This window comes from Pseudorca crassidens, chromosome 17 (genome assembly GCF_039906515.1).
Source record: "Pseudorca crassidens isolate mPseCra1 chromosome 17, mPseCra1.hap1, whole genome shotgun sequence".
Classification (NCBI taxonomy): domain Eukaryota; kingdom Metazoa; phylum Chordata; class Mammalia; order Artiodactyla; family Delphinidae; genus Pseudorca; species Pseudorca crassidens.
The window spans coordinates 80,803,662-80,947,840 of record NC_090312.1 but is presented as its reverse complement, the minus strand read 5'-3'; the positions used below and the strand labels follow the sequence as shown (position 1 = coordinate 80,947,840).

The 144,179-nt window shown below is 45.7% G+C and overlaps 1 protein-coding gene and 2 long non-coding RNA genes across 10 annotated transcripts; 1 reads left to right on the top strand and 2 right to left on the bottom strand.

The window, feature by feature from the left end:
* Positions 1-25,914: 25,914 nt before the first annotated feature.
* Positions 25,915-30,632, bottom strand: LOC137210435 (uncharacterized). Its single transcript, XR_010936521.1, has 3 exons — positions 29,227-30,632; positions 28,217-28,361; positions 25,915-26,642 (listed from the first exon to the last, which is right to left on the bottom strand). It is a non-coding gene; the product is annotated as an uncharacterized lncRNA (long non-coding RNA).
* A 42-nt stretch (positions 30,633-30,674) lies between these two features.
* On the top strand, positions 30,675-142,426 carry LYN (LYN proto-oncogene, Src family tyrosine kinase). 8 transcript variants are annotated; one of them, XM_067712305.1, is made up of 13 exons: positions 30,675-30,795; positions 85,920-86,056; positions 89,290-89,335; positions 90,172-90,277; positions 92,061-92,159; positions 92,280-92,383; positions 93,698-93,847; positions 95,126-95,278; positions 107,170-107,352; positions 109,396-109,472; positions 130,253-130,406; positions 133,026-133,157; positions 133,502-133,809. In XM_067712305.1, exons 2-13 carry the CDS (start codon positions 85,925-85,927, stop codon positions 133,576-133,578), a joined length of 1,413 nt encoding a protein of 470 aa, XP_067568406.1. In that variant the 5' UTR covers positions 30,675-30,795; positions 85,920-85,924; the 3' UTR covers positions 133,579-133,809. The 8 variants fall into 8 exon arrangements, with proteins under 8 accessions (XP_067568406.1, XP_067568408.1, XP_067568405.1 ...); XM_067712307.1 differs by lacking the exon at positions 133,502-133,809 and adding an exon at positions 133,276-133,459 and having other exon boundaries at positions 30,676-30,795; positions 133,026-133,167; XM_067712304.1 differs by lacking the exon at positions 133,502-133,809 and adding an exon at positions 141,118-142,426 and having other exon boundaries at positions 30,678-30,795; positions 85,920-85,993.
* LOC137210434 (uncharacterized) lies at positions 130,767-133,412 on the bottom strand. Its single transcript, XR_010936520.1, has 2 exons — positions 133,276-133,412; positions 130,767-133,167 (listed from the first exon to the last, which is right to left on the bottom strand). It is a non-coding gene; the product is annotated as an uncharacterized lncRNA (long non-coding RNA).
* Positions 142,427-144,179: the final 1,753 nt, after the last annotated feature.

Below are 144,179 nucleotides of genomic sequence, written 5' to 3'. Positions count from 1 at the left end.
ATAACCTAAATGGCTTTGTTCAGATTAGGAAGGAAACCCAGCCATACTGGGGGAGGGGCAACCACCTTGCTATTCCCTGCACGCAGGGAAGCGGGAGCAGCCCGGTGCTGGCTCGTCCAGCACTGCTTTCACTTTGCATCACCCCCCACCCGACCCCAGCAGGGAGGCGGTGTGGCACTAGGTCGTCCCTGTGCCCTGGGGGGTCCTGTGCTCTCATTCCAGGACCTGCCCCAAGGATGTCATTTTCATTCATTTTCCCAGACAGTTAACTAATTTATTGGAGAGTAGAAAAACCCTTCCTTTAGCATATAAATCCTTCCTTGCTCTAGGTGTTTAGCAGCTCATGTGTTTAGCAACTATTACTGTATTTACCGAGTTTTTTTTTAACATCTTTATTGGAGTATAATTGCTTTACAATGGTGTGTTAGTTTCTGCTGTATAACAAAGTGAATCAGCTATACATATACATACATCCCCATATCTCCTCCCTCTTGCGTCTCCCTCCCTCCCACCCTCCCTATCCCACCCCTCTAGGTGGGCACAAAGCACCGAGCTGATCTCCCTGTGCTATGCGGCTGCTTCCCACTAGCTATCTATTTTACATTTGGTAGTGTATATATGTCCATGCCACTCTCTCACTTTGTCACAGCTTACCCTTCCCCTTCTCCGTGTCCTCAAGTCCGTGCTCTAGTAGGTCTATGTCTTTATTCCCGTCTACCATATGACCCAGCAATCCCACTACTGGGCTTATACCCTGAGAAAACCATAATTCAAAAAGAGTCATGTACCAAAATGTTCATTGCAGCTCTATTTACAATAGCCAGGACATGGAAGCAACCTAAGTGTCCATCGACAGATGAATGCATAAAGAAGATGTGGCACATATACACAATGGAATATTACTCAGCCATAAAAAGAAATGAAATTGAGTTATTTGTAGTGAGGTGGATGGACCTAGAGTCTGTCATACAGAGTGAAGTAAGTCAGAAAGAGAAAAACAAATACCATATGCTAACACATATATATGGAATCTAAGGGGAAAAAAAAAAGGTCATGAAGAACCTAGGGGTAAGATGGGAATATTTACCGAGTTTTTGAGGAGGGGGAAGAGGGCTTTGCAGCCTCAAATAAAGACTGGCCGGACCCGGGAGAGCCGGCCTAGGTGCCCTCCGGGCTCCCCATAGATGGAGCAGAGTTAAGTCGGGAAACAGCCCTCCTGGCCGGGGTGCCTTGTCAGGTCTACAAAGAAGGGCCAGCTGGTCAGCCAGGAGGAAGACCAGGAAATGGAGAAGTGAGACCATTTCAGCATCGTAGCTAAGTGCACAGCCTCCCTGACCCTGGCCGGAAAACCGCAAATGGAAAAAAAAAAAAAAACTGCTCAGAGAAACCTTTGAGAGCTTGCAGTAAGTGCACTGTATCGGCACCACGTCTGGGTTCCCTCACCCGAATTCAAACAAACAAACAAAAACACTTTTCTTTTTCATTGCACAGCCCCTCTCCCGGGCTGGTCCAACGTTCTGTATCTCGCAAAGGGCTGAGTTGAAAAAAGCAAGAGTTGCAGATCCTCTTGGTTTCCAAAGAGGGTGAGTTTGGTGAATGCAGTCTAGCCACGCAGGGGACTGGGACCCCTCAGTCCATCAGCCTGGGCCCTGGAGCCGGACTGCTGCTCTGGTTCTGGGGGACCCAAGATGCGTGCTGGCTCTGAGCACCATGTTCTCGTCTGCACGAGCAGCCAATGGTGGCATTTCTCTCCCAGTCATCGTGAAGAGCAAATGAGATTAGGTCCAAGAAAACCACTTGGTAAAGCCTTCAAGCACTAGTTCAATCTTTGCTTAATTATTAACTAAAAGAATCACTCACATAGAAATGTCATATCTCCCCTGTACTAACTTTCCCCCTCTCGTTTCTCACTTCTTCTTTTTTCATAGAATCAAGTTACACATTTTGTTATTAGGTTAAGTCAATAAACATCTGGTGAGTTCTACAAGGACACTGAACTAAATAGGTTTGGGTTGAAGTGTCCTCAAGAACCATCTAGATGGGAAAAAAACCAAAAAACATAAACACAAGCTTTTCAGTGGTACTCATGTCAAATTACAAAAGAACTTGGAAGAGGTCTCTCTCCCTAGTGCATGATTAATTACTGTGTTAGTTTGCTAAGGCTGTCATAAAGTACCACAGACTAGGGGCCTTAAACAGCAGAAATTCATTTTCTCACCGTTCCGGAGGTTGAAGGTCCAAGATCAAGGTGTTGGCCGTTTCTCCTGAGACCTCTCTCCTTGGCAAGTAGGTGGCTGTTTTCTCCCTGTGTCCTCACATGGTCTTTCCTCCATGTGTGTCTGTGTCCTAATCTCTTCTCATAAGGACACTAGTCCCTTTGGATTCAGACCCACTCTCATAATCTCATTTTACCGTAATCACCTCTTTAAGGACCCTGTCTCCAAATACAGTCATATCCTGAGGTTCTGAGAACTAGGGCTTCAACATATGAATTTTGGGGAACACAATTCAGCCCATAACGATGACCAAATAAAAGGCATACAATTACTAAATAAACAGCAAAGACTAGGGGTTCAAACGCTGCAGGGGATGAGCCACAAAGGGATTTCTTACAAAATCTCAGACCGATCCCAACATGCAGCTCTTTCTTTGGTTCTTTTGATGATGAGCTGCATGAAAATGTGTGCTATTTAAATCATTTATTATCTTCCAGTTAAATAAGTTCAGTAATTCCTCGTTTATTTTTCTTTTTTTTCTTTTTTTTTTTTTTAAGATTAATTTATTTTTGGCTGTGTTGGGTCTTCGTTGCTGCACGTAGGCTTTCTCGAGTTGTGGTGAGTGGGAGCTACTCTTCCTTGTGGTGCACAGGCTTCTCATTGCGGTGACTTCTCTTGTTGCGGAGCACGGGCTCTAGGTGCGTGGGCTTCAGTAGTTGTGGCTCATGGGCTTAAGTAGTTGTGGCACGTGGGCTCAGTAGTTGTGGCTCACGGGCTCTAGAGCGCAGGTTCAGTAGTTGTGGTGCACGGGCCTAGTTGCTCCGCAGCATGTGGGATCTTCCCGGAGCAGGGCTCGAACCCATGTCCCTGCATAGGCAGGCGGATTCTTAACTGCTGAGCCACCAGGGAAGCCCCTCGTTTATTTTTCTGTCTACAGGATATTGTATCAAACATTCAAATCAAATTTAAAAGTTCAAATAATCATTTGAATAAATGACTACCTGTGAAAAAGAGTAAATAAGTTTATTGCAATTTAATTATTTTTATCTCTCCCCTCTCTCCCTTCCTTATTCCTTTGGAATGGGGAGGATCCAGCCTGTGGAGACTTTTGAAAGTCAGGAGGCCAAGGTAACACGGAGGTGGATGGTCAGTGCTGAGCCCAGGGGCAGGAGACATGGACAGAGACGTGGGGACATGAAGTCTCTTTATAGAGGGGATGGCCCTTAAACTGGGACCCTGTGTGGATCAGTAGATCAATAGCTCCAGGTCTACCTGGCTGTTGTAACAGCCCTTCTCCACTGAGCGTCACATAGTGTGTCTACACTACTTCTACGGAGTTTTTTGTAGTATTTCTCTAAGTGTATGTACCACAGTTGGTTTAACGATTCACTGTTTTTGGATATCTAGGCCATTTTCAGTCGTTACTCAAAAGAGCACTGCCGTGAATGTTTACATTGTGAGTTGTATTTTGCCTTTAAATTCTTTCTCTCCTGAAGCCTGGCTCTTTTTAGTGTTACACGATCCGGACCTGAGATGGCATTGCTGCTTGCTTCTGGTGTTTAGTCTTCAGAGCTGGGTGGTTCATAACACTCTCTCTTTCTCTCCCAAGTCACACACACCAATGACTCGTTTCCTCCTAAGGGGATGCAAGGCAGAAGGAAGGAGCAATAAAATTAAAGGCTAACGCATCGCTGGAACCTGGAGCGGTTCAGGAAGCGTCCAGAGACTTGTGAAGAAAAGCCTTTGGGAGTCCAGGCAGGATTTCAGCTTGTCACCGTGATCTCACCTGCTTTGCCACCAAAGTAAAACAGAGAATTGTGAGGAATTATTTCAACAACTCCTGCTACAATCTTGACTAATTTAGCTGGAGGCTTTAATTCCATTTTTCTAGTATCAATTTCAGCTTAGGGCTTATCCTAGAACAATTGTTTCTTCCCTTTTTGAATAAATATTTCAGAGACCGTTACGGGTTAGGGAGTGCCCATTAGGCACTTGGTTTACAGAAAAAAGATTATTTTTGTCATGGTTTTCCCCTTCGTTTGTATCAGTTCCTAAATATTTACAGATTAAATTCTGACTTATGGTACCGCTGGAAGATCAGAATTTGTCATATCAAAATGAAAGGATCTCTTGTTTTGTTTATTCATTTATGTTTGCTAAACTGAATGGAAGGGGAACCTCCCACTAATAGTGAAGCCCTGCCTCCCAGCCCCAAAGCGGCCAGAGGAAGTGTGCCAATGCACTGTGTTCTAACAGAACTTTATTTATAGACACAAGAACTTGAATTTCATTTTCATGTGTTATAAAATAAAATGCTTTTCTTCTTTTTAAAAACTATATTAAAATGTAATTTATAAATGTAAAAGCCACTCTTATCTGACAGGCCTTCCAGAAAAGATGTTGAGCCCTATTTGGCCTTGTGGGCCATAGTTTGCTGGCTTCCAACCCAGAAAAACTGAGACATTTCCAACAGTCACCACGCCCTTTGGTTAGTCATGAGGAATTGAAGGCCAGTTGGTACCAGGTAAGTAAGATAAGGTATAGGGCCAGGGAATGGACCTTTCTCACTTTAAATATTTCTCAAAACTGGTCTGGCCGTCTGGAGATTCTCTGGATCAGCCACTCCCCAGCCCCACACCGAGTCCCTCCTACCCACCTCCCTGGCCCCGACCCCACTGCACTGGCTGCTTGCGGCAGGATGGCTTCCACCAAGGGCCACAACATGTTTTGAATGAAAAAACACCTGCTTACGATGCAAACCAGACTCAGAGGCAGAAAGCGTAGCAAATGAAATCTTTCCATCCAAGCAGGCTTTTCCGGTAGTGAAACTAAAAACGCAGCGGCACGTACTGATGAATCTGTTCTCACCCTTGTACCTGAGGGCACGCCGTGGTGAGCACACCTGGGAACCCCTCCACTGCGAGATGCCTGCTGCACAGGAGAAACCGGCAGACAGGTAGCTGTCCCGTGGATGTCTCACCAGTGCCCCCAGAAGTACCTTTAATGTCGAAGCTTAGGACTGTAAATCCTTTTCTAAAGAGTTGTTCAGGAAGGAGCAGCAGCCGCAGCCTGAATTTTCTTAGCACTTTCATAGCACTACGGCATCCTCATACTCGTTCTCATGTGTTGAGGCGATGCAGTGTCTGGAACAATGCCAGGTGCTCTCAGCCCTGTAACAACCCTCATATGTGCTCACATCCATTTTACAGTCAAAGCAAAGGAGGTTCAGCAAGACACTGGGCTATAAACACAGGTGTGAGTGACCTTATCTAAGACCTTATATATTAACCACTATACTCCACTGTCTCTTAATTTATCCTCCTGATTATTTTGTGAAGCCAGAATTGTTATTTCTATTTTAATGAGCACAGAGTCAGAGACGCTGAATGATTTGCCCAAACCTCATTAAGTTACCATCTTATGACCTCAAGCCCAAGATCAACACTTTTATGTGGTTAAAACAAAGTGATCGGGAAGGTGAGGATTTTAGGTTTAAAAACGAGAAGACAAAAACTCTAATATTCATGCCTCTAACTTCACTTATTTGCAAAATAAAAAAAACAAACCCCACAAAATTCTTAAGAAGGCAGTTTGAAAGCCTAAAATAAAAGGCTTCTCATTAACACCCTGACAAACACCTTTTTAAAAAAAGTTGATTAACTGAAATCTAACATTGTCTTAGTTTTAGGTGTACAACGTGATGGTCTGCTACATGTATATATTGTGAAATGATTACTGCACTAAGTTCCATCACCTCACAGAGATACAAACTTCTTTTCCTTGTGATGAGAACTTTTAAGCTCTTCTCTCTTAGCAACTTTCAAACATGCAATACAGGATTATTACTGTAGTCACCATGCTGTACAGGACTTATTTATCTCATAATTGCAAGGTTGTACCTTTTCACCATCTTCACCCACTTCACCTACCTCCACTAATTTTTTTAATTGGATTGTTTTTGTTTTCTATTGAGTTGTATGTGTTCTTTATATCTATGGATATTAACTCCTTGTCAGATATATTATTTGCAAATATTTTCTCCCATTCTATAGATTTCCTTTTCGTTTTGTTGGTGATTTCCTTTGCTGTACAGAAGCTTATTAGTTTGATATAGTCCCACTGGTTTATTTTTGCTTTTGGTGTCAAATCCAAAGAAATCATTGCTAAGATCAATATCAAGGAGCTTAGCCTGTGTTTTCTCCTAAGAGTATTATGGTTTCAGGTCTTATGTTTAAGTCTTTAATCCACTTTAGGTAACTTTTGTGTATGCTGTAAGATAGGGGTCCAGTTTTATTCAATGCACATGTGCAAAAATGTGGTTGCCCAGTTTTCCCAACACCATTTATTGAAGAGACTGTCCTTTTCACACTGTATATTCTTGACTCCTTTGTCATAAATTAGTTGACCATATATGTGTGGTTTTATTCCTGGGTTCTTATTGTGTTCCATTGATCTGTGTGTCTGTGTTTATGCCAGTACCATACTGTTTTAATTACTGTAGCTCTGTAAACTGTTTGAAATCAGGAAGTGTGATACCTCCAGCTTTGTTTTTCTTTCTCAAGAAAGAAATCCCTTTGTTTACTTGGGGTCTTTTGTGGTTCCATACAAATTTTAGGATTGCTTGTTCTATTTCTGTGAAAAATGGCACTGGAATTTTGTTAGGGACTGCACTGAATCTTCAGATTGCTTTGGGTAGTATGGACATTTTAACAATGCCATTTCTTCCAATCATTAGCACAGAATATCTTTCCATTTATTTGTTTCTTCTTCAATTTCTTTTATCCATGTCTTATAGTTTTCAGTATACAGGTTTTTCACCTCCTTGGTTAAAGTTATTTCTAGGCATTTCATTCTTTTTGATGGAATTGTGAATGGGATTGTTTCCTTGATTTCTCTTTCTGATAGTTGTTATTCATGTATAGAGATGCAACAGATTTTTGCGTATTGATTTTGTATCCTGTAACTTTACTGAATTCACTTATTAGTTCTAACACTTTTCTTGGTGGAGTCTTCAGGGTTTTCTATATATAATACCAAGACATCTACAAATAGAGACAGTTTCACTTCTTCCTTCCTGATTTTATTTCTTCTTGCCTAGTTTCTCTGGCTAATACTTCCAGTACTATGTCAAATAAAAGTGGAGAGAGTGGGCATCCTTGTCTTGTTCTTGATCTTAGAGGAAAGGCTATCAGCTTTTCATTGTTGAGTACTACGTTACCTGTGGCTTTGTCATTTATGGACTTTATTTTGTTGAGGTACATTTCTTCTATGCCCAGTTTGTTGACAGTTTTTATTGTGACAACCATCTTTGATTCCTCATTTTTCCTCAAGAATAATGATGACTAATACTAGCTAGTCCTTGCCACATACCAGACGGAGTACCTTATAAACATTAACTCATGTCACCCTGGTGACCACCCTATAAGATAGATGTCATTATTATCTCTGTTTTTCAGGTGGAGAAACCAAGGCATAGAGAGGGAGGCTCCATTTCTAGACCCATCTGTATCCTCATTGGTCTAGGGCATAGGGGGTCCCCAGTTTGTTAAGTCTTATATGGGCAGAAGAGTACAGTAGTTCCTGAGCCAGAATACCTGGTTAATCCTGGCTACCTCACTTAGTAGCTCTTTGAACTTGGATAAATTCCTTAGTCTTCCAGTACCTCAGTTTCAGCAAGACGTGCTCTACCTCACAGAGTTGTTATGTGTGTTGAATGAGTTCATACACACAGAGCATTTAGAGCTGTCTACTGAGCCTGATAACCCTGCCTTACCTGTTCCTCAAATGGAAGCCACAGGGAAGTCTCTTGCCCAATTATCCCTCTCCCTCCCTCTGCCCCCCTCATTAACCCTGGTGTCTCCCATGTGGACTTGCATGCTGTGCCCCCTCCTCTTGGGAGCTGTGAGTAACAAACTATGTTTCCTTTTTATTATTTTATTTTATTTATTTATTTTTGGCTGCGTTGGGTCTTCGTTGCTGTGCACATGCTTTCTCTAGTTGCGGACAGCAGGGGCTACTCTTCGTTGTGGTGCACGGGCTTCTCGTTGTGGTGGCTTCTCTTGTTGCGGAGCACGGGCTCTAGAGCACAGGCTCAGTAGTTGTGGTGCACGGGCTTAGTTGCTCCGTAGCATGTGGGATCTTCCTGGACCAGGGCTCGAACCCATGTTCCTTGCATTGTCCACTCCCAGGGCGGCTCCCGGCCCCTCCGCCGTCGGAGCTGAGCTGGAAGGTTCACTGCACGCAGCCTGGAGATGCTCAGACTTCCACGCTGCATTAGACGCCGTGGAAAGAGTTTGAAACGTTGAAAACACAATAGTTGCTCTTTGTCGACCAAATCCAAGCGTTCCTTGCATTTCCAGGAGTTTCCTCGTTTCTCTTCTTCTCCTTCTCCTTTAATAACATCTGCTGAGAATTTCCCAGGAGCCACGCCATGCCGAGTCCTTTACGAGCTGTGTCTCCTTGAATCCGAGTCCTATGAAGTCTTGTTCTTTCCCTTTAAAAACTCAGCACCCGAGGTCCAGTGAGGTCAGGAACGTTCCCAAGCTTGGATTCTGGCTGAGGGACAGCCCAGCCCCCGATCCCCAAGATGTGACCCCTCAGATGCTGAGGATCAGTGTCACCCTTCCTTCACCCCGCACGACACGCCCCTCACCCTCCAATGCCAGCCCCTCAGTCGCAAGAAGCAGCAGTTCCCTAGAGCAGGTCCAGTGTCACCGCCCCACCCCTGCTAACTGGACGGCGACTCCCCCAATGCAACTCCCGACATTGGAGCTGCACCCGCTGACCTCAACACACCTGTCCTTTATTTTCTAGACTTCCAGCAACCCCTCCCCATGGCTGACCCATTTTTCAAAACTTCTTCCCCAGACATCACACTCCCTACACACACACACACACACACACACACACACACACACACCTGCACTTACAGACATGTGTCTGCATGTACACAAATCTATACACATGCATATAATACACCACACGCATCCCTGCATACCCACGCTCCTGCATAAATGCACACAGATGTGCTTACACACAACACACTACTGCACACACACTCTTATTCACAAATACCCCTGAGCACACACACACATACCCTCATAAATGTCATTACATATGCTCCCCCCTTGCCCACACACACATCTGTGTACATACACACTCCTATGCACACACACACACCCCTACACATGTACAAATACCATCTACACATGGCCCTAAATACATGCCCTACACGCACACACACACACCTGCACTTACAGACATGTGCCTGCATGTACACAAATCTATACACATGCATATAATACACCACACGCATCCCTGCATACCCACGCTCCTGCATAAATGCACACAGATGTGCTTACACACAACACACTACTGCACACACACTCTTATTCACAAATACCCCTGAGCACACACACACATACCCTCATAAATGTCATTACATATGCTCCCCCCTTGCCCACACACACATCTGTGTACATACACACTCCTATGCACACACACACACCCCTACACATGTACAAATACCATCTACACATGGCCCTAAATACATGCCCTACACGCACACACACACACCTGCACTTACAGACATGTGTCTGCATGTACACAAATCTACACACATGCATATAATACACCACACGCATCCCTGCATACCCACGCTCCTGCATAAATGCACACAGATGTGCTTACACACAACACACTACTGCACACACACTCTTATTCACAAATACCCCTGAGCACACACACACATACCCTCATAAATGTCATTACATATGCTCCCCCCTTGCCCACACACACATCTGTGTACATACACACTCCTATGCACACACACACACCCCTACACATGTACAAATACCATCTACACATGGCCCTAAATACATGCCCTACACGCACACACACACACCTGCACTTACAGACATGTGCCTGCATGTACACAAATCTATACACATGCATATAATACACCACACGCATCCCTGCATACCCACGCTCCTGCATAAATGCACACAGATGTGCTTACACACAACACACTACTGCACACACACTCTTATTCACAAATACCCCTGAGCACACACACACGTACCCTCATAAATGTCATTACATATGCTCCCCCCTTGCCCACACACACATCTGTGTACATACACACTCCTATGCACACACACACACCCCTACACATGTACAAATACCATCTACACATGGCCCTAAATACATGCCCTACACGCACACACACACACCTGCACTTACAGACATGTGCCTGCATGTACACAAATCTATACACATGCATATAATACACCACACGCATCCCTGCATACCCACGCTCCTGCATAAATGCACACAGATGTGCTTACACACAACACACTACTGCACACACACTCTTATTCACAAATACCCCTGAGCACACACACACGTACCCTCATAAATGTCATTACATATGCTCCCCCCTTGCCCACACACACATCTGTGTACATACACACTCCTATGCACACACACACACCCCTACACATGTACAAATACCATCTACACATGGCCCTAAATACATGCCCTACACGCACACACACACACCTGCACTTACAGACATGTGTCTGCATGTACACAAATCTATACACATGCATATAATACACCACACGCATCCCTGCATACCCACGCTCCTGCATAAATGCACACAGATGTGCTTACACACAACACACTACTGCACACACACTCTTATTCACAAATACCCCTGAGCACACACACACATACCCTCATAAATGTCATTACATATGCTCCCCCCTTGCCCACACACACATCTGTGTACATACACACTCCTATGCACACACACACACCCCTACACATGTACAAATACCATCTACACATGGCCCTAAATACATGCCCTACACGCACACACACACACCTGCACTTACAGACATGTGTCTGCATGTACACAAATCTATACACATGCATATAATACACCACACGCATCCCTGCATACCCACGCTCCTGCATAAATGCACACAGATGTGCTTACACACAACACACTACTGCACACACACTCTTATTCACAAATACCCCTGAGCACACACACACGTACCCTCATAAATGTCATTACATATGCTCCCCCCTTGCCCACACACACATCTGTGTACATACACACTCCTATGCACACACACACACCCCTACACATGTACAAATACCATCTACACATGGCCCTAAATACATGCCCTACACGCACACACACACACCTGCACTTACAGACATGTGTCTGCATGTACACAAATCTATACACATGCATATAATACACCACACGCATCCCTGCATACCCACGCTCCTGCATAAATGCACACAGATGTGCTTACACACAACACACTACTGCACACACACTCTTATTCACAAATACCCCTGAGCACACACACACATACCCTCATAAATGTCATTACATATGCTCCCCCCTTGCCCACACACACATCTGTGTACATACACACTCCTATGCACACACACACACCCCTACACATGTACAAATACCATCTACACATGGCCCTAAATACATGCCCTACACGCACACACACACACCTGCACTTACAGACATGTGCCTGCATGTACACAAATCTATACACATGCATATAATACACCACACGCATCCCTGCATACCCACGCTCCTGCATAAATGCACACAGATGTGCTTACACACAACACACTACTGCACACACACTCTTATTCACAAATACCCCTGAGCACACACACACATACCCTCATAAATGTCATTACATATGCTCCCCCCTTGCCCACACACACATCTGTGTACATACACACTCCTATGCACACACACACACCCCTACACATGTACAAATACCATCTACACATGGCCCTAAATACATGCCCTACACGCACACACACACACCTGCACTTACAGACATGTGTCTGCATGTACACAAATCTACACACATGCATATAATACACCACACGCATCCCTGCATACCCACGCTCCTGCATAAATGCACACAGATGTGCTTACACACAACACACTACTGCACACACACTCTTATTCACAAATACCCCTGAGCACACACACACATACCCTCATAAATGTCATTACATATGCTCCCCCCTTGCCCACACACACATCTGTGTACATACACACTCCTATGCACACACACACACCCCTACACATGTACAAATACCATCTACACATGGCCCTAAATACATGCCCTACACGCACACACACACACCTGCACTTACAGACATGTGTCTGCATGTACACAAATCTACACACATGCATATAATACACCACACGCATCCCTGCATACCCACGCTCCTGCATAAATGCACACAGATGTGCTTACACACAACACACTACTGCACACACACTCTTATTCACAAATACCCCTGAGCACACACACACGTACCCTCATAAATGTCATTACATATGCTCCCCCCTTGCCCACACACACATCTGTGTACATACACACTCCTATGCACACACACACACCCCTACACATGTACAAATACCATCTACACATGGCCCTAAATACATGCCCTACACGCACACACACACACCTGCACTTACAGACATGTGTCTGCATGTACACAAATCTATACACATGCATATAATACACCACACGCATCCCTGCATACCCACGCTCCTGCATAAATGCACACAGATGTGCTTACACACAACACACTACTGCACACACACTCTTATTCACAAATACCCCTGAGCACACACACACATACCCTCATAAATGTCATTACATATGCTCCCCCCTTGCCCACACACACATCTGTGTACATACACACTCCTATGCACACACACACACCCCTACACATGTACAAATACCATCTACACGTGGCCCTAAATACATGCCCTACACGCACACACACACACCTGCACTTACAGACATGTGTCTGCATGTACACAAATCTATACACATGCATATAATACACCACACGCATCCCTGCATACCCACGCTCCTGCATAAATGCACACAGATGTGCTTACACACAACACACTACTGCACACACACTCTTATTCACAAATACCCCTGAGCACACACACACGTACCCTCATAAATGTCATTACATATGCTCCCCCCTTGCCCACACACACATCTGTGTACATACACACTCCTATGCACACACACACACCCCTACACATGTACAAATACCATCTACACGTGGCCCTAAATACATGCCCTACACGCACACACACACACCTGCACTTACAGACATGTGTCTGCATGTACACAAATCTATACACATGCATATAATACACCACACGCATCCCTGCATACCCACGCTCCTGCATAAATGCACACAGATGTGCTTACACACAACACACTACTGCACACACACTCTTATTCACAAATACCCCTGAGCACACACACACGTACCCTCATAAATGTCATTACATATGCTCCCCCCTTGCCCACACACACATCTGTGTACATACACACTCCTATGCACACACACACACCCCTACACATGTACAAATACCATCTACACATGGCCCTAAATACATGCCCTACACGCACACACACACACCTGCACTTACAGACATGTGTCTGCATGTACACAAATCTATACACATGCATATAATACACCACACGCATCCCTGCATACCCACGCTCCTGCATAAATGCACACAGATGTGCTTACACACAACACACTACTGCACACACACTCTTATTCACAAATACCCCTGAGCACACACACACGTACCCTCATAAATGTCATTACATATGCTCCCCCCTTGCCCACACACACATCTGTGTACATACACACTCCTATGCACACACACACACCCCTACACATGTACAAATACCATCTACACATGGCCCTAAATACATGCCCTACACGCACACACACACACCTGCACTTACAGACATGTGTCTGCATGTACACAAATCTATACACATGCATATAATACACCACACGCATCCCTGCATACCCACGCTCCTGCATAAATGCACACAGATGTGCTTACACACAACACACTACTGCACACACACTCTTATTCACAAATACCCCTGAGCACACACACACGTACCCTCATAAATGTCATTACATATGCTCCCCCCTTGCCCACACACACATCTGTGTACATACACACTCCTATGCACACACACACACCCCTACACATGTACAAATACCATCTACACATGGCCCTAAATACATGCCCTACACGCACACACACACACCTGCACTTACAGACATGTGTCTGCATGTACACAAATCTATACACATGCATATAATACACCACACGCATCCCTGCATACCCACGCTCCTGCATAAATGCACACAGATGTGCTTACATACAACACACTACTGCACACACACTCTTATTCACAAATACCCCTGAGCACACACACACGTACCCTCATAAATGTCATTACATATGCTCCCCCCTTGCCCACACACACATCTGTGTACATACACACTCCTATGCACACACACACACCCCTACACATGTACAAATACCATCTACACATGGCCCTAAATACATGCCCTACACGCACACACACACACCTGCACTTACAGACATGTGTCTGCATGTACACAAATCTATACACATGCATATAATACACCACACGCATCCCTGCATACCCACGCTCCTGCATAAATGCACACAGATGTGCTTACACACAACACACTACTGCACACACACTCTTATTCACAAATACCCCTGAGCACACACACACGTACCCTCATAAATGTCATTACATATGCTCCCCCCTTGCCCACACACACATCTGTGTACATACACACTCCTATGCACACACACACACCCCTACACATGTACAAATACCATCTACACATGGCCCTAAATACATGCCCTACACGCACACACACACACCTGCACTTACAGACATGTGTCTGCATGTACACAAACCTATACACATGCATATAATACACCACACGCATCCCTGCATACCCACGCTCCTGCATAAATGCACACAGATGTGCTTACACACAACACACTACTGCACACACACTCTTATTCACAAATACCCCTGAGCACACACACACGTACCCTCATAAATGTCATTACATATGCTCCCCCCTTGCCCACACACACATCTGTGTACATACACACTCCTATGCACACACACACACCCCTACACATGTACAAATACCATCTACACATGGCCCTAAATACATGCCCTACACGCACACACACACACCTGCACTTACAGACATGTGTCTGCATGTACACAAATCTATACACATGCATATAATACACCACACGCATCCCTGCATACCCACGCTCCTGCATAAATGCACACAGATGTGCTTACACACAACACACTACTGCACACACACTCTTATTCACAAATACCCCTGAGCACACACACACATACCCTCATAAATGTCATTACATATGCTCCCCCCTTGCCCACACACACATCTGTGTACATACACACTCCTATGCACACACACACACCCCTACACATGTACAAATACCATCTACACATGGCCCTAAATACATGCCCTACACGCACACACACACACCTGCATTCGCATACACAGCCTGCACACACATGCACACATATCTGAACATGGATGAAAAGTGGACAAAACGAGGGCACTTTGTCATTGACAATCCCAATGAGGGGACTGAGGGAAATTTTCTTTCTTTGTTAATTTTTAAAATTTATTTTATTGACGTATAGTTGATTTACAAAGTTGTGTTAATTTCTGCTGTACAGCAAAGTGACTCAATTACACACACATATACATTCTTTTTTGTATTCTTTTCCATTATGGTTTATCCCAGGATATTGAATATATATTGATTATAGTTCCCTGTAGGACCTGCTTAACTTTTTTTTACATCTTTATTGGAGTATAATTGCTTTACAATGGTGTGTTAGTTTCTGCTTTATAACAAAGTGAATCAGCTATACATATACATATGTTCTCATATCTCTTCCCTCTTGCATCTCCCTCCCTCCCACCCTCCCTATCCCACCCCTCCAGGCGGTCACAAAGCACCGAACTTTTTTAAAGAATATGATTTGGCAATAAATGTATACCGAGGAGAAAGGTCCGTTGAGGTAACATAATCAAGAAGTCTTTGGGAGATGCTGCTTTGGGAAAGATCCTTACTCGCTGAAGGCGATAATAAATAAAAAATCCATCTTCTCCTTACTCGCTGAAGGTAATAATAATCCTGCCTCCTCCTGACCTTTGGCTTGGTTGTGTCTTTTGGCTCGACACCCACCAAGAGGCGAGCGCAGTTTATCGGGTAACACTCTTCATAGTATTTCTCCTTCTAACATTCTCTATAATTGATTTAGTTTTTTTACTGCTCATCTCTCCCCCGCTCCATGGCAATACCAGTCCCAGAATGCAAAGCTTTTTATTGATCTCGTTCACCACTGTATTCCCAGTGCCTAATACAATGTCTAGCCCATAGCTGCCACTTGATAAATATTGGTTGAATACATGAATAAAAGCTCTTCTTCCTGGAAAGAAAGAATTCTAAAACATTTCTTACGAAGAAGTTTTTGTGCAGGGGAGACATTTTAGGTAACTTACATAAGACGGTGTAAATAACTGCAAATAAAAAAGAGGAAGAAAAAGACACCTATATGTGTCTTCATTTTGTTTTTCTTTTTAAAGGATTATGGAATTAAAAGCATGTCATTTGTTTTGCTTCATCACAATGAGCGTTGCCGTCCCTTTTTATGTGAAGCTGTTATTATTACTATTAGATTACTGGTGAGTTTTTGCAAGACATCACTTTTTGTTGTTGTTAATTTTTTTTTCATTTTTCTTTTTGCAATACATCGCTTTTGTATGGTTCAAGGGCTAACGAAGATTTTTTCAGTTGAGCAAGTGCTATCCTAGCTTTGCAGAACGGTGGTAAGACATAGAGATTCAATCAAGAGATATCTTCCTCATGGCATTTATTATCAAGAACTTGAGAAGAGGGAAGTACCAAAGCTTTCAAGAATTCAGAGAGAAGAGGCCAGACTTGATGCTGCCTGTCCGTTCTGGGTTATCATCATCTCTGTGTCTAAAGTTCTTGCAATTCAAAAAGAATTATAGCAGATACCTTTACATGAGGACACACGTTGCTTGTTATCCTTGAATCTATGTGTTTCACTTTTATGAGGAGTAAAGTACCACACACAATAAAAGCATTTCCGATGTGTCAAGTTTTATAGTGACTCATGCGTCTGTCTCACCAGATAAATGTAACAGGACATCCTGTAGTCGCTGTGCAGTTTTTCCAATGCTTCTAATTTTTTCTTTTCTCCCTCTCTCTCCCTCTCTCTCCCCGCTCTGCATGACATGTAAAAGCAACCATATATATATTTTAAACATCTTTATTGGAGTATAACTGCTTTACAATGGTGTGTTAGTTTCTGCTGTATCACAAAGTGAATCAGCTATACGTATACGTATATCCCCATATCCCCTCCCACTTGCATCTCCCTCCCACCTTCCCTATCCCACCCCACTAGGTGGTCACAAAGCACCGAGCTGATCTCGCTGTGCGATGCAGCGTCTTCCCACTAGCTATCTATTTGATATTTGGTAGTGTATATATGTCAAAGCAACCACATTTTAATCCAATACCCAAACATCTTATAATTGTAGTTGCAATTGCATGCAAAAAGACAGAAAATGTTAAAGATACTATTGGATGAGTACTGTACCTGATAGCATCCCTGCAACATGCATTTTCATTTGAAAGCAAGAATCTCCTTTCTATTGCTTTTTATTCCATCATGCTTTCCTCTCCCGTCACTCCCACTCTCGTCATGTGTTTGGTTTGGGCTGTTATTTTTTGCTTTTTCGGGGAATTAAGGAATGTCTCTGAAAGACCACAGGATGTATAATTTTGTTTCGGTGACGTGCTACTTCATACAGAGTTCCCATACCTACTTTGAAATGATTTTGTATTTCTTCCAGTGGAATGGAGAGACAATCACCACATCAAGTAGACAGCAGCAGAGCAGGCCACCAGTTAAAATGGTTGGGGATTCGTAAGAATAGAACAAAAGTCAGCTCATATGTATAAAAAGGTTGAACAGTTAAGAAATTAGTCAATTATTACTTAGGTTTTACTTAAAGAATAAAATTTTTTCTTTCTTCAGCTAATAATGATAACAATGACCCTTCGTAAACATTAACAAATTAAGTTTGTTTGGTTTTCACGAATGTCCTGAAATTTCTTAAGCATTGTGTTTCACCAAGAAATTTAGTCCAACTCAAGTTATAACAGAACACAAGTTACAATCCAAAGGGTAAACATGTAATAAGTTGAACTTGATCAAATGTTTAATTCTAGGTATTAACATATTTACACAAAGGTAATGTATGGCTTTGATAATTATTCTTTCCTGCCATTTACTGGCTGTGTGATATTGGGCAAGTTACTTAGCCTCTCTGAGCCTTGCTTTCCTCATCTGCAACCTAGGGATTAACAATACCAACAACAACTCACTGTTGTGAGAAGTAAATAAAACAACTTAATGGCACTTGTTCTGCTTAGCACGGAAGGGAAATTAAGCAAATGTGAGATGGTAGAAGGACCACAAGCACAGAACTTGAAAAGCCTGGGTTCCATCCCGGAGACGTCAATTTACTAGTCTAGTATCACACAAGGATTTTCTCTTTTCTTCCCCTCCATATCCTTGCGGTGAAATGAAACAAAAACCAGCCTGTGAAGCCCCTTGGACCCTCCAGGTCATTGCTAGCAGCTACTAGATTCTCTTTCCTGATCTTTCCGGGCTCTCTGATCCTGTCCTATGACATTAAAGTGAAAAAATAGCAGCAAAATGACTGATTTTTATTGGGAAGGGAAAATAAGTAGAGATATTACCATATAATAGATCAGCGGTCTCCAACCTTTTTGGCACCAGGGACCGGTTTCATGGAAGACAATTTTTCCACGGACCGGGGTGGGGGCGGGGGTGATGCAGGCAGTGATGCAAGTGATGGGGGCGGCAGATGCCGCTTCACTCTCTTGCCTGCCGCTCACCTCCTGCTGTGCGGCCCAGCTCCTAACAGGCCATGGACGGGTACTGGTCTGAAGCCCAGGGGTTGGGGACCCCTGTAATAGGTGATTTCAACCTATAAGAATGGCAGAGTTTCACAGGCTAGACCACAGTTTTATACATATGAAGCATATATTAAAAATAGGTGACATCTAAGAGGTTTTGTGAGGACCGTCACATATAGAAAGGGGTTGACAGCACTATAGCTGTCATTTCCATTTTATCATTAATCATACAGACAGTTTATTAACCAACTCAACATCATGTATGTTGGCTGGGCCACTGTTTCTTTTCTTTTTTTTTTTTTTGATTTGAAATTTATTATATTTTAAAAATTTTTTTTATACAGTAGGTTCTTATTAGTTATCTACTTTATACATATTAGTGTATATATGTCAATCCCAATCGCCCAATTCATCCCACCATCACCACCCACATCACTTTCACCCCCGCTTTCCCCCCTTGGTGTCCGTACGTTTGTCCTCAACATCTATGTCGTTATTTCTGTCTTTGGGCCACTGTTTCTTGATCAGAGCAATGCAAGGTTTGCAAGATGGATAAAATTGATGGAAAAGCTGGAAACAATCCAGTTTCAGAAAGTTCATCACATCTTTAAATTCCCCTACTTCTTGACAGAGGGGCTCTGTCACGACCATCTTGGACTTAAAAACCTGCTGTTTGTCAAATCCAGCTGAATCCTCCAGTTGCTCCCCACAGAGCCTTCTGGGGGCGGGGGTGGCATTTCTTATTCCTGTTTCCAGGCTTATGTCACATGTATGTCATAATACGGCCGTACATACACTTGTACATATATATGTACAATTATGGCCTCTTTAACTTCACTTCATGATCTGTCCTAAAATTGGAATTTTTTCTCGATCTGTCTGTAGCCTAATATGTTTGATTAATATAGCTTAATTAGTTCTCAATCATTTCCTGAGCTTTTTTTTTTTTTTTTTTGAGCGCTTTTCTCTTAGGGTTGAAACCCAGATGCTGCCAAATAAGTAAAAATGGACGATGACCTCTCGCGACCATTGTCACTCTTCCAGAATTTGCCTTATCCAGCCGTGTACATCAGCTGTGTACATCAGCTGTAGTCTAAACCTTCAGGTTCAGATCACAGAAGGTCTGTAGTAAAAGGACTTCAGAAGATTTAGTGTTGGTTTTCTAGTCATTGTAAAGCTTTCTTTCTTCCTGTTTAACAGGAGCATCTAGTTGGACGGGTTTATAAACGTTCATGATACTTGGTGAGGTTTAAGTTGCTTAATACTAACGATCTTCTTACCATTTCTTTTGTATATACACGCCCCTCAAATGATCTTCCTTATTGAAACAAAAAGATGCTTCCGATTGGCCTAAACGAAAAATACTGCTTTATACTGTTCAATTAATTGCTCCAGGTCACAATGAATTCTTTTCTTGGGTAAAATGCCCTGAACTGGCAATGAAAGTCCTCACAGGAAGTCACTGTCAGAAGCATAGACTCTGAAACCTGGAAGTTACTATAGATGCCATGCAGACCAACACCTAAGTTTAAAAATGAGGAAACCCAGGTTTCATAGCTCATAAATGGTGGAGCTGGGGCCCAAACTGAGATCTTATCATTTCTGGATAACATTCTTTCTATCAAAGAAAGGTTATTTTTTACTGCCAGCTGACAACGTAGGCTTTTTTGATGCATAAAAGCATAACATTTTTTGTCTATAAAATCGATTTTTTAAAATTGATACAGCCACTATGGAGAACAGTATGGAGGTATGGAGGGTCCTTAAAAAACTAAAAATAGAACTACCATATGACCCAGTAACTCACTACTGGGCATATACCCTGAGGAAACCATAATTCAAAAAGGCACATGCACCCCAATGTTCATTGCAGCACTATTTACAATAACCAGGTCATGGAAGCAGCCTAAATGCCCATCGACAGACGAATGGATAAAGAAGATGTGGTACATATAGACAATGGAATATCGCTCAGCCATAGAAAGGAACGAAATTGGTTCATGTGTAGCAACGTGGATGGATCTAGAGAGTGTCATACAGAATGAAGTAAGTCAGAAAGAGAAAAACAAATATCGTATATTAATGCATATATGTGGCACCTAGAAAAATGGTACAGATGAACCGGTTTGCAGGGCAGAAGTTTGAGACACAGATGCAGAGAACAAATGTAAGGACACCAAGGGGGGAAAGCGGTGGGGGTGGGGGTGGGATGAACTGGGAGATTGGGATTGACATGTACACACTGATGTGTATGAAATGGCTAACTAATAAGAACCTGCTGTATAAAAAAATAAATAAAACAAAATTCAAAAAAAATGTAATCAGGTTGGAAAATTTTTTTTAAAAATTTATTGAAGTATAGTTGATTTATAATGTTGTATGAATTTCTGCTGTACAGCAAAGTGGTTCATACACACACACACATACATATATATATATTTCTTTTTCACAGTCTTTTCCATTATGGTTTATCACGGGATATAGAATATAGTTCCCTGTGATATAAAATTAATTTTTAATCCACCGAGAAATCCATTCATCTAACAAACATTCACTGAGTGTCTTCACATCCCTGATGCTGTGCTAGTAAAGGTGAGTAGGACACCGTCCTCAACTTAAAGCAGCTCAGGACCCTCCTGGCCCTGCCTGGAGATGTGGCCACACGTCATCTGCATTGGAGGATGAGGTGGGTCTTCATTGAAGGATGGCAGGATACCGGTAGGATGCAGCCTAGTTCTGGTTCAGAAGCCCTGAGCGGACCCCAGCTCTCCTCTCACCACTCATGTGACCATGAACAAGCCTCTTCATTTCTCTCCATCACACTTTCCTCATTTGTAGAGTGAGGGTCTCGTCGACTGTAGGACACAGCAAGCAGCACGTGTGGCAAACATAACTGTGAGAATTACAGACATCGTGTATATAAGTGAGCGCCCAGCTCCCGAAACAGACTGTGGACTCAAGAACTAACTATGTTAGTTTACTAGGGCTGCAGTAACAGAGAACCACAAACTGGTAGCTTAAACAACAGAACTTTACTGTATCATAGTTGTGGAGGCCAGACGTCCAAGATCAGGGTCTGGTTGACAGGGCTGGTTCCTTCCAAGGCCATGAGGAAGAACCTGCCTCTGTCCTAGCTTCTGGGGGTTTCCTAGCAACACGAGGTGCTCCTTGCTGGTAGCTGCATCACTCCAGCCTCTACCTTCATCTTTACATGTCTTCTCCCTGAGTGTAGGCATGTCTACCCATGTCCAGATTTTCCTCTTTTGTAGACAGTCATATGCATTTGGGGTCCACCCTAATGCCCTCTCTTGACTTGATAACCTGCAAAGACCCTGTTTCCATATAGGTCGCACTCACAGCCCTGGAGATCAGGATTTCAGCATCTTTGGGTGGAGAGAATCCAACCCATAATGACTGATGCCAGGTCTTCCCCACAAACCAAGGCTGGACATCGCCTCCCTGGGCTCCCACATTGTGGCGGCAGCCTCGCACTTTATTTGGCAAACTCACTGCAGCTCCTGTGCACTGTGCTGGGAGCTTAGAGTAACAACAACCAACAAACACAGAGCAAGAGACATAGCCTGGATCTTCCTTCATTCCACCGTCTGGTGCAGGAGCGCCATGTATCAATAGATAAATAACAGCATTAGAAAGGGTGGAAAGTGACGAGTGTCAACAAGAGGTAGGAGTCACTTTCTGTAGGATTTCAAGGGAGGAAGAGAAGCGATGAATCTAATGAAGTCTTCCTGGAGGAGGTGGCACTTGAACTGGTCCTTGAAGGATGGGTAAGAGTTTACCATGGGAAGGTGATGTGTGAACACAAAAGACATAAAGGTACCTGTCGGTGCAGCCTAAGCCACATAGAAATACCTCCATCCCACGTCCTCAAAGCATTCGTTGGGTTTCTATTCCTCCTTCCACCTCTTCCCCTCCCCCACCCCCAGTGCCCCAGGCCATCACTACTTTATGCAGAGATTAGGAAAACTGGTCACTTCTCTGCCTTCACAGTACTTGTGTGAGGCACATGCGACTTGCTTTATAGACAAGCAAAGAGTCAAATTAAGTACAGTTTACCCAGTAATCACAGAAGAACCTCTTCAGACCCTGGGGTCAGGTAAATGAGCAATTCAGGTTCCAAATCATACTCATTCTGTCAAAGCTCTCCCACTGGGTGGTGAGGTAAATATCATTTTAAATTCTAACTTTCCTAATGCGACAATTTTTCTTTTGTAACTGTGAAACCTACCGACAATGAGATCTGAATAATCCCTGAGTAAGAACCAGATGGCTCACGGGACAGTTGTATATTTAGGATAGCAGTGTTCTCGGAGCTTAACAATAACTAGTCAATGTAAACAGGACTTCCAAGGAACAGACACACATAAACTATTTGGATCCAACAAAAAGACACACCCGTAAACCCACCCTGGAATGACCCACCCTTCAGAGGGTGGTTGAGATTTTACTGAGCGACCTGGAGGACTACTCTGCACTTCCTGGACTCTTCTGGAAGGGGGGTTAAGGAAAGGAAGATGATTTCCATGGAGCCGCAGAGCTCTCCCCTAACATCTGAGCTGAGTACAAGAGGCCCCTGGCTCGTCGGTCTGACATGCTCCGTGGAGACAGGCCAGTGGGGCTCATATTAACACACACCAACCTCTCTTCACACAGAGTTAGAATCCAGAAAGTCCGATGGTGGCCAAAGGTGTACAAGCAAAGGTGGCCATGTGTGTACAAGAAGTGGTAATAAACAAACCGTGTTATCAGGCTGACTCTGCAGAGACCGGGGGGTGGGGGGGGGTGGGGGGGTGGGGGGGTATTCAGTTGATGCCTCCTACCAGGGCAAACAACAGAAGCCGAATTCATTTGAGGCTGAGATCCTTCAAAGGCAGCACAGACAGAAACAACATCCAAGACTGTCATCAAACTGAATATACACCTCTGTGCGCAAAAATGATACAACACTAAGAACTTACTGTATAGCACAGGGAACTCTGCTCGATACTCTGTGATACCTGTATGGGAAAAGAATCTAAAACGAGTGGATGTATGTATAGGTATAACTGACTCACTTTGCTGTACAGCAGAAACTAACACAACATTGTAGAATCAACTATACTCCAATAAAAATTCATTAAAAAAAAGAAAAAAAATGATACAACACTGGCCAATGCAGATAAAAAATATCAGAATACAAAAGTCCTTAACTTTACACAAACATCCTCATCTGGCGTGTCTTCACCAGATACTGTGTTTCTGGAATCGAGTTCAGAGCGCCACGTTGCTTCTGGTCCCCAGGAGGATATGCAGGCTGACTGAAGGGGTCGGTGGGTGAATGAGGGGTGATGGCCTGAGTCAGACCCTGAAGGGCCCCTGACAGTTCACCATGAAAGGTCACGTGGACAATTCTGTCAGCACAGAGTGACGTAAAGCTCTGGGGAGGAGACCGGGTTTGTTTCATGCCGGGAAAGCAGTGCAGACACCCACGGGCAGCCCTTCCACGCTCACAATTTTAACTACTTTGTGGTCACGCCTATGACAGAGGCCAGGGCAGCAGCCCCATCTCAAGGCCTCAGACGTGACCCCTGCCAGCTCTGAGCAGCGGGGAGGATCTCCACCGACAGGAGCATATCTCCACGCACTTATCACCTGGGTCCACGAGGTGGGACACACACCGGAGCCCCTGCCTGGAGCTCCCACGTGGAGCCTCTGAGACTGGGCACAACTCAAGGTCCCCAAATCAACGTAACCAGGAATACTTCCCCATGGAATAGCTACTTATAGGAGAGCTTAAAAGAAGGTGGAGGGGCATCCCTGGTGGCGCAGTGGTTGAGAGTCCGCCTGCCGATGCAGGGGACACGGGTTCGTGCCCCGGTCCAGGAAGATCACACATGCCAGGGAGCGGCTGGGCCCGTGAGGCATGGCCGCTGAGCCTGCGCGTCCGGAGCCTGTGCTCCGCAATGGGAGAGGCCACAGCAATGAGAGGCCCGCGCACCGCAAAAAAAAAAAAAAAAAAAAAGCAAGGTCTCTGATTAGACTACATCCTGAAGCCGCTCTGAGAATCAAGTGGTTTGTGCCGTTCTGTTTGATCCTTGCCACCTGTTTCTCCAAATTCTTCCTACCTCCTTTGACTGACACATCCAGTTCCAGAAAGTTCATTTTGTTCAAAAGTCATAGGATACAGCATTTGGCAACCATCACAGTGACCATCGACTCAGGCAAGAATTGTCAATGGACGCTTAATGGGGAAAAGTCTGACGAAGACTAGAAACCTTACAGTAGACACAGAGCACGGATACGGTTCAACATGGACAGTCAGAGAATCTGGCTGAAGGCTATCTGGTGATGCTTTGTGTTAAGTTTGGAATTTTGCTCTAAGTCTGAAATTATGAAAAGCTAAATGCATGAGTTCCTAGAAACCAGAGGGGCACCCAGAAAACGGGTTTGGCACCTCTAGACATGAGACCAGGGGACAGGGCAGATCCTCCGGTCCTGCGACCAGCTCGATTGGAGGGGCTGAGCATCCTCCCTGAGGGTCAGAGGAAGGAAGCAGCGGGAGGTGGCCCTGGGGACCCCTCCTCAGAGAGAAAACAAGTGAAGCAGTTCTTCCCCTTACCTCTGGGCGTTCCCTGCTAGACCCTAGGAACCCCCAATCTGACTATAGGAGACAATTTCTTTTTTTAAAAAAATTTTATTGTATTGAAGCATGGTTGATTTACAGTGTTGTGTTAGTTTCTGGTGTACAGCAAAGGGATGCAGTTGTACATACATATACTAGTTTGCATCTGTTAGCCCCAATCTCCCACTCCATCCCTCCCCCTCCCCTTGGCAACCACACGTCTGTTCTCTGTGTCTGTGAGGCTGTTTCTGTTTTGTAGATAAGTTCATTTGTGTCATAGTTTAGATTCCGCATATAAGTGATATCATATGATATTTGTCTTTCTCTGTCTGGCTTACTTCACTTAGTATGATACTCTCTAGGTCCATCCATGTTGTATTTCATTCTTTCTCATGGCCGAGTAGTATTCCAAGGAGAGAATTTCTTATGCATAGCTGACTGTCTTGGTCTCATTACCATGGAGAACAATCTTGCGTATCACTGAGGAACAAATTAACTTTGCTGTGAATTTCATAAGCTTCCGATCCCAGTTAAGTTATTGGTGATACTGCTTTTACTGTTTGTCTCAGTTTTAACAATTTCTTGTTCAGGTAGCTTGGGTCTTCCTTTATACATGTAAAGGAAGGGAGAAGACTCGGCCTCAATTTCTCCGTTTGCTTCTGGGCGCGCTGTGCTCTGTCTCGGGTGTTTCAGCCTGAGAAGCCTGAACTTCGTAGGGAGACTTGGCATCTAAGGGTCCGAGCTGGGCTTTGATGTCAGTCAGACAGAATGGGGTTCAATTCCAGCTCCCGCCACCTCAGCAAGGTGATTTGGAAATGCCCTGCTGTGAGATGAGAAAGTGGGGGTGAATGATGTATGTTATTTATTTTATTCAATTTATTTTTTGACCGCATGGCTTGCAGGATCTTATTTCCCCGACCAGGGATCGAACCCATGTGCCCTGAAGTGGAAGCGCGGAGTCCCAACCACTGGACCGCAAGGGAATTCCCTGAATGATGTACTTTAGGTTGAGGTTCTAGTAAAATGTTTAAGGGACATTTACATCATTTTTATGATGTCCCCACTTCAAACAACTGTTTGATTCATCAGTGCCAAATGCGTCAGATGAAAGGCTCTCCAGCGTGTTTTACTAGGAACACTGGTGGGAAGCAGAAATCCATCTGTCTGGCAGATTTGTCCCATATTCTCCCAGGATGTCCGGCTGGGGGTCCTTCCCAGTGGCTCCCCATCTTGGCTGCTCACTGGTACAATCTGGGGAGATTTGAAGTCTCTGAAAGTCTCTGATGATTGGGACCCCGAATCCCACCCCCAAGACTTTAGTTTAAAGACCTGGGAAGGGAATTCCCTGGCGGTCCGGTGGTTAGGGCTCCGAGCTTCCGCTGCAGGGGGCACAGGTTCGATCCCTGGTTGGGGAACTAAGATCCCACATGCCGGGCACGGCAGCCAAAAGTAAATAAATAAATTTTTTAAAATAAATAAAAACCTGGGAAGGGCCTGGGCTGGTGATTCCCAGGTGCCGCCAGCTTGAGCTCCACTGTTCTGCATCATACGCTCAGGTCTGTGGCCGTGTTTTCAAGGGTCAGATGGAGAGTCTTAGCCTCCGCTCTGCCCCTCCCCGCAAAACCAACCTGGGGGCTTCCGCAGACGAGCCGTAAGAGTCCCTGAGCTGCACTGAGGAGCCTGAACCCCTGGAGGGAAGCTCCAGAGGGGCACTGGGGACAGTCCACAAGGTGGCAGCGGGTGGGCTGCAGGTCAGATGGCGAGGTAGGTGGGCTGACATGAAAATGTGTGCAGAGATGACCAGTCTCGGCTGTAAGTGCCGTGACCGGGAGCGGGAAGTTGAAGGTCGTGATGCAGGAGAATCTCCGTGAGGTCAGGCCTTTCTTTTTCCTCCCACTGAACAATGGGCTGTTCCTACACACGGTAAGTTCTCATTATTCGCGGGGGTCTTGGTCTCGACAGTCGCCACAAATAATGAGTTAGCGAATACTGAGCCACTGTTCCTAGGAGGAATACAGGGTTAGGTGGCTGGGAGCCTCCGGCTGCCACATTTTCATCAGTTGATTGATAGATAACGTTGGTTATGTGTCTCTGTTTAAAGACACCTTATGTAACATATATTGTCGACTCAGTGACACTGAACTCACAGCCAACAGCACGGGTCACGTCCAAAGGCAGCTCATCTGCTACCTTGTTTCCTCCATGAAAGCACATTACAGCCTTCTTGCGCTCTGGGCACCAGACAGCACTTTAGCACTATGCTCGGGGCTATTTTAAATAGTGAACTCACCAACAAAAGGCACAAAAATGCAAAGAAGTTGCACTAAGCAGATCACATAAGAACTCATGCTTGTATAACAGAGCTAAAAGGAGAGGGCAGAGAAACACCTTGCTGACCTCAGCTGGGAACAGGTGAGTCAGGCGACTCAAAACGCTCACCACTGTGCTCATGTCCACCAACGACTCTGAAAGCGCTGCCTGTATACTGACTTTGGGGTTACAAGTGAACGTTGATGAGTAGGTGAGTTTGCAAACATGGGATCTGAAAAAAATGAGGATCGACTATACCTAGCTGACGCCATTTCCACTACTTCTCCTGTGTCTCCCCGCCACCCCCCAGTCACAGCCCTCATCTCCTTCAGAAGCCCACTTGCTCGTTAAGGGGTCTTTGCTGATTTGCAGCTGCCTCTGATCATTCCATTCTGCGATCAGTTCTCAACAGAGAATCTGTAGAGACAACTCTTCCCATCAAGCAATGAACGGATCAGTAGTACTAATGATGTATTTCAAAGCACCTAACTGAACTTTTGAGAGTGACAGGAGGAGAGAGAGAAATACAAAAAGCAATGCTGGGACTTCCCTGGTGGTCCAGTGGTTAAGACTCCATGCTCCCAATGCAGGGGGCCCGGGTTGAATTCCTGGTCAGGGAACTAGATCCCGAGTGCCTCAACTAAGATCCTGCATGCTGCAACTAAAGGATCCCGCGTGCCACAACTAAGACCTGGTGCAGCCAAATAACGAATGAATGAATGAATGAATGGATGGATGGATAAATAAATAGAAGGGGTGGAGCTTGAGGAGGGGTATTTTAGGGGTAGGGAATTTAAAAAGCAAAAGGGATCATTAAGGGATTAGAAAAAAATCATGTGTGTGAAACTTTTGAAAATTGTGAAGCACTGCAGAATTTAAAGGAAATTTCATTCAATAGAAAATAAAATTAAAAATACATAAATAAATACTTCTGGGGATCTCTTCTGGAGATCCTTACTTTTATTACACAAGAAAAGCAGTGGTGGAGCCTGCCGCAAGCCCAGCTCTGCCTGCTGGTCTGTCTATTGCTCCATAAACACTGGCAGGACCTTCCAGATGGATTAGTCTACCCCAAACATTCTGTGTCCCATTCTTACTTGCCAGATGCCTTTAGCCAGGACCTCAAGGGCTCATTGGTAATCGTAGATATTTTCCATTAAGGCCAAGATATTTAAGAGGTCATTCTGAAGAAAAGTCCAGGAAACGGGCCCCTCAGGTACTGAATTATTCCATAGGATCCATGACATGATCAACACTTTCCAACAGGCAACGCAATCCCTCCTCTTCAACAGGAAACTAACCAACTACACACCAGGGATCATCACAGGTAGAAACCATCCTACTTTGTTGTTGCTGGTTAAGGCAGCAGTCTGCAGACCGTTTCCTCTGTTACCAGTAATAAATGACTGCTCCCTGGGTCATGTTATAAGACGGCAGACTGGACCGCTGGACTATGGCTGTAGCCTCAGGTGGGCCGGCCTCTCGAGAACATTGTTAATGAAAGGTCATCTGTCTCACGAGCTTGGGGCCGTGTCTGGCACCCGATAGGCCCTATGTAGGTGTCTCCTATTATTAACACAAAGTCCAAATCTCCTACAGGGAGCTGTTTATTTCCTCGTAAATGCTACCCTGCAGTGCAATGCTGAGATCCCAGCGAGTGGAATCTTGCTTAGAACAAGACGGATCATCTACCTTGGGTCCGTACGTGGCATTTACTGAGTTGGACCGTGAGCTTGAAGATGCAGTCATTCTTTCAACAAACAACGGTCAGGCACCTGCTGTGCGCCAAGCACCGTGCTACACGCGGGGATGAAGGTGTGCCAGGCACAGGGCGAGCCCTTTCCATGCTCCCAGTACCCTGTCTCCATTTTTCCGGGAGGAGATTGAAGTTTTGAGGAACTGAGGAACCGCCAGGCCATTTAAGTCCACGACCACCCCCCACCCCTATCAACGCCCTGAACACCCCCGTGTATACCCTCAAGGAGCGACTCTACTGGTTAAGAACTCAAGGAGACCCTGAGCATCCTCTCTCTAGAGAACTCCAAATGTTGGGGGAGCAGAGCGCGCCCCTCTGCTGCCAGGGGCACCCCGCTTCCTAACACTCTAGGGAGTAGGTTGGAAGGGAAGGACAGGAGACGCGAGGGGTTCCGTCGCTGTGCCAGGACGCCAGGCGCCAGAGGGTCTCCGGAAAGATCCTTCTGTCCGCCTCCGCCGGAGGAGGTCGGGCCCGGGGCGGCTCCACGCTCCGGAGCTGCGGGCTGGGACGCAGGTTTCTTTGCCTTCAAAGCTCGGCGCGACGGCCACGCCAAAGCCCCAAACCTTGGGCAGGGGCCAAACGGTCACTTCCCCGCCCTCCAGGCGCGGTATGCAAATCCGAGCACCAGGAAGTAGCTGGGACCTCCCGGCCGAGCTCGGCGACGGCCAGTTCCTCCGCCGCCGCTCAGGGCCGCCGCCGCTCGCTCCCGGCCGTGGCGCCTCGGGGCCGGACGCGCCGCAGCCTCCAGCCCGCGGCAGGCGGGGCGGCCGCGCCACCCCGGGCCCGAGCCCGCACTCCGAGCCGCGCGCCCCCCGCCCCGCCCCGTCGCGGCCCCCGCTCGGACCCCCGGCCACCGTGGAGTGCCGCCGCCGCCGCCGCCGCCGCCGCGCGCGACTCGCACCCGGAGCTGGTGAGCCGCGGGCGGGAGCCGGGAGGCGGGGGGCCGGGGCGGGCGGCTCCGCAGGTGTCTCTCGGCCCGGGACGCAGGGGCGGGGCGCGGGCTGCGGGCGGGGGCGGGCGCACCGCGGGTCCCTCCGGCGCCGCCCCGAGGGCCGGATGCTGTCCCCGCTCGGGCCGCTCCCTGCGTGGCGGGGAAGCCCCTGTCCACGCGACGCGCGCGCGCGCGCGGCGGAGGTCCCGCGGAGACTCCTCGTTGGCACGGTCCGGCGTCCCCTCCGGGCCTCGGGTCCCCGAGGTGAGCGATGCGGCCCGGCCCGGGCGCCCTACGAGGCCGGCGGGCGGCCGCCCTCCCCGGTGGCCCGGCGGGAGCGTGACGTCCGGGCGCGGCGGCGGCGGCGGGGGCGGTGCGCACCCTCCCGCGGAGCCCGGCGCCTCCCGGCCTGCGGGGCGGCGGTCCCGAGCCCCCGGCGGCCGAGAGGAAGCGAGAGTTATTTTAAGAATTCAGGGGTTGCCTTTCCTTCGCCTGGGGGGAAGGGTGTGAACGTCATTTCTCACTTTCCTGCGTTATCTCCGGCGTGTGTGTGTGTGTGTGTGTGTGTGTGTGTGTCTGAATTACCCCAACTTCTTTGCCATCTCAGTAACTTGAGTTCAACCCGGGTTTCACAGTTTCCTAGCTGAGTGTGAACTTGGGCCTGTTATTTGAAATTCTCGGTTTGGGTTTCCTCATCTTTAGAACATACCTACCTTCTGGACTGTTTATTGCACGTAAAGCCACAAGCACATACTAGGCATTCCATAAACGGTGCTGTTATTATTGCGAATAATTTTGTCCATAACAACGAGGTTCCCTGGTTCTTTGCAATTTGATGGTTTTTACACCCAAACCTGCTTGTCAGATTTAGCCACCTGACCTTACTAATAAATCTGCAGAATAAATACACCGGAGACGTGCTGTCCCAAAGCAGCGCCCCGGAGTCTGACTCACCCTAAGAACTAGCCAATGAGGAGATTTGACTTGCTTTTGATTTCTTGGCTACCCCGCAGCCGGCCGTAGGGTTCAGGAGGGCAGGGGCGTTCTCTCTGGCCAGCACCACCTAAAGTTGTGGGTAGGGGAATATGCGCTGAGAGAATACGGGAGCTTACTGAGTACTCCTAAGTACGTCCTGATAAGGTAAGCTCTGCTGGAAAAGGGTAGGATTCAGGTAGCTCTTGGTTCTCATTTGGAAGTAAGGAAGTCAAGCCGTTTTGAGGCTTGAAGAAATTGAATTTGATCACAAGGGGCTTTTGGTGACTGGGCCTCTTTGTGTTGTTTTTTTACATCTTTATTGGAGTATCATCGCTTTACAGTGGTGTGTTAGTTTCTGCTGTACAGCAAAGTGAATCAGCTATATGTATACATATATCTGCTGGGCCTCTTTGGATGCAGAATGGGAGAACCCTCTTCCTGAGTGAAGGACAGAGGGCAGCTGACGTAAAGAAGCCAGGAAACCCGAGTTTGGGTCTCTTCCACCATTTATCAGAGCTGTGATTTGGGATCAATTATTTGGGCCATTTATTCCGCCAGTATTTCCTTCACAGCAGTGACTAGAGTCATATTATGATTTGCCCATATGTGTATAGTCTGCTTTCACCACTACAGTGAAATCTCTGTGAAAACAGCTTTGCCAGTCTTGTCCAAAATGCTAGCCCTGGTGCCTGTCACGTGGTCGAGATTGCTTGGAAGAAGGAAGGAAAGTCTGCTCCGAGCCTGGCCCTGTGCAAGGCCAAAGAACAGGCTGGCCCCTAAGGCATCTGTAGCTCACTGGTCCTCTCTGGCCTGGATTCTAAAATGGGGACTTGAGGAACTTTTTTGACTTGTCAAGTTATCCCAGCACTAGTGTTGTAAGTGGGCATTTCCACTCAGGACTGGTTTCTGTGGTGTATCACTGGGAGAGAAATCTTGATTTGGAGTGGTAAGAGGTAGCCTGCAAAGACCACATCTGGGTAAGATGTTGCCCAAAAAGATGCACTTTATCTTACAGTCATTGGTATTGGACACTTCTGTAGAGAACTTGTGATATCTGTGTCCCATCCCCACCCATGGCATTCTCTTAGCAGAAAAGTGATCCAGTGGGGTTGTGATTCAGTGACTTCCAAAGCCTTTAGTTCCATTATATTTGTATTCAAAAATAAACCACTGAAACATTTGAGATGCCAGCTGGTTCAAATGAATATATGGACTTGTAATTTACAACATTAAACCATGTTATTGGGCTTCCCTGGTGGTGCAGTGGTTAAGAATCCGCCTGCCAATGCAAGGGGCACGGGTTCGAGCCCTGGCCCGGGAAGATCCCACATGCCGCGGAGCAACTAAGCCCGTGCGCCACAACTACTGAGCCTGCGCTCTAGACCCCGCGAGCCACAACTACTGAAGCCCATGTGCCTAGAGCCCGTGCTCCACAACAAGAGAAGCCACCGCAATGAGAAGCCCGCGTAATGCAACAAAGAGTAGCCCCCGCTCACAGCAACCAGAGAAAGCCCGCGCACACACAGCAACGAAGACCCAACACAGCCAAAAATAAAAATCAATAAATAAATTTAAAAATACACAAAAATGTGGGACCATATTATCCATAAACAAGCCCATATTAATTTAAAATCTGTATAAATAGGAATATATGTCCCCATCATGAAACACTGTTACAGCCCACTCACACTGCTGATCTCAGCGACCTCTGTGTCCTCAGGCATGGACAGTGCTGACATGGAAAGGTCATCACAGTCATTAGTTGGGGCATTGATCAATGACACATTGATGGCAGAGACAGCCTTGGACCTTTCCTGGGCTCTTTCTGGCAATGATGGTGCTGATACCTTTTGCTTATCCAGGGCTCTGAAGCCTTCTGAACTGTGATTTCATTTGAACCTCTCATGACCCCCCAGGGTAGGCAGGGACAGATACAAAAAAAAAAAAAAAAAAGAGTTTAGGCATATCCAAGGTCACAAGCCTGGTTAAGTGGCATCGCTGGGCATAGTAGGTATGTTTTCTGGCTCCAACTCTAGAGTTTTCCCCCTTTTCTGCCTTTGGACCTGTAGCAGGTACTCAGAAGTAATTAACCTATCATCTAATAAACATGTTTAAGACAGAATCACGAGGTAAATTTCTTCTATCACTCGGAAATTGTCTGAGCTAAGGGGCTGTCAGAGCAGATGAGCAGGTGTACTGGCACGCAGGGTACTTAGGCTCTACTGGGGAGCTAAGTTTCTGTGCCTTTCAGCTCGGCTTCCTGCTTGGGGCTGGGGGAGCTCTGATAGCTGCCTAGGTGACACCTATCCTGGCTGCTGTCACAGCAGCTCTAGTGACTGCCTTGGGGGCTCTCCAGTGCTTACTGGTCACTATAGAAGTACCCAAGTAATACTTTGTAAAGGAATTCCCTTCAGCCTCGTTATAAACCCTACGAGCCTCCTTGTGTGGTTGTTATAATAGGGAGAGTCGTCACTCGAGGGCAAAATATAAAGTAAGGAGAGAGGGCCCGCGGGATGCACATGGAGACACGCTGCCCGTTTCCGGGGTACCTGCTATAAACAAGGCTCGTCCTACGCCCACACTGCTACACTAGATAGACATCCCCTTCTGTCTTTTAAGATTGATTAAGAGCCGGACAGGGAAGAGGAAGTTGGTCAGAAGTACTGAAAGGTTTCTTACAGCTGTCTGCTTTCCTGATACTTAAGTTGTGAAACTTTGAGCTCACTCTCTCATCATTTCTGACATTTATTTTGAGTAAGTTTGGGGGAGAAGCCCATTTGGGGGAGAAGCCCAAGTGTAGAAAATAGTAGGGAAATCTGCCCATTGAGGGATTCGAATTTTTGGAACAGGCCAGTTTAAAGACTTGAACCTTATTTTAGATACCCTTGGCTTCCGTTAGCTGGAAGGGCTCCCTTGTAATTTAGAACAGCAAGTTTCAGGAATTACTGGGGACGATGTGTTTAAAAGGCTTGTCCATGCTAACAGGTTGCAGGGTCCTGTTAACAGCCTCGGTTCTTAATTCTTGGGCTGCTTCTTCAATCTTGTCCTGAACTTTACTTTCCCTTAGTACTGACTGAGCATCAGCATTTCTTATTTGCTGCCAAGCTATTTCGTGAAAGTTGTATTTATAATCAAGAGACAGTTTCCATTTGTAAAGAACTCCTCCAAAGTGTTGGTTATCTCACTGTGCTTTATTTGCATTTTATTAACCTCAGTGTATTTCCAGTCTCTCTTCTCTAACTCCTCTCTTCAACTCTTTCCCCACTATTGTACAGAGCCTTCAAGTCACGAGTTGATAGGAGTTGACCGTTATTGGTTGATCTCGGTGTAACTGTGTTCATTCTTCATCACGCTAAGATGTATAAGTGATGTTCCACAGAACGGGGATACATTAATAGAGTCCATCGGGGTGGGCGTTTCTCAAGGCTGGGAGCTCTGTCTCCTCCTGGTGAGCTTTAGGACACAGGGAAGAAGTCTTCATCATGAGGCCCAGGGGGTCTTTAAGTGTGTCTCATTTCCGTTTCACACTTCACACTCGAGACAAAGTCAGGTCCTGCTGGGCCTGGCCCCCGTTTCTGTGAGCACCTAAGGGCACGCTCTTTACTGACCCCGAGTCATGCTGGTTGGAAGCCCTTCGCCCCCTCTCCCCGGTTCTCCGCCGTCGCTCTGTGGGCCCAGCGTGGCTCCGCCGTGTCGTGCTCGGGCGGGGAGCCGTCGTGACTCTTCGGCGCTGGTGAGAGTCCATGGTGAGGCGGGCGAGATGGGTGTGGACACGATCCGCCTCCAGCCGGGTCAGGGGCGCCCCCCACGCCTTCGGGCCTTCGGGGTGGCTCCGGTCGCCTGGTGAATGTTAACCCCCGGGGGCGGGGAGGCGCGGGGTGTGGGGGGAAGCTAGCTGGTCCAGCAGAGGCCGTCTGGAGAGGGAGGCCCACTTCTGCTTTCCACGGGGAAGCTGCGGCACGGAGAGCAGAAGTGCGGCGGGAGGCCCGCGGGAGGAGGAGGCCGCCGGAAGCGATGCCCTGGCCTTTGGCACCACCCCGCGCTGCTTTTGCTTGCGGGTTCGGGCTCTTTCTACCACCTTCTGCTCTGTTCCTTTTCAGTTTGTCCTTGGGGGGTGGGGGGTGGGGTGGGGAGGGGAGAGGAGGGGAAAAAAGAATGAGCCTAGCCCTCAGGGTGGAGCCTCTTCGGGCAGAACCGCGTGGCGGCCATGCTGGAGTTGTCAGCCACAGAAAGATGGACGTTTTGAAATTCTGCACCATGGAAACTGTTACAAAACTCTGAGTGGACGTTTTGAAATCTTTTAATGTTCAGGCATTGTAATAATTTCTTAATCCTAACTACAGTGTTCGGTGCTATTTTTAAAATTCCTCAAGCTATAGCCTCTTGTTAAACATTTGGGATAGATCAGTGACTTTCACACTTCTTCACCTTGATCCGTAGCAAGAAACATCATACTTTATCTTGGATCCAAATGCGCACCCATCTGTATGCCAAAAAAAGAAAAGAAAAAGAAAAGAAAGAAAGAACATTTGGTGAAAAGCCCCTCCTCCCAGCTTGTTGGGGGAGTCTGACCCCAGGCAGTCCTCTGAGGCCAGCTTGGTGAGATGGGGCAGAGTTTAAAATGGACAGAGGTGGGACTTCCCTGGCGGTCCAGTGGTTAGGGCTCGGCTTTCACTGCTGTGGCCCGGGTTCAATCCCTGGTGGGGAACTAGGACCCCACAAGTGGAGTGGCCAAAAGTAAATAAACAAGTGAAATAAAACGCTCAGAGGTGGTCCCAGCAGTTCCACAAGCTCCGGTCCGGTGACGGGGTTTATTACGCAAACATAAATTAAGATACATCCATACAATGAATGGTATACCTTATAAATGTCTTTAAAAATAGAATTAAATTGTACTTATCGATATGAAAGATGCTTTTAAAAAGCTGAACACAAGCTGAGACGTAATATATGTGACCATTTCTGAACTAAAATATTTCTGTGTGATGCATAATTATAAGCTATGCACGTGAGTAATTATTTTATACTAAAGTTTTCAGTACTGATCATTTCTGGGTGATGGGCGAACGCTGATTTTTCTTTTTTGTAGATCTCTATTTCGTTACAAAGAGCATGACATACGATTTTAGGACAGCGGTGTAATGGGCGATGACGTGTAATAAGCCAGGGTGGCGGCAGAGGGGAATTGGAGCGATCAGGAAACTTTGGGGCAAAAGTAGCCCTTATGATGACTGTGTGGATATCATTTCAGGCAGACCCGACTCTGGAGGAGCTCATGCGTTGCAAACGTTGTAAGCAGCCAGGATATTTTCCTAAAGAAGCGTCCACTTATATTTACTTATATTTAGGGCTGAGTTTCTTGAGAACCTACCATGAGTCAGGCCCAGCATCGGGAGGAAACCCCGCAGGGGAGAAGGAGCCGCGGGGGGCCGGGGGAGGAGACTGGTTCCTGCAGCATCACTGGGCGGCCAGGCAGGGGTGGGGCTGTTCGCGCAGGCGCCGAGGACCCTTGTCCCCAGGACTCAGTGTTGGATTGCACTGTGTAGACGGAGGTGAATGGTGGAGCCTTTTGGGGGGCAGCCATTTTTTTCCCATCACAATCAACTTCTTGCCTAGACTCTTCCGTAGTAAAGTATTGGTGATGTCGCCCAAAAATGAAGAGACACTGAGACACTCATTGTGTGCTCTGAAGAGGAGGATGATTAACTCGGGGGAGGAACGGGGACTTCCACAGAGGTTAATCCGGGGCCAGAAAGTAACATTTATTGCTACGTTACATGACATCAGACTACATCATTTATAGTCAGTAGCGAGGAGGAACCTGATGACTGTCCCGGATGGTGATGAGCTTGTCCAGACATTTATCTGAATCTTCTTGATGAGGCAACACTGCTGAAGAAATCAGTTCGGAGTTGAGGTCTAAGTTTCTGTGGGGTTATCGGTATTTTCCGTCTGATTTAAATGGAGACTATTTATTGTACGGCGGCAGCTCGGTTGTGGCATTGTTCTTACCACGTACAAATTAGTGTATTAAAAGCATCGCCGTAGTTAGGAATGGCGACGGCTGCACAAAATGGCATAATTTGGCAATTATGTGAGGAACGCCCTCGCATAATCAGACACGGCATGTTGAATAGCTGATGTATTCAGTGCCCACGAGGGATTATTCATTTTAACCTTGAGAAGAGATGGTATATCATATGGTGGAAAGAAGACGGACTTCCAAGTTAGACAAACCTGCGCCCAGTCTGCGCTCCAACACTTGTGACTTATTCTCACCATTTCTTCATTTATAAAATGATGATAACAGCACCACACCCGCTTCTCAGGTGTGTGGTGGGGATTAGCAGAGTGAATCCGTCATCTCTGACACAGTTTCTGGTACACAGCCGGCACATAATAGTACAAGGCTTAGACGCTGTCTCAGCGTCCGTAAAGTTCAGAGTCTAGCGGGGGAGTCTGTCATAGGCCATCCTTCCCAGCACGGTGTTTGCCCTGGGCTGGAGCCTCCGCTGTCATGGGTCAGCTGAATTTCTGATCTGCCTGAGGTACCAGGAATTGCCGGAGGCTACAGGGGTGAGCTGGATGGCCTCTGCATTCAAAGATGCCCTCAGGAGTGGGACACGGGGGCATAAATGTGGTTTTCAGAGTCTGCTCAGCGCTGCCCTAGACGTGTATGTACAGAGTGCTCTGCAAACAGAAGCACAGGGCTCTTGGTGACAGTGAGGGGACGATGCCTGAGCCGTGTAGGATAGGGGGAGAAGGAATTCACCAGTCGGAGGCGTTAAAGGGAGGCATCCTTAAAGAACAAGAGACTTCATAATCTGAGGAGCGACATGGGCGTAGTGGATGCGGTCCCTGCTTCAAAGAAAGTTCTAATATACAGTTCATGGTCATCAGGATAATCAAACAAGCACCGAAAGAGTTAGTTTTTGTCTCTCTGGACCACATCGACTTTTCCAGTTGTTTCAAATTTAACGATGCCAAATCTATTTAAAAAAGAAATTCAACAAGTTGAATTTCATAACTGCCTGCGTATATATTTCACTTTATGGTTTTCAGTTATTTTAAAAGCTTTAAATAAATGAAAATAACCACTAAATGAGGATTTAATTGTCATTTGCCATAAATTCCTTTACCAGTGGATAACCTTTCAAGAGTCTAGGAGAAGAAAAATTTCTGGACGTTTTGGTAAATGACTCAAATGTTACCTTATTGCTGTAGTTAATGTCTTCAACTAAGGCGGCCTAGTACAGCCCAATTTAACAAATGACGTGTTCTGCCTGGCGTCAAGTGTCAACCACGGGGCTCTTGACATCACCCATCTACCTTAGTATCAAGCATGAGAAGCACAGACTCTGAGAGAAGGAAGAGATTTTTGTCAGTGTGTCTCACACATAGTCACTTTCCCTTGAACACTGGGTCTCAAAAGTTAGGGTCTGTCCCAGGTGATTCCGACGCAGGTAAGGAGGTCATATTGTGAAAAGCACCGTGACAGGGATATTCCTGTTGCCCAAAGCAGCCCGTTTCATTTTTGTCCAGCTGTGGATATTAGAAACCTTTTCTCTCATGCTACAATGTTTTATTTCCATAGTTTCTGCTTGTCAGTTCTAGTTCTGCACTGTTTTTGCACAGTTGAAGCCAGCCGCTGTCAGATTGACTGAATATCTGTCCACTGTAAGTACAGGATGTGTAGGGACATGACTGTTGGCCTGTCTACCCAGCACTATTACTCTGCCTGTCTTCCCAACAGAACCCAGATCACATCAGGATCCATCTTCTCCACTGAAGTTTCTGCAGACGTTTTCTGCGTCCCCATCTACAGGGTGGCCCTGATTGGTCAAAACCTCTTATTCTTGCAAGTCATTGGTTCATGAATGGTGTACTTTGGGTTGGACGGTAATCAGTAAAAAAAAATAATGCTCCATAGATGGTCCTAAGATACAAACAGAAAAGGAGTGGGGGAGGGAGGACAGAAGGGAAGTGAGACATGGATAAAGGATAAAGAAAGAAAAAGCCTTATGTGAAAGTCAGGAAATTGGAAGGAAGATAGTATAGGTTATCCTGATTACTAATTTGTGACGTACACAGTAGGTGGTTGTCTGCTCTTTGTTTCTCCTAGTCACACAGACCGGTGTGGCATTAATGCTGATAACTGGGCTTCTGTAATCACGATGGATTTTTGAAATGTATATTTATTGAGTACTGTGTGTTAGTCATTGTGGTGGGTGTAAACCTTAATAAGTGTGAACTTCCTGTCCTAAAGAGTTGATCGTGCTCTATTCTCTCTGGGCTGTTCACACACCAGAGGCTGACAAGCTAACTTGCTGTGGTCCTGGGTGTAACCATCACCTTGCTCGGGAAATCCCTGGGCATCTGAATCAGTGCACAGAAACAAGTAGTTCTGGTAAGAAGGAAGGCAGTGTGTAAGTGGTTACAGCACAGGATAGGGAGAATATGGAATTAACCAGAAAACCAAACACAGAAACAAAACCCAGAAAATAACAAATGTTGGTGAAGCTGCGGAGAAATTGGAGCCCTTGTGCACTGCTGGTGGGATTGATAAAATGGTGCAGATGCTGTGGAAAACAGTCTGGCAGTTCCTCCCAAAATTAAACACAGAATTTCCTTTTGATTCAGCAATTCCACTTCTGCGTATAGACCTCCCGAAATTGAAAGTGGGGTCCTGAAGAGATATTTGTACACCCATGTTCATAGCAGCATTATTCACAATAGCTAACTCAAGTATCCATCAACAGATGAACGGATAAACAAAATGTGGTCTATACATGCAAGAGAATATCATTCAGCCTTGAAAAGGAAGGAGATGCTGACACAAGCTACAGTACGGATGAACCTTGAGAACAGTATGTTAAGAGAAATAAAAGGACAAATATTGTATGATTCCATCCACATGAGGTACTTAGAGAAATCAAATTCATAGAGACAGGAAGTAGAATGGTGGTTGCCAGGGGCTGGGGGAAGGGGAAAGGTAGTTGTTCGTTGGATCTGGAATTTCAGTGCTGCAAGATGAGAGCTCTGGAGATGGATGGTGATGGTTGCATGAGGTTATGAATATACTTAATTGTACACTTAAATATGGTTAAGATATAAATTTCATTATGTGTATTTTATTACAATTTTAAAAATGAGTTTTAAGAAGTTTGCTCGATAAGCAGAAATGTGTACAAATAGATGAGGGCAGTCTGGAGGACATTTCATTGAGTTTGCTGAGTTGCCCTTATTCTGACTGGGGCACCTAGCTAGCTGACTGGTGCTCAGTGGTTCGCAGGGACGGGGACAGGGTCTCTAACTCTGTGTTAATCCAGGGCCAAGTGGATTGATGGCTGACAAGATTCTGTAATGGCTGTGGCGTGAGTTTATAATGGAGAATTTTACCAAGGCAGGGCTTGGGATTGGAGAGTAAGGAGGAACTTTCTAACAATCAGAGCTGCCTGCAGGGGACCCAGCTGGGGTGTGAAGTGGTCCTTCTCCATTACAAGTCAGAAGTTTGTAGGCGCAGGCTAAGTGACTCTCTTGCAGGACCTTTCAGAAAAGGTGAACTAGATGGCTCTGAAAGGTGCTTTCTGATTGGCTAATTCTGTTATTTCTAGCCACGGACCCCCAGTTCCAAATCACATAATAGGAAAGGATATTTCTAGTGGAGTTCTTCTTCATAGGTGTGAAGAGGAGGACAGTTTTTATGCTTTCCCAGTGTCGAGGTGGTTTTTTCCTTCTAATTTAAGTGTAACGTACATGTAGCAAAATACAAACACAGAGGTAAGCCTAGCTCCAAGCAGACCCTCATGCAACGCCCCCCCAGACGGAGAAGCGGAGCGATGCTCACACGCAGCGTCTCCGGTTGCACCGCCCCTCACTCTCTCTCCTCAAAGCATCTACATTCCTGTGTCAAGTTTTAGTTGAGTTTCCCGTGTTGGCTTTTTCACAATAAAGTGTTAGAAATTGAAAAGCAGTACAAAGCCATTTGGTTTGGCAGATGAACAGCTTTTCAAGCTGTGGGTTTGGCTGGCATCGGCATCTCTGTGTTGAATGACTGCAGTTCAGTGGGAGGAGGACAAGTCCTGGTCTGGTTTTATACCCTGGCTATTCAGTTGCTAAAATTCTCACACTGGGTTTGATCAGAGCCTTATTTACATACCTGTTTATTCAACCATTAGTTAGTAAAATTAGATGGCGCTCGCCATACATAGCTTGTTTTTCTACCCATCTCTGCATAGCTCAGTAAATGTATAAATGCAAATTTAGAAACCTGGGTGTGATAAGGGTGGTTTCCAGTGACCCACAAGTAATCAAACATCCTGCTGTGTGACACAGAGCCAGTGCGCACACAGACATTTAAAAGCACCAACTGGCTTTGTGAATTCAGTTATAATGGTCTTCATAAAATGGGACTCTCTTTTTTGATGTGAAGAAACACAGTACCCTTATGACTGACTGTTTGTTCTGCTTCTCGTAGTTTTGACATTTATTTTTGTTGGGGGTGAGAGAGCGCTGTCGTTTGACCTGCGGAATGCATTAGCCCATGAAGTAATGCTTCATCTATTCATGATTCAGAAAACGTTTCTTGGACACTTGCCGGTCATGAATATGCATGCATTTGACTTGCCCTCCCATCCATTATTCTGAATGGTCGAATTGTTCCAATATGCTCAGGAAGTTAAAATATTTTTTAAAGTAGGACGAGGAGTATAACTTTCTATTTCTTGTGAAATACGAAGAACGCACACAGGCAGCAGAGTACGGAGGTGCCCATCTTCCTGCAAAGGAGTCACAGTTGTGGTCCAGAGGCCAAGGCTGGGAATGACCCCATCCCGGGGGGGGGGGCGGTCACTGAGCCCATGGTTTGACTGCCTGCAGTTCCGGCCCCAGGTTCATCTTCCTCTGGCCACAGGTGCTGATGCTTGCTGTCTGCGTTTTCACCGTTGGATGACCCGGAAGATTGGAACCGGGACGGGGCGGGGGGGGGGGCGGGGAAGCTGGGGATGGAGGTGGGGGGCGGATTAGCAAGGGGACTGGCCAGAGCAGGGCAGGTTTCCAGTGAAGAAGTGTGTTCCTCAGCTGAGAATAGAAAAAGAAAAGATGGGGAAACAATTTAGCCGGCTTCCTTACCCATCTGCTGGAGATGGTGAGGTGTGTGTTGGTAACAGTCTAGCAGCTTGTGTAACTGTTGCTCCACGGTTACCTTGAGATGCCTGAGGAACAGGATTACTCGTACTAGTTATTCTCTTTTAGCTCTTCTACTTAAAAAAATAAATAAAGGTTCTCTCCAGCAGCATCTTCCAAGATGGTAGGAAAGGGCGGTGTTATTAAGCCTGGATGGAAGTTACTAGGGAGGGAATACTGGGAAGCAGAGTTTTAAATTCTGAGGGTGAACTGTGGGCATTTGCCCTGCTGCATTCTGCTGCCTCCCAGCCTGCCCCCCCCCCCCACCCCTGCTGCCCCGGGGTGATGGCATTGCTCTTAACCCCCAGGTTTACCTTGCGGGAGCCGTGTCTGTGAGCCCCAGCTCCCCACCTGGAGAACAGTCATGACCATAGCCTCTTGTGGGCTCTCACAGGGCTCAAGTGAAATGGGATCATTTGACAGACAGCGGACCTGGTCACATGACCTGGCTCCACCTTCGCAGGTATGAATTCTCACAGTTATAATCTTGGGCAAGTCACTTGACCTCTCGACATCTCCCTGTGGCCACGTGTCGTGTGAAGATTCATAACAGGAGGTCTTTTGAAGTTCATCTGTGATTATTTATGTGGATGTACTTGAAACATAATAGAGGCCTAACAAACATTTCCTATTTGCTTTTCTTTTTGCCCAAGTAATCAGTTTTTGGCCCTCATCGTCTTTAGGGAGCTTATTCTGTGCAACGATATGGAAATGACTGAAAAGATTTTGCAAAGGCTGTGGTCGTCTGAACCTAGATGCGCACTTGGACTTGAGCCCTAAGTGCATTTTGAAATGTTTGTCCAAGCTCAGAAGCACCGTTTGTCGCTAAGGGAAAGAATGTTTGGATGAACGATGGACGAAGGAGGGACCACACCAGGATGACTTAACTTTTCCATGCTGCCTGGGCTCTGCAGGGAGCTAAAGGACCTTTCTGGCTCATAGGCCCCCAAATCTAGACTGTCTTACTTACTGAAGACTGGATAATGATGAGCCTCACGATTCAGACCGAACTCACTTTCTTCAGACCAGAGACTGATGTCTGAGGCTCAAGGAGAAAAGGAGCTAGGAGTGGTTAGTTTGTCACAGAAGGGAAAGCCAATGTCTTTCTTTTCTTTTTTTTAAAAAATTTTATTTATTTATTTGTTTGTCTATTCATTTATGGCTGCGTTGGGTCTTCGTTGCTGCACGCAGGCTTTCTCTAGTTGCGGCGAGCGGGGGCTACTCTTTGTTGCGGTGCGCGGGCTTCTCATTGCGGTGGCTTCTCTTGTTGCGGAGCACAGGCTGTAGGCGAGCGGGCTTCAGTAGTTGTGGCACGTGGGCTCAGTAGTTTTAGCTTGCGCGAGCTCTAGAGTGCAGGGTCAGTAGTTGTGGCACACGGGCTTAGTTGCTGCGCGGCATGTGGGATCTTCCTGGACCAGGGCTCGAAACTGTGTTCCCTGTATCCCGGCAGACCGATTCTTAACCACTGCGCCACCAGGGAAGTCCCCAATTTCTTTCATAATTGGAAGAATCGTATTGGGTTGGCGAAAAAGTTCATTTGCGTTTTTCCATAACGTCTTCCTTCCTCCCTTCCTCCCTTCCTTCCTTTCTTTCCTATTTTTTTTTTTTTTTGGCTGCGTGGCTTGTAGGATCTTAGTTCCCCAACCAGGGATTGAACCTGGGCCATGGCAGTGAAAACTCCGAGTCCTAACCACTGGACCACCAGGGAATTCCCGGAAGGATCTTATAATGACGCCTGCACAGTTATTACTTGCTTGACCTTCGTACCAGGCAATAATTACCTTTTACAGAAAACATAATAAAAATAGCATTCATTTATTGAGTGTGTGTCCTCTGTTAGGTGACCAGTTCCTTACAAGGTGTGTTATTGATATTCTTGGTATTGATAAGGAAACCAAGGCTTAGAGATAATACTTTGCTCTTTTAGCTATTAAGTAAATGCGATGCAAGCCAGCTTGACTCCCGGGTTGATGTGTTTTATTTAACCTTGAAAGGTTATTTTTTAAAAAATAATGATTATAGCATGTGGAAGGTAATTTCCATTTTATTTTGAATTTTATTTTATTTATTTTTTTATACAGCAGGTTCTTATTAGTCATCTACTTTATACACATCAGTGTATACCCGTCAATCCCAATCTCCCAATTCCTCACACCACCACCCCCAGCCGCTTTCCCCCCTTGGCGTCCATATGTTTGTTCTCTACATCTGTGTCTCTATTTCTGCCCTGCAAGCCAGTTCATCTGTACCATTTTTCTAGGTTCCACATATTTGCGTTAATATACGATGTTTGTTTTTCTCTTTCTGACTTACTTCACTCTGTGTGACAGTCCATCCACGTCTCTACAAATGAACCAATTTCTTTCCTTTTTATGGCTGAGTAATATTCCATTGTATATATGTACCACATCTCCTTTATCCATTCGTCTGTCAATGGGCATTTAGGTTGCTTCCATGACCTGGCTATTGTAAATAATGCTGCAGTGAACATTGGGGTGCATGTGTCTTTGTGAATTATGGTTTTCTCAGGGTATATGCCCAGTAGTGGCATTGCTGGGTTGTATGGTAGTTCTATTTGTAGTTTTTTAAGGAACTTCCATGCTGTTCTCCATAGTGTCTATATCAATTTCCATTCCCACCAACAGTGCAAGAGGGTTCCCTTTTCTCCACAGCCTCTCCAGCATTTGTTGTTTGTAGATTTTCTGATGATGCCCATTCTAACTGGTGTGAAGTGATACCTCATTGTAGTTTTGATTTGCAATTCTCTAATAATTAGTGATGTTGAGCAGCTTCTCATGTGCTTCTTGGCCATCTGTATGTCTTCTTTGGAGAAATGTCTATTTAGGTCTTCTCCCCATTTTTTGATGGGGTTGTTTGTTTTTTTAATATTGAGCTGCATGAGCTGTTTATATATTTTGGAGATTAATCCTTTGTCCGTTGATTCATCTGCAAATATTTTCTCCCACTCTGAGGGTTGTCTTTTCGTCCTGTTTGTAGTTTCCTTTGCTTTGCAAAAGCTTTTAAGTTTCATTAGGTCCTATTTGTTTATTTTTGTTTTTATTTCCATTACTCCAGGAGGTGGATCAAAAAAGATCTTGCTGTGATTTATATCAAAGAGTGTTCTTCCTATGTTTTCCTCTGAGAGTTTTATAGTGTCCCATCTTACATTTAGGTCTCAAATCCATTTGAGTTTATTTTTGTGTATGGTGTTAGGGAATGTTCTAATTTCATTCTTTTACATGTAGCTGTCCAGTTTTCCCAGCACCACTTATTGAAGAGACTGTCTTTTCTCCATTGTATATCCTTGCCTCCTTTGTCATAGATTAGTTGACCATAGGTGTGTGGGTTTACCTCTGGGCTTTCTATCCTGTTCCATTGATCTATGTTTCTGTTTTTGTGCCAGTACCGTATTGTCTTGATTACTGTAGCTTTGTAGTATAGTCTGAAGTCAGGGAGTCTGATTCCTCCAGCTCCGTTTTTTTTCCCTCAAGACTGCTTTGGCTTTTTGGGGTCTTTTGTGTCTCCATACAAATTTTAAGATTTTTTTGTTGTAGTTCTGTAAAATATGCCAGTGGTAGTTTGATAGGGATTGCATTGAATCTGTAGATTGCTTTGGGTAGTATAATCATTTTCACAATATTGATTATTCCAATCCAAGAACATGGTATATCTCTCCATCTGTTTATATCATCTTTAATTTCTTTCTTCAGTGTCTTGCAGTTTTCTGCATACAGGTCTTTTGTCTCCCTAGGTAGGTTTATTCCTAGGTATTTTATTCTTTTTGTTGCAGTGGTAAATGGGAGTGTTTCCTTAATTTCTCTTTCAGATTTTTCATCAGAATGCAAGAGATTTCTGAGCATTAACTTTGTATCCTGCAACTTTACCAAATTCATTGATTAGCTCTAGTAATTTTCTGGTGGCATCTTTAGGATTCTTCACGTATAGGATCATGTCATCTGCAAACAGTGACAGTTTTACTTCTTCTTTTCCAGTTTGTATTCCTTTTATTTCTTTTTCTTCTCTGGTTGCCATGGCTAGGACTTCCAAAACTATGTTGAATAATAGTGGCGAGAGTGGACATCCTTGTCTTGTTCCTGATGTTAGAGGAAATGCTTTCAGTTTTTCACTTTTGAGGATGATGTTTGCTGTGGGTTTGTTGTATACAACCTTTATTATGGTGAGGTAGGTTCCCTCTATGCCCACTTTCTGGAGAGTTTTTATCATAAATGGGTGTAGAATTTTGTCAAAAGCCTTTTCTGCATCTATTGAGATGATCATTTGGTTTTTATTTTTCAAGTTGTTAATATGGTTTATCACATTGATTGATTTGCATATATCGAAGAATCCTTGCATCCCTGGGATAAATCCCAATTGATCATGGTATATGATCCTTTTAATGTGTTGTTGGATTCTGTTTGCTAGTATTTTGTGGAGGATTTTTGCATCTATATTCATCAGTGATATTGGTCTGTAATTTTCTTTTCTTGTAGTATCTTTTTCTGGTTTTGGCATCAGGGTGATGGTGGCCTCATAGAATGAGTTTGGGAGTGTTCCTTCCTCTGCAATTTTTTGGAAGAGTTTGAGAAGGATGGGTGTTAGCTCTTTTCTAAATGTTTAATAGAATTCACCTGTGAAGCCATCTGGTCCTGGACTTTTGTTTGTTGGAAGATTTTTAATCACAGTTTCAATTTCATTACTTGTGATTCGTCTGTTCATATTTTCTGTTTCTTCCTGATTCAGTCTTGGAAGGTTATACCTTTCTAAGAATTTGGCCATTTCTTCCAGGTTGTCCATTTTATTGGCATAGAGCTGCTTGTAGTAGTCTCTTAGGATGCTTTGTATTTCTGTGGTGTCTGTTGTAACTTCTCCTTTTTCATTTCTAATTTTATTGATTTGAGTCCTCTCCTTCTTTTTCTTGATGAGTCTGGCTAATGGTTTATCAACTTTGTTTATCTTCTCAAAGTACCAGCTTTTAGTTTTATTGATCTTTGCTATTGTTTTCTTTGTTTCTATTTCATTTATTTCTGCTCTGATCTTTATGATTTCTTTCCTTCTACTACCTTTGGGTTTTGTTTCTTCTTCTTTCTCTAGTTCCTTTAGGTGTAAGGTTAGATTGTTTATTTGGGATTTTTCTTGTTTCTTGAGGTAGGCTTGTATTGCTGTAAACTTCCCTCTTAGAACTGCTTTTGCTTCATCCCATATGTTTTTGATCACCGTGTTTTCGTTGTCATTTGTCTCTAGGTATTTCTTGATTTCCTCTTTGATCTCTTGGTTATTTAGTAATGTATTGTTTAGCCTCCATGTGTTTGTGTTTTTTACGTTTTTGTCCCTGTAATTGATTTCTAATCTCACAGCATTGTGGTCAGAAAAGATGCTTGATATGATTTCAATTTTCTTAAGTTTACTGAGCCTTGATTTGTGACCCAAGATGTGATCTATCCTGGAGAATGTTCCATGTGCACTTGAGAAGGAAGTGTAATCTGCTGTTTTTGGATGGCATGTCCTATAAATATCAATTAAATCTATCTGGTCTGTAGTATCATTTAAAGCTTGTGTTTCCTTATTAATTTTCTGTTTGGATGATCTGCCCATTGGTGTAAGTGAGGTGTTCAAATCCCCCACTATTATTGTGTTAGTGTCGATTTCCTCTTTTATAGCTGTTAGCAGTTGTTTTATGTATTGAGGTGCTCCTATGTTGGGTGCATATATATTTATAATTGTTATATCTTCTTCTTGGATTGATCCCTTGATCATTATGTAGTGTCCTTCCTTGTCTCTTGTAACATTCTTTATTTTAAAGTCTATTTTATCTGATATGAGTATTGCTACTCCAGCTTTCTTTTGATTTCCGTTTGCATGGAATATCTTTTTCCATCCCTTCACTTTCAGTCTGTATGTGTCCCTAGGTCTGAAGTGGGCCTCTGTAGATAGCATATATATGGGTCTTGTTTTTGTATCCATTCAGCGAGCCTGTGTCTTTTGGTTGGAGCATTTAATCCATTCATGTTTAAGGTAATTATCAGTATGTATGTTCCTATTGCCATTTTCTTAATTGTTAATGGGTTTGTTTTTGTATGTCCTTTTCTTCTCTTGTGTTTCCCACTTAGAGAAGTTCCTTTAGCATTTGTTGTAGAGCTGGTTTTGTGGTGCTGAATTCTCTGAGCTTTTGCTTGTCTGTAAAGCTTTTGATTTCTCCATCGAATCTGAATGAGATCCTTGCCGGGTAGAGTAATCTTGGTTATAGGTTATTCCCTTTCATCACTTTGAATATATCATGCCACTCCCTTCTGGCTTGTGGAGTTTCTGCTGAGAAATCAGCTGTTAACCTTATGGGAGTTCCCTTGTATATTATTTGTTATTTTTTCCTTGTTGCTTTCAATAATTTTTCTTTGTCTTTAATTTTTGTCAATTTGATTACTATGTGTCTCGGCATTTTTGTCCTTGGGTTTATCCTGATTGGGACTCTCTGTGCTTCCTGGACTTGGGTGGCTATTTCCTTTCCCATGTTAGGGAAGTTTTCAACTATATTCTCTTTAAATATTTTCTCTGGTCCTTTCTCTCTCTCTTCTCCTTCTGGGACCCCTATAAGCAAATGTTGTTGTGTTTAATGTTGTGCCAGAGGTCTCTTCGGCTGTCTTCATTTCTTTCCACTCTTTCTTATTTATTCTGTTCCACAGCAGTGAATTCCACCATTCTGTCTTCCAGATCACTTATCCATTCTTCTGCCTCAGTTATTCTGCTATTGATTCCTTCCAGTGTATTTTTCATTTCAGTTACTGTGTTGTTCATCTCTGTTTGTTTGTTCTTTAATTCTTCTAGGTGTTTGTTCTTTAATTCTTCTAGGTCTTCGTTAAACATTTCTTGCACCTTCTCGATCTTTGCCTCCATTCTTTTTCCGAGGTCCTGGATCATCTTCACTATCATTATTCTGAATTCTTTTTCCAGAAGGTTGCCTGTCTCCACTTCATTTGGTTGTTTTTCTGGGGTTTTATCTTGTTCCTTCATCTGGTACATAGCCCTCTGCCTTTTCATCTTGTCTGTCTTTCTGTGATTGTGGTTTTTGTTCCACAGGCTGCAGGATTGTAGTTCTTTTTGCTTCTGCTCTCTTCCCTCTGGTGGATGAGGCTATCTAAGAGCGGTAATATCCTTGATAGTTTATCACGTTGACTTTATACATGAACTTAAATGTAAACACAGGAATGTGATTCCTCCTGGGAGACTAATAATAACTATGGGGCAGAGACGTTTACTGGGCACAGGCTGTGCGTCACTCATTATTCTAAACACTTGCTAAGTTTTTATTCGCTTAATCCTCACAACAACCTTATGAAATCGATACAGTTACTATCCCCTTTTTTTCAGGTAAATAAAGGTTAATGAACTTGCCCAATATCATGTCTCTGGGGGGTGGAGCTCAAACTTGAACTCAGGAAGTCTGGCTTTCAAGCCCAACTCTACTACTACATGAATCCAAGGTGCAACCTCTCTGACTTGCGGGAGAAAAAAGGCCTGACACTCAAAACCAGTAGCAGAGCCAAAGCTAGAAAGACTCCACCCCAGTTCTGACAACTTGGTGTCATTCTTACTATCATCACCGCTTGCAAAGACAAAAGAAAAAAATTCTTTGAAATCGCACTGAAAATCTAAACATTAAGAGTTTAAAGCATGATCAGGATGAAGCCAGTTGGATTTATGTGCATTAGCTTCAGCCAGCGACTCAATTTCTCCCTATTATCCTGGTCGCCATTTGTTGGGAAAGAATGATTTTCCTCTGCTGTCAAAGCAAAGCAAATCATTTGTTTTATAGCTAAGTTTGAATCATGATTGGATTAGCCTTTTCTCCAGAAGTTACCCCACATTTTTCTTTTGCTCAATACTTATCCAGCTTGTGTTTTTCTTCCTATTAAGCGTTCTCTTACATTCTCATAACTCTCTAAAAAACAGCTTCAAAGCTGTATTTGAAAGGTTATTAAGATTGTACTTAATAGATCGCTAATGGCAAAGGGTCGGATAATAGGCAAAGGATGTACGGATCAGGTGAGTCATACAGCTGTCCTCGGCCCACTCCCTTCCTCTGTTCTTTGTGGCATTTGCAGCAATGAGTTTAAGATCATCGATGGTTAAGCCGGGGCTAAACCGGTTTATTCCCTGGGAAGCACGTCAACTATCCAGCCAGTGTTTTCACTCGGCACTTCGGTACCCCTTGCCCGATGTCTCCTGCATGGCTCCTGAATGACTATTTCCATTTCTGAATGATAGCTCTCTGAAAAGAAGTGAAAAGTGGATAAGACTTTAACTTTTTCTTTAGAAGGGAAAATGTATTAGGATCCCTCTATGTCCTTTCATTCCTGGGGTGTCAGGTGACTCTCTAAGTGAAACCCCAGTTTTCTCTGGTCTTGATGAAGTTGGTATAAGCAGAAGTGTTTTGACGTTGACTTTAGCATAAACGTTGCTGTTTACTCTCTCCGTCAGTCCTGTGCTCATTCTTGGGCCTCCACAGGATCCTCTTTTGGGCCATCTTGTGGCCTGGCTGGAGACACTTCTGGGGATTTCCCAGAAGTCCCCAAATATGGTACCTGAAGGCTGGGCGTTGGCAGACGTGGTGTGTCATTGTTGCTTTCTGTGGGGATGAGGGTGGAGCCGGCAGAGTCTTGTATCCATATTTTCCATGCCGATCCAGAAGGAACATGGGTCATACACGGAAATAAACCCCGTTGCTTGACAGTTTGGACCCGTTGCTAGTCTTGTAAGAACCTTCAGGCCGTAGAACCACTGCTCCATCCAGGACCAGCCACGAACTTGAGATCTTTCAGAGGCTGGGCTGGATGCATCAGGAGAGAACCCCTAGCTGAGTAGCTCGTGCCAAGTCTTTGTCTAATTGCACTTCCTGGCTCAACCAAAGATAAACAGATGAGAAGAACCTAAGCCAAAAAGGGCATTAGGACCATGATTTAGGTAATAAACTACCCCAGGCTCGTAATGGACTCATTCCTAGACAGACACAGGAATGAATCTGGAGTGAGAAAAGCCAAATGAGTGAGTGATGGTGTGTCATCATTTTAAAACATGTCTCATCACGTTTGTACGAGCAGAAGAGCAGATGTTAGATGGAGCCCCTCTTTGACTGTTTCTTTAATATCTTCAAGAGAACAACGTGAGCTCGTGGGGAACAGGGAAAATTACTAAGGCTCTTGTGTGCCAGACTTGTGGGGTGAAGTTGAACAAGACGTACTAAACCTCAACAAGAGAAGAATAATGAATTGAATTACAGTTGAGCCTCGAACAACATGGGTTTGAACTGCATGGCTCCACTTGTACCTGGACTACCTTCAGCAGTAGCTACTGCAGTACCGTGCCATCTGCCTTGCTTGAATCCGAGGATGCAGAAACACGGACATGGGGTCTGACTGTAAAGTTACCGTGGATTTTCCACTGTGAGTGAGTCAACAGCGTTAACTCCACGTTGTGCAAGGGTCAACTGTACATGTGTTTTTGATCGTCGGTGTTTCATGAAATAAACTGGTTAAAAGTTTTCTGCTGTTCTAAGTTTTATCTTTAAGATCAGGGGATAAATTATTTCCTGGGAAGCTGTTCTTTACTCTCTGTTCTTTCTATTTCTGTGTTGATAGTCTCATCTGAATTCATTGGGTTTTTTGAGACTTTCACACTTGTAAGTGATGATTAGCCTGACTATTGTTTGTTTATGTAGAATTTATAGTGTTTTATCCTTTCTGTAGATCTTGGGGTTGGGAACTTGAAGTCGTATTGCTTTATCAGTCATAAACATTTCTTCTCTGAGTGCTGATTATAAACAATAAGGTAGAATGACTCTCGAAATAAAGGAATAAATAGTGATGGTTTTGTAATAGATAAACCTGAGGTAAGTATAAGTGAATTACATTTTTCATAAAATGTACCCCAAAGCTAATACTTTGTAAATGCTACCGTTTTCTCTGTGGCTAGAGTGTAACCAAATCCAGGACTAAATAACTCTCTATTTGGGGCCATCAGGTCTATAGAACAAAAGTACTGTTCACAGAAGCCTAGTTATGATAGGAAGGTCAACTTTACTGCACGAGCAAACTTTCAGTAGTGGGTTCCATTCGTCAGTCAGAGCCTTTTCTTCCCCCTCCAGAGCATTGTTTTCTGGTTTGAGTTGGGTATGGGGTTCGGTTGGCAGTGGATACATTCCAACGCCACTCTGGCATAAGGGCATGGAATTGTAATTACATACGGGATAGCTTGTGTCACAGCTAGCCAACAGGGCATCTGAAGTTAAACCGTCTATGACACGTCCATTGCTACGATTCCAGTTCTGGCGAGGAGTTCAGTATTTGATAAAAGGATCCCAACACTATTGGACTGTGAATTCTTTTTCAGAGCAGGGCTTTTCTAGTGGTCCTCAGCCCTGGCTGCTCACTAGAGTCAATGGGGGAGCATTGAATCCTCCCCAGGCCCAAGCTGCACCCCAACCAATGAAATGGGGATGGTGGGGGACCCAGGCATCACTGCTTTTTAGAGCTCTCCTGACACCCCGCTTGTGTACCAAGGTTGAACCGTTTGACCAGATCCAGCCGTTGTGGAGTTTGTGGGCTGTTGGGGATAATGTTCAGATCGGTGAATTTGGATGGTCATCTCAGAACGTCAGATGTCCCAAGAGCCGGTATGTGCCCAGAATAGCTCCCCGTCCCTTGAGGAGAGGCGACCACACTGGGTACCAGTTAGGAGGGTGGCGAATCTCCTGGGGTTAGAGGGCCTGCTAACCCCAGTCTCCTCCCACACTTGAGAAGCATCTGGGCGGGACGCCCTACCTGTTGGGAGAGCCTCACCCTCCAAAACAGCATGTCTTGGCTGTGTTGTGAGCTGTGTCGGTACACAGAGCCCCTCCTGCTCCGGTGGGGGACCTCATACTCAGGCCCGGAGCATCTCCCTTGTGCTGGGGGACCACTTACCTCTCCCCGGGACACAGAGGAGGTTTCAAGGGTCGCTCGTGACCTCTGCAGAGCTGAGGGTCCATCAAAGCCACCCACGAGTGAGAAGGTAGTACGTGGTAGGAACCGGGAAGTAGCATAGTGCCGTCATAACTCGTTCAGTTGTTGTTGTTCTTTTTCTTTTTACCTCCAGATCGACCAAAGTCTCAGAGATGGGGCACTTGTTCAGGCAGAGGGCTGGGATGGCGAGGTCTTCCCTGTGAACCCTGGGTCAATTACCCCGTCTTCGAGCTGCTCTTTCGCCATCTGTTAGAATTCTTATCAGGATTGGTTGTGAAAGAGTATGCGAAAGTGGTTTGTTAAAAAAAGAAAAGGAAAGAAAATAAATGAACCCCATTAAAACTCCAGCTGAGCCGGGGGTGGTAGCCCTCCGGCCTGGATGGAAGGAGCAGCCCTCCGGGAAACCAGTAGCCCTGTCCGAGGGCCGTTACCCTTCTCTTGGCATCATCCATTGCTGGTTCCGTGAGCCATCACGGTGCGTTAAAAAAAAAATGCTGACGATCCCAGCGTGCTGGCGAGATTGTGGGGAGACTGCAGTGGAAATGGTCCAGCCACTGCAAGAAGCCCCTCGGCGATTTCTTATAAAATTCAACATACCGATGCCTCACAGCCAGGCCTTTGCACTTCTAGGTATTTATGCAAGAGAAATGAAAGCAGATGTCCACAAAAAGATGTGTACAGTGATGTATACAGCAGCTCTTTTCATAATATATGTATAAAAACAAAAACCCTAGAAATTCTCAAATATTCATTATCAGAAGAGTGGTTCAATAAATCTGGGTGATGTATTCATAAAATGGGACTACTTGAACCAGAAGAAGATATTTCTCCACACAGCAACTGGTTGAATCTCCAAAACCCTATATTAAGTGAAATAAGTCAGACAGAAAGAAATATGTACTGTCTGACTTCCTTTCTGTGAGGGTCAAAAACAGCGATCATGGGGAATGCGTGACTTGGAAAGGGACACAAGGGGACTGAGGTGATAGGGCTGTTTTGTGTCTTGTCTTGGAAGGTGGGAATGTGGGTGGAGACATCTACCAAAACCCGTCTCGTACAGTACTTAAGATCTGTGCATTTCACTGTGTACACATTTTGGGGAGGGTAATAATTAAACTTTATTTTTCTTGTTTGTTTTTATTGTGATGAAATAGACCTAACACAACATTTACCATCTTAACCATATTTATCTTTTTAATTTTTTAAAATGTTTTAATTTTTATTTTTTTGGCCGCTGCGTGCGGCGTGTTAAGATCTCAGTTCCCTGACCAGGGATCGAACCCGAGCCCTCGGCAGTGAAAGCGCAGAGTCCTAACCACTGGACCACCAGGGAATTCCCTCTTAGCCATTGTTAAGTGTTCTGTGGCATTAAGAACATTCACACTGTTCTGCAACCATCATCACCATTCATCTCCAGAACATTCTGTATGCGTTTTGCCTCAGAAAGAAAAGCAAACTAAAAACGCTGTCATATGGTGAGGTCAGTTCAGCTGGAACTGAGGCGTTGGCCTCATGTATACGGGAAGCCAGTCTGGACACGCAGGACCGTCTGCTTCCCTCTGCGGCCCCGAGGCGCACGGCACACACCTCGGCTGGGCACCTGCCCCATCAGAGTCAGTGTCGATTTGCCTGCTTCTCCCACTGGCCCCGAGCTCCCGAGGATGGAGACGGTCTTACTCATTGCCCTCCCCCAGCATCCATGGGAGGAAGGCTTTCGTGCACGTGTGCTGAACGCCAAGTGGTCCCCATGTGAGGACTCGGCCTGGTCCATTTCCAAGCTTTTCTCAAAGAAAATAGGTGCCTGTATCTTTCACAACTCTGTTAGATGGTTAAAGAAACCCTGTGAACATTTAGAATCTTGAAGTGGGGAGCATTTTGCATGACTTCCTGGAACGATTGCTTCTAGTTAGCGTGTGTGTTTGCGTGCCTTCTTTCTTCCTGCTGGAGTCAGCTCACGGGTTCTCCCACCCAACACGGGGCCTTAGGCACTTCCCTGCCTCCTGCGTCCTGTGGTTTCCTGGCCCGCCTTCAAATTGCCGATCTAAACAAGCCAGAGGGCCTGGATGACCACTGCCAACATTCTACTCCTCCAGCAGCCCGGAAGAGTCCAAACGAAAACTTCAGGTTTTTCTTCTTCAGAGACTCGAGCAATTGCCAGGAATCAAGAGGATTACAAAGTAACAGGAGGGGTTGTCGTACGCCGCAGCATGAGGACCCGCTGCCTTGCTTTTCAGCTGTGCCGCAGACGGTCCGCAGCAGCTCCTTCGCCCTCTCCTAAGCCCGAAAGCCAGAAATAGAGTCGTATGTGATAAGGGCTTCCATTCCCGGACAGCTGAACAATTTGTACCGTTTCGAAGTTACATATTCCTGTTTAGACTCAGTTATCAGTATACATTCAGCATTTCACCCATGGTCTCAAGTTGCGTGCATGTTCTTCACAATAAGGCGACGAGCTTGCACCAAAAAGAGGGTTTTGCTTAAGGCTGAAGAGTCCTTGCTTTCAACCTACCTTGTGATTTTCATCTTGTTGCTTTTTATAGCATTCATATCAACACCTCGGTCTTCTGACTTTCCGCTAAATTTTTTTTTAGTTACCGGTTTAAAATACAATGAAACACTCAAGTAACGCACTGCACTGGGTACTGACTGAGACAGGGCTTCTGGTGACTGAACTTGGAGGGGCAAAGCAGCAACACCATGCAACTGTGCATTCGATTTTTGATGGAGAAAAGTCTGAGTCTGGGGCAGGAAAGGTTGTTTAGGGATGTCAGCCTATTATTATGAAAGTTGAACATGCCAAAGTGAAGACCGCTTAGAATGTAAGGAAATCTCATTTCACAGGCGGGAAACTCATTCATTCCTTCATCAGCAATAGGTCTTAGAGGGACGATTCAATGCCAGGTTCAGGTCAGGTGCTCTGGAGACAGGGAACAAGAGACAGGCTCTGCTCTTGAGGTGCAGGCATTGCCAGTCAGGACAAAGAGACCGGACACCAGTAACTGCTTCCAGGTTGGATAAAGGGCTTTGCGGAAAGTTTAAGTACTGCGATGGAGGGCGCACGGGGGTCGGGGGTGCTGCTTTGGCTAGGTTGCCAGGGGAGCGTGGGGTTTCTGGGCTGTGATGAAGAGAGTGGGAGACACCCAGCGGGGGAGGGCTCTAGGCTGAGGAGACAGCAAGTGCAAAGGACCTGAGGTGGGGATGAGCTTGGGTGTCTGCAGAGAAGAACGAGGTTTCTGATGGCCAAAGCATAAGGGTGAGAGAGGGTAAACAGGCAGACAGAGGGCGTCTCCAACCTCTCGTGCCTTCTCCAGCCAAAGGCCCTGAAGCCCTCGATAAAGAATTTAAATCTTATTTCTGAACAAAACTGTGGAAGGACTTTAATCAACAGATAAAGATCTGGCCCTGTAGGGAATGCGGGGGCAGACAGGGTCACCAGATTTAGCAAATAAAAATACAGAGTGCCAGATTAAACTTAAATTTCAGGTATGCAATGAATGAAGTTTTAGTATATCTCATGCAATATTGGGGACATACTTATATTAAAAAATGATTAGCCATTTCCATGAAATGCCAGTGTAACTGGATGTCCTGCATTTCCTCTGGCAGTGAGAGGCCATGGTGGCGGAGCAGAAGGTGGGGAGACTGGGGACGGGTGGTGAATGTCCATGGGGAGACTTCACTGATGAGCTGGATCTGGGGAGAGAGACAAAGAGGAACCTCGGGTGACTTCTGGGTTTCCAACCTCAGCACCTGGGGGGCCCTTCACTGGGCTGGAGAAGATGAGGGAGGGAAGCATGTGCGTTGTGAGGCCGACAAGCCTTATTTAAGGGCGTGTAAACAGGAACACGTGGACGTTTCTTGGTGCCCCGTCCAGGCCCACCCCTCCGGCCGTCTCCCCTCCCCCTCCCCTGTTCTCTGCTCCAATGGAAGAGAGATATAGGCAATTCCGGACACAGTGTGACTGGGACAAGCTATTTTCTAGATGAATATTTAGACCCCAGCTAAGCTGCTGCTAAGAGAAACAGTGGAAGAAAGAAATGTACTTCCTAGGAATTGGACTAAAGAATATTTCTATTTCATTATGTAACAGATTTCTGTGTGCCTCTTTTGCAATGTGTCTTTAAGGATCCGTCGATAGGCATAATGAAACAAGACAGGTTTTGCAATGAAGTGGTTATGTGGGCGACCAAGGACAGCCGAGGTAAACCGGACACAAAAGTGTCTTAGTCGCCACTTTTATAAAACCCAACATTACAATGAGACCCAACATTACAATGATAAGATCCAACATTACAATTAAGTGCATGGCTGCACTTAAGTATTTTCTGAAATTTTAGCCTAAATATGAAATTCTATCATTATGAGGGGAAAACAAGAGTACACGAGCTGTGATATTACATTTCCTGATTAAAAAAGATACATCTTTAAAAAAACGGGCTACAAGTATTCTAATTTCTTTTAAAGCAGCCCCTGTAAAAAGTTCATTCACCTTGACTTTATTCTTATATAGGAAGAAGCCGCTTGACCAGATAAGTATTTTGATTCCAGAGGGTTTGGCTGTAAAGTGGCCTCATAGCCAGAGAATGTTTTGCAAAAATCAAAACCGGGCCTGTCCCATGACTTTTTCTTTTTCTCCATCCCTTCTATTTAAATCTTTTAATAAAGCATTTTACCAGAAATTCACATTAAGGTATGAATAGTCAATAGAGTTTACTATGTTCCTCTCTTTTCAAAGCGGCTCACATTTTAGTGGGGGGCAAAATGTGCCCTTAGTCAAAATCAGTATAAGAATTACCTGTACTGTTTGCTACAAATGCCCACACTGTCCATGTGGATTCGGATTCAGGGGTCTGCCTAGAGCAGGGCCCAAGACTCTGTATTTTTAACAATAATCTCAGTCATTCTTGTGAACTAGCAAATCTGGAAAACACTGGCTTTAGTGAAAGAATTAAAACATAATCGTTGGGACTTCCCTGGTGGTACAGTGGTTAAGAATCCTCCTGCCAGTGCAGGGGACACGGGTTCAAGCCCTGGTCCGGGAAGACCCCACATGCTGCAGAGCAACTAAGCCCGTGCGCCACAACTACTGAGCCTGTGCTCTAGAGCCCGTGAGCCACAACTACTGAGCCCGCGTGCCTAGAGCCCGTGCTCTGCAACGAAGAGTAGCCCCCACTCGCTGCAACTGGAGAAGGCCTGCGTGCAGCAACGAAGACCCAACACAGCCAAAAATAAATTAATTAATTATAAAAAAAATAATAATTGTTGAATTGCAACTATCTTGAAGGTGTGAGTGAAAGAGCCTTTTGAGAGGCTGAAGGGGAAATAATTGGACATAAATGATTGTATTAGTTAAATAGTTCATCAAAGTTTGTTGAGTGTTTGCTGATGGGCTTGGCAGCGTCCTGCGCACTGAGGGTGCTACTTGGATAAGAGATGAGGCTGGAGGGATGGGCAGTTCTGCCTGGCAGCTCAGGACAGCTTTACACACAGGACGTGGGATTTGAAATGCTTCATGTGAAACAAGAAGAAGGAGGCTGCTTATGGGGCGGGCGGAGCGGGGGAGGGTGGGTGTTATTCCAGGAAGAAGCAGGTGCGATGGTTCAGAGGAGGATGGAGGCCTCAGGGTTGGGTTTCCATGGGGCTGGTCCACAGGGTGTGTCGGGGTGATGCAAGCGGCTTATGAAGCCCAGGATGTAGGTTGTCGTGAAAGGCGATTCTTGCCAAGCTCTGTCCTGTGAGGAATGAGGAAACGGGGGAGAGCTGTCGTTGTTTTTGGAAAGGTAACTGGAAATAGCAGCGTGCAGCATGGCGGATGGTGTGTGTGTGAGTGCGAGTGTGTGTGTACTTGAGTGTGAGTGTGTGTGTGTGTGTCAGGGGGTGGCGGGAGAATGGTAAAGGGAAAGCAAGAGGAAGGAAAGCCAGGTTGGAGAGGTTTTTTATTTTATTTTTTTTCTTTATTTTCGGCTGTACCACACAGCATGCGGGAGCTTAGTTCCCCGACCAGGGATCGAACCCGTGTCCCCTGCAGTGGAAGCGTGGAGTCCTAACCACTGGACCGCCAGGGAAGCCCCTGGAGAGTTTTCAATTCAGCTCTGTTGGTAGTGTAGGGTTCTGAGGTAAGTCGGGGGGTCCAGGCCCTAATTCTCAGGGGCTCGGGGAACACTGAGTGTGTCCTCAGGAGGCCAGCCCTCTGCTCCCTGTAAGTGTTTTATGTCTTAACATGAAACCTGCTGGGATGAGCCCATTCCTTAGGGAGCTGATGTTCCCTTCAAGTGACAGTGGAGAAGAAAAAGCGCGAGTGCCCCTGTTTCCACGTGTGAGAGTGTCAGGCCCCTTTGGGGCTCAGAGAGGGAGGGACCACGTGCACGGGTCAGGCCGACCAGCAGCCTTGACTGGGCCCTGCCGAGACCGTCTGCAGGCGTCCAGCCGCCAGCCCAAGCCCTGGGGCCCTGGGGCCTCCGCTCCAGATTTTACTGGGAATCCAGACAACAGCCTCCGTGGTGGTTGTGCTGTTTGTACCTCTTTCCCGCCAGCCTCCCTCTCGCCTCCCAGACAGGAGAAAACACCATCTCAGGACAAACTCCAGAAGATGCACCTACTTGGCGAAGGAAGAAAGGTCAAGGCGGTTGCTGTTTTGTTTGTTTCACCCCCTGACCTTGTGCGTTTTGTTTGTAACAGAGGAGCTGTTTCAAACAGATGCAGAGAAGGTGAACAATGGCAGTGAATTCGTGTCGGGGGATCCAGGGCCGCTGGACTCGGAGGGGCTCTCAGCCCTCTGTGTGCCTGAGGTTTCTCCTGCTTTGAATTGCGACAATTGAATGGCGTCCAAATAGACAGGGAGTAGAGATGGGTTTGTTAATTAGATGAGAAGATCCATTTTATAACTCGTATATTAAACATGGGTTGACTGAGGCTGCACCTTGACTTAAAGCCTAGTCTGTTGTCTGTTCTTCCTTGTGGAAGTGTGTGTCCATCACAGTGCACTGCGGCTGTCCGAGCTCTGAATTCTAGAACTGGATGCTGCCTGCTTTCCACTGCAACTCTTACCGTTCTTTGCCTGATCTTTTACGATTTCGTTCTGCCGTTCCAGACATCCTCAAGCCTCTGGTTAGAAATGCCAATTCCCCTCCCCCACCCCAGATCTGCATAATCAGTCCCTCTGTGGGTGGAACCAGCAACCTGAGGTCGAGAAAACCCTCCAGCAATTCTTACACCTGCTGAAGTTCCAGAACCACTGATTCACTAGTCCAGCCTCCTTGTTTTATAGACGAGACAGTGATGCCCGAGGTCCAGCTGGGAGTTGGCCATTCTAAGCCGTTGCCAGGAGATGCTGAGGCTGCTGGCCTAGATGACTCCTTCAGTCCTCTCCAGCTCAGAAATGTTGACTCTGTCTTCTTCTGTAAAGCATCAGGAGGGGACTTGTAACATTTCTTGAGTAGATGTTTGTATCCGCCCATTTCTGCCCTGAACAGGTGTATTCTGTAATCGCTCTTTCCTGCTCCTGTCCTCTGCCAGCCTCACCCCGCCCACTAAGGATCCCTCTGCCTGCCAGTATCTGACAGCTGGTCTCACGCACTCCCGGAGGACAGCCATTCTGGGTGGGCAGTGGGGCGCGGTGGTCCCTGCTTCCACCGCGTGTGCTCGGAGGTGGACTCTCGGGATTTCTTGGGCAAATGGTGCTTACCCGAAGCGAGCAGGTCAACTCTGGCTCCATTGTTTACTGCCTCTGTCACCTTGGAAAAGTTACTTTACCTGCCTAAGCCTCAACTTTCTCATCTGTTAAATGGAGATGATAGTAGTATATGAAGGATTGTCCTAAGTACTGAATGAAACAGTCCACGTAAAGTGCTTGACACAGTACCAGGTACACAGTAAAAGTTAAATAGACGTTAGCTATTTAAAACCAGTAAATTAGAACGGATGAGGTATGCTCTTTTCTCATTTAAAAATCGTGCTTCTCAGGAGAAACTTTCTGCTTCTTCTGGACATTATCAGATTACTTTGGGTGATTTTGAAAGATTTATGCCTGATTTCCAAACATGACACCACTCAGGAAGGTGTGGGCAGAGTGCAGATCATAGAGCAATGGAGCCGTGCGTTTACATCAGAGGGCGGCAGTGTAGACACTTACACTGGAACAATGGTTCCAAATGGGTGTCCTGCCTTTGATGGGATTCCTGAGCACCAGATGTGAAGGAAGACGTAAATCCCTCATCGTGTGCTGAGTGTCACGATGCCCCACCCCTGAGAAACGAGCACACACTGACCTCTGTCTGGCTCTAAACTAGAGATGTGGGGATGGTAACAGTGTGTGTGTGCGTGTGTGTGTGTGTGTGTACAGACAGAAAAATAAAAGACCAGGTTTTGGTAATTTGGGGTGATGACTGAGGTCGGGGAGAGTCATGCTTTGAAACTGCTCTTTAAATGTTTCTACACAGTGCATACACTAATAATTTTTTTTTTTTTAAAGAAGATGATGGGGGTAGGAGTTTATTTATTTATTTATTTATTTTTGCTGTGTTGGGTCTTCCTTTCTGTGCGAGGGCTTTCTCTAGTTGTGGCGAGCGGGGGCCACTCTTCATCGCGGTGCGCGGGCCTCTCACTGTTGTGGCCTCTCCCGTTGCGGAGCACAGGCTCCAGACGCGCAGGCTCAGCGGCCATGGCTCACGGGCCCAGCCGCTCCCCGGCATGTGGGATCTTCCCGGACCGGGGCACGAACCCGTGTCCCCTGCATCGGCAGGCGGACTCTCAACCACTGCGCCACCAGGGAAGCCTCACACTAATAATATTTTATCAGACTTGTGAAGTTGAGGGAGTGTGGGAGGGGGAGATGGTACGAATGAGCTGGTGACATGAACTGAAGAAAGAAGGGAAGAAAAGAGTTCCCCGAGTATGTGCACCCTGGGAAATTAGCCTCCGCGTACCCCAGGGCTAATCCCCTCGGCTCCTTGGGGAGAGGCCCGTGTCTTGCAGGTATTTGTGCCTCCTATGTCTCTCCTACGTTAGATTCAACAAGTGACAATGACCCCAGATGCACAGAATTTGAGCTGGAAGGGATGAGTGTTTAGTTTGACCCACGTGATATACAAGAGAGGAGGAGACGGAGGTCCAGACAAGGTAGAGGAATACACTTGGGATACTCGGTGGTCTAGGCTGTAACACATTCCCCCAGATTTCCTGATGTGAAGTTCCATGTTTGTCAACTATGACTCCATACGTAAGATGAATTTAAACTAAATAACCTGTGGCATTAGTAGAGATTCTTTGGGTTTCCATGGAAACCTCCTCTGGCTATAGTAAGCAGAAAGGGGGAAATACTGGAAGGAAGCTGAGGGATTGCACAAAAGTTGCCCCAAGTTGAAGGAAGGGCTGAGTAAGCAAGTCTGCAGTGGGAAGCAGCCAGGGTGCTCGGGGGACACGGCGCTTCGCCGACTTCCCGCCTCTGATGCTGGGTCAGCCCAGCCCACCGCCCATTCCGTCTCTGATCCGCGTGCGGGACTCCGCGGGGCCGTTTCCTTCCATGGGGTCCTCAGCTTAAGCATGTTCTCACACAGACCTGCTCACCCACCATCCGTCCCTCCCTCTTCCGCTACCCTGCTTTTTCTGCATCGCCCTCACCACTACCTAAAAGTCTTAGAGTTACTTGTTCACCTGTGGAGACTTTAAAATGCTGCCGCCCAGGCCTGACCCCCAGAGATCCTGGTTTAAATGGTCTGGGGTAGAGCCGGGGCCTTTCCCCCAAAAGCCCCCATGGTGTCCTAATGCTTAGCTCACGTTAGGAACCGTGGCCTAATAAATGCATTGAGGACCAAATACAGGACATACTGCTCTCGCCAGCGCAACTGAAAATATGTTTAAAGGAATTAAGAGTGACAAATGCAGAAAGGATTCTTTGGGAAGAATCAGGCAGTTGTGGGTAACCGCACATAAGTGAAGCTGACAAGAGCCCTCCCAGAGTGGGTGCCCTGGGGACCAGCTCAGCTCACCCTACTGTGGCCCTGGGGGTAGGGGGCAGTGGCCTCAGTTTCCAAGTGAGTGCACTGAGAGGCAGAGGGAAAAGAAAGTGTGATTTTTGTCTCTTTAGGGAATTGAGATATAATTTAGTGTTTGCACTTTTAGTGTTTTGGTGAGAGGGGGCAAACAGAAACATGAGTGATCTGTTAATATGGTATTTTTCATCAAAATAATGGCATAGAACAGGCTTCACTGGGGAGAACAGAAAGCCCCCCCTGTGTCCGGGTGGTTTGGAAACAGACTGCTTTTAACAGCGGGGGATGGACCACGGGACTGTGGGTTCTTGCAGAAAGAATCTGTAATCGTTTTGGGTTTGACCATTAGGCAAATCAAGCTTCCTGGTTTCAGAAAGAGAAAACACACCCAAAAGAGAAAAACCCAGGCCCGTGGGAACAAGAAACTTCCTCCTCCTGGGGCTGCTTGAAAGGCCGAATGTGCCCGTCCTGACTCTCCTGCTCAGCGTGAGACTGGCTGGAGGGCATCCCGGAGGCGGAGGGGTGATGGGCGGAGAACAGCCACTTTGCTGGAGGAACTCGGGACACGGAGGCTGCACTGACAGGCTTGGGCCTCGGCCCTGAGGGCACCGAAGCTGGGTAGAGGTGGCTTTATCCTTTGGTGTAAACCTGGGGAGTGGAGGACCCAGGACTGAGTTGCGTTCCCGCTCTTGGCTCCTTTGTTCCCCTTGGTCCTTCAGCCTAACCGCCTTGAAGCCCAAAATAGAATCCTTCAGGTTTTTACCCTGTCGGTGACAAAATCCGAGAAAAGACTCAAAGCCAACTGAAAAAGAAAGATCTGCAGATACGGAACTCGTTTGCCTGCCAAGTAGGTGAGTGAGGCTGTAAAGACAGTCAAAGAACTGAGCGGACTCATTGAGGGGAGCCCAGTGTGAGATGGGGAGAGGTCTGAAATCTGGACCACTTCCATTTCAGTAACGGGAACAGAGGGCCGGGACGGAGTTGGAGGTGGGGTTCCTTCGAGGTCGGCTGCAGTGCTGTGGAAACTGCAGTGCTTTAGTTGTCAGTGGAATCCACACTCCTCAGCTACGTGTATAGAGCTAAAGCCTCCTTAGCAATTTTTATTTAGCAATTTTTTGTGTGTCAAAAGTCACATGAGCCCTTCTTCACTTACGTGCGATAGTGTCACTATAATCTGGTTCTCGCTGTTTTGGGGGACAGGGAGGGAAAACGGGAAGTAACCGATTGTTCCCTTTTTTGAGGCGGGGCATTTAACTTAGGCTCCTGCGTTTAATCCTCACAGTAACCCTTGAAAGAGGAGTGTTATCTACATTGTACAGATGAGTACAAGAATGAAGGCTTTTTTTAAAAACAGATTGTCCCATTGGTGCTAGATTTCGTGTTTTTTTTTTTAATTTATTTTTGGCTGCATTGGGTCTTCGTTGCGGTGTGCGGGCTTCTCATTGCGGTGGCTTCTCTTGTTCCGGAGCATGGGTTCTAGGCACGTGGGCTTCCGTAGTTGTGGCCCACGGACTTAGTTGCTCTGTGGCATGTGGGATCTTCCCAGACCAGGGCTTGAACCCGTGACCATGCGTTGGCAGGTGGATTCGTAACCACTGCACCACCAGGGAAGTCCCAAGTAGAATGAAGTTTAAATAAGTAACTTGCTGATGTTTATATGGTTCTTAATAAATGCAGGAACCAGATTGGACCCAAATTTCCTCATCCTAAAGCCCTGGGCTCCTTCATTTTGGGCAAAATTATTAAGTAGAGATTTCAGCCCAAATTCTTTAAATGGTCGCAGACTCTCAGTGAATGGGGGCATCTTGGTGGCTGTCATGGTCTAGATATGTCTGAAACTAAAACAGTTTGGGGCACTAACATTTTTTGATCATCTGTTATAAACCAGAGAGGTTGTGGCTAATAAAAAGAATAGGATCTGTGTACAGAACTGCTTCTGACCGCAAACTGTAGTCCATGGGGTTTCCAAGTTCAACTTTAATTCAACAAAGGTGTGTTGCTGCATCATGGTGACCAGGTAGGGGGACTGCGTGTGTCTCGGCGGTGGAAGCAGGGTGAGAGGCAGAGCAGATATAGTATCTCAAGGAGTTTACAGTCTCCATGGAGGAGAGAGCCACCTACACATTAACAGGAGCCAATGCAAGCGTTGCAGAACCACATGAAACAGGACCGTCAGAGGCACCCCGGGGCTTGCGGCTATGTCCCGCATCGATGATGGAGAGAAGTAGTCTGGGAGAGAAGGATGTAGACAAGACCTGGTGTGAATGCGGCTTTGGAGGGTCAGTTGGATTTGCCTATACGGGGAAGGCAGTGTGGTGCCGCCATGTCAATAAATACAAGTTTCTGTCCTGGACACAGTCGGTGTCGAGGTGGACTGGAGCCGGGCTGTGAGGGGCAAGTTGAATATTTGAGATTTTATCCTGTTGGCAGTAGGAGAGGTGTTGGTAGCAGAATTCGAGGCGGTGGTATAGTAGTGATAATAATGCCTAACACTTCTTGAGCATTTATTCTACGGGGCGTCCATGTGATGATGAACATGTATAGCGCATTTCCAAGTGCCAAGCCCTGTTCTCTGGGCTGGTACTACCACAGGGTACAGACCTGTCAGAATCTCTACTTTCATGGGGCTTGCAGTCCCGCAAGGAGAGACAGACAGATGATAAAATAGATCTTGTAATCTACATTCACGTCATGTAAATATGGAGAGGTGGGCAGGGAGGCAGTGAGTGAGAGCACAGATCAGTTTTGAAGCGTGGCTCTGAGTATATGTATGTACTCATTCATTTAATCAGGTAAATAGTAGAAGGCAGCCTGAAGGATTTTGAATCTCAATGATACGATGACATGATAATTCACAAACGAGCAAAGAGTGGGGAGAAGACCGACGCCACAGAGACCGGCTAGGAGGTGACCACACCACCCAGGACAGTTATACTTAAAGTGGACCTTTGAGTCAATTATATCATAAAGTAGAGAAAGAAGACTAATGTAGGGGAAAACGGTCAGAATGACACTGTTTATCTGGTCCACGCCTTTCCCTAAGTCTAGAAACCCAGCATGGTTACATTGTGAAGATGACAGGGCTTCATGGAGACCTGACTCCAGAGGATAAGGTGGGACCTGGATGTCACAGAGATGACAGAGCTTTTGAGCCTGGGTGATGAGGGTGGTGAGAAAAATGTGAAATTTGCACCAAGAATAATGGAAATTCAACAGAAGAGCCATCATGCTGTCCAAGTGGTGTAAAATTTTCTAAAAGTGACCAGGGGCATCCTCTCCAGTGTCAGCACTTCCTGGGAATCAGTGGTTTCTCCTCAGAGCAGGGTAGGCAACGTGAAAGGCAGACCGCCACGCCCCCCTTCCCCCCAAGCGCACCTGCAGGGGCCGCACCCTCTGCTCTTTCAGCCTGGCAGCTGCAGCTGACAGCACCCACCTGCTCTGTGCTCTCCTGGTGCTAGACCCTTTATAAAGGTGCAGGCTCGTAGGTTCCCAAAGCCCCTTGGTTCACAGCCAATGAAAATTACATTCGCAGTAACTTTCTCACAGCAATCCTAGAGCAGAAGAGGCACCAAAGAGTTCCAGTGACTAGGGAGGTGGATCCAAACCACTTCACCTGCATTTGTTGTAACAACGTAATACCATTTGCAAAAATGATACGCACCCACCGAAAGCAAAGACAGAACAGTTGTCTGTTCTCCCACATGGACATGACTGACGGGGCGTGTGTACCTGTGCCACACGCCCTCTCAACTCTTGGCATCTTAGTTGGATCCCACCATCCTCACTTTCTGACCCAGGTTTATCTTCATGGGATAGCTGCTTTTTTTTTTTTTTAACATCTTTATTGGGGTATAATTGCTTTACAATGGTGTGTTAGTTTCTGCTTTATAACAAAGTGAATCAGTTATACATATACATATGTCCCCATATCTCTTCCCTCTTGCGTCTCCCTCCCTCCCACCCTCCCTATCCCACCCCTCCAGGCGGTCACAAAGCACCGAGCTGATCTCCCTGTGCTATGCGGCTGCTTCCCACTAGCTGGGATAGCTGCTTTTTATCACAGCAACCACAGAGAATCCGCTTTCAGGCAGATGTGAGGGGGTGCAGCACAATCTAAGGTAGAGCTAGTAGTTCTCACAGTGTCCAGCAGAGGTCCTTGTGATTCCCTTGAAAATGTGAACTATCCCCCAGGAACGCGGGGGGTTCGCCGTGGCGCCCTGGGGTGCCTCGGCACACCGTTTGGGAACCACGGTGTAGGCCTGTTCTCCGCCTTCTCTTTCTTCTCCAGCTTATGATACTTCTGGGCCACACCTATTTTAAGAAAGTAACTGTGGACCCAGCCCTGGCCTCAGTTTCTTCTTTTGCACTTTTAAACTGCTGGAGTGAGCGTGCAGTGATCCTCTCTGCCGGCTTCTGGGCTCTTACACTATTCTGGGTAAGTCAGGGCTTTGTCCTCAAGCTTATTAGTCCAGGGAATGGTTTCCAGTCCTCTCTCTTCCTTACTTCTTCTGTTTAAAGAAGCCTTGGCCCCCGTGACCTCTGGTCTCCCAGGTTAGAGTCGTGGCTGGGCTTTTAGCCATCACACTTTACCACCAGCTCGGGGCGTGAGAGTGGGAGCCAGGCCACAGGAAGGAAGGGCCTTCTGGGCCTTTGTCTCCCTGGACGCCCCTGAACTCCAGCCCAGCCCCGTGGGGATGATGCGATGCCTCCCCCACTGCATCGGAGGAAAGTGAGGCGGCCCTGCCATCCGGGCAGCAGGACAGAAACTGCACCTTTGGGGCCGCTGGCCTCCCAGTTCATGCAGAGTCTACGAGGCCCCACTGCATGGAGATGGCTGGTGTAAGTAAGTGGCTCTCTGTGTTTCATGTTGAATTCAACCACTGTATTTTTAATTAATTAATTCGTTAATTAATGTATGGCCACACCATGCGGCATGTGGGATCTTAGTTCCCTCACCAGGGACTGCACGCTTGCCCCCTGCAGTGGAAGCACAGAGTCCTAACCACTGGACCCCCAGAGAAGTCCCTTTTTTTCTTTTCAACCACTATATTTTTATGAAAGTAAAACAGCGTAGCTTGTCATAGCTACACTGTTGGCAATGGAGAGGGAGAAAAATAAAAACTGACCATAGAAGTGTGAAAGTGTCTTTATTTTACCTTTGATTTATTTTTTTTAATTTCTAGAAATTAGTTTCTTTTATTGTAATAAGCAAGTGTTTTTAATTTGTAATTTAAAAACCCATCACCTATCATAACACTGTACTGATTCTCCCCCCATTTTGATTTAATTTGATTTCTATATTCCTTTCTAAACTCTTTTCTACTTATGTGATCACAATGTAGGTTAAACTTTAACCTCGCTTTGTTAAAAAATTACATTATAAACATTTTTTAAAAACTTAGTCACAGAATTCTTTTAGCCATCCTTAAAAATGAGTGCATAGGGAGGGTGGGAGGGAGGGAGACGCAAGAGGGAAGACATATGGGAACATATGTTTATGTATGACTGATTCACTTTGTTATAAAGCAGAAACTAACACACCATTGTAAAGCAATTATACCCCAATAAAGATGTTAAAAAAAAAATGAGTGCATATCACTTTCCAGGGGATACTTGCACATAATTTAAAAAGCAAAACAACTAAAAAGCTCTAACATGAAACATCAGACACCTACCCCTCCTTCCTAGCATCCCTGATCCAGTTTTACTCACCAGATCCAACCACTTTCTTATCCTCAATTTCAGTGGCCCTACAATAGTCCCTTGAATGGTACCATGTAGTTTACGCATCTGCCACCCATCCTACTTTTACTTAATCGACTTACTGAACTACTGGTTGACAGAGGTGCTTCTGCAGGATTACTAATTTCTGATAAAATCCTGTTCACTATGCAAATATGTGTGTGTACTCAGGGCTACATTATCAGATGGTCTCTGCCTGCCGTTTTTTATGTCTAAATCAGTCGTATCTTGCATTTATCGTAAATGGCTACAGGCATATTGTTAGGAATACCACTTTATTGTTAAACATTAATAGAACTTCTACCTCTTGCCAGTTATTTTTCCAAGCTAACATTGTAGAAGTTTGGGAATTCAGTCAAGAAGATGGAATGAAATTCGATTGTGTTTTACATCACAATGATCAAGGCAGAGCAGGTAACAGCCTGCCCTTGATCATTGTAGAGAATATTGGGTGCCTGGAAGGGGCACATTGGAAGCTGCGTACAACTTTTCTCAGCAGAAATATTTTAAGGCAATAGTCTTCTCAAAATTGAGGACACGTTTTTCTGAAATACTTACTCAAAAGTATGTGGCTTGACGCTTATTCTATCACAATATACTTCTTAAAAGTTAATAGACTTTATTTTTTAGGGCAGCTTTAGGTTTCCAGAAACACTGAGTGGAAAGTACAGAGGGTTTTCCATGTAGTACTCACCACCCCCTTGGTTTCCCTTAATTATTAACATCTTGCATAGTGTGATACATTTGTTACAATTGACGAGCCAGTATTAATACATTATGCTGAACAAAAGTCCACTGTTTTCATTGGGTTCACTCTTGGGGCTGTACATTCTGTGGGTTTTGGCAACTGTATGATGACATGTGTCCACTATTACGGTGTCATATAGAATAGCTCAGTACCCCCAAAATCCCCTGTGCTCCACCCATTCAGCTCTCCCTCTCCCTCAACTGCTGGAAACCACTGAACTTTTAACTGTTTCCATAGTTTTGCCTTTTCCAGAATGTCATAGAGTTGGAATCATGCAGCATGTAGCCTTTTCACATTGGCTTCTTTCATTTAGCAATACGCATTTAAGTTTTCTCCATGTCTTTTTATGGCTTGATAGCTCACTCCTTTTTATTGATAAATACTATTCTATTGTCTGGATGGGCCACAGTTTGTTTCTCCAGTCACACCAAAGGATGTTTTGGTAGCTTCCAAGTTTGGGCAATTGTGAATAAAGCTGCTATAAGCACCTGTGGGCAGGATTTGGTGCGAACCGAAGTTTTCAGTTCATTCGGGTAAATACCAAGTAGTAGAATTACTGAGTCATATGTTAAGAGTATATTTAGTTTTGTAAGAAACTACCAAGCTGTTTTCTGAAGTGGCTGCACCATTTTTTGTTCCTTTTGCTCTGCCTGTTCCCCAGCCTTGGGTGGTGTCAGTGTTTTGGATTTTTGTCACTCTCATAGGTGTGTGGTGGTATCTCATTGTTTTAATCTGCATCCCCCTCGTGACATATGATGTGGAGCATCTTTCATAGGCTTATTTGCCATTTCTCTGTCTTTGGCGAGGTGTCTTTTCAGATCTCATGCTCATTTTTTGATTGGGTGGTTTGTTTTTGTATTTTTGAGTTTTAAGAATTCTTTGTGTATTTTTGGACACGAGTCCTTTGTGTTTTGAAAAGATCTTCTCCCAGTCTGTGGCTTGTCTTTTAATTTTCTTAACAGTGTCTTTTGCAGAGCAGAAGTTTTTAATTTTAATGAAGTCCAATTTATCAATTTTTTTCTTCTATGGCTCATGCGTTTGGTTTTGTATCTAAAAAGTCATCGCCAAGCCCAAGGTCATCTAGATTTTCTCCTATGTTATCTTCTAGGAGTTTTATAGTTTTGCATTTGTACATTTAGTTCTGTTATGCATTTTGAGTTAACTTTTGTAAAAGATGTAAGATCTGGGTCTAGATTAGTTTTTCTTTTTGCATGTGGATGTCCAGTTTTTCCAGCCAGTACTTGTTGAAAACGCTGTCATTTCTCCGTTGAATTGCCTTTCTGCTTTGTGAAAGATCAATTGACTATATTTCTGGACTCTTTATTCTGTTTACTATCCTTTTAAATGAGGGTTTATTTTTGTTCCCTTCAGTGAAAATAAAATCTATTAGTAACTAATCTTGGTTTGACTTCCTTGAGTCTTAGTTTCTTCGTAAGAGGGGGTGGGTAGAATAGATCGTTCTTACTGTTTCTTCTAGCTTTATCTCATGAGACTAGTTTGTCTGTATTTAAGTATAGCGTCAGGGTGATGATTTTCTCATAGAAAGTTTCTGGGTCTAGTCCGACAAACACCAGGTCTGTGTGCGTGTGTCTTTGTGAGTCTGTATCTTTCTGTGTGTGTAAGCAGGGTGGCAGACATCTATTGAACAAGAGTTCTGGCTATGCCCTTTACATTTTATAACGGAATAGTAAACCTACCTTTCACTGATGACAAAGCATATTGTTCTGCCCCACTCTGTAACAGAAAATATCTATACTTAGGATCATTACCAGTAATTGAAACATCAGGTTTCCTGCCACGCAGCTTTCATCGGGGACATTTGGCAATGTCTGGAGACACTTCTGTTGTCATACCTGGTATCTTGTGGGTAGAAGCCAAGGATACTGCTAACTACCCCACAGTGCACTGGACAAACCTCACAACAAATAATTTTTTGACTCAAAATGTCAATAGTACTGAGGCTGAGAAAGCCCGTTGCAGGGAAGCAGATGTATCCACGGCATGTCTTCATCTTCGGTTTAGCCTCTAGAAAACCTAAACTTCTGGAGACTTGTGGTCTGTATCTAACAATTGTGCAGAAACTTATGGTAAGAGATAACCTTCAGCTTCTTTTCGCTGTCTTGGGCTTAGTTTCACTTTTTCTCAATTTCATAATCGTTTCTTTTTTTTGTTAAATCTATTTATGTAAACCTGACTGACCTCTTAAAGTAAAATTTAAATATATCATTTTATATACTTCTAAAGACAGGTGGCTGGATCATTGATTATAAAAATCTGAAGCTAGAAACAGAGTTGATGTTTCTTCCACTTCTTGGGTTGTAGTACATAATTCAGACTCTGCTTTGAATTTCCTCTTCTAGTCCTTTGAATGATACCTTTCCCTGTGATACCTAAGTTTCCATGAGCTCATCTTGTTTTCATAGTGTTCCCTTTTATTTTTAAGAGAAACAAAACCAAAAATCCCCTGCTTGTTTCATCAATCCCCCGTGTCTTCCTCTGTGTGAAGTTGCTCAACTAAGAGTTATGCAAATGGGGATCGGCTTTGTGCACATCGATTCCGGGGGCGTCACTGCATCGTTGGTGTATTTGTTGTCATGAGAGCGTCAGGACCCTGGCCTCCTCTCTTACAGTTCAGCCCCTAGCCTTCCCCCAGCCTCACCAGCTCCTTCCCTGCCCCTCACCTCATTCCCATCATGGATCTGGGCACGACCTTCCAACTTTCTTGGAGTCAAAGAGAAGGGGGCTTGTAGGTATCAACTGAACCTGCCTCTTCTGTACACCTGGGGACCTGAGTGCTTGTTATCTCCTGAGTCAGCCAGCAGGCCCTTGCTTCCACCCAGAGCGCACTTGGCTGCATCTCCTGGACACTGAGCCGTTTTCCTGAGGTCTGTAACCGTCTTCATGATTGACATTTCTTTTCCTAGCAATCTTAGCAAAGTTGACGGCTCCAGCTACATCCTCCCCAGATTCTTTACTCTCACAGATTAACAGGGCTTGAAGGACCTTAGGCCATGGGTTCAGATTCTCTTGTCTTAAAATTTTTATCCATTTTTGTACAAGTTTATGTATGTGTGTGTGTATTACGTTTTATATATATACATATATATATAATAAAGACACGTATATATGTGTGTGTTATATATACATATATATAAGTTACACAAAATGAAAAACATCTTTTAAAATTTTAGAATAAGGGTAATTAATTACCCTTATATAATAATGGGACCTAAGGTCCTTCAGACTCTGATATGTGTGTGTATACATATATATATCCGTGAATAAGAAATTATATATATGTATATAAAATGTGTATATATATATAATTGTATATATCCAAATATATATAATGTATATATATAATTTCCTATTCACAGATATATATATGATAGGAAGATGAAAAGGGCAAACCCCAAAATACCTGTAGCCCATCACCTGTAGATGAACATTGTGATATTTTAGGATTTTTCTTCCTAGACTCTTTTCCTGCCTATTTATATCTTTTCCCCTCACAAAAATGGTATTATGCTATATGTATTGTTTTTTAGCTTAAATATATTGTGACTATCTTTTTATGTCAACAAATATAATGTACAGTGTTTTAGTGACCACTAGTACTCTTTCGTGTTGAGGTATCATCTTCTAGATCAATTTTACAAAGGCCAATTGCCTAAAGGCCAATTTGATGAATTTATCAAATGTTTCAATTTACCAGAAGATGTGTTTCTTTTAACTACTTGAATATTATTTCTATTTTTTAAGGAAACTTTATGCATTTTTAATGTTCTCCTGCTAGTTCTTCAAATGGCATATCAAGTATGAGCGTTGTGCAATTAAACTACAATTTTAATTTAAGTTTAAGTTTAAATTTAGAAGCATCAGAAAGAAATTGGAAGTGATCAAACATTCCCAACACATATAGCTGCTAAACCTCTGGATCCTATGGAGAAATGAAGCTGTGTTGATCTGTCCGCTGTTTGTAAAATCATTTGATATGAAAGGACGGGACAGCTTTGAGACGCGGAAAGGAAGTGAAGGTGTGTAGAGGAATTTCTAGAAAGAAGCAGAAGACTTGAGCCTCAAACATAACCAAAAACATGTTACTAGGGTCAAAGAATTTTTGGAAATTAGCTTAAAATCCTAAAAACGTAAAGATAAAGTTAAGAAATGAACTAGGAAACTACAGAAACAAACATATCTCCTATTACATTTAAGCTACTAGTTACTATTTCTAAAATTACATCCATAAACATTTTAATTTCATTTCTAAAAGATAGAGAATCATTTTTCAACATAAATTTAATACCATTATTAAACGTAACAATAATTCCTACTGTTATCAAATATTCAGTAAATGATCAAATTTCTCCGGTTATCCCATAATTATTCTTAATAATTAGGCTACTAATTACTAATAACTAAGGCTAATATAGTTCTAAGAAGACTCAACTATCCTTAGTTTCTAAAAATAGAGCATTCCTTAAAAAAGCATCATAGATGGACCTAGAGTCTGTCATACAGAGTAAAGTAAGTCAGAAAGAGACAAACCAATACCGTACGCTAACACATATATATGGAATCTAAAAAAAAAGGTTCTGATGAACCTAGGGGCAGGACAGTAATAAAGACACAGACAAAGAGAATAGACTTGAGGACACGGGGAGGGGGAAGGTAAGCTGAGACGAAGTGAGAGAGTAGCATTGACATATACACACTACCAAATGTAAAATAGATAGCTAGTGGGAAGCAGCCACATAGCACAGGGAGATCAGCTTGGTGCTTTGTGACCACCTAGAGGGGTGGGATAGGGAGGGTGGGAGGGAGACGCAAGAGGGAGGGGATATGGGGATGTATGTATATGTATAGCTGATTCACTTTGTTGTACAGCAGAAACTAACACACCCTTGTAAAGCAATTATACTCCAATAAAGATGTTAAAAAAAAGCATCATAGAAATCTTCAAAAGCTTTTAAAACAATTACATTTGATAAGAATTGTTATACCCTTAAGCTGATGAAAACTAACACAAACCGTCAGTAAACTAAGCTGTTAAAACATCCCATCAAATTATATACACCTCACAAATAGTTAAAAGATACAAATTTTGATAAACTGATCATCTTGTAAAATGAAAATCCTCAGAAAACTGGCTTTGGGTGAAATGAATTTCGAGAACTGTTCTACCTTTATTTAACCAATGACCTATTATTTGGCAAACAAGTCTATTTTTTCTTTTTTTAATTTATTTCTTTTAATTGAAGTACAGTTGGTTTACAATGTTGTGTTAGTTTCAGGTGTGTATATATATATATATATGTGTATATATATATACATATATTCTTTTTTTTTACATTCTCTTCCATTATAGCTTATTAAAAAATACTGAGTATGGTTCCCTGTGCTATACAGTAGGTCCTTGTTGGTTATCTATTTTATAAATACTAGTGTGTATATGTTACTTCCAAACTCCTAATTTATCTTCCCCCAGCCTTTCCCCTTTGGTGACCATAAGTTTGTATTCTAAGTCTGTGAGTCTGTTTTGTAAATAAGTTCATTTGTATCATTTTTTAAAGATTCCACATATAAGCGATATCATATGCTATTTGTCTTTCTCTGTCTGACTTACTCCACTTAGTATGATCATCTCTCCATACTGCAAGTGACATTATTTCCTTCTTTTTTAAGGCTGAGTAGTAGCCCATTGTTTACACGTACCACATCATCTTTATCCATTTGTCTGTCGATGGACATTTAGGTCGCTTCTATGTCAAGCAATTCTATTTCTAATTGGATGGTATTACAAACAGTCTCACAATAAAAATCCTTTTCTACAGAGCTTTGTGTAACTGCCCAGTTATTTTCTTAGAAATCACTTATTTATGGAGGTGAGGATTTGTTGGGAAGTGGATACATTTTAAAGACCTTGATAAGTGTTGTCAAGGTGAAGACTGTCACTTACTCTCTCCCGCCAGGCCCAGCAATTTCATTTCATGGTGAGGAGGTTAGAGGCCAGAGACGGGAGTGGTTTTGTCAATCATTATAGGACAGTCCAGGCTGGACCCAGCAGTCAGGTGTCCCAACTCCTAACTTCCCTGCACTTCTCGTGACCTCTCCACTCTCTCTTCCAGGCAAGAGCTGAGTTACTCTTCCACTTTCTCTGTCCTGGATGCCAAACCTCCAGGTGTTTGAACCTCATCTATCTCTGGAGTTGTCTTGCACTTCTTTTCTGGACTTATACTAATACATGTAGTGATTAAAACTGTACTGGTTTATTAAAGTTCTAATAAACGCAGTCAAGTTGCTGTATTTACGCATCATTATTTCAAAATATCTTCGTGTCAGGTTAGCTTTACATTTTTATGCTGCACATTCATGTTATAGTTCATTCCTAACCCCTGGGCCTTCCTGCAGCCGTGCCTGTGTCTTAAAGCACATAATAAAGAAATGGTTTCAAACCAGATAAAGACATCAGCAAACACGAGATAAATTAAAATGTATCAGATTTTGATCACAAAGGCATAAAGAAAAGTTAATGAAGAAGAAATCAGCCATACTGCAGTGGATCTCTCATTTCCGGTTGGGGGGGGAACTTTTTTAAATTAATTCTTTATTGATACACTTCAGATACCATCAATTTACCCTTTAAGGTGTGCAATTGAGTGGTCTTCAGTGTATCCATGAGTTGTAACACCATCACCACTATCTAATTCCAGAACCTACTGCATCTTGTGTGTAGCAGGCATGCAGACTTTACAGTTACAATTCAGCTGTGCAAAGAAAGCAAGAAAGCAAGCTTCACATTGTCTAACTCTTCTCTCTCCAGTGCTCTGAGTAGCAGCAGGTGGAAAAATGGCCTTCGGTTTGCCAAGTGGGTTCCGATCTTTTCCATTTTAAATAGTCTCTTTTCCATCACGACTCTATTCCTTTAAGAGAAGAGCTTGGTCCTTCACATTTCTTCTGCTCCTTTCCAAGATGTAGGTAGATGCAGGTTTCTCTTGTGTTACTTGAGGAGAGAGAAGCCATAGATTCTTTCCATGTTCTTGGTGTGCCTGCTAATAGGACCGGCACTGCTGACTGGGGGGAATGTTACACTGACACCCGCCCCCCAAGCAGATGGATCACATTAGGACAGTCGGAAACACCTGGATCTCCTTCAAACCTTCAACAGGCTGAGTGAGGGGAGGCTTGTCTTGACACCTCCTTTCCTTCATGCTCCACCGTGTGGGAGACCCAAAGCAGGGAGGGGACCTGGAACCATCTAGATAGTCTTAAAGCCACTTCCCACCCCACCCCCTTACCCAGCTGGTTCTTAATAGGAAAAGTGGATGTTTCCTACATAGAAAACAAACTTACAGTTACCAGGGAGTAAGGGGGGAGGGAAAAACTGGGAGATTGGGATTGACGTATACACACTACTATGTATAAAACAGACAGCTAATAAGGACCTACTGTAGAGCACAGGGAACTCTACTCAATACTCTGTGACGACCCATATGGGAAAAGAATTTAAAAAAGAGTGGATATATGTATATGAATAACTGATTCACTTTGCTGTACCCCTGAAACTAACACAACATTGTAAACCAGCTATACTCCAATACAAATTAATTAAATAATAATAATAGTAATAAAGAGGGCTTTCCTGGTGGCGCAGTGGTTGAGAGTCCGCCTGCTGATGCGGGGGACGCGGGTTCGTGCCCCGGTCCGGGAAGATCCCACATGCCGCGGAGCGGCTGGGCCCGTGAGCCATGGCCGCTGAGCCTGCGCGTCCAGAGCCTGTGCTCCGCAACAGGAGAGACCACAACAGTGAGAGGCACGCGTACCGCAAAAAAAAAAAAAAAAAAAAAAAATAGTAATAAAGAAATGACATAGAAGCAAGAAAGCCAGAGATGCTCAGTTAAAAAAAAAAACGTGGATGGGGGGTGGCTGCCCCCTTGGACACTGATTCAATACCAGTCCTAGTCTTTCCAGTGCTCTCCTCTTCAGACTCCTGTTTCTCATTCTTGTAAATCAAGAGTACTTCTTTTAAATCACATCGCCCTTCCTTCAAGGGGGAGCCCGATGGCTCAAACTTAGTCACAGACTGGAGGTGAAATTCACGCCACAGGAGCAGCTCTGTGGGCCAAGTGGTCAAAGCCTTGCTCTTGGTATGGAACCTCAAGGAGAACTGGGAGCTGGGGATTGCCAAGTACCGAAATGACGTTGACTTAGTTGCCCCCAAGACAGTGTTCTTGTTTCGTAAGGTATTTAGACCTTAGGGAGGGCTTTATAGTAGAGGCTGGTCAAGTAAGAAAGCCAGGCTCTGCGCCTCTGGAGCCCGTGCTCCGCAACAAGAGAGGGCGCGATAGTGAGAGGCCCGCGCACCGTGATGAAGAGTGGCCCCTGCTCGCCGCAGCTGGAGAAAGCCCTCACACAGAAACGAAGACCCAACACAGCCAAAAATAAATAAATAAAATTTTTTAAAAAAAGGCAAAATTCCTTTAAAAAAAAAAAAAAAAAGAAAGCCAGGCTCTGGAGCCAGGTGGACCTGGGTTACCAGCTTTCCAACTGTGTTGACAATGGCTTTCTGGGTGATTTTATTGAGGAAAAATATCAAGAATGTATGAAAATGATTACCATGGTGTATAAGAAACAAAAACCTTAGTTGCCTAAGTAAAGAGAGTCTGGCTATACCCTTTTCAATTCTATCTCTTGCAAAAGGAATTTAGGAAAATTGACAAAAAAAAAAAGACAACTACTTAGGTTGGAGTTGATGGCATTGGTCGTGGAATTAATTCTGGCACTCTCTCCTCTTCTGCCCTCCCACGGACACCTGTGAGTCCTTTCTGACCCCTTTCCTTTCTGATAAGTAGTTTGGAGGAAACATCGCAACTCCTCCGTGGACTTTGCTTCCCCAAAAAAGCCTCCAAAGTCTCATCCTTGAAAGTAAAGTAAGAAGGAAAACAATCAAAGGGTGTCTAAAGGGTTTCTTTTTGGGTGGGCGAAGTACATCTCTTGAGTCATGCAACTGGTTGCAGACTGCATGGATGAGAACTGTTTTAGGACGAGTCCCTGTGAACGACCCTTGAACCAACTCAACCTACTTTGGAAGCTCAAGGCCACTTTTGTCTGGGGAATCGTTACCACCCATCTCCACGGCCTTGGGGCTTCCTGTCTCTTTCTAGGCCCCCTAACTCAGAAAACTCTTTTGGGGATGAGCTCCCTCCACAGTCATGCAAGAGGCTTGGGTGGATAGAAGTGCAGCTTCAAGGCCGATGGGCCAAGGTCCACTTTAACGGGGACCTTTGATCACCGGGCACAGGTCCATCTGTCGGAGTAGCATCCTGGTATGCGCTGTGCCAGGCTCAGAGCAAGCAATTCCACCTCCTTCTCTTTTTTTCCCGCGCGCCGCCTGTCTCCTACCCTAGAGATGTTTCTCGTTACTCCAGAACACGACCGCTTGATGTTGCAAGGTCAGGCAAGAGAAGGGCGGTGACAGGATGGATACTTCAGAGCCTGTGGATGAGTCATTCACTTGCTGCTGGGAAAACGCAATGCAAATTTACAAACTCAGCTTGGGAAGTTGCAGTGAAGTGGAAAAAAAATGTTTTAAATTTCTTTTTGGCTGCTAGGATAAAGGCAGAAAATGCATCAGTCGTCAAAAAACAAAACGCGTGAGTCGTAATAAAAATAAAAACAAAAACACTTTCTTTTGTAGCACTTTGTAAAGGCAAGAAATTTAGGTTCTCGGGGGTTATAGTCTAGTACCTTTGTTTTTAAATTTTAAGGTCTAGGATTGTGTGAAATAGCTGTTAAAACGTGGATTCAGATTTTATAGGGGAAGTGGCATCCAATTTCCTGTTTTTGATTTCTTTAAGCTCTCAGAATATGAGAAATCGGTGATTTAAAAATCTTTGTATAGCCGAGAGGGAGGTGAATTTGTATGGACTTCAGGTTGAAATAGACATGATGGAATATCTTTTAAACTTGTGAAACTTACGATGAATAACAAAATATTACCCAAAATGTATATTATACAAATCCAAACTCAGGAACCACTTTCACTACACAATTCCTTCGCTTCTTCCTTAATGACAGAGTAATACACACATTTACATTCAGGTCATCATGTTATAAAAGTGGACTGCAGAGTAACATGGCATATAGGGTGCCTTGCCCCAAAGAGGGGAGGGGCCAGAGAGGGAGAAAATGCAAATGGCCCATGTGTCAGCCTGAGGCTGAGATGGGAGATGTGCTTCTGCCGTTCCCTGTTTGGGGTGAGGTGGGGCTTCCTTGTGCTTCTCATCATGGGATTGTTTCTCTTCCAATGTTGGAGGGAAGACTGGCATTTGGACCACATTTGTTTATGTAGTTGACAAAGATCTATCTAGCTCTTACTGTGTGCTGCTTTAAGTATACTTCTAAGCACTTTACAAATATTAACTGATTTAACTCATCTAATCCTCATAACAACCTAATGAGCTCGATGAAGTTATCTCCATTTCTTCAGAAGGAAACTGAAGCATAGAGGTTAGGCCACTTGCCCAGGTTCACACAGTTAATAATTGAGGGGCCCAGGATCTGAGTTTAGCAATCCAACTTCACAGTCCTTTACTCCAAAATATTTTGCAAATTGTGGTGTCTTCCTTAGGAATTTTTAAGAGAAAATTTCTGTATACGATTGTGCACCTTACAAGTGGGCTTCAGAACCCAACCAACACAGTAGTGGGTATCCTTTCAGGCTTTTTTCTGTGGACATTCAATATATATGGGTATGTGTGTGTGCATATATATGTGTATATACTGATTGGTTATATAAATTGATTGATATATATGATTTTTTTCCAGTCAATAATGATTGGTGGTCAAGAACATCCAAATTATACAAATCTCTCTTTTTACCCCACTTCAGTCTCATAATATGTCAGTTTGGTCTCATTTAATGGACTCGCCCCTATTGATGGACACCTCGTCTCTGTAGTATAAATAAGACTGATATGAACATTCGTTCACATTCCCTTTGTGACAGAGGGTTGCCCACTGTCTCTGTCTCACTAGATCACCTACTCGGGCTTATGTGTGAACATCCCAGGGTTGTATTTGCATGTCAGACACTCAGGTGTTATTATGAGTAACTCAAAGTCTCCACATGTAAAATGTGCCTTCATTTACTGTTAAACAAACAAACAAAAAAATTGAAGACGTTGTCATCTACATCGTCCACAGCACTTTATGTAAAGCCCCTCATACACGACTTTAGAATTCTCATGCCAGGGCCGCCCCGTCTGGTGAGGCAGGTCAGCTTCCCCTTTCCCTGGTGTAAGCACGATGATGCGGGCTTTCCTCTGGTTCCTCCTGCCAGGAAGCCTGCTACCCCGCAAAGCTGGTGCCCACCTGCTTCCGCATTTGCATCCTCCTCTGCTCCTTGCCTCGAGTTCTCTGTTTCCAGTTTATTAAACTCACTTTTTGTAAAAGCATTTCAGATCCTTTTGAGAAAGAAGAGGCTATAACAGCAATCTCTTTAGTATTATTAATAAGGAGATAAAATGCCTGTTTCAAAATAGCCATTGTTTGGCAACACGGTAATTTAAAAAAAAAAAGAAAAAGCACAGACTTTAGGCTAAAACTATGTGAGTCCACCATTCACTTGTGCAATGACTTTAGGCCAGCCATTTAACCTCTGCAAGGCTCAGTTTACTCCTCTGTAAAGTGGGGTTAATAATACCTGGGTCATGGGGTTTCTTCGAGGATTAAATGAGATGCTCAGAAAATTACAAATGTTTAATTGAAAAATACTAAGGTGTGAATCATTGTAAAGCGTAGCTCCTGTCACCTGCAAACACATAACTGTGCTCTCAGTTTTTGTTGGGGGTGCATGTGTTTTGTGCTCTTCTGGTACCTTTGTACAGTGAAAAGAATTGAGGACCTGGTGTGAGCTGGTGGTGTGTATCCCCTGACGCAGCAAGATGCTCTCTGAGCTTTTTTGCTGGAGTGTTTGAATTGCAGGGACCCAAACTCAAAGCTCAGTGCTAGTGGGTTAGGGTCTTCCTCTACAGTACGTACTTCTGGTTCTCAATTATCCATGTGATGGGGGAGGGGAAATCATGACATAAGCGTAAATAAACGATAATCTGCAGATTATATCACCGCCTCACACATCCACCTGCTTTTTATCTTCATTCTCCGTCTTTCTTCCCACGGAGCGGGCCCTCGGACAATCGCCATCACCCCTTCAGAGGTCTGGGTCACCGATTCCTCGCTCTGCGCGCTGTAACGAAGACCCACAAAGCGCTTTTCTAATCTCATCTCCTGCCTTCACACGCAGACGCGTGCGCGCACACATACACGCTACAGGGGTTCCTAATATTTTGGAAAAAAATTTTTTTTCATAAAGTTGTTCGTACCATCCTCCTATTTTCTCCCTTATCCGACTTTTTAGTTTGAAAATTTCGAATCTACAGAAAAGAAAGAATACCCTCACCTAGATTCACTAATTTTTTTTTTTTTACTGTTTTGCCACATCTGTCCCCTCCTCTTGTTCCCCTGGCCCCCTTTCTCTTTTTCATTTTGGCGGAAGTGTTGAAAAGTTGCAGATACCCTGAGCTTGCATCCCTACCCGCCTTGCGCGCATCTCCTCTGATGTGGACCTTCTCCTGCGTGACCGCAGTACCGTCATCATGCCTTTAAAGCGCGCAGTTGCCCATGATCACGTTCACACGTATTCAGGTTTCCCCAAGGACCCAGCCACGTGTCCTCCCCCCTCCCCCCATTCATTCAAAGCTCATTCAAGATAGAGCTCCGCCCCTTCTCCTCCCTTGTCCTTTTTTTTTTTTTTTTTTTTGCGATATGCGGGCCTCTCACTGTTGTGGCCTTTCCCGTTGCGGAGCACAGGCTCCGGACGCGCAGGCTCAGCGGCCATGGCTCACGGGCCCAGCCGCTCCGCGGCGTGTGGGATCTTCCCGGACCGGGGCACGAACCCGTGTCCCCTGCATCGGCAGGCGGACTCTCAACCACTGCGCCACCAGGGAAGCCCCTCCCCTGTCCTTTTTGAGGCGCCCAGCTTCTGGCACATCGTGGATTTGTCTGATCGTTTTGTTCCTCTAACCTCTGTGTTCCCTATAAACTAGAAGTTAGTGCTAGAGGTCTCTGTCCCTCTGTCTCTAATAAAAACACAACGGCCAGGGCGGGGGCGCCTCCTTTCCTTTTCCTCGCCCACCTTGAGCAGGAGCGGTTGGGATGAGCATGCTGGAAGCCCCGAGTGCTTGTTGGTCCCTCCATTCCTCCCGTGAGCCCTCGGAGCACCTGCTCTGAGCAGGCACATGGCAGTAAAGCGTGAGGAGTGGGCAGAGGGGTGACCTTTTCAGTAGGGTGGCTGGGAAGACCTGTTGGGGAGGTAACATTTGGGTCCAGATCTGGAAAAAAGAGAGTGGAAAAGCGGGCGCGGGGAAAGCCGGGCTGCCCGGGCCGGGCGCGCGTGCGTCCCGGGGATCCGCCGGACTCCTCCTCTGGAAGCTCGGGGCGCAATCGGGGGTCCGCGCGGGGTGGCCTTTTCCGCTACCGAGTTCCCTCTTTCAGGCATCACCGTTTTAATGCGGATGATTTAAACACAGCTTCTTTGGAGGATGAGGGTGGGACTGGTCCGAAAAGAACTCCCCTGTTTATTTACAGATCCACTAGAAAACCCATCTCCATTTCAGAAGCTTTAGCAAATGAAAAAAAAACAAAAAACTGTCCTATTTTGAGTCAGAGGAGTACTTGCTTCCCCTTTATTTTGGGAACTACAGCTCGCTAGTTTCAGAAAGGGGTGTGACTGTCCTTAGAGGCTTCCTACGTCAACCAATGAAATGATAAACAAGGTGAAGGTCGCAGACCTCCTGGAAGCCTGCAGGACCAAATGCAGGATGAGCTAGGGCGACAGTGCAGAGAGGATGACAGTTCAGAGAAGAGCCCCTGAGGTTTCTCTGTACAACAGGAGGTATTCCGAATTCCCACCGCCCGCCTTCCCCACGCGGAACCATCCGTCTATCGTCCTCTAAAGTTCTAGGCAGGGGTCCGCCTTGGTAGTGTTTCAGAATGGCACAGATCACTGGGGAGCACCCGCCCCTCGCCCCCCTCCGCGGGCCCAGGAGAACTTCCTGGACTGTGTCCAGGGAATCTGTTCTGGGAGCCTCGACGATTCTGGTGTGCCTTCACGTTTGGGAACGCTGCCCTCTAAGACCTTCTAATGGAGCTCATAAGAGATTTTGTTTTGTTTTCAATGTATAAATTTGACCATGAGGCTGTACTGTGCGGCAATATTCATACCCGATTTCATTTTTAAAATCATCTTTGGATGCTTTGGGTGGCGCTCTACACATGCTAGTGTTAGCTGAATAGACGAATAAGAGTGTAGCATTTAGAGGGGTGGCTCCGCCTGTCTGGTTGCCCGCACAAGCTCCCCCCCGCCCCGTCGGGATTCTTCCCTGAAGCCTTAGGCTTGCTGATGGTACCCTTTTGTGCCTCTGGCTCGGACATCTCTCCTGGTTTCCAGGCTCACTAGTCTCACTGAGAGGCGTACAGGATGTGATGGTTTGGGTGTTCCTGCAAGCATCTTTTCTCCGTACCTGTGCCGCCTCTATTATTTCCAGTCTCGGTGAAGCCCACCTCCATTGCCCCAGGCCCCAAGCCGCTTTTGGTTAGAGCCAGATTCTGTGCCCTCTGCCTCTTACTCACGCTTGCCTCTGAAGCCCCAGGTCCCCTCACTTCACCTTGCACGCGACATTTGTCTTCAGCTTTGCCTCCCTCTCCAGCCCAACTCCCGGACTTCCCTCCTTGTTCCCTGAAGGGGTCAGCTTGAACTAGTTCCCTGAAGGGCTCAACCTGAACTAGTTCCCTTAAGGGGTCAGCTTGAACTAGTTCCCTGAAGAGGTCAGCTTGAACTAGCTCCCTGAAGGGCTCAACCTGAACTAGTTCCCTTAAGGGGTCAGCTTGAACTAGTTCCCTGAAGGGACCTTGTTATCTCAGGCCCAATACTTTGCATGTGAAGTTCCTTTTTCCTGGAATCCCTTTACTGACTTTGCCACCTGGCTGACATCACTCCCATTTTGACTCACAGAGCATTTCCTTCATGACACTTCCCTGCCCACATCCTTTTCCTCTTGCCTGAGCGCAATGTCTTTTCCTATGTCCTGTGCAGCCTCTGTCATTGACTTGCCACATTGTATTGTAATTTTAATTCACCCATCTTTGCCGCAAGAATATGAGTGTCTTTAGGGCAGGAATTATATTTTGCTGACATAAAACTGATGCTCAATAAATAGTTTTTGAATGAATGAATGAACAAATGTATGAACAAGCAGCCAGTTTGTGAACAGTATCCACCTTTGAGTTTGTTAAACCATCCGCAATGAAGAATAAAAGCGTATTTTTTTAACTCTGCGTTAATGGAGAGATTTGGGTGTCTTGAAGCCAGTTCTGGAATGGTAAAACAATGCCATGGCTTTTGTATTCCAACAGGAACTATGGGATGTATAAAATCAAAAAGGAAAGACAATCTGAAAGACGATGGAATAGATTTGAAGACTCAACCAGTACGTAATACTGACCGAACTATTTATGTGAGAGATCCAACGTCCAATAAACAGCAAAGGCCAGTAAGTAGATAGTCTCAGGGGAGCATTCCCACAGCAGGATCAAAGCATGGCTGCGTAATTTAAACACCAAATCTGTACCATGTGCATGCAAAAAAAAAAAAAAAGAAATCATGTCAATTACTTGGGCCTCCTATAATTTTTGATATGCTTTGTAACTTAATCCTTTAAAGAGCTTATAAATATTTTCAGGATAACTGGGCCACTTAATGTACAATAAAGGGGCCTTTGGTCACCTTCTTATGTGTGGAGATAATCACCTTTCCTATCCCTGGTGTGAAGACCCACTCTTTATATATAAAGATATGTATCTGAGCTGGTGTGACTTAGGATAGGTAGTGAGACTAGAAGGAAATGCTGGATTCAAGTCAGAAGCCAAAACAGGCCCTTTGGTGTATCATACTTTATCCCATCTCGTTGTTCTTTAATTAATTCAAAATAGTACAAACACTGAAGTTGTCACGACTTATTACAAAGGATTAAAAGACTGTTTTTTTAAAAAACGCACAACTAATTCTGCCTTCTAACCTCACACAGATGTCTGTACCGACATTTTTATATGAGTGATGTGCTGTTGGATGCATCTGAGAAATGTTTGGCAAATGAAGGACGAATGCCGCATTTCAGGGAGAGAGGAACAGAGTTTTGGATAATTACAACCTTAAATGCACTTTATTTCACATTTTATATCCTCTCCATCTATTCACTCACTATACGTATGTATGTATATCTCCCATTGCCTGGTTTTTATGGAATTCCTCAGCATTTAAGCTGGAGGTAGCTTATTCCATGTTAGCCCAAATGCCTTCATTAAGAGTTTTCATAGTTTCTCTAATCTGACATGTTTCTGAATGCCTTGGCATTCCAGAAGTATGTTATTGTTGTCACGCCCTCTCTGCCAGCCCTCTCCCCCTCATTCCCCATTATACTGCAGGTTGATGTGTGCCAAAGTCACACGTCACCATTGAAATTGATCAGTCACTGTTGGCCTTCTTAAAAAGAAGTGGAGGGCTTCCCTGGTGGCGCAGTGGTTGAGAGTCCTCCTGCCGATGCAGGGGACACGGGTTCGTGCCCCGGTCCGGGAGGATCCCACATGCTGCGGAGCGGCTGGGCCCGTGAGCCATGGCCGCTGAGCCTGCGCGTCCGGAGCCTGTGCTCCGCAACGGGAGAGGCCGCAATAGTGAGAGGCCCGCGTACCGCAAAAAAAAAAAAAAAAAAGAAGTGGAGATGAAGAGTGAATACATTATGCTATTAATTACCATACTTGATATTTCTAGACAGATACATTAACATTGTAATTTTATATATAGAAACTCAAAAGGTATAAGATTATTGATAACTTTAATAATTTAGTGATCATAAATATATAAATGTAATATTTAAAAACATCGCATAAATAGGTATAGATGTGGAACTGTTCTATGGAAATATGACTAATAGAAAGTGAAATGATACAGGAATTGGACTCACAAATAGTTTTCTTATTATAGACTTCAAAGTTCTCATAAAAAGGATCTGGCTTTTTCTGGTATCATGTGCTATAGATTTTACATGCTTTAAAACCCCCATTTTTCTTACGTGATGAAAGAAGATGTCCTGTATTCAGAAAAGCAAAGGAAAACAGTACAAACTTATGCACCATTTTCCCTCTTCTTAAGAGTAAAGGAGGTTAAAAGTTAAGTTAGAAAGCAGAAGTAGTAAACATGTTTGAAACCTCTCGGTTCCGTCCCACACACCGGGAGCGCTTCCTTGTGCCTTCTGTGGTTACAGATGCCCTTGTTTATGAACCAGACAGTTGGCCTTATTCCATAGATAACACTCAGCTCTGGCCAGACGTGCCCAAAATCCACCCCTGGACTGATTGCAGGCGGTGTGGTGTGACATCAAGGTTGAACTGATGCAACTTCAACAACACTCTAAGGAAAAGACATTTTAAAGAAAAAGAGTGATGATAGATGAGCTCCATACACGTGTTTTTGTCTTATAAAAAGTGTGTTAAAACATTTGTCAATTAAGGACTCTTTGATATTTGAAAATCACTTGCTACTTTCAAAATGATTTAATCCGTTTCTCATCTTGTTTCCTCTAATAACTCATTGAAAGTTGATCGTGCATCCTAATTTTGCACATCTAAATGAGTTTAAAAATCAGTGTAAAGCTTCTTGAAATCAACATTGAAGGATAATATGGACCCAAGATTTTCTAATACCAGAAGAACGTAATGCCCCCCACTCCCGGAGATATTATGGGCTGACTTTCATCAGAAATTTAAGTTTCAGTACAAACTGTTTTGGTCCGCATTCCACCAGATCACTTTAATCAAGGAGGAACATGATTTGTGGGTGTGAGCCTCTGACGGTACCTTCTCTAAAAGAGGCTCAAGAGATCTTTACACATCCTCCCCACGGTCACTGAGGGAAAAAGGGATTTGATTTAAAAGGTGACTGAGGTGGGCTTTGTGCCACCAGACCCTTCCTGATAATTCATCTCTCAACTAAAATAACAGGGATGCCATCTGTCCCCATAACAGAATCAGGGTCGGCCACAGGAAGCCTGGATCTGTTAGCACTTGTTCTCAGCTGCTAGAGACCGAGCCCTGACTGCAGTTTTTAAGACAAGTCTGGGAGTCGTGAAGATCTGCAGTCCCGGGCCGGTGGCCGTTCCACAAGGTCACCAGGGCCCCAGGTGACCCCCAGGGCCCCTCTGTATCTTTTTCTCTGCTGTCTCTGGTGACTGGTTTCCATATTGCTGAGACCCCCGTTCGTCACCTTCTTCTAGGCAGAAAGAAGAGGGCCAGGGGATACGAGAGTCAGGCCCAAAGCCCCACACGACCTGCTTGCAGATAAACTCCTTCCGCATCTGCATAGAATGCTAGAGAATCAGAAAGCATCACCATTTAGCTGGGCACGTTGCCTCCCCCAAAAATATTAGGGGTCTGGTACCAAATCAGAGGGAGGGTGCTGATTGGGTCAGCAGCTCGCAGCCACTGGCCAGAGCCCTGGTCATTTCCTGCCGCCAGGCCCGTGGCCGCTGGAGAAGGAAAAGCCGTTCCCTGGGCTGCGGAGGTCAGGACGCAGCTCCACAGCACTGCTCGTCGGTGCTCCTTCCTGGCTTAATGAATTAACAAATCTAAACCCCATTCGCTTCTGTTAGAAAATGATGCAACATTCAACACGAATGTAAGTGTCAAAAGCTAAACATAAAAATGTATTTTTCTAACAAATATTCTCTCGTAGGTTGCAGACTCTCAGCTTTTACCAGGACAGAGGTTTCAAAATAAAGGTATGTTTTCACGGCATCTTGGACGTTTCTTTACTGTTACAGCCTCTGCAAAGTAGTTGTCCTGGGTGTTTCTGTTGATTTTTTTTCTATTGTGAAAAAATATACATAGCCTAGAATTTATCATCTTAACCATCAAAGTGTTCAGTTCAGTAGCACCAAGTACCTTCACACTGTTGTGCAACCATCACCTCCATCCATTTCCAGAACTTTCCTTCATCCCAAACTGAAACTCTGTGCCCATCAAACATGGAACTCCCGTCGCTCCTCCTCCCAGCTTCTGGTAGTCACTATTCTGCATTCTGCTGTCTCTATGAGTTTGACGACTCCAGGAATCTCGCCTAAGTGGAATCAAGCAGTATTTGTCCTTTAGTGGCTGGCTTTTGTCACTTAGCATAATGTCTTCAAGGTTCATCCATGTTGTGGCATCCGTCAGAATTTTCCTCCTTTTTAAGGCTGAATAATATTCTGTTGTATGTATAGACCACATTTTGTTTATCCATTCATCACAGTGTGTTTGGATTGTTTCCTCCTTTTAGCTTTTGTAAATAACTCTGCTATGAGCATGGGTGTATCATTTCGTAAACCTAGAGTTGGAAGTTATTGTGGTCATAGGTCTATGTGATTTGAGATAACAAACACTGTACCGGTGTGCGCAGTATATGACCGACCATGGACCGCGTGGGCCCCGAGCCCCACTAGGAAGGAAGCAGGTCTTTATTCCAGCTGCCCGTCTCTCAGTGCCTCACTGCATCCTTTGTGCCCCATGACACGTGAATTTGTTACAACATTTCTGCTGTGGATTCTCAAAGGTCTTCGCCTGCATTCTTCATTTTCAGATCCAGAGGAGCAAGGAGACATCGTGGTCGCATTGTACCCCTATGACGGCATCCACCCAGACGACTTGTCCTTCAAGAAAGGAGAGAAGATGAAAGTCCTGGAGGAGTAAGTGCGCCCAGGCATCCCCCACCCCCGCCTGCTGCCCTGGCTTGGCCGCCAGCAGCACAATGCAGCAGACACCCCTCTGGGGTGGACATGGGGCCCCCAGCCTCCTTGCTGCCCGAAGGAGCAGGGGTAGAGAGATTTCCCTCTTAGGCTTTGCTGTGAGCACTTCCCAAGGGTTTTCCCTTTCTTTCCTTATCCATCAGTGCTGTCTTTAGAGGTTTGGTTCTATGTGGAGTTTGCATGTTATTTTAATTCCATTTCTAAAAAATGTTTACTTATTTATTTACTTATTTGGCTGTGTTGGGTCTTCGTTGCTGCGTGCAGGCTTTCTCTAGTTGCGGTGAGCGGGGGCTACTCTTCGTTGCGGTGCGCGGGCTACTCATTGCGGTGGCTTCTCTTGTTGCGGAGCACGGGCTCTAGGCGCGTGGGCTCAGTAGTTGTGGCTCGCAGGCTCTAGAGTGTGGGCTCAGTAGTTGTGGCGCACGGGCTTAGTTGCTCCACGGCATGTGGGATCTTCCCGGAACAGGGCTCGAACCCGTGTCCCCTGCATTGGCAGGCGGATTCTCAACCACTGCACCAACAGGGAAGCCCCTTACCATTGTTATTTCGTTATTTTACTCACATTAAGACTGGGTGTATGGGTCCAACTGGGTGTGACTCTTCAGGGCATGGTGCTGAAGCAGTGGTCGTCCCAGGAGAGTCCCCACTCAGCATTTAGCGTTTCTGTGAAGATGCTTGGACATCATTTCCTTGACCCCTCCAGGCTGACTCACACACCTGTGGCCCTGCTCAGACCGCAGGGCTCAGCACTGTGCTGGGAATAATGAACTCCAAGAATCCTAGTAATCTTTCCTATGGTGTCACCTTGGCCTGCCAGCTGGGGCACCCTTGGCTGGTTGCAGGAGGAGGAGGAGGGAGACCCTGGTTAAGTTCATGGTGTTGAGTGGCTGGGAGCAGCTGTCAGTTCCTGGCTGAGTGTGAACTTGAGCCAGATCCTGGCCCTGCCACCTGATAGCTGTGTGACCTTGACGAGTCACTTCAGCTCTACACCTTAGTGTCTTCACTTATGAACCGGGAACAGCAATACCTCTGTCATGGGGTTGATGTGAAGGTTATGTGTGTACATATATATAAACACGGCACAGGCATGTAGTGGACCGCAGCCTAGTGGCAGCTGTAATTGTCCTTCACGTCTTGCAGACGAGGGTCCCGTCTGGGTGTGGGAATCTGTTGGGGAACATAGTTGAGGCTCTCACAGGGACCCGTCCATTCCTCCCTCCCCAGCCCCTTCCCCAGCTCCATGCCTCTCACAGAAGATGAGAGTGTGGTGACGAGGCCTGTAGCTGCTTGGGATTATTTTATGGTTTTCTATTTCTTTTTCCCATGGCTTGTGTCTATGGAAATGAGATGTTTTAACAAGGAGTTTATGTCATAGGAACTATGGCCCTTTATTCCCTTGACTTCCATTTCTGTAAGGACCCTAAAGCGTTTCTTAGATGTGAACTTTTTGTTTCTGCAAGATGGGAACCATTTTCACCAACCCCCGTTTGGCAGCTCTGAGCACAGCGACCCGCACTTCAGTCGTGAGACTGTTTTCTTTTGCTTCCATCACTAAACGTATTTATGTTTTAGCAAGAAGTATGAACTTTCTCTCTGGATTCTGGGTTTCCAGGGGTCTTCCCCGCCCTCCCTCACCCTGCAAGACAGACACATTAAGACAATTGCTCTTGTAGTTCTTGAGTCATTGAAAACAAACCCTTTTGGGTGTGTGTTTCTATCCCAGGCACGGAGAATGGTGGAAAGCTAAATCCCTTTCGACGAAGAGAGAAGGCTTCATCCCCAGCAACTATGTAGCCAAAGTCAACACCTTGGAGACGGAAGAGTGAGTCCTTTTCCGCGTCGTCTGGGACAGTTCTGTGTGTGGCTCTGGGTTTCTTGTTTATTTTCGTCTTTTTCCTTCCCGGGGTTAAAACGCCCATGAAATGTTAATATGTCTTTTCAGGTGGTTTTTCAAGGATATAACGAGGAAAGATGCAGAAAGGCAGCTTCTGGCACCAGGGAACAGCGCTGGAGCTTTTCTTATCAGAGAAAGTGAAACATTAAAAGGTAGGAAGTGACATAAGGCCTCTTATAAAACACTGTTTAGGAAATCATTCTTAGAAACGATTCTAGAATCCTGAAAAAAAACAAAGAATTTTTTTGGAAAAAAAGTCAATTACTGGCAGACCTCGTTTTATTGGCTTCCCTGTATTGCGCTTTGCAAATACTGCAGTTTTTTACAAACTGAAGGTTTGTGGTAACCCTGCATGGAGCAAGTCTATTGGTGTCATTTTTCCAAGAGAATTTGCTCACTTCATGAGCAAATGTGTCTCTAGGTCACATTTTGGTAATTCTTGCAGTATTTCACGCTTTTTCTTTATTATTATATTTGTTATGAGTGATCTGTGATCAGTGATCTTTGATGTTACTGTTATGACTCACTGAAGGATCGGATGATGGTTAGCAATTTTTAGCAATAAAGTGTTGTTTTAATTAAAGTATATATGTTGTTTTTTTTAACTTATGCTATTGAACACTTAATAGACTACAGTACAGTGTAAACATAACGTCTTTAATGCACTGGGAAACCAAAACGTTTGTGGGATTTACTTTATTGGGGTATTTGCTTTCTTGAGGTGGTTTGGAACTGAGCCCACAATATCTCTGAGATATGCCTGTACTATGTTCTGGTAGTGAAAGTTTTATAGTTTGATAACAAATAACAAGCTCAAATTATTAGTTTTGCTACTAAAAGTAACATAAAAGCAGACATAATTATGGTTATTTTTTTTACCATGCTTTATGTTAACTGAGCCTCTTAAATTATTTAGTATAAACCTTGAAATTTTAAGAGAAAGAAAATCAAAATAACTTTTCAATTCAGCAAAATAATTTTTTTAAAAACCCATCACAAAGAAGAAAAAGTGTGTTGGTAAAAGCTTCACAGCAAACAGAACACTAGCTTTGTTTGTCAAGTAGACTTTTTATAAGACTCTAAAGTTATGCACTATATACATGCGCGATGTATATTTTGCATATTTTTATGGCAAAATGTGTCCACGGTGTGTATAATACCAACCTTTAAAAAATATTTTATTGAAGTATAGTTGATTTACAATGTTATGTTAATTTCTGCTATTACAGCAAAGTGATTCCATTATACATATATATATTCTTTCTCATATTCTTTTCCATTATGGTGTATCACAGGATGTGGAATATAGTTCCCTGTGCTCTACAGTAGGACCTTGTTGTTTATCCATCCTATACATACTAGTTTGCATCTGCTAATCCCAAACTCCCAATCCTCCCCTCCCCCGTAATGCCAATCTTACTTACAAAATGTAAGTGTAACCTTTGCTTGTACTTCTTCCCCCACAGGAAGTTACTCTCTGTCTGTCAGAGATTATGACCCCGTGCATGGTGACGTTATTAAGCACTACAAAATCAGAAGCCTGGACAATGGGGGTTATTACATCTCCCCACGAATCACTTTTCCTTGTATCAGTGACATGATTAAGCATTACCAAAGTAAGTGAAAATGCAAGGTCAGACAAGAAAAGATACATCTATTATGATAAATATATGGTGTCAAACATTTATATTAAATTTTTTTGTATCCTGAAACTTAATTGAGTTCCTTGATGAACTCTAGTAGTTTTCTAGTCGCATCTTTAGGATTTTCTATGTATACTATCATGTCATCTGCAAACAGTGACAGTTTTACTTCCTTTTCAATTTGGAGTCATTTTATTTCTTTTTCTTGTCTGATTGCTGTGGCTAGGACTTCCAATACTATGTTGAATAAAATGTTTTATGTATCATATTTCTTTTGGGTAAAGTTGGAGGATGATATTCTATAATTGGTTCTAAATTAATCTATAAGTATACATCAAAGTCAGATTTGATCTTTGTGAATAATTATCCTAGTCCTTCCCACCTAGTTTGTGCTGTTTAACAGTTAACGTTCCAGAATTGCAAAGAGAAAAATGGATATTATTTTCGCATAGTACATATTTTTACAACGCATCTTTAAATATCTGGAATAGGAATGCAAATTTGTAGAACTGTGTCCTAGTGTATACATGTCTATGTGTGTGTAAAGTACATACCACGAGTATGTATTACTCTTGGTAAAAGAAAACAGAAATAACAATAACACCAAAATATTTAGAAGTGGCCTGTCCGTGGTCCTCTGTCGCCAATCTGCTCTACAGCCTGGCTAAGCTGAACCCACGACTGTGTGTTTGAGGCCAGTTGTAGTGGGTAACTCTTGTTACTGCTTATTTCTTCAACCTGCTCCAAGGGATTACACATAAAATTTGCTTGGGTCCCAAAATATGGAAAGAGCAAGTACCCCAGATTTTGTGGAGTCCTCCTTACCTCTCTGTTACCCCCATCCATTTATCCATCTGGCACATGTGTTGAGGGCTTGTTCTGGCGCTGGGCCCCCACGGTGACGTGACCAAGTTCCCGCCATTGTGCCCTGGAGAGCTTACATGGGCTCTGTAATTAAAATTATATTCTATTAAGTGTGACAACATGTCAGCCTTTGTTTATCTGTTCATTTTGTTGTTTTTATTTTTATAGGTTAGCATTACTAATGAATAAAATCAAGTGTGTCTTAAATTATCTTTCATTTAAGAATTTCAAAAGTCATGATTACGCAGAAGATAACCCTATAAGCATTTTAGGTTCGTAGACCTTGGCAAGTTGAAAATGATAAGACTCATAGTCCAAATTCCCCTATAGATACTGGTAAAATACAAGGGATGACTTTTTCCACGTTTATTTTCTCTTTCAAATTAGAGCAGTCAGATGGCTTGTGCAGAAGATTGGAGAAGGCGTGCATTAGTCCCAAACCACAGAAGCCGTGGGACAAAGATGCCTGGGAGATCCCCCGGGAATCCATTAAGCTGGTGAAGAAGCTCGGCGCCGGGCAGTTCGGGGAAGTCTGGATGGGTGAGTGTGCGGCTCTGGAGCCAGAGTCCCTCCTGGGGGCGACAGCAGGAGAAATAAGGGCTCTGGCCGATTTCTATCAGTTTTCTCAGAAGCATCACTGCTTTTGTTTTCCTCTGTCCACCTGTGCCAAGAACTAGCCTACACAACCTACGTGATTAGACTCTTCCTCTTCCTTGTGACTTAGTAGTTCTCTTTCAGGATGAATTTTTTTTCCATAAATTTATTTATTTATCTATTTTTGGCTGCGTTGGGTCTTCGTTGCTGTGTGCGGGCTTTCTCTAGTTACGGCGAGCGGGGGCTCCTCTTTGTTGTGGTGCATGGGCTTCTCATTGTGATGGCTTCTCTTGTTGTGGAACACGGGCTCTAGGCATGCAAGCTTCAGTAGTTGTGGTGCACGGACTGAGTAGTTGTGGCGCACGGGCTTAGTTGCTCCACGGCATGTGGGATCTTCCCGGACCAGGGCTCGAACCCGTGTCCCCTGCATTGGCAGGCGGACCTTTAACCACTGCGCCACCAGGGAAGTCCCAAGGATGAATGTTTATAAGGAAGGGGGCAGTGGGCATTTATCCTGGTGGTTCTGTCTACTCTTCCGTGATTCCCTCATCACCAGATTCTCTGGACACAAGTTAAGTACAGGAATGTGCTTGCATCTCAGGGAAGGGTACACTTGGGTTAGGACCATCCTTACTAGTGGGCCTAATAGGAAGCCTCACAGGTATTGCTGTTTCTCACCAAGAAACTTTCTAAAGATACTCAAAGTTCCATCGTTAGAGAATCGTTCCTTACTGTTAAGTACTGCCTTCTCAGGCTGGCAAGAAAAGCACCAAAATGATAACAGTGGCTTTCTCCAGCAGATAATTTTTGCCCACCTGTCTTTTCTAAAGCTTTTATAATGACTGTGAATTCCTTGTTCTTTCGTAAAAAGAAGTTTTTAAAACGATTTTTTTACTGCATCCTGGTTTCCACGCCAGCTTTGTGTGAGTGAGAGCAAACATGATTTCTAAAGAGAAGGGACAGACAGCTTTTAAAACCCATCCAGCCCCAGCCCAGCCGGTCTGCGAGGGAGAGGTTTCCCTCCAAAATCTCAGCCCCTGGGATCACAGCTTTGCCCATTTTCTCCTGTTGTCACTGCTTTAGCCAAAGTATCGTTTAAATATGCCTCTGCATTCTTCCTGCGCCGTAAGTCTTTGGGAACATGATAATGGAATTCAGGTAGATTATGAGTACACAACCTCACCTTGCTCACCGGGGTCTGCGTGTGTACCTGGCGCTCTGTTTCCGGTCGGGCCCGCAGGTCTGGGGGCGTGATCTTGCTCTAGGTGTGTCTTTGCCCACCCTCTGCGGCCCAGATCGTCACCTCCTGCCCCCCCTTGCTCTGTCCACCTTTTTTTTTAATTGAAGTAAAATTCATGTAACATAAGATCAATCATTTTAAAGTGGACAACTCAGTGACATTTACTGCCTTCACATGGTTGTGCAGCCACCGCCTCTATCTAGTACCAAAATACTTCCTTGACTCCAGAAGGAAACACTAGACACTCCCCTTCCCCCTCGACCCCGGCCCCTGGACACCCACCCTTCTGCTTCCTTTCTCTATGGCTGTGATACCCTAGGGACCTCATGTAAGTGGAATCATACAGATGTTTGTCTTTTTGTGTCTGGCTTATCTCACTCAGCATGGTGTCCTCAAGGTTCACTCACGTTGTAGCCTGTGTCAGAATTTCTTTCGTCTTTTATGGTTGAACAATATTCCATTGTATGGATGTACCACAGCTTATCTATTTATCCGTTGATGAACATTTGGGTTGTTTCCATCTTTGGGCTATTATGCATAATGCTTCTTTGAACATTCGTGTGCAAATTACTGTGTGGACAAATGTTTTCATTTCTCTTGGTTATATACATCCTCCTAGGAGTGGAATTGCTGGGTCACGTGGTAATTCTATGTTTAACTTTTGAAGGAACTGTCAAATTGGTATCTGCTCTTTTTTTTTTTTTAAATTGCAACTTTTCCCCCGAGGTATTTTCAGTTACTTCTTAATATATTTTTTCCAAATCCACAGAATAGGGGCAGGTATAATAAACACTGTATATTCTTCACCTAGATTCACCACTTAATATTTTGCTGTATTCTCTACACACACACACACACACACACACACACACACACACACACACACGTACGTATCTTATTGTTATTGTGGAGCCACATGAGGGTAAGTTGCAGAGGTGATGACTTTCACCCCTAAGTACTTACACAGGTGTCTCCTAAGAAGGCCATCAACTCCCACTGCACAGTGGTCACGTTTGGGAAGCTCCACGTTGGTCCACACTGTCTAGTGTAGCGTCTACATCCGACTTCCCCCCATTGTCCCAGCGGTGTCCTCATGGCTGTCGGGATCGTGTGTTTGCGTTTAGTTGACCTGTCTGTAGTCATCTTGAATCTGGAACGGTCCCCCAGCCCACCTCCATCGTTCATGACAGGCCAGTCACTTTGAAGAATTGCCCCTCGTTTGGATTTTCTGATTTTTCCCGTGATTTGGTCCAGGTTACGCCCTTGGGCACGAATAGCATCTAAGTGTTAAGCGATGCCATGTCTTCCTACGTCCATTGCGGCGCAGAATGAGGGTTGGTTCCATCATGGCCAATGTTCTGTTTCATTTTAAGGAGGACCACCAGATTTCTCCATTATGACTGTGACGTTTTAATTCCCTGTTGTAACTAATGAATCATCTGTAGGGAGAGTCCTTCAAATTGTGTAAATATCCGAAAGCGCTTTCCCCAGATGCTTTCAGCATGACTCGCTCATTTGGATTCTCATCCCTCTTAGAGGCCATAACGTCTCTGAAAGCTGCAGACGTCTGTCCTCTGACTACCCTCCCCTAAACACGGCGACTCCAACCTCCGGCTCAGGCCAGGAACCAGGGACTCTGCCTTCCGTCCCTCGCCTCCCCTTTCCAGACTTGTGTCTTTAGTGAGCTTATTGGCAGGAAAATACACATTCATTATTACATTTCACTGCCCTCTAGGTCTCCAAGTCCATCCTTCCTCTCTGCACGTGACTGGGGAGGAGATGAGTGTCCAGGAGGAGGGGGGAGGAGAAAAGAATGTCCCAGCTGCACATTCCAAGTGCATTTTCATCCACTGTCTCACATACTCGCAGCAGTAGGGCTGGAAGGGAGGAGTCACCGTCACCATCGATGAATGAGGGCCCTGAGAAGCAGGGAAGCAGCTCACCCAGAGTCACTCAAGGCGAGGAAGAAGCCAACTGCTGCGGCCTCCCAGAGCCTCGGACTCGCTCGCTTGCTAAGCTACCTACAAGTTAGTTGGACCTCCCTGGCCTCAGTTTCCTCATCAGGAAAATGAGCAAACAACTATCTCATCAGTTGCTGCAAGGAAGAAGGAGATTATGTACCTGAAGTGTTTCCTGTAGAGTCTGGCTCTATGCGTGCTCTATTTTTATTATTATTTTCATCTTACCGTGTTTGACTATAGTCACTAGAAGCTATATTTCAGTGGATTTTCCCCCAGTTTTAATTATGAGTTCAAACTAAAAATAATCCAGTTAGACCTTCCTATGGAGATTTGGTGATGAAGGAATTGCATATCTGTCTTGAGGATAAAGTAGAGGGAGCTTGCTGGCGTGTCCTCGTCGGCTCTGAAACAGTAGCCCTGCGTACGGAGTGCTCGTGGGGAGGTCTGTTCCACCCTCCCTGCGTTCAGCTGTGAAGCGGTGTAAAGGCATTGAACCGCATGCTGTGTGCACCGGAGAGATCAGATCGGCTGGTCTGAGAAGTTACCAGCTTCAGGGGGAAGAGATTGTGATAGCCTTCTTGTGTTTTCTTAAAATTTTCCCAAGGGCTGCTAGCAAGTGGAATGGTAAGCTCTTTACCAGCTCCACCATGGGGGTGCCCACCGGTGCCATGTGCCAGCCCAGCTCGTACAGTCCGAAGACGCTGAGGGTGTGAGCTCACAGGCCCTCACAGCAAGGCAGCAGGGAGGGCCCACGCCTAGAAGACCTGCTCTCAGCCGGGTTCTGAGCCCCTGAGCCAATTTCTGTTCAGCGGCTCGAGGCTGTGCTGAAACTGTCACCTGGAGCTCAAGCCACTGGTGCTTTCTGGGATGGAGAAAACCTCTTTGCTTCCAATTCCAGATGAGCTAAATCCCCCTGCCCACCCACCCTCTCCCATTCATGGGCTTCCACGTGCTCAATGTCGATGCTAATTTTAGAGGAGTTTTATTTAACGTGTACCCAGGTGGTTGCCTGGGAGAAACTGAGGTTTAGAGGAGAGGAGAATGGGACCATGGAAAAGATATAATTGGTCTCTCCAGAGTGCTACTTTTTATTTAGACTGTTTGAAAGAGGCTAAAAATCTTGGGAAAATTCAGCATTTGGATAGGTTTGTTGATCCTGTGCATGTGTGTGTGTGTTAAAATTTACCACCATAGCCATTTTTAAGTGTATAGTTCAGGACTGGTATGGACATTCACGCTGTAAAACCAATCTTCAGAACTTTCATCTTGCAGAACTGGGGCTCTAACATCGTTAAACACAACTCTCCTTGCCCCCTCCTCCCAGCCCCAGGTGACCCCACCACTCTACTTTCTAACAGCGTGACTACTCTAGGGACCCCGAATAAGTGAAATCATACAGTTATTTGTCTGTGTCTGTGTCTGTGTGTGTGTGTGTGTGACCAGCTTATTTCATTCAGCATAACGTCCTCCGGGTTCATCCCTACTGTAGGTGTATGTAAGAATTTCCTTCCATTTTTAAGGCTGAACAATATTCCATTGAGTGTTAATTATACAGTAATGTAGATGACTATATAGTAATCCATAAACAATGGATTTCGGTTGCCCGTTCATCCACTGATGGACACTGTTTCGGCTGTTGTGAACAATGCCGCCGTGAACATGGTGCAAAAGTATCTCTCTGAGACCTTGCTGCCACTTTTGGCGGGGTACACGCCCAGGAGTGGAATTGCCGCATAATACGGTAGTTCTATGTTTATTTTTTGAGGAACCTCCATACTGTTTTCCTTGGTGACTGCATCAGTTTACACTCCCACCACCATCTCCACATCTTCCCCAGCACTTCTCATTTTCTGGTGGGTTTTTTGTTTGTTTGTTCGTTTGTTAGTAGCCAGCCTAGTGGATGTGAGGTGGTGTCTCATTGTGGTTTTGATTTGCATTTCCCTAATGATTGGTAATGTTGAATATCTCTTCATGTGTTTATTGGTGATGTGTATATATATCTTCTTTGGAAAAATGTCTGTTCAGGTTCTTTGCCCATTTTTAAAATTAGGTTGTTTGTTTGATTTGCTAATAATGTTTGAAAAGGGAGAGATAGCAGAGGCTCACTTGAAATGGGGGTTATAATAGAACCTAGCCTGTAGGGATGGTATAAAAATTGAATGAGATGATGCAGGTAAGCATTTAATACAGTTGACAGCATTTAAGAACTGTTGTAATTATTAAATACTTAATTTTATTATGAAGATAGTATGATAAATTAGAGCAAAGGCTATGAAATAGAGACGAGATATTACCCAGGATTCCCCCCTCAACACAAGCTGTTTCTTGCTTTTTTTTGTTTTTTTTTTTGCGGTACGCGGGCCTCTCACTGCTGTGCCCTCTCCCGTCGCGGAGCACAGGCTCCGGACGCGCAGGCTCAGCGGCCATGGCTCACGGGCCCAGCCGCTCCGCGGCATGTGGGATCTTCCCGGACCGGGGCACGAACCCGTGTCCCCTGCATCGGCAGGCGGACTCTCAACCACTGCGCCACCAGGGAAGCCCTGTTTGTTTTTTTTTTAATTAAACTTTTTGAGATAACTATAGAGTCACATGCAGTTGTCAGAAATAATACAGAAATGAAAACATCTGTTCACACACTTTTACACAAATGTTCATAAATAAGAGCATTATGCATAATAGCCAAAGAGTGTAAACACCCCAAATGTCCATCAGCTGATGAATGGATAAACCAAACGTGGTATATCCATGCAATGGAATATTACTTGGCAATAAAAAGAAATAAAGTCTTGATACATGTTACAACATGGACGACCCTTGAAAACATGATGATAAAGGAAAGAAACCAGATACAAAGGACCATGTATCATGTGATTCTATTTATGTGACATGTCTGGAATAGGCAGATCTGTAGAGACAAAGTAGATGAGTGGTTGCCTCAGGTGGGGGGATGGGAGGATGGAGACGTGATTGTTCATGGGTACAGGGTTTCTTTTGGGGCCAGAAAAATGTCCTAATAATTGATTGTGGTGATGGTACCACAAATCTGAATATACAAAAGCCAATGAGTTGTATATTTTATTTTTAAGTCATTATTTAAATTTTATTTATTTAAAATAAATTATTTAAATTTATTTTATTATATTAATATTTTTGGCCACGCCATGCGGTATGTGGGATTCTAGTTCCCCCACCAGAGATTGAACCCGTGCCCCCTGCAGTGGAAGTGCAGAGTCTTAACCACTGGGCCACCAGGGAAGTCCTGAATTGTATATTTTAGATTTATTTATTTATTTATTTTTGGCTGTGTTGGGTCTTCATTGCTGCATGAGGGCTTTCTCCAGTTGCGGCCAGCGGGGGCTACTCTTGGTTGCAGTGCACGGGCTTCGCATTGCGGTGGCTTCTCTTGTTGCGGAGCACGGGCTCTAGGCACGCAGGCTTCAGTAGTTGTGGCACGGGGGCTCAGTAGTTGTGGCTCGCGGGCTCTAGAGCACAGGCTCAGCAGTTGTGGTGCACGGGCTTAGTTGCTCCATGGCATGCGGGATCTTCCCGGACCAGGGCTCGAACCCGTGTCCCCTGCATTGGCAGGCAGATTCTCAACCACTGCGCCACCAGGGAAGCCCCGAATTGTATATTTTAAATGGGAAAATGATATGGTATATGAATTATATTTCAATAAAGCTATCATATATATAAAAGAAATAATACAGAGAGGTCCCATGTAGGCTTTACTCAGTTTCCACCAATAGTAACATCTTGCAAAACTATGGCATAATATCACTACCAGGATATTGCAATCGAAAGTTGTTTGTTTTTTAATTGTGCCTTTCTCCTTCTAGTTTTGTATTGAAGAAAGGGAGGGAAGGGAGGAAAAGAAAGAAGAGAAAAGGAAAACAGTAGAAAATTTTGATCTGGGATCTCGTGCAAGCATGGGTCTGTGATTCTGGCTACCAGCCAGGGAGCTCTTCCTTAGCCACTGAAATTACGTCAATTTGTTGAATGCATTTAGCAGAGGAATGCTGGGGAATAAAACCAGAAGAATATTGGTGGGTGCTGTGCTGCGAAGCAGGTCACAGGATGCCCCTCTCCCGTGTGTGTCCGCACGTCTCATTCTGACCGAGGGACCCATGAAGAGCAATGTCTGTGCAATTTAGAGCTGCTAGAATTTAGTTTTTACTTCTCAAGGAATAAGCTGGCTAGCTTTGCTCATTGATAGAAAAAGGACAACAAATTAAACATTGTAACCCTGCTAACTAAGTCAGTGAATATTTTCGTCAAGCGTGAGAAGTGGCTCATAGACTCCCAGGCACACTTCATTGTGTGGGTGTTTTGGTCCGAAGCACCGTAGACAAATACGAGGAAGTGGTCTGTTGCGGGGGGGGGGGGGGGGGCGGGGGGTGGAAGTGGGGGGCGGGGGGAATAAAAGAAAGGAGTTTCTCCCTCAAGCTGTTTCCTCTTGTCCCGGTGATCCTCTGACATCTAGCTCGGAGACACGTTTTCCTCAGTGGGCTGTTGGATTCCTAGGGAACTGACCCATCTGTGACACGAAGGGTGATGTTTCCTGTTGCCGCTTGGTCTTTGAAGAGACTTTGGGAAAGAAAGGAAGCTGATTTTGCGTTGAATTTTGCTTGATCAATTTCCACAGGAGCCAGCTGCGTTGAAATGGATCACCAGCCACCTTCTAAAATCAGCTCCACGCATCTTGTGTAAAACCACCCTCCGTTGTGTGGTAGTTCGGCTCCTTTGTGCACGTTAGTCACACCTGGAGTTGGAGCTTTCTCGGCCTTCCTTACCTGTGGCAGACAGCAGTACCCACACGAAATTATTTACTACCTTCAACAGATTTTTTAAAATCGCTTTGCAACTTCCTTTTTATTTATTTACTTATTTAAAAAATTATTTATTTTTTATTGAAGTATAGTTGATTTGCAATGTTGTGTTAGTTTCAGGTATACAGCAAAGCGATTCAGTTACATATAAGAATCTTTTTCAGATTCTTTTCTCTTCTAGGTTATTACAAACCATTGAGCAGAGTTCCGTGTGCTATACAGTAGGTCCCTGTTGTCTATTTTATACATAGTGATGGGTATGTTTCCATCTGTAACGACAATCCAAATCTCTGTGACTGGTGTGAACCTGCCACTACCAGGGACTATCTCGGTAAAGTACAATTTGATCCTTAGTGCTGAATAAAAATCATGCCTTTAGTGCAGGTGGAAACCTGCCGTATCGTGCAAATGTCACAGCCCTCAGAGGCCGCAGGGCGGAAGCTGTTGCCATCCTGGAGCTGTGTTTGACACAGCTGTTTTATTCACTGTTCATCTCAAACTCTTTATCAGCATTTTTAATATCTTTAGCAGCTGCAGTATTTCCTGCTAACTTTTCCCCCTACGCTTGGAAAGCATTTTTCTCTTCATCCTTTACCCATCATTTTATTTTATGTGAAAGTCTGAATGAGTCCCATGGCTTTTATGACAACGAAGGGAGAGCAGTTCTGTTCCTTTCTCTTTGGTTGCCATGTAATGTAACAAGCAGACAGAAAGGTGCATAGCACACAAATGTTGGATTTCGTAGCTAATGGCAACATGAAAGCCTGTGTGGTGACCACTGAGGTCGCAGCCCGAAGCGCCCACTCACCCCCTGCCACTCACAACCCCGCCTGTCCCCCAAAGGCAGCTGCTCTTCTGACTTTGCGATAATTTCCTGACTTTTCTTTGTAGTTCTGCTATTTTTGAATATCGGGGTGTGTGTCCACAGTATAGTTTAGTTTTGCCAGGTTTTGCACTCTATGTAAAGGAATCCTACCTATTTCTCACTATTTATCGATGGCATTGGAGTCGCTCCCACATTTTGGCTACTATGAACAAGGCTACCGGGAACGTTTTTGTGCTGATTGGTGCGAGGGAACATGAGTTTCTCTGGATGACCAGGAGTGGCTTTGCTGGATCACAGGTGTATGAATCTTCAACTCCACGAAATGCTGCCGACTTAATTTCCAAAGCTCTCGTCCGGGTTAGACTCTCACCAGCAACGTACAAGGGTCGGCAGTGTTCCATTTCCTGACAGCACAGTGGTACTGGGTAGATGTGGGCCCCGGGTCGGCACAGCCCGGGTGGGTGGTCACTCAACACAACTGCACTAGAAAGGAGTCTGCTCTGTCTACATCCTCCGAGGGACCTTGAGGGTATTGTTGGAGACAGGAGCTTTACAACTGAATGTCACTGATGCTCAGAAAAGAGCCCAGGAAAGGAGCTGCAGGAACTGCCCCAGCTCCCCTGCCAAGGGACCGGCACTTACCAGCACTCAAGATTGTCAGACTTGGTCATTTTTGTCTTGCCGGGTGGTGGTTTCTCCCTGTGGCTTTATTTGCATTTCGCTGATTACTGATTAGATTGAGTTTCTTTCACAAGTTTGTTAGTCATTAGAATTTCTTCTTTTTAAAATGCCCATCCAAGCTTTTGCCTATTTTTCTTATTGGTTTATAGGAATTCTTTATATATTCTGGACACTAGTCCTTTGTCAGTTTTATATGTCAAAGAGGGTATATTTTCTTGTTACGCCTTGCTGTACTTTACCATGGATATATCGATGTAAATGAAGACCTGTTTATGAACTCTTAAACAAATTATAATGGAACCTTTTTGATTCAAATGTAATATTAAAAGGACTTTTTGGGTTTTTTTGCGGTATACGGGCCTCTCACTGTTGTGGCCTCTCCCATTGCGGAGCACAGGCTCCGGACGCACAGGCTCAGCGGCCATGGCTCACGGGCCCAGCCGCTCCGCGGCATGTGGGATCTTCCCGGCCCGGGGCACGAACCCGCGTCCCCTGCATCGGCAGGCGGACTCTCAACCACTGCGCCACCAGGGAAGCCCCTAAAAGGACTTTTGTTGGTGGGATTTATTTTAAATTTACTCTTTACAGCCATGAAAGGTCGTACTGTTTGTAATTATGCATTGAGATGGAAATCAGTTTAATATATTCATAATTCCATTATTTTGTGTAGGTTGTGATAATGAACTAGAACAATATTTTGTCAGCTTTATATTACTGTCTTCTCCGTATGTTCCCATGCTTACTTTATTTTATATACTGCATTCTTCATTTTTCTGTAAGGCATGGAAAGCTTCTACTAAGTACAAAGCAAAGGAGAATATAAAAGGAAAAGTTTTAGCAGAAGAAGCTGTATTCACGATAAGAAGAAAAATCACTAACTAGAGTTGACTGTTAGCTGTAAACTAATATTTTTTTTTACCCATTGGAAGGTGTGGAAATAGAAACATACTTCCTTTTCTTTTTAAAAATAATTCCTTTTGTAAAAAAAAAAAAAAGGAAGATATATACTCATTCACAAATTTAATCAAAATAAAAGAGAACAAAAGAAAGTCAAAGCCGCCCCAAATTCTGCCACCCAAAGACCAACCAGCATTGTTGATCTTCACTGAGCGTAAGCTGTGTATTTGCTAATAATCGTGTGACCTGAAAAGGGATTGGACATTTTCACATCACCGTTCCTTAGACTTGTGTCTTTCTTGGGGCAGGTGCTATCAGGCTGTAAGCCACCAGGTAGAGGTGAACTGCAGGATGACTCGTGGTGGTGACCAGCCGCCACTTCCTCCTTGCTCACCCTTTTTTGTACTTCTAAGAGAACTATGGAAACAGAAAGGAAAGGAAAGGGGCATGTGATTATCTCTACTTCTGCTTTCCAAACTGAGAAAAAGCTTTCCCAACCACTGAGAAAAAGCTTTCCCAGGAGAAAATCAAGCTTGAACGTAAGCACATCATTGAGGCAGGTCCCAGAAAAGTGGTACCTTGGGGGCAGTAGGTTAAGTAGAGGCAGTATTTCCCGAAGTACGTTCTGTGGGGTGTGAAAAGGTACACGAAGAAGTGTTCCGGGGTCAGAAGTGTGGGGAATGCTGCAGTTAATCGACTCAGACAGGCATCTTCCCTGATGGACTGTCACACTCGCGCTGCATCTCCTGGCACAGCGGGTGGGGCGGGCCGTGGTCCCCACACAGTTCAGCCCAGAGCCCTTCGTTCACGCAGAATCCAGTTCTCTTTGAAAACTTTGGGAAATGTTTATTTGACTCTAGTGTATTGTTTGTACTTTAAAGTTAGTACTTTTTTTTCAAGTGCAAAGCTTTTTCTTTTCTGATTATAAAAATAATACATATTCATTGCAGTAAATTTGGTAAAGAGTTAAAGGTATGGTGAACAAAATTTAAATCACCCATAATTAAGCCAGTCCTCGGTGTATTTTGGTGTATTTTCTTCCAGACCACTGTCAGGGTTTGTGTGTACGTAGGAGTATATAGAGCTTTGGTGTGTGTGGTTTTTTGGATAAAGAACATTTTATTAATTAGAGAAAATGGTGCAGTGCATATATGGAGTTTTATTTTACCATTGTTTTATAAAAAACCTTTTGATTTCAGAATCATCCTAGGGATTTTTTGGTAAAGATAGTACAGAGAATTCCCATCTACCCTTTACCCAGCTGCCCCTAATGTTACATATACAGGTTTTAGATAATGTTAACACTGTAGAGTTCATAGAAGTTTCTTCTGTCTATAACTAAATATCCTTCTAAGTCTGCATGAAGTTTTTGATAAACCACGGCCTCCCTTCTCTTCTCTCCCTAGGTTGCTATAACAACAGTACCAAAGTGGCTGTAAAAACCCTGAAGCCAGGCACAATGTCTGTGCAAGCATTCCTGGAAGAGGCCAACCTCATGAAGACCCTGCAGCATGACAAGCTGGTGCGGCTGTACGCCGTGGTCACCAAGGAGGAGCCCATCTACATCATCACCGAGTACATGGCCAAGGGTGAGCGCCACCCACCGGCACCCCTGCTTGTGAAGGCCAGACCCTCAAAAAGGAAAACACCTAAACGTTACGAGAAGACGCAGATACTTCCAATTGTAACACGGCAGGCTCACTCCCAAAGCATCAGCACGTATAGGAAAATGAAGCCTTCTCGTAAACCACCGCACTGGAAGTCATCTGTTACAAAGTGGATCTGTCGTCTTCCTAGTTTCTCTGCACTTGTCTCCACATACGTATTAGCTCCAAGAGTCGTACCCCATGCCTAGTCAGCCCCCAGGATAAGTAAATATGGATGTCAAGTAAGAGTATTATTGTTATAGGTTCAAAATGTGAGTTCTCAAAATGTCAAAACCAGTTCCATTTCCTCTTTAGCGTCATCTAAATGTTCAGGATGTCACTTCAAAATGTGAATATTTTTAAAGCTTGTCAGGGTCAAACTCCTGTGTCATCACAGAATCCCCGAGGAAGAGGTTTCAAGCTACCATCTTTTCTCCCATTGTTGTCACCTTCAGATGAGGGTGACACCATCCTTCTTCCTCCAGTTCAGTAGAAATACTAATAAACTGCTAAGTGATTTCTAAAGAATCTTCAGCAGGAATGAAGGAAGAAGAGACACATGGGCCATAATCCAGAATTAGCAATGTTCTCCTGCAGAATGGAGATTACAGCGTATGTCATAGCTGAATAGGTTAGATAGATGATTATTACATTTTCTTATTCAATATATGTTAATATTTCAGAATATTAGTCCCTCAGAGTCCTTCCAATAAAGAACATTGTTTTTAAAAAAGCCCAATTGCCTGTGGCTTAGGTTGCGACAACCCAGAAGCCAGGCTCAGGATCAGACATTTAAGCAGGAGTTCAGTAAATACTTGTTGGATTAAATAATTAATAATATTTCTTAATCATAAATGTAAACATGAGTTTCTCCGGCTAACAGTGCCTACCTTGTATTGAGCAATTACTATATGTCAGACTGCTCTCGGTGTCTTCCCTGGGGGATCTCACTCAATCTTCCCAGCAGTCTGAGGGCTAAGTACCACTGTTCTGAGTTGTGGATTTTTTTTTTTTAACTTTTAATTTTATATTGGAGGATAGTTGATTAACAGTGTTGTGTTAGCTTCAGGTGTACAGCAAAGTGATTCAGCTATATCATACATATACACGTATCTATTCTTTTTCAAATTCTTTTCCCATTTAGGTAGTTACATAATATGGAGCAAAGTTCCCTGGGCTATACAGTAGGTCCTTGTATCCACTGTAACCTTGGACAGTAGGTTATCCATTTTAAATAGAGCAGTGTTCGTTGTGGATTAATTGAGCGCTTGCTACCTGCCAGCTCCCTGGCACGTGCTTTAAACCTGTCCTCCCGCGGACTCTGATAGAGCTCCTGGGACCTACCCTCTTGACAGGGACTCAGATGAGGTACAGAACTTGCCCAAGCCTACCCTCAGGTTGGCACTATAAGTTCCAGAAGAAGAAGGAGGCCGTGTTTTAGAGATAAAGCCCCAGGAAGCAGGAGACTCTGCCTGTGGGCACACGCCCCTTTAAGTAAGGTCTCACTTTCCTCCAAAGCGCAGTTGGTTCATCAAATACTCATTGGGCACCTGGGGCATGGCTGAGATCCGTGCTGGACACGGAGGGCAGTAGCCCAGCTGAGTGGCTGCTGTGGACACAGGCAGGCCGCCTGGGAGGACTGGCTGGTTTCTGTCCCAGAGAAGCTCTGGGGATCAGGTGCTGCAGGATGTGTAGCGTGGTGGCAGGTACGAAGTGCTCAGTAGCAAGAAAGCAGCGTCCACCGTCACCTTTTCTTACCTGGAGCTCAGGTACCTTTCACATCAGGTCAAAGGAGACAGGTTAAAGGGGACTGGGTTTGACCCACGTCAGGAAAAGGCACCTGTGACCACACAGATTTACAAAGCAGTCGTTTTGCGTGGTCCCCTCGCCCCACCCTGCCCTGCCAGTAGGAATGATCTTTTGAATTCTGTCTGGATTTTTTTCTTGTGTGTTTGAACTACACTAACGACCTTCCTCTGTCAACAGGCAGTTTGCTGGATTTCCTGAAGAGCGACGAAGGGGGCAAAGTACTGCTTCCAAAGCTGATCGACTTCTCTGCTCAGGTGAAGTATGAAAAAACCGGCATGCCGTAAGTTTGCAAAACCTCCCTATTTCAGACTCGGGATGGAATTGGACTTCCAGGGAGAAGGCCTTTGCGTCGTGTTTCCCAGTAGCGGTGATAACAAAAAGATCTCCCAAAGGATGTGTCTTTGGAGGCGGCGATGGGTGTTGCCCTTGGAATGTGTGTGCGCACGTGTCGAGTGTTGACTTGGATGCCCTTGTCTCCGACCCAGGTCCACCTCTTTATACTTGTATTCATCTCTGCACGAGAGATAGGAACAGCACGGCTGAGCTGATCACTTTGCGGGCATTTTGGAGAAGAACTCCACAGGGTGGAAGCACAGCACCTTCCAAGTGCTGCATCTGCGGTGTTTAAGTTACTGATCTAAAGTACTGACGCTTTTAAGTCCTCAGTGTTCCCGACAACAGAGGAACTGTCTTCCTTCCCTCTCTACCCCCTTTCACTCCTTCTTGTTGGGTGTGTCTTTAGGATTCTGAGAAATACTCATTTATAGCATTTCTAGTACTAGCCTAAAAGTTGCAGATTTGTTTAGTTTAGAATCACATGATGTTTTCTGAAGTGTATTTAAGAGGAGAGGGAAGTTACCCAGAAACCCAGCCCTGTGCCTGGCGTCACAAGGAAATGCACATTTGCATGTTGCCAGCTACTGACTTTGCAGGGTTTCCTTGTGTCCGTCAGTCATGTTCAGCGATTTGCTTGTCTCTTGATATTGGTCATGGGTGGTTCATGCTGGGAAGACCACGTACCATAAAGCCCAAAGGAGCATGAGAAGTTTCTAGAAGTTCTGGGAAAGGGGGGTCATTATGGTCTACATTTCTTGTGCCCATTTCTTCCCCAGACCCTCTTTTAAAACTTGGGAAATTGACAAGGCCTTCTTGGGGAGATGAGGCTGAAGGGATGAGTTAGTCCACGGGTAAAGCACTTTGAGGAAGACCCAGAACACATACTGTGCAGCAGAGGGTCTGGGGCAGAGCCGGAGCCCAGCGTCCTGGACTGGAGCTGGTGCCGAGGCCCGGCCACTTGGTAGCTACTGTCAGGAAGGCCTTTGCCTCCTTGTGTCAGTGTATTCGCTCGTCCGAGGGCCACGGTCATTGCTGCTTCAAGGGGATGTGCTGAGGGTTAAAGTCAAAGCTTGGGTCACTCTTGGCACCGATGAACGAGGCCCTCCGCTCGCCCTGTTGGATGCGGGCGTTGAGAGGGTGTGGTAAAGGCTCCCCAGAAAGGGAAAGGGGCTGACAGGGGTGTGCAGGAGTGGGGCCCGTGGCCTGGAGGCCTGAGTGGTCATCCCCGCCCCAGTCCTAAGGGTCCGATCTGTGCCTACCGTTCTGTAGGGTGGAAATTAGCATGTTGGGGCATGTGCTACGCCTGAGTAGGACTTCATCTTGTCATGTGGGCATTTTGTATTTGATTTGGTACAGCTTATCTCATAAAACCTTGACATCTTTGGAGGTTTTAGGTTCAAGTCAAGGCCTCCGTCTCTAGTCTTTAACTTTTAAATTACTTCTGTTACTACAAAGGTTAACTTTTTCTAACAGAAACGAGGTTGGGGGGAAAGTTGCTTTTTAAACCTTTGTAACTCGCAAAGTCAGTTATCACAGAGCCTGGCACTGACAGTGACTTTCAGGTTGTAGGTTCCAGGAAGGGCCGGGTGACTGCCGGGTACAACATCTAGTTTTAAGTGCAGGAGTGTTGAGTGTCCGTGGAGAGGCAGCTGCACTCAGAAAGGCCCTGGCAGGTGGGGTCAGCACGAAACTCATGGTCTTTACAACAGAATCCGTGTCCTTTCGAGTCTGTCTTTGTTCACGGTGCAAACCTTGCCCAGACTCTTCCCCAGCCCTTCCCTCAAGGGGGAGCACGCGAGACCTGCTGCCCCTTAATTATCATGTTTCATCTGCTTGTGGCTTTTCTTATTATAATACTGGACGGGCCTTGCACCTTGGCAACGAGGACGGGACCTGGGCGCCGGGTCTCAGTCTGAGATCATATACCACGCACATCTGCTCCCCCGTTCACCATGCCCGCTGCCCCATCCCACTGGGATACCGCCTGTTCCCTTTATGACTGGCAGTAACCAACACTCCTCCGTCTTCATGTGCCTTTCTGAAATGATCTCTATACAAAGAAAACCATCTCTGAATTTTTTCTCCTTTTCCTCTCCATCCTGTGCCGGTAATTAACATTGTAGCTTTCCCATAGTGAATAACTCAAGAATAGTAAATACGAATAAAGCTGGCCCAAGGTGATACAGGACAGGGACTTCCCTGGCGGTCCAGTGGTTCAGTCTCCGTGCTTCCAATGCAGGGAGCGTGGGTTCGATCCCTGGTGGCGGAACTAAGATTCCACGTGTGTGGTGTGGCAAAAAATAAATAAATAAGAAGGTGACACAGGACACCCACATACCTAATAATCCAGCCTTTCCTACCCCTTTTCTCCACTTGACTATTTAGAGTGGAAGTAGGGTAAAGCAGAAGAATTGGTGAGTCCACGTGGTGTTTGAACGCTAACAATTAGCAGCCTGTAAAATACGTTTACACTTTCCTTTTTCCATTTGCATTGCCAGTAGCATCAGAGATTCGGGAAACTGAGTGTTCACAAGAAACTGTGGTTCAATGCAGCAGGTTTTCGCAACGGGAGACTGAGTAGAAAGAAACCAGTGACTGACTCCCAGCTCCAGAAGAATAAGGAAATGGGGGAGATGGGAGCGGGGAGGGGTATGGGAGGGGCAGCACTGGGACTTTTCCCGGACTCTCCTCCGGCCTCTTCTTCCCTCTGGCCACCACCTACTTCCCCATGCTCCTTTCCGCTCCCTGTTCTCCCTGAGGGCCCATCGAGACAGGAAGGAGGTGAGGGCACGTGATCGTTCACGTGACATCTGATTTCATCACTTCCTGTCTCAGGATGAGTTCTGAAAGGCTCTTCGGAGCCCCAGTATAATCTGCACCCCCCAAGCCATGTCTCAGGCCACACCCGCCTTCCTCTCCACTTAATGGAGATTAAGAAATCCCAACTAAAGCAGCCCTATCCAGCGCCTTCCTTCCTGTATTAAATGAAGCCATCTTGGCCTTTTTGCGCTCAAGTAGGAAAATGGCCCCTTTGCAAAGAAAGTTTGATAACTTCAGAGCAGAGAGACTTTGCCTAATTCCCTTCCAGCCCTTGCCTCATGTGAGAGAAGAAAAATGAACCTGGAAAGAGGAGGGGGTGAAATCTGTGGGAATTCCCTTCAGCAGAGGCAGAAATGGAATCGTAGACTTGTCAAACCGAGAGGAAGAAAAGTGGGAAATTCACAGTTGCAATGTGGAAGTCAGATAAATCATGTTGTAATTCAGGCCAGGGAATCAAAGCATTTCTTGGTCTCTGGAGGCAACATCCCTGACGTATAAAAAGTACCAAAAACGAAATGGACAGTTAGGTGTGAGTAAAACCGTAATAAAAACGGGAGAATCAGAGTTGTTATAATCGTGGCAGCAGGTAACATTTCTTGAACTCTTTCTAGATGATAAAACACTTCTGCTTCCGTCATTAAATTGGAGCCCAGCAACCTTGAAAGCATTTATGTTGTTATTGAATACATTTTACAGATGAGGATACATTTTAATACATTTCACCTTGGACTTGCCCAAGGTTACAGAAAAGTGGGTAGAATTGCTGGGCTCCGTCGTGGTTCCTCTGACTGTAGATAGCTGCTTCCTCTGCACCCCGCTGCCACTCTGTGGGCAGAGCTGCCCCTGTGACGATTTTGCACCTGACGCTATGCTGATGCACATTTCCCCCTTTTACGGAGTTTGATTATCAGAATTAATAACGTCTTTAGCACTTTTGTCCCCCCAAAAATCTCTATTACCAAGATGTAGATTTTTCTGTCACAAAGTGGTCACGCTCAAGATACAGTTTGCCCCTTAGTGTTAAAGTTTAAGCCACATTTAAGTTGGAAATTGGGAAAGCAAGGCGGGTAGGATACCTCAGTCTACCATCCTGTGATTCTCGGCCAGTTTAGTACAAAGGCCTTTGACATCAGAGCTTCTGGGTCCGCCCTCATTACGGTATCTACTGACCAAGAAAACAGCATATAGCCTGGGGATCCCTTGTAATAACTCTAAGTTGGAACCCACCAGTCTGTTGGCGGTAACTGGGGTCTGAAGTGTCTGGAGGGGGCTGTCCTGGGGAAGTTTCTGGAGTACTTGCCAATGAGTGGGTCTCCTCATTCTGTCTGTAAAGAATCTAAAAGATAAGTTAGGATCTCATTGGCCAGCTGAAGGCTCCCCTCCATACCTCCCCCCACCCACAAATAATGTCATAATGAAGCAACTACCTTATTTTCAAAACCTTTACTGGTATTAACCCCTAATTAATAGTGTCATCACATTTAATCCAGCTAAGCTGGAGGAAGGATCACATCGAAGTGCTGGGTCAGGTTCAGTGGCATGTGGAAACTCAAGTGACAGACTTGGTTTGCGTCTCACCCGGGAGGCTGGGTCCCCTCTCCACCTCATATCTGATCTCCCCTCTTTACACGGGAATTCTCATACGTGACTCTAGGGAGGCCCACGTTCTCAGCTCTTCTTTCAACCACAAGACCCTCCTCCAGGGGAAGCGGCCAGCACTGCAGAGACAGTTAATTCCACAAAATCGCCTGAGCCGGGTCCGCCCTGCTGAGGGGTCACACGGCCATCAGGACACGGTTGGTCCCTCGCTGCGTATCATTGAGCAACCACTGCTTGGAAGCCATTCCCAATGTAAACTGTCTTATAGACATGGTGGTTCTCTCTTTCTACACAATATGAGAAGTATCAGTGTCATTTTGTGAATGGAGCTATTGATGATGTTAATGGTGGAGAAAGCATTGAGCTGAGAGTTGGAAAACCTGCTCCAGCCTGGGGAGCATCATCCCTTTGGCCCTGGGGTCCTCCTCTGTGATAGGGGGTCACCAGTCAGCTTTCCTGTTGCCTCGGCTCTGATGTTCTACGACTAAGAAAATCTCCTCCTACTTAGAATATGTGTCAATTATCCCCTAAAAGTTAAAATGAATGCTTCTGAGTATGTTCAGAGGATGCTGATATAAGATTTTGACATTGCTCTAAATAAAGGAATATGAATGCATCCTATGAATGTAGTACCCGGGCGACAGGCATGTAAATCCTCTATTATCTTTTCTGAATAATGAATTTTATGTCTAAGACTTAAACTTCAGCCATGAAAACTTACAAGATGGACAAATGAAAGTAGAGTTAGTCAGCATTGCAAAACTGATCGTACGCAGCTTCCTTCTGAAAAATTGGAAGAATAGGAAGCTGTCATTTTAAAATAGCGTAAAGGGCTTCCCTGGTGGCGCAATGGTTAAGAATCCGCTTGCCAATGCAGGGGACACGGGTTCAAGCCCTGGTCCAGGAAGATCCTACATGCCGTGGAGCAACTAAGCCCGTGCGCCACAACTACTGAACCTGTGCTCTAGAGCCCTTGAGCTACAACTACTGAAGCCCGCGAGCCTAGAGCCCGTGCTCCACAACAAGAGAAGCCACCACGATGAGAAGCCTGGGCACTGCAAGGAAGATTAGCCCCCGCTCGCCACAACTAGAGAAAGCCCGCGCGCAGCAATGAAGACACAACGCAGCCAAAAATTAATTAATTAATTTTGAAATAAAATAAAATAGCGTAAAACAGGAACAGTTTTTTTTTCTGTTAGGCAGTTGGGGTGTCTGGCATATTTAAACAGAGGAACCACGGCTGGTTGTTTAACATAGCAGAAAAGGCAGAAGAAGTTATTCTTGCTTTAATTTTGACTGGAAACCTTTCTAGCACCAATAGGAAGCTTTCAGCTCATGTCCAGGGGGAGGTGGTGGGACTTCTGGTCTACGTGCCAGCCCTGCCTCTTATCTGGGAATGATTTTATCCAGGCGCAGCGATTTCTGGTCAGCATGACTGTAAGTCACAAAATAATTTCCTCTTCAAATACTCATCTTGGAAGCCTGCAAGGCTAGAACCAAAGTAGTTTAGGAGCAGGCAGGGCTCGTTACCAGACGCTCTTTTTTTTTTTTTTTTTTTTTTGCGGTACGCGGGCCTCTCACTGTTGTGGCCTCTCCCGTTGCGGAGCACAGGCTCTGGACGTGCAGGCTCAGCGGCCACGGCTCACGGGCCCAGCCGCTCCGCGGCATGTGGGATCCTCCTGGACCGGGGTACGAACCCACGTCCCCTGCATCGGCAGGCGGACTCTCAACCACTGCGCCACCAGGGAAGCCCCACCGGCTGCTCGTTTTTAAACGTGGACATGAACGCACCGGGGTGGGGGCTACAGAGTCAATTCAGTTGCTCTTTGTCTTCAGCGCCTGGCTCGCACTCTCCGTGCTCCCCTCACCCTCTCGGAACCACCCCCCCCCACCCCCCACCCCCACCCCCACCCCCCCCCCGCTTTTCACCACAACGCGTGCTGCGCACAGCCAGGCGTGTGCCAGGGACAGGATGAGCAAGGCGCATGCCTGCCTCAGGGAGCTTATGGCTTGGTGCAGGAGGAGAAGTAGCGGGGAGGCAGCGGGCAGCGCGCTGCGGACATGGCCGGGGCGGAGCGGGCCGCGCCCCGGCTGCCTTCGGAGCCCGAGGCGCAGGGTGGAAGCCAAGCGTGGCGGGGGCGGCAGGAGGGCAGGCCTCCTGGGCGGTGAGCCTCGGAGACAGGGCCAGCCCTGCCAGGCCGGGCAGGGGCGGATGTGGGGAGGCGCCTGTGGCTGAGGGAACTTGGCGCTAAGGGCGCAGGAGACGGGTGGCGGGGAGTGGGGCCCTGAGCGCTAGACGCGGACGTTAAGGAAAAGCGGAAGCACTGGCAAGCCCTGGGTTCCGTGGGAGGGGCAGCGAAGTGCTTGGTAGGTGACCGAGGAGATGTATGTACTGGAGAAAAGCGAAAACTGATGATACTCAGCAGACGGCCTCTCGGGAGTTATACTTTACCTTTGAGGAGCCCGAGGGTGCTGTTTGCATCTACCGTAACGTGCACTTGGGCCTCCCCGCTGGCCTCTGACCGACCCCCGACCGAAGTGTCCGCTGTGTTTCGTAAACCTGAGGCCGGGAAAGGTGGAAGGAGGGGGCGGGGGCGTGTCTGTGCTCCAACCAAGCTCATCTTTAAAGGCAACACCGTGTCGTGGGCAGGAACCATCCTGAAGCTTTTCCAGCAGAGCTAGATTTCTCAGCACCCCGGCCTCCTCCCCACCCCCGTGTCCCCAAACCAAAGAGCACTTTGGCCTGGGAGCCTGAGACCTGAAGAGGCTGAGTCCGGAGAGAACTGAGCCCCCCACCCGGAGGCTGCCCCGCGTTGCCCAGGAGGCGGCTGTGGGAGCCGAGGCGCGAAGGCGGGCAGCTCGCTTCTCATCCTGGGAGCGATGGGGCCCGTGAACGTCTAAGCAGGAAGGCGATGTGCTGAAATCCGCACGCCCTGCGTTGCCCCGGGCACAGCAGTTTAGAGGAGGGACCAAGGCTGGAGCCCGGGTTCCCGGGAGGGGGGTGGGCCGAACGGAGCCCCGCCCATCTCAGGTGTGCGGGAGCGGAAAGCGAAGGCGACGCCCGGTGTCTGGATGGGCAGCTGAGCGCCTGGCCCCGTGGACGCCGGGATTGGGGGCCGCTGGGGTCGGTTTTGCTGTGGGGATTGAAGTGTGGGACACCCAGCTGGACATGTCCCATTGGGCCAGGGACTTCACTGCGGTGCCTGGGCTTGGAAGCGCGGCGCGAGCTGAGAGGCCCCAACTCCTTCCCCGCTGTCACTCTGACCCAAGTCGAACACTGTCTCAGGACGAATGACCTTGTAGCTGCCGAACTAGCCTTGGGCTTCAGCTCTGCTTCTTCCAGAGCCCGTCTGTCACACAGCAGCCAGAGAGCTGCTCTAAGACCTCTTTTTTTAAAAAAATTTATTTATTTAGTTTTGGCTGTGTTGGGTCTTCGTTGCTGCGCACGGGCTTTCTCTAGTTGCGGTGAGCGGGGCTACTCTTCGTTGCGGTGCGCGGGCTTCTCATTGCGGTGGCTTCTCTTGCTGCGGAGCACGGGCTCTAGGCGCGCAGCTTCAGTAGTTGTGGCTCGTGGGCTCTAAAGCACAAGCTCAGTAGTTGTGGCATATGGGCTTCAATAGTTGTGGCCTGCAGTCTTCAGTAGTTGTGGCTCGTGGGCTTCAGTACTTGTGGCTCGTGGGCTCTAGAGCGCAGGCTCAGTAGTTGTGGCTCATGGGCTTCAGTAGTTGTGGCTCACGGGCTTCAGTGGTTGTGGCTCACAGGCTTCAGTAGTTGTGGCTCACGGGCTTCAGTAGTTGTGGCTCACGGACTCTAGAGCGCAGACTCAGTAGTTGTGGCTCGTGGGCTTCGGTAGTTGTGGCTCGCGGGCTCAGTAGTTGTAGCTCGCAGACTCTAGAGAGCAGACTCAGTAGTTGTGGCGCACGGGCTTAGTTGCTCCATGGCATGTGGGATCTTCCCGGTCCAGGGCTCGAACCCGTGTCCCCTGCATTGGCCTGCGGATTCTTAACCACTGCGTCACCAGGGAAACCCCTAAGACCTAAGTCTTAACTCTCTAATACAGTCTGATAGGTCAAACTTCATATTTCCTTGTTGTAATTTGTGTTTCTTTAATATAGATGAGGTCATGCATCTTTTCCTATATTCCTGCTTTGTTTGCAGTTTATTTTTCTGGGAACTGTTTCTTTAAGCTTTTTACCCATTTTTTGTTATTGGTTCATCATTATCCATCCCTTCTAATTATCCTTTTCATTACACATTAGGTTTGTACCGTATGTGCTGTTTTGTACGTATTGAACTGAATATTACAGCTTTTCATTTTATCGAAAACCCTCCATAAACGTGTATGTACCTATTACAATATAATATTCTATTCCTGTGACTGTATCGTGATTTCCTTACCATTCCCTGGTAGATGAACATTTGGAGAATCTCTACTTTTTCACTAATGTAAGTAACAATACAAAACATTTCTGTGGAGAAAACTTTACTTTCTGCGTGTATGTCCTTAGGCCCCAGTAGCCAGATAAGAGGTCAGAGTAGGAATGTTTCTGAGTCACTTGGCAGTCACAGCTTGTTTTCACCGAGCAGAATTGCACGTTTGTGCCCAGTGACTTGTTCCTCAGCTGGAGGTGTGTGGGGCGTACCCAGTCAGGCCACATTCCTCCTCAGAGGCAGCACTGATCCAGCCATCACACATCCTCTCTCCTGCAAAAGACTGGACAGAAGTGCCAATGGCTTTCCTCTTGTTTCTCCATCCCCAGCATAAGTTGAGAACATTCTGCTTCCTTCTTCTCCTTCCAGGGTGATAAGCATGGTTCGTTAGCTGCACATCAGGGGTAGGTCATCTAAATATTTATTTATTTGGCTGCACTGGGGTCTTTGTTGCGGCACACAGATCTTTAGTTGCAGCATACGAACTCTTAGTTGCAGCATGCATGCGGGGTCTAGTTCCCTGACCAGGGATCATACCTGGGCCCCCTTCATCAGGAGCACTTAGTCTTAGCCACTGGACCACCAGGGATATCCAGGGGTAGGTCATCTAGATGACAGTAGTAGCAGTGAAATTGATGCAGAAGAGGGGAGAATAAGCAAAGGAGATTTCTAATCTTAGTGTAGGTTCTTGACTGCCCTGTCCTGGGGGTACAGAGTGGGGAGTCCTCTCCCTGACTGGCGGGGCGCATCCCTTTAACAGCCTCAGGCAGCCGGTATCAGGGAGCCCCGTCAGCGGATGCAGAGTCTGGATCCAGCTTCTCCTAAGGGTGGCGGCAGCCGCTCAGCAGAGGGGAAGCAGTGTGCCTGAGGCTGCATTCGGACACCTGTGGGCAGCCTCCCACCTACAGCTCCTCAGCTCTGAGAGAGCAGCCCTTCTGTCAGTTCACCGTGATGAACCAGGTCTGGATGTGGGTCTTCTTGTTATGAATAGTAGTGGTATTAATATTAGTCATAGTGATCGTTCATCTCCATCATGCACTGAGCAGCCTTGCATTCTCCTTTTCAGTCTCATCTGGACTCTACCAGGTTGACGCTATTCTTATCACCACTTTGCAGAGTGGAAAACTTGAGATTTTGAGAAGAAACTTGCCCCCGTTTTGTATAAAATCCAAGATGACTCATTGTAAGTCTCTGATCCACAGTCACAAGTGTCCAACTGTCTTCTGAGGCATCATTGGTCTACTTCCTTCTAATCCCTACTTGTGTGTTCACGTCAAGGCTGGGTTTATTTGAGGGTGGACTGAGGAGTGGCCCGGGGTGGAAGTGATGCGGGAGGAGGCCTTGACCACTGCCTAGTGTGGTTTGGTCCCCCAGGTGTGCATGGGCGTCCCCACGCAGGGTGCCCGAAGCGTTTCCTTGGTCGTCAGCACACTGCGCAGGGGCGGGTGATGGGCGTCGCCCGCTCTCCCTGTGGCCGGCAGCCTTTACCACCTCTGCTCCTGCTATCCTACAACTGGAAGCGCCCAGTTTTATTTTTCAGTTGTGATAAAATACACATAACATACATTTCATCCATTTTTTAGTGCACGGTTCGGTGGCATGAAGGACATTCATGTTGTTGTGCGGTCATCACCACCAGCATCTCCAGAACCCTTCTCATCTTGCAGAACTGACACTGTGCACCCGTTAGGTCCCCATCCTCCCTCCCACCAGCCCTTGGCAACCACCATTCTGCTGTCTGTCTCTGTGAATCTGATACTCCAAGTACCTCGTATGAGTGCAATCGTACAGTATTTGCCCTTTTGCGACTGGTTTATTTCTCTTAGCATATTGTCCTTAAAGTCCATCGATGTTGTAGCCTGTGTTAGAATTCCATTCCTTTTTATGGCTGAATAATATGCCATTGCTTGCAGAGGCCACATGTTGGTTTTTTTGTTCATCCATTGATGGACACTTGAGTTGTTTCCACTTTCTGCTTTTGTGAATAATGCTCTTATGAACAGGGGTGTGCAAATATCTGTTAGTGTACAAGTGTGTACTTTCGGTTGTTTGGGCTATGCACCCAGTGGTGGAATTGATGGGTCACATGGTAATCCGATGTTGAATTTTTTGAGAATCACTCATTCTGGTCTCCACAGTGGCTGCACCAGTTTACATTCCCACCAGCAGTGCACGAGGGTGCTAATTTCTCCACTTCCTCAACAACACTGTTTATTTTCTGGTTTTTTGCTTTGTTTGTTTGTTTGTTTCTATAACAGCCATCCTAATGGATGTGAGCTGGTCCAATAAGTTTTTGCAAGAGAAAGTCTATGAGAATTAGTTGACAAATGGTTCTTCCTTTGCCGCTAATGAAGGTAAACCTCTTTCATGGAAACTTACTGGTTTAAATATGATTATTCAGTGCAGTTTTCTATGTGGAAATCATGTCTCCCCGAGACTCCGTGGGTCCTTGCATGCTTTTGGATTGATTGAATTTTGATCCGTCACAAAAGCCTCACCAGCCCTAAGTTTGTACGTGTCAAGCTCTGCCCTCATCTTTCAGCTATGAAGGTATTACAGATTGCAGACTTTAACATGGCCACTTTTTAAATGATCTAGTTATTATTTCTCCTTTCTCTCCTTTTTCCTGATGTCAGCTTGCAAACATTCTACTATTTGTAGCTCTTTTTATTTATTTATTTTTTTTGCGGTACACGGGCTTCTCACTGTTGCGGCCTCTCCCGTTGCGGAGCACAGGCTCCGGACGCGCAGGCTCAGCGGCCATGGCTCACGGGCCCAGCCGCTCCGCGGCATGTGGGATCCTCCCGGACCGGGGCACGAACCCGCGTCCCCCGCATCGGCAGGCGGACTCTCAACCACTGCGCCACCAGGGAAGCCCATGTTTGTAGCTCTTTTTAAAGGAAGAAGCTAGTATAGATAAATAGTTAAGAGCACAAGGAGGTGGGACCAGCCAGATTTGGATTCAAATCCAAGTCTATCTAGGAAAAATGTTTACTTCTCCAAGACTCAGCTTTCTCATCTTTGCTGTGAGTATTGGCTACTTTCATAGGCTTGTTTTAGGGCATATCAATGCCTGGGCCGGGTAACAGCCAGGACGTGGTAGCTGTCATCATCGTCATCGTCACTGTCATCACCACCATCACCACCACCATCGTCATCAAAGCAGTAAGCTCCATTATTTCTTAGAAGTTTTGCTTTGAAAAGAGGATTAAGAAGAATATTTTAATAACCCAACAAAGCTAAAACATACTAGGAAATTTGACCTCCAAACATAGCAAGGAACGAGCTCTATGCCACCCCCTCCTCTATACAAATAACGGATTAAAGAGTGTAGGGATCCAGCATGGAGGAGCAATGAATATTAATAGATAGAAAAGTACGTCTATAGGAACTACCAAGTACTGCAAAACAAAGGCTATCATATTTGGAGTACCGAGGAGGTGTGTTCTTACTTTAAACTCCCTGGGTTTTTTTACATTTTATTTTTGTGTTGTAATTAAATGGTCTTTTTAGGTCCGTTTGGGATTGACCCCAGGGGTGATAGAGAGGACCTTTCAGAGAGGCTTGAGACCCCATCAGAGACACTGTAGGTTTAAGCCATTTGTTTGGTTCCAACTTATTACTCTTAGCATTATTATTATTTTGTAAGCTTCCTAAGGCTTTTGAAAGTAATTGATTATTTGAACTCTACTTTCCCCAAGTGTAGGAAGGAAATACGTAGCTAGAGAGTGAGGCAAACAGTGCCTCGTGGAACACGTAGAACCACAAGAAAAACAAAATTCAGTCTTTCCTGCTTTCTGGCAGGTTTCTTGTTCAATCTCTCTCACTGCTTGTCTAAGTGACGAATGTTTTCCAACTGGCCAATTCTAAGACAGATTGGGTTTTCGGTTCCAGTTTCTCATTCAGGCTGGAATTTCCTGGGGCAGATTTTAGCTTTGCTTGAGAGATCACATCGAGTCCCTCAATTAGGTTCCTTTATGCCTTTCTTCCCTCCGTCATCTGACTCACATGTGGGTTCTTCTCATTAAAATTTTAAAAATCACTCACTAAGCAAGATAGCCTGTCACTTGCCCGTTTCTCAGAACAGCGGTAGGAATTCGGGTGAACACAGAACGCTAAAGCAAGACTCACACGGCAAGGTCATCCATGCAAACACTCCGTGGTGTGTCCAGAGCATCCTTCGTGGTCCTTGGTGACACCTGCGGGGTCCGTGCACTGAGCGCATGCATGGGAACAGGCTTGTTGCTCAGAGCCTCAGCCCCGGATGGAGGGAGCCTGCTGGAGGCTGGGGCAGGCTGGGTGGAATGCCGGGCCCACAGCTTTAATTGGGCTTCTGGGAAAAACAGAAAAAGATGCGTGACCTCTGTGGCCATTGCTAGCAGGGAAAGTCACTTGCAAGGAGGATTATTTGAGTCTCCTTGGTCTGTAAAACTTGATTGAGATTTCTTCTCCAGCATTGTATTCCACATAAAAGAAGTCTGTCTTGTATATGCCCAACGGGCGTTGGTGTTAGGTATTTCCTGCCCCAAGCATCGCCATCCTGCAAGCCCCAGATGGTCCCTGGCAACTCCCTTCTCAGTAAATATATTTGATGACCAGAGAGGAGGGTGCTGGGTTGCCTTCCTCAGGGCAGTGCGGCAGGGGTGTGTGCAGATGTCTGCGGAGGCCGCTCCCAGGGTCTCATCTGGGGAACGGGAACACAGACTTTCTACTTCAACGTGGATATTGGAGAGGGAACTTAAAGGAGTATGCTCACCTCGGATGCTTCTGGAAACTTTGTTCTGGTTAACGTTTCTGACCTCATACCCCAGGAAATTCCCATCTGCAAAGCATTCTGCGTTCTGTCGCCACCCTGCCCATCACAGGTGTGTGCATATGTAAGTGTGCATGTTGGGGGGTTGGGTAGAAAATGATAGGCAGAGGAAGCAGAAGGATAATGCTTTATGGAATGCTGGGCTCTGAGAACTTCCCAGAAGTTTGTATGTATCTGCGTGGTGTGTATGCATGTGGGTGGGTGTAATATCACGTGTGTGGATACTGACGTACTGAACAATAGACACACACTGGCAACACTGCCATAGAGAGGGAGCGTCCGTGGTGATCCTCCGAGGTGCCCCACCAGCTGGGGATCTCAGATGCCGGGGACGGATGCCGTGCACCCACCAACCGGTGAGGCTGGGTCTCTTCCCCTTGGAGGAGGCAGTGCCTGTGGGTCCCTGAGGGTGCGTCTGTGGGAAGGTTGGCGCGTCGCCTTCACACCAGCAGTGGGAGAGGCAGAATCCCCAGTATTTGGGGTCAGTGTCCTCTGTGGTCACACGTGTGTTTCCAGCCCTTCAGGTCCCCAGCTGGGAAGCTGATTGGTGGGCGCCCGATGGTCATGCCTTTCCTTCTCACAGCACATTTGAAAGACCTCCCTGGAGGATGGCCATGAGGCTGGGGGGTGGCTTATTTCGCACCTGACAAGATGAGGTTGGCCTCTAACTCAGAAAACATCATTTTTTTAAGAAAAATTATTTATTTATTTTTGGCTGTGTTGGGTCTTCGTTGCTGTGCACGGGCTTTCTCTAGTTGCAGCGAGTGGGGTATACTCTTGGTTGCAGTGTGTGGGCTTCTCATTGTGGTGGCTTCTCTTGTTGTGGAGCACAGGCTCTAGGCACGCGGGCTTCAGTAGTTGTGGCACATGGGCTCAGTGGCTGTGGCTCGCGGGCTCTAGAGCGCAGGCTCAGTAGTTGCGGCGCACAGGCTTAGTTGCTCCGCAGCATGTGGGATCTTCCCGGTCCAGGGCTCGAACCCGTGTCCCCTGCCTTGGCAGGAGGATTCTCAACCACTGCTCCACCGGGGAAGCCCAGGAAGCATCATTTTTAATATCTCCTCTGTGCCTAGAACTTTCACTGGGTACTAGATGCCTGGGATTTCACCAGAAGCCGCTCTGTTACTGGCTCAGGTTGGGATCCCAGTGGGTCACTCACTTACCTAGTAGTTCCTGTCTGTCCTCCCAGGACAGCAGTGCATGAGTGTACACGCACACATGCACACACACACACGCACGTAGAAACATCAAACAGAGAACATGTCACCATATGTTTCCACTGAAGGTACAAAAAGAGGAACTAGGAAATGTACGCCCGCCATGCTATTTGGGCTGAAGAGCTCAAGAAACGACAAGCACATGTAACCCTAAATCAGGTAGCTTTAAACCAGGAGTACAGACACTTCACTAAAGTTAGCTCCTTGTATGATTATTCTCATTTTAGGTAATAGGGCTGCTTTTCTACTTCAGATGCCCAGTAGCTTCACACACAGACCCTCTAATACAGAGTTGGAAATTAGCACATGGAGACGAGACATTTTTAGTTCTTCTTTAGTGCTGGCAGGTGGTTTAGAAAGTCAAGGTTTTCTCGTGTTTGTGCATCACTGAGCCTGATGCTGGCATGATGCTGGTGTGGCCCAAGAGGTAGAGAATCCCCTCAGATGATTTAAAGCTGAAAGATTCAATTCAGTTTCCTAAGCCCCCTAAGTAGCGCCCGGCCCCAGAACCATGATGTGGAGAAAGCGCTTCCGGATTCCCTGCCTCTGAGCTGTAAGGCTGGAGTCCTTCTCCCTTAGTTACAAGAAAAACAAAAGCTCAGGACACACGTTCTGAGCTGCTGATGTGCGAGGACTAGCCCGCATCCCCGTTCTCTGGCCCATCGCCCCCCCCCCCAGCTTCAGCATGGCACCCGCCTCTCCCCACCTGGGCTTTTTCCTGCTGGCTCTGCCCATCTTTGCTCCTTCTTTTTCTTCAGCTGAGTTGTTGGGGAATTCCTTTCCCCAGCGTTAGGAGGACCACAGTCCATCTGCTCGTGGTGTTGAGACCGAGATTTCATTCCAATCTGTCTAGAACTTTAGATCCTAAAATAGCTGAAGTTGAAAAGCATTGGATCTATCACAGCTCTTCTCCAAGTTCGTGTGCGTACAGATCTCCCAGAGAGCTTGTTAAAATCCGGGTTCTGATCGAGTAAATCAGGGTCAGAATCAAGCTCCCAGAAGGTGATAAGGGACAAGGGCCATTCTCCACCCAGACTGCAGGTCACAACCACCTAGGGAGGCCTCGCTCCTAGAGATGCATGTTTAGGTGATTTAGGATGAGACCCGGGTTAAGATAAGATGCCCGGTACACAGCCAGAGTTAAGAAATACTGGTGTAAGGGTTTAAACTTCATTTAACGGCTACATGCACAGAAGGGAAATTGAAGTCACTTCCAAACCATTGCCCTAACCTGTGGTGTGACCCTAGGAAAGTAATTTCCTTTTAGCCCCATCAAATTTCCAAAGGGAAAGACATTTATTGCTTTTTTTTGCAATATATATATAGGGCTATTTGAATGAAAGAATGTTGTCCTGCTTAATTTTAGCCTGGTTATTTTCATTCTGACAGAGCCTTAACCTCATTCAAGCCCAGAATAGGTCATCATCCATCTTATTTCTCTCTTTTGAGTCATAGGGCAAAGTGGGCTTTACACCTTCTTTGCTCAGTTTAGCTTCTTCTAGACCAAGAAATCAAAATGGGGCAAGTTGCCCCCAAGGGAGCGAAAATTGGTTCTTGGCAGATGGGAAAATCTTAGATATTATGATAGTTTGTGGCCCTCCAGGGCTCAGGCCTACCTGACAAAATCCTATTTCTTTGTATTTAATTTTTAAATTAAAACTTTCTCCTTAGGAGATGATAATGGAAAAAGGTTGAGAAACCCTGTTCTAGACAAAGACAACCCAAACCAAGCTTGTATGTCCTTCCTGAGATGGGTATCCTGAGCTCTGCCTGGGGAAGGTTTGTGGTAGCTTTTCTGAGAGGTGAAATTTGGGCTTAACAACAGTGAATTCCAGGAGGAAACTTCAAAAGCATTTTTCTCTCTTCTCAGTAAAATAATATTCTCTCGATGAAAAATTTGAGTTCCAGAAGCATCTAGTTATGAGCTCTCTTGCTGATGGAACATTCTGGAATGTGATCTGGCGGTCAGACACTCTTGGGTGTCAATCCTGGCTCTCTCCTTCCCTCCTGGCTCTCATCAGGTTCTTGTACCTCTTTAAGCTTCATTTGCGTGTGTACAATGGAAATAAAACTTACCAGATAGAGTTGTTATTCAGATGAAACGTGAATTGGGTGTAATGAATGTGAAACAGTATCTGGTACATAAAAAGTGCTTCATTAGTGGTGGGAGAAGTAGTGGTTATTAATGTCTAACTATCCATCTATATATCTACCTACCTACCTATCAATCAGCCACCTACCTGTTACCATCATCATCTAAGTGAAATATCTGTGGGCACAAAGCAATCTCCTGAATCAGACTGTGTCCTCACCAAACCAGAGCGACTCCACATAACTCCTTCACAGATCAGCCTTTCTTTTTTAATTTTTTTTATTTTTATTTTGCTGTGTTGGGTCTTCGTTTCTGTGCGAGGGCTTTCTCTAGTTGCGGCGAGTGGGGGCCACTCTTCATCGCGGTACGCGGGCCTCTCACTGTCGCGGCCTCTCTTGTTGCGGAGCACAGGCTCCAGACGCGCAGGCTCAGTAGTTGTGGCTCACGGGTCCAGTTGCTCCGCGGCACGTGGAATCCTCCCAGACCAGGGCTCGAACCCGTGTCCCCTGCATTGGCAGGCGGATTCTCAACCACTGCGCCACCAGGGAAACCCTCAGATCAGCCTTTCTGAGCTAATGGGATTAACGGATACACACTACAATATATAAAGTAGACAAAGAACAAGGACTGACTGTAGAGCACAAGGAGCTATACTCAGTATCTTGTAATAACCTGTGATGGAAAAGAACCTGAAAAAGAATACATATATACCTATGTATAACTGAAGCACTTTGCTCTACACCTGAAACATTGTAAGTCAACCATAATTTAGTTAAAAAGAAAGTAGGAGGCGAGCGCTCCCCTCTCCCCGGGTCCCCGAGGATGGCTGAGCCTGGGGGGATGCATTTATGCAACAGCTTTTTCTGCAGTGCTGACAGCGGTTAGACTAAGTGGCCTGGAGAAGCAAGAACGTATTCGTGCAAGCGAAGTTGGTCCTAGATCCCATTAGCCAAAGTGGCCTATGATTTCTTCCTGCTGTTGCGAAATAGAGAAATAGAGTTGGATTTACTTTAGCCAAAGTAAATACAACAACCAAAAAAAAAAAAAAGATTAAGGTTTTAAAAAGAAAGAAAGAAACCAAGAAAGAAAAATGCATATAGACCAGGGAAATAATACTTTTTATATAAGAAGAGAATTGTAGTCTTTTGTGACCTCAAAACCAGCCCTCTCCGAAAGCTTTTATTTTGCTCTCATATCTATTGTTTATTCCACTTGGCAAGCACTGTTGTTTAGAAACTTGGTCTTGGTGAACGCTATTATTATTGTTTGGAATACGAGCCCCTCAAAGCACTGTGACGTGGAAAAGAAAGCCAAGCTAAGCTAGGCTTGCCACAAGTCTGTTATTATCTCAGAGAATCATGTTCAAAAATGCATTCGGGTTTGTGTAAATGCAGAACTCGGGTGAGTGTGATAAAAGCCTTACCCGCAACTTCCCAGGACACTTGTATTTATTTATTTATTTTTAATTAATTAATTTATTTATTTATTTGTGGCTGCACTGGGTCTTCGTTGCGGTGCGCGGGCTTCCCATTGCGGTGGCTTCTCTTGTTGCGGAGCACGGGCTCTAGGCGCACGGGCTTCAGTAGTTGCGGCTCGTGGGCTCAGTAGTCGCGACACGTGGACGTGTTGGGATTGCAGCCAGCTTCCGCTCTTCCCGCTTCCTGGCCCAGTTTGTCTAGAATCATTGGGATGTTACATGCGGGCTCAAGAACAGGAGTGTGCCCTAAGGGGTTTACATTCCTGCGATGCCTAGGTGAGCAGGGGGCCCTGGGACCACACACACTGGAGGAGAAGGAGGGTCAGGGAAGGCCTCTCAGCAGGGGCCATCTCCCCTGAGACCTGCGGGATGAACTGCCCTGCGACAGGGGCTGCAGGAGCCAGGATCCTGGAGGGAGGCAGTGGTGGGAGGTAGAGGATAACGGACCAGTCACCAGGGCCTTGGGAGCAGCGCTAAGGGGTTCAGACGTTATCTGGAGGCTAGTTTTATGCAGGGAGTGACCTGGGTGGTCTTGCGTGAAGGATTAAGGTATTCCTGTCGAGGGATGCTGTGTGAGGCTGGCCCAGCTATCCAGGCAGGGGCTGGACCCCGAGTCCACTCAGCAGGTGTCGCGTGGCCTGGGTCTTCTCCACTCTACCGGCCCGGCCTGCGTGCCACACACGTTATTCTTGGTCATGGTCAAGGTGTACGTTATCACAGTGTCGTTTCTACTAAAGAAGATGCTCAGACCTCTTCTATTCTTTCGGATTTATGATGTTACCTGTTCAAGACTCTTTGGGGCGAGTCCCAGGCGAGCCCCTGGGCTGCCAGGACTTTGGGACTGAGCTGCTGTATTCTGATTATTATATGGCAGATTTTCTGGCCACAGAAATAGCAGCTGGTAAATTCCTGCAGCAGAGAGCGAACAGCATAGCATCCTGGTGATATTAAAGACCCAGCACGCTCACCAGAGAACTTCCTTCGGCTCTGAGAAGAGGGGAGTGACATGGCTGAAGCTTCCAGTAGATACATGTGAGAACAGAAAAGATGTAAGGTGGCTTCTCCCTGGTGGTGTTTGCTGTCTGGATGGCAGGACAGCAGTAAGCACCTTAAACAGCTTCAAAATAATGGCAAAGCTGTGGTCAGTAGGTGCCAATGGTTTTTGTACAAATTGACCATGGATGGTGGGTGTAGAGTGAAATTATCCAAGAGGAGTTCAGGGAAGGCCCTCTGGCCAGAAGGAAGCCTAGTGATTGGCCGAGAGGGGAAGCAAGGCGTTCCAGGCGGAGGTCAGGAGAAGCACCCCCCATAGTAAGGAGCTAAAAAGCTTTCGCTGAGCCACAGGGCCTGGCTGAAACAGCGGCGTTTGACTGAGCCAGGAGGATGCTGTTGAGGATGGGGTGTGGGAGTACTCAGGTCCTCCACGCTGAGCCACCTGGAATTCAAGGTAGAATCCGCAGAATACATTCATTCCTGTGTGACACAATCCTAATTAGTTTTCCCTCTAACTGCTCACCAGACACAGCTACTTGGTTCCTCCCTCCCTCCCTCCTTCCCTTCCTTCCTTCCTTCCTACCTTTCCTCCTTCCTTCTTGATTCTTATCTTTATAATTTGGTAATGTTTTCCTTAATAATCCTATTTTGATTCCTTAAAAACCCGATTTCCTAGCAAGCGAGGAGTAGCAGTTTCACCTCCCCTGCTTTATCATTTTATCCCTGCTTCACTCCTGCTGTCAGCTTTATGTCTGGGTGACTCTGCTCATCCTGGAGGGACTGTGCGGAGAGAGCTTAGAGCCCGGGTCCTGTGGGCAGTCGACTGACCCGACAGCAAGGATGCTGCTGGCCAGGGACAGCCTGTTCTCGACGCCGCAATAATGTATTTGTGTCGGTACAGCACTTCCCTGGCTCTCTTTCCTCGTTCGAAAAACTGGGATACAAACATCTGTGTATCTACATGCAGGAATTTCGTAGGATCTGAAGAAAAGTCTCCACGCATTTAAAAAAGGATGAGACATGTAGCTATTTAAATAACCATGTTGAGAGTGATTACCATCGTTGGAGGTTTGGGGGCAGCTATTTTAGAAAGGACTCAAAATGGCGATTGTAATTTACCCACTGTTTTAAATTTTTGAATGATCGGAATATCGTACGTGAAAGGATTTCAGGAACTCAGAAGTTTTCTGGTTTTCCTCCATATGTCCCTATATGGGCCTAAATGGAACATCTAAAGGAGAGCCTTCTTCTGTTTCCAGATCGCGGAGGGAATGGCGTACATTGAGAGGAAGAACTACATCCACAGGGACCTACGAGCCGCTAACGTCCTGGTCTCCGAGGCCCTCATGTGCAAAATCGCAGATTTTGGCCTTGCTCGAGTGATTGAGGATAACGAGTACACAGCCAGGGAAGGTACGTTCCCGGAACGACCCTTAGGTGTTTGGTTATTGTTTCATTTTATTTTGTTTTTGCCTGGTTTTTTTTTGTTTGTTTGTTTTTTTGCGGTACGCGGGCCTCTCACTGCTGTGGCCTCTCCCGTTAGCGGAGCACAACCTCCGGACGCGCAGGCTCAGCGGCCATGGCTCACGGGCCCAGCCGCTCCGCGGCACGTGGGATCTTCCCGGACCGGGGCACGAACCCGCCTCCCCTGCATCGGCAGGCGGACTCCCAACCACTGCGCCACCAGGGAAGCCCGTTTTTGCCTGTTTTTAACAAAGTAATTACAATAGGCATCATTAGAAAAAGAATTCATTTGGTACAATACTCAAAATGTACCATAGTTGCTGTTTGCGGTTTATTCTAGTAATTGTTTTGAAAAATTACTCTCTTGATTAGCTCTGCAAGGTACTTTTATAAAATTTACAAATGCTGTCGTTTGTATTTCGATTAAGCAAGGCAAAACAAAATGAGATTTGACAGGATCATGATTCTTTGTTCATATTACTTGTTAGAGCTTTTCACCAGAACAGTGAAGTATACTTTCCTTAACTATCGAGAAAATATTTGTAACAATAAGTCTATACTCTATATTCTGGCCTTTTAACTACAAATTAAAACATGGAAATTATCACACACACAAAAGTAAATATAACACTACAACAATACACTCCTTTATTTTCCCACCTTCCATATTATATATGTAAACCAAAAAACGTACAGAGTAAATCTTCGAGTTCCTGGCCTGTCATTCTGGGGCCAGCCCTGTCTGGGGCTGCACTGACCTTTCCTGTTGCAGATTCTTCTCTGTTGCTTATGATCTGAGGATTCTGATGGTCTCACTCGTGAAAGTTGAGTGGGTTTTTTTGCAGTGCTTTCTCTCTTCTGAAAGAGCCAAGCACTTTCTTCGACATTCCTAAGAATTGTTAAACAAGGATTATTTTAACTACATGTGTGTTATTTCTGGAAGGTACCCACAGAATTTATAGAGGTGACAGACAAATTGAAACTTGATTGATTTGATTTGTCTAGCATCTCCTGCATTCGTCATACTTACGGTAGTTCTCCTGCCTCAAGTTTGCATTCTCTTAGGTGGATTATAATTTATCCTTGGCCTTAATTATCTTCAGCAAAGTGGCAGGTCAAGGAAAATAGTCTGAGGAGAAGTAGCTAAAAGGTAGTGAGCATCTGCAGGGTGGCAGCGGCTATTCTAGCTGCTTTCCATACATCATCTCATTTATCTTTGCAGTAACCCTATGTGATAAGTAGTATTATTGTTTCCACCTTATAGATGAGAACAAAGGAGAGGTTCAGAAGCTTCTGAGGACCCATAGTAAGTGCTAGAGCCAGGACTCAAACCCAGGAGATGTGGCCTCAAAGTACATGAGTCAGAATTTATTACATCGGTTTTGTAGAATTTGACAAGCCTAGAGTCTCACAGAAATAACCGTTCTCGCGAGAAACAGGTGGCCTAATGCAGAGAGCTCGGGTCCTAGAACGAAACAGTAGGTCACCTCAGGGCAAAAGTCAGGATATTTACCCTCACTGGTATTTCCTCTGTGCCAAGCATGCAGACCCACCCACTTAACCCTGATGGCAACAGGGGAGGTTCTGCTGTTTACTCATTTCATGGATGGAAGTGCCAAGAAGGTTCCGGGGTCATACCTGGCTGGAAACAGCAGAACCAGGAGTCAAGCCCCCCCAAGGCCATGCTGGACCCCAGGCTCCACCCAGCCACGCCCCACGCATAGGCCCCGCCCCTGGCCCCGCCCTTCCTGGCCCCGCCCTGTGCGCTAGGTCTGGACTTCACAGAAAAGTCTAAAGCAAAGACATAGTGAAGGCAAATGTATTTTAAAAATTCTATAGTAGTTGGTGGAAAGCCCTTGCCTTTCCAGGGTGCAGGAGTGCCCGAGTCCCCTGCTTCCCTTGAGGTGACCCTGCGAGTTCCCCGGGGCCAGGCTTGCCTCCCAATGTGACCCGGCGGCTAAGTCGACCTGAGCCTCACCAGCTTCTCGTGAGAAACCTAGTTTCATCGTCATCTCACTCTGGGCAGATCATCAACCTACGCAGTTCCTAGAAGAGTAGTAATGTTTGGTCCTATCAAATGAAAGCTTGGAGTAGCAGCTAAAATCCCCGTTGGTACAGGCTTCAAGAGATGTATCCACAAGAATATACACATCGAGATACGTATATTCCGTATAAACATGCTCTGGGTCATTAGAGAAAATGTGAACACGAAGGATACACGCTGTAGAAGGCTGATGTGTTGGGACAGGTGTACAAGCTAAGAATAGATGCCTTTCCATTCGGTGTCATGTTCTCACGTTTCAAGTGTGCTAGTTGTGATTTCGCTAAGACAATACACAAGAAACTTTGCTTCTTAAGAGGGGAATGCCCGCGAGGGAAACAGGGGAAGGCAAACATTCTTAGTATGACATTTTGTGCCATCTCTATTTTCTACTGTGTGTATGTGTTAACCTGTTCAAAATCATTCATTAAAATTTTCCCCGCAAAGGAAAGTGTGAGGTCACACGCCCATGACTCTTTTGTTTCAGCTCAGAGACCCAAGTAAAACACCTGTGTCTTCTGCTCTAGGTGCTAAGTTCCCCATTAAGTGGACAGCTCCAGAAGCAATCAACTTCGGATGTTTCACTATTAAGTCTGACGTGTGGTCCTTTGGAATTCTCCTGTACGAAATCGTCACCTATGGGAAAATTCCCTACCCAGGTATCAGTTACTTACCTATTTCCATTCACTTGGTATATATGAGAAAAAAGGCAAGTGGCACGAGTCATAAAAAGATAAACTTATATCCAAAAGCAAAGTAAGCCCACGGTGCCAGAACTTTATTTTGACTGTCGTTCCTGGAAGCTGTCCTAAGATATGCTTAGAAACTTCTCTGCCCTCTTGCCTGATGGAGCGTATATTCTTTTGCTTCGCTAATCAATTCCACCCCTTGCTGCCTAGAATGTGCCTGGCACCATCACAGGTACTGCTGATAAGGATGCATTAGAGGATGAGACACAGGTGCCCCTCCCAAGATAAGGCTTTTACAATTCTTTCTCGGTCAGTTTTGAAACAGAAGTTCACACAAGGGACTTTGGAGTCTCTGCCTCGTCAGGAAATAACCACCCCTGTGTGTGAGTGACAGATTCTTCAGATCTTTGACTTACTGGACGTGGGGACATCGTTCAGTATTTCCGGATTCCTAACCTCCTCGGAGCCAGATTCTCCCAGCTCTCCCTTTTTCCAGGATCCATGCTGGAATGTGCAAGAAGAGGGATTTTTCCCCAAGCTGTCACATTCTTGTTAATGTTTGGCTTTTAACAAAATGAATGGATACGGCCAATTTTAAATTAAATCTTTAATGTTTAAGTCATTCCCTCGTTCAAAAAATATCTGAGGGAGCCCAGGCACTCACAAGGTGCCCGGATGGAGCAGTCCCAGCTTTTGCCCTTGAGAGCTAATACTTGAGGAGGGAGAGACTGATAACAATCACTAATAATAATCACTGGTAATAGGGCCAGTGCGTAGGATGGGAGGGGCGCCATGGAGGGGGCACGGTGGTGTAGGAATCGGGGGGTGGGGCAGGGCTGCAGGTTCTAAACAGTGATCCTGGCAGCAGCAGGGAACTCAGGGACCTGACAGAAGGGCCTGGGTGGCCCACGGGGTCCCGATCAGGGGCTGGAGGCACGGAGCTGGGCGGGAGCGGACGCGAGCCTCGGGCCACGCAGGGGCTTCGGGAGCTTTGGGACAGAGCAGCCGCACGGCCTTTGCGCTCCTCGTCACCCTCACTGCCCTTCGGGGTTGAGCCGTAGAGAAGCTGGGGCCCGGGGGGCCAGCCGGAGGGGAAGGCCTTCAGTGGAGCCTGTGCAGTGGGCTGACTGTACCGTGAAACCCCTCTGGTGCCCGCATTTCATATTCTGATGGCCGCTCTGTTCTAGACCCTGAAGTTCATGAATAGCACCCCTGCAAAATGGGGACAGTATTTCCTGATCAGCCCGGATATCTGACATTATATATCTATAACCTATAACCTATAGAGAAAGATTTTATAGATATATATATATGACATCTGATCAGGTAAACATACAGCCTCACACGTGTTGTGTGGTATGTGCTGCATGCTCCACAGTGATGTGCCAGACGAGGCCCTGAGGCTCTGAGAAGGGGACTCTTGCCCAGAACTGCGTCACGAGCTCCTGGCAGAGCCGCTGCAGAATCCCGGCCTTCTCAGCCTGACCTGCTGTGCTCAATGCCCACGATTAGAAAATGCTCGGGGTGAAAAACCATAAAAATTATAAAATAACCAGGAGAAAGGCAGTGAGGATCACACACACACACACACACACACACACCTGATAGGACCAACCAGAGAGCATCCGTTGGTCTATTCTGCGGTCTCTTGTCCTCTGATAGGACCAGGGATGTGTCATCCTTCGGGAGTTCTGGGTTGATGAGGTTTCCCAGTCACAAGCGTTGTATGTTATGAGAGCCTCTAGCATTAGGACATGTGAACAGAGCGGACAGTCCTACTTACTTAATTATCAGAGGACTCGATCCATAGAGAGCATGGAAACTGGTGAACATAGACAGTACATGCCAGTCCCATCACTGTTATAAAACTGCTTCCGACAGGCCCACTGACAATTAAGTTATCGGAGAATGCTTTCTTTACCTGGAAAAGCGCTGGATATGTCTCTTTTTTGTGTGGTTTAGAAGCTATAGGCCCAGCTTTGCAAAATAAAAAGGCACTAAGAGAAAGAAAAGGGGAATAAAAACAGAAAAGAAATAAGAAAGTCTCCTATAAAATGAACAGAGGAAAAAAAAAGACTAAAAGGTGTAATATATCAAAATGTTACTATCCTTGAGCAATGAAATAACAGGTTACATTATTTTTTTCTTGATAAATTCCTGAAGCGGCTAACTTTTTACAAGTATGCTTTTATTAAATATTTTACTTCTTGTCTAAAAAATATATTTAAAAAATCAGGTGGTGCAAGAGGCTTCTGATGGAAACTTGCCCCCGGGGCCTCACTCTCGTCAGCTCCTGAGACGCACTGGCTTTTGGGAATCCTGGCTATTTATCCTAACATTTGCTGTTCATAGTTCTAACTATTATACGCAGACTGTTCTTTCCTAGGTCAAGATTTTCCTCCATTTTAGTTATTATTAAATAAGAATATGGTCACACGGTTCTAAGTCCAAGAGGTACAAAGAGGTGTAAGGTGACAGGTGCGTCTGTCTGCAGCCACGCAACCCCTGCTCCCAAGGCAGCCACTGTTCTCAATTTCTGGTGCATCCGTCAGAGACATCCCAGGAATCTCAAGGCGTATATAACTAGAGCTGTACCAAGTACACAGAGTGACTGGATGCCCAAACGGATAGCAGCCACAGAAAACAGACCCTGGGAGTGTGAGAAGAAAATGTACAATGTTGTTAGTAAACTTATCAAAACTCTGGTCGTCAAATACGAAGTAAGCGCTAGTGGAGCACGAGAGTGTCGTTTCCCATTTGCAGTCCTACTCGCTGAACAGACGCTTTGAACTGGCACAGCTGGCGCCGCGAACTTCTGTGCACATGGGGTGTAATGCAGAAAAGGGCTTTTCCGTCACCTGCTTTTTAGGAAAGGGCTTTGCACCTAGTCGTTGTATTGGGGGCAAATCTCAAAACTCCTTTGTCTTCGTTTACTGTTAGTCCATTTCAACCCTATTTTATTGTTATGCTTTTAAATATGCAGCCCTAGACCGAAAGCTCTTGCCGTGAAGCGCTCTCCCCTCGTGGGTGGGGACGCCGAATGAGTAAACAGATCACGATTGTTGCGTGCTCGACTTTGGAGACTGCCTCGTGAAAATTGGAGGCATCAAAGATAATATTCTTCTAGTTCGTACCTAGACGATAGACTCCGCTCCAAATAGGACTTCTTCTGGAGAGACTCGTGCCCTAAATATACTTAAACAGCTAAATAAGTCCAGTTACCAAACTTGTTTATGTTACGAACGCTAGTTCACCAAACGTCCTCACCTAGAATTTTAAGCAACTTCTTCCACTGACCTCAGCTTTCCGAGTGGCTGCCCTGAAGGCTGATGGCTTCTGTACTATCTCCTCCCTAGGATCCCGTTTCCTCTATGGAAGCATTCGAGATCCTTCTTTGTCCCTGAGATTTATGGCCATGTACCTTGGTGTGACACTTCTGTCATTTTTATGTCATGCTCGGTACCTGTTTTGTTCTTTTGATTTGGAAACTTGTAGCCATAGATTTTGGGAAGTTTTCGTATATTGCTTCTTTGAAAATTCGCTCCTTGCCTCTTTCCAAATCACTCACTGGTAGGACAGTAGACCTCCTGGGGTGATCGTCAGAGCCCCCTGTCTACGCTTCTGTCCCTGTCATCGTGTCCTCTGTCCTCCTCTGAGGCTTACCTTCTCCCCTTTGCTTCGGTGAGACATCTTGTGGAACAAGGGCCTCTGGACCACCGGGCTCACTGTCAGCATCCTCACCCGGCAGTATCTTCAGGTCTGTTCTCTGGGACTGTTTAGTTCCTTCTGAAGAGGATCTTCCAGGCCCTGCCGGTGGGAGCACCGCCTGGCCATCAGCGTTCCGGAGGTGCCCTGGGGAGCGGACATCAGTGTCTTTCTTTGCTGTTGTTGTGGGTTTTCTTATTGTGGTAAAAGAAACACAGAATAACATTTACCATCGTAACCATTGTTAAGTGTATGGTTTAGTGGCATTAAGTACATTCACAGTGCTGTGCGACCATCACCACTGTTCATTTCCAGAACTTTTTCATCTTCCCAAACCGATACTGTGGTCCTTCGGGTCATTAGACACTAAGTCCCCATTCCGCCTCCCCCCCCCCAGCCCCTGGTCACCTCTGTGCTACCTTCCGTCTCTAGGAATTGCACTGCTCTCGGTGCTCCTGTAAGTGGAATCGTACCGTATGTGTCCTTTTGTGCCGGGTTCATTTCACTCAGCTTGGCGTCCTCAGGTGCAGCCCGGCTGTGGCCCGGGCCAGGTGCGCCTCACTCTCCTTGCTCCCAGTGTCCTCCACGCCCCCTGCACCCCGTCCACTGGGCCTGGAGCTTCTCTCCTTCCATCCCTCCGGCGTTATCCTGGGCACCTGCGAGGCGGGTTCCAGGTCCAGGCCTGCCTGCAGCACCGACCTCAGCCCAGGAGCGCCCCGTCCCAAGACGTGGTGACCAGACATCCACTGCTGACTTCTCTCTGGCGGGCGCTCGGGTCACGTTCCTCCTCTGGGCTCAGACCACTTCTGCCTCTGGCTGACAGGTGTCTCCCGATTACATCAGAGACGCCGTTCTTCTCTTTCGTGTTCTCTTTTTGTTTGGGAATGAATTAAAGGGAAAAAGGGAGGTGGGGCAAAAAGATCCTTCACTATCTTAAAAGCAACACTGTAGTCATACTTGTATAGCAATTTTCTAAAGAGACTAGAGGGGACCTTTGTGGTTGGGGGTTTGTTTTGCTTCGCTCTTATAAAGAGAAAGGAGGTTTGAAAAAGACGAAGCTTTCGGAAGCGTCGTGTCTTTTCTGGCTGCTTCTTGCCAGGTATATCTATAGCATCTTAAGCTATATGTGAACCAGAATCAGGAAACTCGTCGTGCTGCAAATGCTCCGTCACAAGCAGCGCTCAGAAAAAAATAATTTGCCACTGGGCGGGAGCCTGCCGGTCCCGGGCCGGCTGTACTTCCTTTGCTCACACATACAGGCTCGCTCTGTCGTTAAAGATCGTCCTGGTTCCTGGAGCGCCCGGGCTTCTGTCTCCTGTCGCTAACCCCCGTCCCTTTTCTCATCTCTGCTCTACTGCGTTCTTCTCCCTCCCTTACTCCCTCACCAACTGTTAGTCTCTGCCAATTCCTACCGACTCCAGATGTCACCTCCTGCCCACCCCCCAGCTCCGCCTCCTGAGCTGGCTTCCCCACTGGGCTGTGTGCCATTTGAGGACAGGACTCTGTCTTAGTCATCTTTGTACCTCTCGGAGCTTAGTGCCAGCTTATGACCCGTAGGAAGTACTCACTACACGCCTGTCGAAAGGAGGGAGGATGGAATATGCAGTTGCTTGCCTTTAAAGATCGCCAGCCAGTGGGTGTTTGCCTTCTTCAGCCTAACAACAGACCGGCACCGGGTTTAATCTTAGGGTTCAGTCAAGGTCTCTCTCCTCTCTTTCTTTCTTCCATCAGACTTGTCCGTTGATAGCCGTATTTTGTTGGTAGATTTACTTGTACATAAAAAGACAGACTTCAGATTTCCTTCTTTTTATTCCTCTTATCAAGTCAGATTCCCCAGGCAGGCTGGAGCGTGCCTGGCCTTCCTCTGCATCATTGAGAGAGTTCTTCGGAGTTAGGAGAACATATAAGAACAAGGAAGAAAGAAATCTGCCGTGCAGCAGCGTGGGCCCTAGAAAGGTTTATTTATCTTCTGTGGGCACGTTCTGACCTTTTATGCAACTGGGGCTTCTCCAGGAAGGAGGTGAAAGAGGTATTCCTACCCAGCCTTGCAGGTCCAGCGGCTGTTTCCTTTACCCTGGATATTAATCCTCCTGCCAGGACCCCAGAACTTTCCCCAACGCCCATGTAGAGGTAAACACGGATCTTTCTTCAGAAATTTATCCAAGTGAGCTTGGCTAGTTACAGAAGCCAGAGCAATGCTGAAGCCACATAATTTATGGAGACCAGGAGCCCAATTAAAGAAAGCGATGCAAATCAGCCCCTTGGCTTCAAGCAATGAGAAGCAAATGAAGTGTTCCAGTTAGAACATTCCCGTTACACAAATATTTGAAGATGATGTTGCAGAAGTAGACTTGAGCAAAATTAATTCACCCTGTAAACAACTTTCAAGAGATCTTAACAGTTATAAGGTTGGCTTGGATCTTCCCATTTCACAAACAAGGGCTCTTCCAAGACAGAAATAGTCGTGTCTTTTTTCAGGCGTTTAAATCCAGGCAGTGCCCTTCAGTCACTGTGTCCTTAGAAGAAGAAAGGTTAGTTAAGGGCAAAGGAGTTCAGAGGTCACTGATTATGACCCACAGTAAGAAACAGACAGAAACCCATTCCATATATAAAACAAAAGTTTCACAAGACCACACTGACCTTTGCCATGTACAGCGCACTCTGATCTTTTCTAGTTTACTCAATTATATTGGTAATTTATATTTTTAAATACTGGTAGCTCCCCCAAAATCAATTTATTGATCCCAAATGGGTGGTGATGCACAATTTGAAAAACACGGATTTGAGAATAAATTCAAAAGAAGGTTCTGTTTCCAGTCAAGTCAAAGATGTTTCCCCTAAACTGTCTAGTTACCTTTTAGGATCTTTCCAGTGACCACTAGTGGTAAAATCTATGGCTATGGAAAGGAGATAACTATGGAAAGGGAATGGTTGGGGTGAATGGAGCTCCCCGTGTGCCAGATATTATACGCATTCTACGCGTGAAAGTATTCCACATGAGGTACAGCTCCTCACTAGAGGAGCCCAGGTCCCTACAGAATAAGGTAGCCACAAAATAGGCCAGACAGCCAGCTGTGGATAAGTCCTGCTAGAACTGCCGAAGGAGCATGTCTCGATATCCCACTTTAGCACTGGAGGAAAGTGTTATTAAAATGACCTTTTTTTCCTTAAAGCTATTCTCAGTATCAAAGATGGACAGTTCAGCGTCTGAACTGCCCTGAGACACGTGGCCACAGTAGAAGCCATCCTCCGTGGTCAGCTCTCTCGCAGAGCCCCGTAGGAAGAGCGGGCAGCCTGCTTCCCCCGCCGGCTGTTGAGATGTGCTCTTTCCCACAGCCTGGCGGACTCTGCCTCTTACTGTACTGAAGGCCGGGACCATTTGAGGAGTGGGGATTAAACAATTGGTCCGGCTGACTTAAGGATCCTGACTTCTTTAAGTACACTTACGATGAAAAGCTAATTTTGAAAAAGTATTGGTAGGAGATACTGTACGGGAAAATGATCTTTTTGGTATTACAGGTAGAAGCTGGAAAAAAAATACTACAAAAGAAAGTGAGATTAAGTGTTAGGATTGGGCTGTTCATTCACAAGGTCTGTCAAGTCCAGTGTCCTTTGTCATTAGAACTCACTTTGTCTTCCGTTTACCACGGTTGCCTGTTTTCACTTTGGCAACTGAATGGTGCCTTGATCGCCTTCGTACTAACATTTATTTCATCGCTTACAGAAATTTCCTTAGCCTCTGTACCAGTTTTCAGAGCTGCCAGCACAAAATACCACAAACTGAGTGGCTCAAATGACAGAAATTAATTTTCTCCTGGTTCTGGAGGCCGCAAGTCCAAGATCAAGGTGTCGGCAGGCTTGCTTTCTCTCGAGGCTTGTCCTTGGCTTGAGACGGCCGTCTTCTCCACGTGTCTCCCCCGACCTTTCCTAATCTCCTCTTCTTACAAGGACACCAGTCAGAGGCAGTTAGGGACCACCCTAAAGGGTTCATTTTGACTTGATCACCCCTTTAAAGGCCTTAGCTCTAAATGCAGTCACATTCTGAGGTCCTGGGGGCTAGGAGTGCAACCTAGGGGTTTGCAGGGGAGGGCATGGTGGGAACACAGCTCAGCCCGCGGCAGCCTCCGAAGCTTTGCTTCAACCACAGAGGCAGGAGGTGGGGACCACTGCAGCGCGCGAGCCTGGGTCAGGCTTCTAAATGGTACCTGTGGTTTCTCGGCCTCAGGGAGAACGAACGCCGACGTGATGACCGCCCTGTCGCAGGGCTACCGGATGCCCCGCATGGAGAACTGCCCGGACGAGCTCTACGACATCATGAAAATGTGCTGGAAAGAAAAGGCCGAGGAGAGGCCCACGTTCGACTACCTGCAGAGCGTCCTGGACGACTTCTACACAGCCACGGAGGGCCAGTACCAGCAGCAGCCTTAGGGCGCAGGGGACTCAGGCCACTCACGGGACGGCTGCCTCCTTAGGAAGGAAAACGTAACAATCCCTGCTCACTAGTTATTTCCTGTGCTGGGGTCACCGGCCACCCCTGCTTCCCACACACAAGGCTAACACTCAGGAAGAACATCCCCCATGGGAAAGGATTCTGCTCGCAAGGGCCACTGCCCACCAGTGCGTGGCCTGGCCTGCTCCCCGTGGGCAGTCCGGCCTCGCTAGACCAACCTCTGGACACTGGCTTCTGAGAAGACAACACCTGTCCCACCAAAAGTGCACCCATGTCGGCCTCATGTTTACAAGGGGGTGTGTGACTCAGAGGTTCAGAGGCCATTTCAGTAAATCCCAGACAGGAGCACAGCTAAACTCATTTATGAAAGTAAAATAACATATGCCTTTCATGACGCTTCTTTGTATTTTCTCTAGGCTTTAGCTTCTCTGTTTAAAAAAAACAAATTTACTAATCCAACCTGTTAGATTTTGCAGATGAAGTCAGAAGCTTCAGTGTCGTTCCCAGATTTCAGTGATCTCCCACCCCCTGCAATCTGAAACTGTTCAGTGTTTCCTTCGGTGGAGGCTGCTTAGAACCCCAGCTGGGAAAAGGGGGTCTCTTTCCTTGAAAGTGTCACCTGCAAACAGACAGGGCAGCCGTGTTAAGCGACATGGACCGCCCCCCGCAGCAGCCGGGGTTTGCCCAGACCACCCTGGAAAGGCGCTTTAGAAACTGCTCTGCCATAAGAAGGAATACTTTTTAACGGTTCAGCTTTTCAAATCCACAATTTCCTGTATCCAGACTTTTTTGGACAATGTAGTTTGGAAGAACAATAAGATTCTGATCTCTGCAGAAACTTCTAGGGCCTTACAAAACATCAGAATTTTCTTTATTGCTTCAAGTGATTTTGAATATTGTTTTAATGATCAAGTATTCATTTTAGTCAAACTCTAGAAAGTAACAATGCCATATTTGGGGGCTATTTCTGTGATTCAGCAATCTTTTCTAAATTGTGTAAGGTCTGTGTGAGACTATTTATATGAAGATATGATGGAAAATAAATGAGTCAGGAGGCTCCACTGAGCCACTGGAGCAAGAGAGACGAGAGGTTTTGTTTATTCAGTTTTTCTACTGTAAAAGCTTTGAATGGAAAATGCTATATCACATCACATTTCACTTAGGCTGTTGTGTATATACCTAACATTTCAATTTTTAATTTTATTTTAATACACCTGGCCCAGTAACGCGAAGCTTTTCACTGGTGTTTAACATTTCCTACTGTCATCAATATAAAAATGAGTACCAGGTGGTGGGGGTGGGATGAGAGGTGATTCCATTAGATACATCCTTTAAAAAATTGTATACAAGTTCTACCTCCATCTTTTGAGTGTTTTCAGATTGGAGAACGGAGGAGTTGCTGGGCTGGACAGCTGATTATCCCTTTATGGGGGCCCAACAGGATTTGTTTTCAAACAGGCTTAGCAAGCACCATTACAATTTCACTTTGTTTGTGTTGCCTAGATGTTGGGTGCCTGGGGAAAGGGATGGAATATTTTGCTTTCCCTAAATTTTAACTTCTTTTCCCGTGTGATCTTTTTTTAAAACAAAAACAAAAACAAAACGGTCCTTTCTAAAACAGTCTAAAATTCTCAATTCACAAGAGCCATCTCCACACAGGTGAACTATTATCATCTAATGCCTGCATAGCTGGTCACCTGATTCGCCACGGCGCATCTTCTACAAACACCCACCTGTTCACGCTTTAGTTCAGAATCACACACGTGACCCAGCGTGGAGAGAAAGTGTAAGGAATCCCTAAAGCAAAAAGAAGTCTCTAAGAAATTACTAAATTCATCTTCACCGTGTTTTTCTCCTCACAATTCTGCTTCCTTTGGCCATTTTACTTTCCACTGTCCCCCTCGGTCAAGTCTGTGCTCCTTTGCTTCCAGCATCTCCTCCGTCACCTCGTGCCTCCTGACTTACTCTCAGCCTGTGCCCATACACAGGGTGCTCGGTGGACAGCACGCACCGTTAGGGTTCCTGGCAGGCAGAATCAGGGGCTGGGTAGATGTTTGTTTAATCTCGGTGTGCAGAGGCGTGCAGGCTGGCTTACATCTTCACGTCCCAGGTCACTGAGAACTTGAAAACCGGAATCCTCCCCCCCCCCACCCCTAGACACTGACTCTGTTGTTCTGCCCTGGGGGAGTGGGCAGGGGATGTGTCAGTGTACTTGAAAAGCTTCCCAGTGAATTTAAGGTTAGTATAATGCATGCCCAGGCTTGAGAGCCACCCCCCAGCTTTGACCCATATTGCAAAGTGATCTGCTCAAAAGAACCTTCTCTTTCCCCAGATAGTTCGGTTTCCCTGAGGACGATGTAGTCAAAAAGGAGGAAGAAGGAGGAGGAAACATGCCTTTTTCCTTCCTTAGGTACGGGAAGCTCACAGAACCTAAAGTAAAGCTCAGAGGCCTGACGACACGTGTCCCAAGGAGGAGGGGACACTTGGTACTTCTGTAGCCCCTCCAAGAAGGCCTCCCGAGGTGCTGTCAGAATCCCACTGGGAAAGCATGTCCAGGCCACGCTACATACACCACAGATGCCTTGACTCCTGTCCCAAGAGTGTAGAAGGGGGTCAGTTAAAGGAGGAGCCGTATTTACTTGCTTACACAGTGGGATAGATCAAGGGCACTGAAACACAAGTATAAGCTCATTTCTCATTTTGCCTGTGGTGAAGGCTTTCCCTTTGCTCAAACAAACTACATCCTGGGCAGTAGCTGCTGAAAGGTGCTCAGTAGCAAAACACCAGCATCTGACAGCCTTCACTGAATTAAAACAATTGCTCAGCCCCCCACCCTT

Coding starts and splice junctions, on each gene's coding strand:
- LYN (XM_067712303.1), top strand. CDS start 85,925: ATGGGATGTATAAAATCAAAAAGGAAAGACAATCTGAAAGACGATGGA. Junction 89,336..90,171: donor ACAGAGGTTTCAAAATAAAG/GTATGTTTTCAC, acceptor CTTCATTTTCAG/ATCCAGAGGAGCAAGGAGAC. Junction 133,158..141,117: donor TGGGAAAATTCCCTACCCAG/GTATCAGTTACT, acceptor TCTCGGCCTCAG/GGAGAACGAACGCCGACGTG.